At 44.2% G+C, this 116692-nt stretch overlaps 5 protein-coding genes and 2 pseudogenes across 5 annotated transcripts; 3 read left to right on the top strand and 4 right to left on the bottom strand.

Annotated features, from left to right (window-relative positions):
- Positions 1 to 18355: 18355 nt before the first annotated feature.
- LOC130878726 (ATP synthase subunit e, mitochondrial-like) lies at positions 18356 to 18623 on the bottom strand. Its single transcript, XM_057776816.1, has one exon. The coding sequence runs from the start codon at positions 18607 to 18609 to the stop codon at positions 18397 to 18399; it is 213 nt and encodes a 70-aa protein (XP_057632799.1). The 5' UTR covers positions 18610 to 18623; the 3' UTR covers positions 18356 to 18396.
- Positions 18624 to 31625: 13002 nt separating this feature from the next.
- On the top strand, positions 31626 to 59062 carry Nlrp3 (NLR family pyrin domain containing 3). The gene is made up of 11 exons (XM_057775314.1): positions 31626 to 31669; positions 33273 to 33331; positions 33555 to 33875; positions 37849 to 37962; positions 38840 to 40592; positions 42647 to 42817; positions 45255 to 45425; positions 46746 to 46916; positions 55004 to 55174; positions 56062 to 56232; positions 58862 to 59062. The coding sequence occupies exons 3-11, from the start codon at positions 33593 to 33595 to the stop codon at positions 58959 to 58961; spliced, it is 3105 nt and encodes a 1034-aa protein (XP_057631297.1). The 5' UTR covers positions 31626 to 31669; positions 33273 to 33331; positions 33555 to 33592; the 3' UTR covers positions 58962 to 59062.
- LOC130877755 (uncharacterized protein KIAA1143 homolog) lies at positions 57441 to 57905 on the bottom strand (annotated as a pseudogene).
- A 4095-nt stretch (positions 59063 to 63157) lies between the features above and the next one.
- LOC130878187 (olfactory receptor 2B11) lies at positions 63158 to 64114 on the bottom strand. Its single transcript, XM_057776012.1, has one exon. The coding sequence runs from the start codon at positions 64112 to 64114 to the stop codon at positions 63158 to 63160; it is 957 nt and encodes a 318-aa protein (XP_057631995.1).
- Positions 64115 to 77068: 12954 nt separating this feature from the next.
- LOC130876807 (olfactory receptor 2G3-like) lies at positions 77069 to 78028 on the bottom strand. Its single transcript, XM_057773424.1, has one exon. It carries the CDS (start codon positions 78026 to 78028, stop codon positions 77069 to 77071), a length of 960 nt encoding a protein of 319 aa, XP_057629407.1.
- A 23382-nt stretch (positions 78029 to 101410) lies between these two features.
- Positions 101411 to 102361, top strand: LOC130877653 (putative olfactory receptor 2W6). Its single transcript, XM_057775120.1, has one exon. It carries the CDS (start codon positions 101417 to 101419, stop codon positions 102359 to 102361), a length of 945 nt encoding a protein of 314 aa, XP_057631103.1. The 5' UTR covers positions 101411 to 101416.
- Positions 102362 to 113112: 10751 nt separating this feature from the next.
- LOC130877009 (putative olfactory receptor 2W6) lies at positions 113113 to 114417 on the top strand (annotated as a pseudogene).
- The last annotated feature ends 2275 nt before the right edge of the window (positions 114418 to 116692 follow it).

The raw sequence follows: 116692 nt of genomic DNA on the forward strand, positions 1-116692 counted from the left end.
GGTCGTGGAGTACGGAGAGAGAAGGCTGCCAATCCTGAGAGTGGGAGTCGGGGAGCTTGTTGCTGGCTTAGTGAAAAGAGGTTGATACACTGCATAGAGACAGGACAGGCTTCAGTGACGGAGAGTGGTGGGTAACCAAGAACAAGGGCATCTGAACCGATTCCTGCTGTATCCAGCCTATACTGAATAGAGTCCAAATCCTCCCCAATCTGTACCCCAGGGCTGGACAATGGAAACGGACTGTCCAAGGGAAGAGGCAAAGGAAGTTCTGCTCAGGAGTGAGCTACTGTGCTGATTTTCTAACGATCCTCTTTCAAGGGTACATGGAAGGAGATCTGTTCCCTTAAATGAAGAAGGGATGGAGACACCCGGTCACCATCACAGGCTGACTGATTTGTCTTGTGGGTCTATGTGCTTCTGTTTCCTTCTAATAACTGGGATAATTACTTCTGACTAGTAAGCATCGAGTCAAATGTCCAGATTTTGTGAGTTAGGAGGTGAGTGAGTGGTTATATGTCCCTCGAGTGCAGCAGGGTCACCCAGAGCTTGAGGGCTTGCAGGGAGCAGTAGGGGCCACCTTCAGCTTATCTAGAGTTACAGATTCACCAATCCCTTCCTGGAACACCAGCCAGGAAGCACAGCCTAAACCCTGGATCCAAGAGCAGCCAAAGACACCCCCTTCATCCCCCCACACCCCCACACCCCCGGCCAGTCAAGCCCAGCAAGTCCAGCTGTGCACTGGCCCAGCTGTGCCTCTTGAAGGACTGCTGCCTGAGCTGCTCCTGCCTGGTGGCTGCTGAGTACAGGGATTCCTGCACTTGCTTATTGGAGCCCTCAAGCAGGTAAAATGCAGGGCCCGGAGATGACTGGTACACTTCATGTGTTTTGTTGTGTTTTGTTTTGTTTTTCCAATCCCCCCACCTTCAGTTTCTTCCCTTGATCTCACAGCTCTCAGCACCCCTCTCATTGTTTGGTAGCTCCCTTTGGCTCTAAATATGCCTTCATTTTGTGTTTCTTCTGCATGGAGCCCAGCGTCTGGTTTGGGAATCAGAATACCTGTGTTAAATCTTGCCCATCGCCCAGTCAGGTGATCTCGGGCCTGCATGACCTTTCTGTGCCTCAGGTGCCTCAGATAGAAGACAGGTGATGCCGTCTGCTTCATTCTGTAGTCGGTCAGGAAATGTGTACCACATCTACAAGGTATCTGCAGGTTGAAGTTCCCATCCAGGTCCCTGGGCACATCGATACACACCCCTGACCATCGGCAGGGGAAATGATGAGCAAAACCAGACGCTGGTTTGCAGAGCCCCAGGAAGAATCCGAAGCAGAATGGCAGCCTCAAGACAGGAGTGCCAAGCAAGGCCTGAGAGTTGCTACCTCACTGTATTGAAGGGTAGGGAGGATCAGACATCCTTGCAAAAGTGGTCTTTGAAATGAAGTGGAGGTGTTGGGGCTCCGGGGCAGCACTGGAAGCCATAGGAAGGCACTGTGCTCTAGAACAACCTGGGTTCGATCAGGAGTTCTGGGTGAAGTACAAGAAGGCATTTGGCCTGTATAAACCCTGCTCTGTTGTCGCTGGCTCATGCTGTTTCAATGATCCCCCATTTCTGTTACCTCTGTGCAGTCAGAGTGCCAGCTTCGAAGTGAGGAGGACTTATATTCTTGCCAAGAATGAGAGACAGACTCGAAAATCAACTTCTCACCTCGTGGGTGTGGGCTGTTGTAGCTATGTGATGAATGAAGGAAGCTGAGTGCCGTGGCTCATGCCTGTAATCCTGCCATTTGGAGACCCGAGGCAGGAAGATGGAGAGTTGGAGGCCAGCCTGTGCTGTGTTACATATCTAGTAGCAGGCTAGCCTAGACTACACAGCCAGACTCTGTCTCAAAGGGGGAAAATAAAGATAGGAAATAGATTAATAAAAGAGGAATATTAATTTTTTTCTGGGGCTTCTGGAAATTTTCCAGGAATTTGGGTGTCTCTCTTAATTCCTTTTATGATTCTTGACAATTATTAATGGCCAAGAGATAGGAAGTATTGTTTAGCCTGCAGCTTGGATTATAATGAAGGTAGAGCTTCTTTGCAGTTTCAGCTGGCCCACCAGAAAAAAACGGTATTTTGACCTTTGGACACCCAGCTCTCTGAAAGGGTTAGGGAGAGGTAGCCACTGAAGCCAAACTCAGGGTAACACGGAGGAAACTAAGAAGAAAACGCAAGCAACTTCAAGAAGCTGGAAGGAGAATGAAATAATAAACACTGGGATTAACAGGCATGCGCCTCCACCGCCCAGCTGCATTGTAGGATCTTCAAAACAGATGTGTGCCCACCCCCCATGCCACCCCCAGAACTGATGTGTGCTGAGAGGTGGGGGAGGTTAAGAGGCTGCTGATGGCTCCTGGTTGGGGGCACCGAGGTCCTTGTACTCACAAGGAAGCACCGAGAGAACCAGCAATGTTAATCACACAGGCGCATCTCCTCAGTGGAGGAGATAAAACCCAAATACCTGCATTTCAGCCAGGAAGAAAGCCGAGAGTGCATTTTATTAACGACCTGGTGAGCTTTTTGCTGTTATGGAAGCAGACCTCACCCAAATTCACCAAATGATTATTCCAGACTCTTCTCTCCCTAGACCCATTACCCTAGGCTTTCAAATATGTTAAATGTTTGATGATGTTAGTGTATTTTTGCTTGCCTCTCTGCCACCGAACACTTGAATATAATGGTGGCGTGATGGCTAATTGTATCAACTTGATATACCTGGACAGAGGGACACTCAGTTGCTTCGATCAGATTGACTGGTCCAAAAGCCTGTGGGCCTATTACTACTGTTATTATCATTATTATTAGACGATTGCTAGTTGATGTCGGAGGGCCTGGTTTGCTGGGTGACACCAGCTCTAAGCTCTAGGCGTAGATCTGGGGCTGCGGATGAAAGCTAACTGAGGGAGTAAGCCAGGAAGAATCATTCTTCCATGACTCGTGCTTCAGTTCCTGCCTTAGTTCACCTCTAACCTATAAGATGAAATCAATCTTTTTCCCCCACGTTGCTTTTGCACATGGTGTCTATCACAACAGAAAAATAGGACAGATGGACATAGATGAATGGTTAGCTTTGTATGTATGTGTGTGTGTGAGGCTCATGCAGCCGAATAAAACTTTCTGACTTGCCAGATAGTGGTAGCACACGCCTTTAATCCCAACACTCCAGGCAGAAGCGGGTAGATCACTGAGTTTGAGTGAGTTCCAGGGCTACACAAAGAAACCTTGTCTCAACAAAACAAAACAAAGAAACCTTCCAATTCTCCTGCTTCCTTCCGATTCTCCTGCTTCGACTTTCCAAGTGCTGGGGTGATAGCTGTGTACTCGCAGGCCTGGCTTTTTTGCAGTGTTTGAGGTGGAACTGCAAGCTTCACAGGCGAGGCACACACGCTGAACTACATATCCACCCTGGCTTTCTGCTATCGGTTCTGTTTCTCTGCAGAATGGGAACTAATACATTCCTTTTATGATTCTTGACAGGGTTTCTCTGAAGCTTTGGAGCCTTCCTGGAACTGGCTCTGTAGACCAGGCTGACCTCGAACTCACAGACCTCTGCCTCCTGAGTGCTGGGATTAAAGGAGTGTGCCACCATCGCATGGACAACTGTGCAGTATTAAAGCAGTCACTCTGGGAATGAATTTTGCTTCTTCATCAAGGGTTCCCTGACCTGCCTGAGAACAACACACACACGCACACACATGTATATATGTGTATGTGTGTATTTTAAGAGTGAGCAAGATGGAAAGAGGTGGGCTTGGCCTCAGTGGTGAATCCCCTCCAAGTAGAGAGGAGGCTTCAGTCCCTGGATTGCTCTCTGAGCTATGGAGTAGAGCCACAAGCAAAGAACACGAGCCCTGGAAAGGGGGCTGCAGGCCACATGGGACTTGTGTCCAGAATGATCTCCAGCTAACAGTAATTGTTCTGTCTCTGCTTCCCAAGTATTCACATTACTTTTTTCTTTCTTTTTTCTTTCTTTTTTTTTTTAAATTTGCTGCTTCTATTAGCAGACAATTAACACTGATAAATTACCCACCATCAAACTTCATAATTGAGTTGAAACAGGCTACAATAGGTTCAGGACCCCATTACCTGGGGGATTTATGGGACCAAAAGACTTGGTCATGACTCCCAGTGTTGTGTCTCCTCCTTTTTTGGTGGGGGTGGGTGAATTTGCTCACCAGGGCTGCCTGGTCATTCAGCCCCATTCCTCTTACCAGGAAGAGCCCAGGTCAGCCAGGCAGTTCAAAGAGAATGACCGTGACAATCAGCTGCCTAGAAGAGCATCTTTGAGATGGCTGTGATACACCATGTGATGGTGGCGCACACCTTTAATCTCAGCACTTGGGAGGCAGAGGCAGGTGAATCTCTGTGAGTTCTGTGAGTTCGAGGCCAGCCTGGTCTACAGAGCGAGTTCCAGGACCCCACAACTTATACAGAGAAACCCTGTCTCGATAAACAAACAAACAAAGAAAACGTGGCTGTGGTAGGATCTCTACTGTGTAAATCTTCCCATTTGCCCAATAATGACCCAAATTTGCAGTTGCTGTTTCTGTGAAACCTGTTAAATTGAAACCTGCCAAGCCATCTGCAGATAAAAACATGTGTAAGACTATAATGTTATAGCCCAAACCTATATAAACAATGGATGATTTCTGTTTGGGACGAAGCATCCTTGAGCGACAGTTAGGGTTATGGTTGGCCATTCAAAATCCTTCTCCCTTTATCTCTGGGTGCTTGGAGTGACTTCTTGCTGAGAGAAATTAATCTGCCATTTCACAGGGAGGAAGGCCAGATGCTCACTCTCCTCCCAGGCACCCATGGGGCCCTTAGCTTGTTGCTAAAAGTATCATTTGCTGTTCCATCTGCATAGCTACAGTGGGCCTGCTGGTCCTCTGGGTTTTGTAAGCATCTGGAGGTACCCTGTGAAGGTGGGGGTGGGATGGGGTGTCTCAAGGTTGGCCTGTAGCTTTGAAGTAAGTCAGAGAAAGCAACCTGGGCCCCAGTGAGCACCCACAGTGTTTCTCTCACTGGGGCACTCACTCCGGCACATGGAGAATCACCTGGGCAGAGGAGAAGGGCGGGCTTTCGTGGACATAAATATAAAATACTCCCATCTCTTATCCCTACACCTTCCTGCTAGTCAGTGGCAAAGGCAGCCCGATACAGGTGGCATACTGACACTCTCAAGGCAAACTGGCCACTGGTTCCAGTCTTCATGAAAAAGATGAGGTGTCTTTGAACATTCTGACCAGTGCATTCTGGGATGCTGAGCAGAGCCACTTCAGCACCAGAAGATGGCTTATTCCTTCTCCCTGTGTGGCTCTGACGTCACCTTCGGAGCCTCCGCCACTCCAACTTCACACCTGGAGGAGAAGCAGTTGTCATCAGAGTTTTTGCCGTAGCAATTTTTTGACTGGCCTCAGATTTTCTTGACATGGTCATCAGGAAGGAGTTCCCCTGTTGTCCTCTTCTTGTGAGAGTTGCCCCAAGCCACTGAGGTCTGCAAATTACCCGCACTGTGGTCTCAGGGAACCCAGCTGCGGGGAGGCTTCAGGCCCAAGATGACCCAGTGTCAAGGGCCTCCTCACCCATCCAGCCTAGATGATGGAGGAAGTCTTCAGGGAAGGTTTGTGTTACCAAGAAAAAAAGAAATCGAATCAACTTCAGGCTGATTAACTGATTAGATTTCAGTGATTATTGGAAAGTTGCAGGCCCAGAGCCTAATTATCTTGGGCTACTTTTAGCCCTTGAGTGACCATTCCTTGCCCACTTCTGTGTCTGACCTAATGTCATTCGAATAAGAGATAAAGCCTGGTGTGAACAAAAAGCTCGAGTGCCCTCAGAAGGGAGCTGAAGCCTGTCCCCGAGACTGCTCTGCCGTGACTGCCCACTTAAGGTTCCCACCTGTGTATTTGAAAGCGCTGTGGTTTATGACTTTCTTTGTTCAATTACCATAAAAATTTTATCTGATAGAATGCCTCAGTTTTTCCAGACAGTTCCTCTGAGATCACAGCTGACCTTGACCGACCACTACTGGTCAGTCCAGAAAGCAAAGTCTGCTGAGACAGCCTGTCTCCCACGACGCCTTGAGCAAACAATTTCAGGACAGGGAGACTACAGACCTACAAGTAACCCCTGAAGTTGTATCAACTCCTTATTCCCAAGACCCCCACAATCTCCATAAAGGGTCTCAGCTAATCTTTTCCTGCACAGGCCTCTCCCTTTCCCTTGGGAGAGAGACTCCCCTTGCTGTGTGTGCTAACAAACAGACCCATCTGTTGAAGTCCAACTCTGGTCTCCTGCCTTCTGTCTCTTTCCGCTACCTCAGAGATCTAATGTCAGATTTACCACATTGGACGTGGAATTTGGGGTAACCTGACTCTGTGTTCTTAGGCCACAGTCACTCATATCTGGCTTCAGAATAAGTTAACTCTTATCCCTATTGAGGTGAGAGCTGTATTTTTGTTTCAACAATGCCCAGATTCCTCCACAGCTATTGGAGCTGAGATTAACAAGAATTTCACCTTTTAATTTCTAGGGTGAAAATTTTTTCTTTTTTTTTTAATTTAATTTTATTATTATTATTAATTTTGAGAAAGGGTCTCACTGTGTAGCCTAGGCTGGCCTTGAACTCATAAAAATTTACAAGGTACGTAAAACTGGCAAAAGTTATTTTTAAAAATGTAAAGATTTTAGGTCAGTGGGAATCAGGGGATCTAGTTAAGTGGTAGGGTACTTGCCTAACAAGCCCAAGACCCTGGATTCGGTCCTCAGCTCTTGGGGGGAGGAAGACAAAATAGATAAGATTAGTGATAGACGAACATTGTTCTTTAATTTCAGAAACCTTTAAAGTGGGCGTGGTGCCACGTGCCGCTAGTTCCATCCTGGGGAAGCAGATGCAGAACTGCTGCAGGTTCTAGGCCGGTATGGTTTCCGTAGTTCCAGGGCGATGTGGTTCAAAGACAGAACAAACTCCACGAACAAAGTAGAAAGAACCGTCTGTCAAATGAAATCAACTCGTTCTCCGAGTTTGGTAGCAGAGTAAATGAGTAGATGGACCGAGAAAGAGGCGAGGCCTCCAGTCGCTGCTCTTGTAGGAACTCCCTTCCTTTACTGAAGTGAACTCTCTAGATCTGGTCTACAACCACTGGGCGCCCTGAAGAGCAGAGTACCCAGCTCAGTTCTGGGCTTTAGGGTGGGGACAGTGCTACCCTCCCCCTTTCTCGTCCAGACAGTTCGCTGAGTCTCAGTGTGCCCTGAAAAGCAGCGTCCCCAGCTCAGTGTCTGGATGGCCCCTGCCCAGCAGAACTGCTCAGTACGGGTATAGAAGGCACCCGCGTGTGCTTTTCGCTTTTGTACTTAAAGTTTGTGAGCTTTACTGAGAACAAGAGACCCTGTTCTTCAATGAGAACAGGAGACCCTCCCACCTTGCATAGTTTTGTTCAGAGCCTCTCCAGAGGTTGTCCTTATAAGAAAGCAAACCTTTCTTTCCCTTACCTTTGAAAAGCTCTTTAGGTTTACAGTATGAGTCAGACTGAACAGCGGAGAAAGTGGTGGAATTTGTATTTGAAATACCTCAAACAGGCACACATTATAAAAGGCATTAAGAACAATAATGGTATTTAGCAACATCCGGAGAAAACCGTGTCTGAGGAATTTGAGTTCTAGAATGCACCGCAAAGTCCCCACTACAGATGACTCTCCACCCCACCCCAGTTGCTTCCTGACGTGCTTGGCTTGTTTGTTTGTTTTGCTTTTTGAGACAGGGTTTCTCTGTAGCTTTGGAGTCTGTCCTGGAACTTGCTCTTGTAAACCAGGCTGGCCTCGAACTCAGAGATCCACCTGCCTCTGCCTCCTGAGTGCTGGGATTAAAGGCGTGCATCACTGAAGTGCTTTCTGTCCCTGGCACACACCAGCAAATACACGTGCAGTCGTTTTAGTAAATATGTTTCCCGAGGCACACATAATGTCACACACCTGTAAGCCTGGCACTGAGTGCCATACCAACTTGGGTTGTTTAGGGAGACCCTATATATTTTTTATGTATGTATTACCTGTATATATTGTACATAGTTATTGTACTTATTGTATATAGTTTTCTTTTTTTTTTATTGAAAAAATTTCTGCCTCCTCCCCGCCTCCCATTTCCCTCCCACTCCTCCCACTCCTCTCCCCCTCCCCCTACTTCTCTCCCCCTCCCTCTCCAGTCCAAAGAGCAGTCAGGGTTCCCTGCCCTGTGGGAAGTCCAAGGTCCTCCCTGCTCCATCCAGGTCTAGGAAGGTGAGCATCCAAACAGGCTAGGCTCCCACAAAGCCAGAACATGCAGTAGGATCAAAACCCAGTGCCATTGTCCTTGGCTTCTCAGCAGCCCTCATTGCCATTTTCAGAGAGTCCGGTTTTATCTCAAGCTTTTTCAGTCCTAGTCACGCTGGCCTTGGTATTTTGTTTAAAATGCACTTCTTTCTTTCTCCCCTTCTTTCTTTTGGTTTTTCGAGACAGGGTTTCTCTGTGTAGCCCTGGCTATCCTGGAATTCACTTTGTAGATTAGGCAGGCCTCCAACTCAGAGATCCACCTGCCTCTGCCTCCTATGTGCTGGGATTAAAGACTTATTTTTTCAGATGTGAGGAGAAAGACCACCAACCCAAATCATGCCAAATTAATTAAAGAAAGCTTTTTAAATTCGTGTACATAGGCTATCTCTCCCTAAAAGTGGAATTCAAGAGATCAGCCTTTGACAAAGGGAAGATAAGGTTTTTTATAGCTTGGGAGTAGGGGTTTCCAATGGGGGATTTGGCAGGTAAATAGGTGGAGTTACAGATGCAGAATGTACGTATTACAAGTTGGTCATAACAACCTTCCTGAAAGACATGGTTACAAGGTGGGCAGAACAAGTAACAAGGTAGGTTGTGGTAGTTTGAATGTAATTGGTCCCCATAATCTCATAGGGACTGGCACTATTATAAGGTATGACTTTGTTGGAGGAAGTGTGTCCCTGTGGTGGTGGGCTTTGAGGTTTCCTATGCTCAGGATACTGCTCCGTGTCTAAGTCAACTTCCTGTTGCCCACAAACAAAGATGTAGCCAGCACCACCTCTGCCTGCACACTGCCACGTGAAAAGTAAGTTTTAGTGCCGCGTGAGGTGGTGCATGCCTCTAATCCCTGCATAGCCTGGTGAATCTCTGAGTTTGAGGTCAGCCCGACCTGCAGAGCAAGTTCAAGAAAAGCAAGGTTAGGCAGCGAAGAAAACTATGGAAAACAAAAAGAAAACTATGGGAAAAAAAAAAAACCCTATGGTGAAGATGTAATTGACAAATCTGAGTCTGAGGCCAGGTTCTGGTCTACAGAACAAGTTTTAGGACAGCCAAACATAGACAATGAAGGATGGGAAGTTGATGAAGATGTAATTGAATGAGGGAACCATGTTCCAGCCCATAAGCAGCAGAACTTGGCAGCTTCAGCCACATGGTTCCGGCTTTAGAGTTAAAGATAGAAGAAACATCAAACTCTACTACAGAGCTACAGTACTGAAAACAGCCTGGTATTGGCATGAGAACAGACAGGAGGACCAATGGAACTGAATAGAAGACCTGGATATCAATCCACACATCTTTGAAAACCTGATCTTTGAAAAAGAAGCAAAAAATATCAAATGGAAAAAAGAAAACATATTTAACAAGTGGTGCTGGCATAACTGGATATCAACATGTAGAAAAATGAAAACAGACCCATATTTATCACCACGAACAAAACTCAAGTCCAAATGGATCAAAGACCTCAACATAAAGCCAGCCATACTGAACCTTATAGAAGAGAAAGTGGAAAATACACTTGAATGCATTGGTACAGGGAAACACTTCCTAAATATAACCCCAGCAGCACAGACACTGAGAGAAACAATTAATAAATGGGACCTCCTGAAACTGAAAATCTTCTGTAAAGCCAAGGACACGGTCAACAAGACAAAACGACAGCTTACAGAATGGGAAAAGATCTTCACTAACCCCACATCAGACAGAGGTCTGATCTCCAAAATATACAAAAAACTCAAGAAATTGGACATTGGACACCTAGTTCCAGGACAGGCTCCAAAGCCACAGAGAAACCCTGTCTCGAAAAACCAAAAAAAAAAAAAAGAAATTGGACATCAAAAGATCACATAATCCAATAAAAAAATGGAGTACAGACCTAAACAGAGAACTCTCAACAGAGGAATCTAAAATGGCTGAAAGACACTTAAGGAAATGTTCAACATCCTTAGTCATCAGAGAAACGCAAATCAAAACAACTCTGAGATTCCATCTTATACCTGTAAGAATGGCCAAGATCAAAAACACTGATGACAATTTATGCTGGAGAGGTTTGGGGTAAAGGAAACACTTTTGCATTGCTGGTGGGAATGCAAGCTGGTACAACCCCTTTGGATGTCAATGTGGCGATTTCTCAGAAAATTAGGAAACAACCTTCCTCAAGACCCAATAATACCACTTTTGGGTATATATCCAAAGGATGTTCAATCGTGCCACAAGGACATGTACTCAACTATGTTCACAGCAGCTTTGTTTGTCATAGCCAGAACCTGGAAACAACCTAAATGCTCCTCTATCGAAGAATGAATAAGAAAAATGTGGTACATTTACACAATGGAGTACTGCACAACAGAAAAAAATAATGACAGTTTGAATTTTGCAGGAAAATGGATGGAGCTAGAAAACATTATTTTGAATGAGGTAATCCAGACACAGAAAGACAGTTATTACATGTACTCACTCATAGGTGGTTTTTAAACATAAAGCAGGGCTGGAGAGATGGCTCAGAGGTTAAGAGCACTGGCTGCTCTTCCAGAGGTCCTGAGTTCAATTCCCAGCAACCACATGGTGGCTCACAACCATCTGTAATGAGATCTGGTGCCCTCTTCTGGCGTGCGGGCATACATCGAGGCAGAATGTTGTATACATAATAAATCTTTAAAAAAAAAAAAAACATAAAGCAAAGAAAGTCAGCCTACAAAGCACAATCGCAGAGAACCTAGACAACAATGTGGACGCTAAGAGAGATTTACGTAGATATAATCTACACGGGAAGTAGAAAGTAGAAAAAGACAAGATCTTTTGGAGCATGTGGACCTTGGGGGAGAGTTGAAGAGGGGAAGGGAGAGGCAGGGAGGGGAGCAGAGAAAAATGTAGAGCTCAATAAAAATATATATAAAAAAAGGATAGAAGAAACAGGTTTTGGAATTTTCCCCTGTGCCTAAAAAAAAGCCACTGCACCCAGGCATATGCCAGGCGTGTCCCTGAATGGAGGCCTCTTACAGAGGCCATTGCACGAAGCTGTGAGGTTGAAGCTGGGTTGCCTTGGAGACCCCAAGATGTTATAGGTGCCAGCATTGTAGGATTTCTGATGAGGAGAGCTGCTAACAAGGAAAAGAACCAGCCCAAGAGAAAGAAGTGTGCTGCAATCGACAAAGTTGGAGTTGGAGAGCTGAGGAACATTTTGACACCAGACATGGAGATGCAGAGTTTGGAGTTTGCCCAGGTAGTTTTCAGTCTTGCTTTGGTCCAGTATTTCCTCTCTATGTTCCCTTCCCTACATTTTGGAATGGTAACATATATCCTGTGCCATTATATGTTGAAAGTATGTGATATGTTCTTTGATTTTGATTTTACAGGGGATTACAGTTGAGACATTGCATGAATCTCAGAAGAGACTTTAAACTTTTAAATATTATTCAGACTGTGATAGGCTATGGGGACGTTTGAAGATGGAGTAAACATATTTTGCATTATGATATTGTTATAAGCTTATGGGGACTAAGAGTGGAATGTGATAGTGTAGGAGGAACTGCTCATTTGTTCCCAGCCACCCGGGACCCCAATAATCACACAGAAACTGTATTAATTACAGCACTGTTTGGCCGATGTCTCAGGCATGTTTCTAGCTAACTTTTACATCTTGAATTAACCCATTTCTATTAATCTGTGTACTGGCACAAGGCTGTGGCTTACTGGTAAGGGTCTGGCATCTTTCTCCTTCGGCATCTACATGGCATCCCCCTGACTCTGCCTTCTCTCTATCTCTTCCAGCCTGGCTATACTCAGGCTTGCTATAGGCCACAGTAGCTTTATTCATCAACCAATAAAAGCAACACATATACAGAAGGACATCCCACATCATGGCAGTTTGAATGTAATTGGCCCCATAATCTAATACAGAGGGGCACTATTGGGAGGTGTGGGAGTGGGTGTGGCCTTGTTTGAGGAACTATGTCCTTGTGGGGGAGGAGGACTTTGAGGTTTCCTATGCTCAGGATACCACCCAATGTCTCAGTTGACTTCCTGTTGCCCACAAGCCAAGATGCTGCCAGCACCTCATCTGCCGGCATACTGCCTTGCTCTCTGCCGTGATGATAATGGGCTGAACCTCGGAAACTGTAAGAAAGTGTCCCCAATCAAATGTTTTCTTTATAGGAGTTGCTGTGGTCATGGTGTCTCTTCATAGCAATAAGAACCCTAACTAAGAGAGTGGTCATAACAAGGTCGCCATAAAAGCCTTTTGAAACAAAGGCATGGTTGCTGTGTCCTGGAGCAGGAGTACAGAAGCATTTGTAGTGAAGGTTACAGGCAGGGCATGACCTAATTCTTCAGAAACAGGTTTAAAGTTTAATCATAAACAGGAATGAATCTATTTTTTCTTTGCTATAATGTGGCTGTCAAGCCTGAGATGGAGGAAGGCTGGATTATCAAGGTGTGCCTCACCCACCCAGCCTAAATTGTACTTCTTTTTTGTGCTTTATTTTTATTTTTTTGTTTATTGCTGTTATTTTAATGTTTTGCCTTTTAATTTTTTAATATTTATTCATTTTATTTATCTGAATGTTTTGCTTGCATGTATGTATAAGTATCATGTGTGTGTTTGGTGCCTGTGGAGGTCAGAAGAAGGCATGGGTTCCACTGGAACTGGTTTTAAAAAACTGGGTGGTATTAGCTCAGGCTGGCCTCAAATTCATTACTCTAATGGTAATTTTGAACTTCTGATCCTCTTGCCTTCCCCTCTAGGGCTGGGATTACAGGCCTGCACACATCACTGGGTTTATACAATGCTGGGGATTGAATCTAGGACTTCTGGTATGACAGGCAAGCACTGTATTAACTAAGCTACGGTCCCAATCCCTTCGCTTTCAGTTTAAAAAGTATTCAACAGGGGGGCTGGAGAGATGGCTCAGAGGTTAAGAGCATTGCCTGCTCTTCCAAAGGTCCTGAGTTCAATTCCCAGCAACCACATGGTGGCTCACAATCATCTGTAATGGGGTCTGGTGCCCTCTCCTGGCCTGCAGGCATACACACAGACAGAATATTGTATACATAATAAATAAATAAATATTAAAAAAAAGTATTCAACAGTATGGCCAACTATTGCTGTCCTCCCCCCTTCCCCCCCAAAAAAAGAATTATAAAAAAGGCTGGGCAGTGGTGGCGCACGCCTTTAATCCCAGCACTTGGGAGGCAGAGGCGGGCGATCCCTGTGAGTTCAGGCCAGCCTGGTCTACAGAATGAGTACTAGGACAGTCAAGGCTACAAACAGAAACCCTGTCTCGAAAAACAAAAAAAGCAAACCAGATTGTGGTCCCATAGCTGGGTGTGGTGGCTCACACCTTTAGGCAGGAGCTGGTCTACAGAGCAAGTTCCCTGATTAGCTAGTGCTACACAGAGAAACCCTGTTTCTAATTAAACAAAAACAATCGAAGAGACCACCGGTTCATTAGAAGTGTGTTGGAAATGCCAAAGCAGCTGTGGAATCCACATGTTAGTGCCAACATTTTAGGTTTTTCTTGAAGTGTAGGGAGGCTCTTCTGTGGCAAAAACCACTTGGTTAAGGCTGGAGAGGTCCTGCAGGTCTGAAACACCATCCCGTTTTTGTAAGATCCCCTGTGGCTTTGCTCCCTCTCTGCCCTGCCTTTCTTTTTCTGCTTCAGGTGCTGGGGTTCCTGCCCAAGCCCACACTCCCCCCACCCACCCAAAACGCTAGCCTAATGCTCAGCTGTATGCTAGTCCTGGGGTGGGTTTCCCAAACACAAAGGTGGCAAACTGCAGCTTTGGGTGACATTGACATCCATGAAAAAAAGCTGTGAGGGACCTCAGCCCAGACACCCAGGACTCAGAGGTGGGTGTTTAGCATCTTTGGGCCCCCTTTCATCAGGAAGAGGAAAGCGAAGACACAAGCGGACCCACGCTGCGGAAGGACTCGGTCGGGCCTCTCTCCTCTTGCTGTGGTGCTGGATAGAGACGGCAGGAGACCGGGAGCTCCACTTATAAATAGACTCCTCACTTAACAACTAAAATGTTTGGGTGTTACAGACACAGAGCTAGGAGATGCTCTGCTACGGAGTCATCTTGGCCCCAGGGCAGCCGAGGACCTGGGGAGGCCAACGGTTTACCGGAAAATCCAGAGCCGGTCTATTTGGGCGGGGTGTATTCCTGTAATTCCAGCACCAGGGGATCTTAAGCAAGAGAATGATCCCTGAGGACAGAGACTGTTTGAAAACACCAAAAGAAAAAGGAGGGGAGATAGGAGATAAATCTTGGGCTAAGAGACTGTTTGAAAACACCAAAAGAAAAAAGAGGAGAGATAGGAGATAAATCTTGGGCTAAGTAAGGCTCAGTTCTTGCTGGAAATACATGGAAGAAGAGGTTCTGGGCGCTGGAGGGAGTCCCTGACCACGAAGGGGCTCCCAGCTCCGGGCAGCTGTGGCGACTTGCTATTTTAATGTGCTCCTGGGCACATTTTCTCTTATTTTTTTACTCATAGTTTTATATGTTTGAAGTTTATTTTAGCCCAAGTAAAACACATTTGAAGATTGAGAGTTTGGAACCTATCATATTTTGACCCAGTTACAAAGGAGAACTCTTCCTAGATGAAACTTAACTAAATTTAGAAGCTATGTGAGACACAGCACCTCCCAATTTTATTATTGTTATTATTTTTAAATATTTTATGTGTTTGGGTATTTGCCTGTATGTAAATATATCACGTGTATGCAATGTCTTCCTAGGCCAGAAGGGGGCGTTGGATCTTCTGAGACTGAAGCTAGAGATGGTTGTAAACTGCCATGTTAACGCTGGGAATTGAACCCAGGTTCTCTCGAGGAGCAGCTAGTGCTTGTGATTGCTGCGCCATCTCTCCCCGGTTTTTGTTGTTGTTTTGTTTTGTTTCCCTGTGACAGGGTTTCTCTGTGTAGTCCTGGCTGTCCTGGGAACTTGCTCTATAGACCAGGCTGGAATTAATGGTGTGTGCCACCACGCCCAACTAAGTTTTGTTTATTTATTTATCTTTAAGGTTTATTTATTATGTATGCAGTACTCTGCCTGCATGTATGCTGACAGGCCAGAAGAGGGCACCAGATCTCACTGTAGATGGTTGTGAGAGTTGGTTTCTGGGAATTGAACTCAGGACCTCTGGAAGAGCAGGCAGTGCTCTTAACTATTGAGCCACATCTCTCCAGCTTCCAACTAAGTTTTAAGTTTCTCTAGATGCATAACCACTAATAGCTGGTATCCATATAGAGGGAAATTTCAAAACCTGAACACTTTCCAATTTTATGGACAGCCTGCCTCAAGCATTTTTCCTCTGGTCCATTATTCCATAGGACAAACACGGAAATCCATTCAGGTACTGTTAAGCTGAGTTCTTTAAGAGACTGATGCCGAGGAGCACGCCTTTAATCCCAGCACTCGGGAGGCAGAGGCAGGGGGAATCTCTGTGAGTTCGAGGCCAGCCTGGTTTATAAGAGCTAGTCCCAGGACAGACACCAAAGATAGAAACCCTGTCTCAAAAATCAGAGAGAGAGAGAGAGAGAGAGAGAGAGAGAGAGAGAGAGAGAGAGAGAGAGAGAGAGAAACTGATGCCCAAAAGCAAAACAAAAAATAAAAATCAAAGCTCACATGGTGTAAGATTGTGTGTGTATGTGTGTGTTGTTTACTGGTAGATAACCCCACCAGAATATGGGCCTCAGACTTAACAATTTCTTAGGCCTCTTTTACTCAATAAATTCTGAAAATAACCATGCAGTTAGGAGAAAGTTTGCCCACCAATAGACGAATCTTTTATTTCCTCCTCATTGTGAGCTGAATACAGCAAAGGTAAAGAGCCACTCATAAAGTGCTGATGCAGAAGGCTATGTGCAGCCCGGTTAAGATTAAGAGCGATCTGCCCGAATTCTGCTATGCACCTCTCTCTCCGCTGTGGTCAATAGCTAATCTAGGGGCGGTGACTATGAAGAGAGAGGGTTGCCGCGTGAGTAGTCCGTTTCCGAGTCAGTACTCGCTGGAAGCAGACCCGAGGATGAATACCGGCACAACTGTGATGCACCTTTGAAACCGGAATGGCCCTTTGGTAGCAGGGATTGCGTGTCCCCTGCACACCCTCCTGGTGTAGGATGGTCCTGGGGGAATGTTGTCGTTCAGAGGAGCAGAGCTTGGTTGGCCTCCTTGGGCACCACAGAAGACATTGGCCATCTTTCTTTTGAAGGCTCAAGGTCATTACAGGCCTATACTTCTAAAAGATGCAAATTCCCGGGTTCTGCCGGGCGTTGGTGGCGCACGCCTTTAATCCCAGCACTCGGGAGGCAGAGGCAGGCGTATCTCTGTGAGTTCAAGTCCAGCCTGGTCTACAAGAGCTAGTTCCAGGACAGGCTCCAAAACCACAGAGAAACCCTGTCTCGAAAAAACCAAAAAAAAAAAAAAAAAAAAAAAAAATTCCGGGGTTCTGCGGGTCCCCCAGGAACGCTTCAAGGGGCAGTTCCCAACAGTTCTGATCATGACCAGCAGAGGGCAGCAAAGACAGTTCCTATGCTACTCGCGCTGTCCTTCAAAACCCTGCTTGTGACTCTAGAAAGGATTTCAGACTTGTAACCCTGCAAATCCGGCCCAGCCTAGTGCCCAGCAGGTACCACATCTAGGCTGCTCCGAAAGATGGAGCTGGGGAGACGCTCTCCCTGTTTCACCTGGCGCGGGCCACCAGGCTGTAAGTGCTTTCCTGAGGAGTCGTGAAAGCCACTTTTTTGAATTTTCAAGCTTGAGATTGGGGGGCTGTTAGAATCTGTAGCCAGTTGGCTAGAAGCGACAGCTAACGATCTTGGAATGATAGCTGATCCTGCAAAGTCTTGCAAGGCTGAAATTTTTAGCTTGTGGCATGTCTAGAACTCTTTGTAAATAAAAGATAAAGATAACTCTGAACCTATGAACTTTTCCGTTTGTTTGTTTTGTTTTTGTTTTTTCGAGACAGAATTTCTCTGTATAGCCCTGGCTGTCCTGTATGTATCTGCATACCAGAAGAGGTCATTGCATCCCATTATAGATGGTTGTGAACTGCCTTGTGGATGGTGGGAACTGAACTCAGGACCACTGGAAGAGCAGTCAGTGCTCTTAACCATGGCTGAGCCATCTCTCCAGTCTCTAACTCTAAATGAACTCTCTCTGCTGCCTCCACATCCCAAATGCTGGGATTACCAGCTTGTAGACCATACTTGGCAGCCTGTGGGGGGTTGATGACAACTCCAGACATTTGATTTCAACAAACATCTCAGAGCTTCCAAATCCAGAGTTCAGTGAATTAGCTAGCCTCACCCTGGGAAGTTAGCTTTGTGATCACGGCTTTGTCCTGTCTGGTAGCTGTGTGAATTGACCTTCCAATGTGGCGGTGGGACACACACACACACACACACACACACACACACCATGGCAGGCACCCTCCTCCTCCATACGGTGGGTCTCTAAGTGTTAGATAGACAGGCAGATGCCCTTCCTATGTTGCTCAGGGTCTGACTGCTTTTACTGGACAACTAAAATATTCTCGGGGGGTGAATGAAATGGACAGTTAGGTTCAGAGAGGACGGAAAGGGTCAAAGTTGTCTGGAAGTTAGAGTTGGAGACTATCACGGTCGAGGTTCACCAGAGAGAGGTTCTCCTATCATCCCAGAAACTCAGGAGGAGGCTGAGGCGGAAGAATTGTGAACAGAAAAGGTTCTCCAGAAAAATAGAACCCTAAGAACCCTAATTCTCAATGTTAGCCCTGGTTGGCCTAAAACTCACTATGTAGACAGGGCAGGCCTTAACCTCACAGAAATCCACCTGCCTCTGCTATGGTAAGTCATGCAACCACTGCCTGGATTGCTGTCCTTCTTTCTGAAGGGACAGGAGCCCACTCAAGCATGCGGCTCTGGCAGGCCTTGTCCTTCTCCGCTATTCCCTCTGTCTTGCTAAAACCCATTAGATCATATTTCTTTTTTCTTTTTTTTTTTTTTTGCATCACACGACAAAGCTTTATTCATCCTCAGCGACTTAAGAAAGGCAAGCTCACTGGCGCTTCACTTGAGTATGCTGTCATCTTGAGCTTCGGCCCGTTCTCTTTCAATCCGTTTCAGCTCATCTAGTCTCTTTTCCTCAGCTGCCACCCTCCTCTCCTCCTCTGCCCGGGGCTTTAGGTAACTATAGCGCTTGGCGCCGTAGGCCATGCCGAGGACAAGGGCTGAGTATCGGCCGAGCTTGATGAGCGGAGAGACCTGAACTGGGGGCACCATCTTGTCCGTGACCTTCGCGCCGGAACTAGATCATATTTCTAAAGCTAGCCACGAAGGTCATTCCCTTATTTGGCCACTTCCTCCTCCTGAGGCTCACTACCAAGGTCCAGCTGTCAAGTATTAAAGCCTAGCAATCAAAAGCCTCCTTTGACTCACCTAATTAAGATGCCCAATTTAAATTAGACCCCTCATAGCCAGTCAGTGGTGGCGCACACCTTTAGTCCCAGCACTTGGGAGGCAGAGGCAGGTGGATCTCTATGAGTTTGAGGCCAGTCTGTTGGTCTACAAGAACTAGTTCCATGACAGGCACCAAAGCTACAGAGAAACCTTGTCTTAACCTCCCCCCATCAAAATCTATATTTATTTTTTACATTATGTCTATTTGTATGTCTCTCTGTGTTGATACATGCACATGAATGCAAGTGCCAGTTCCAGGCGGTAGTGAATCACCCGCCATGGGTGCTGGGAACAAAACTCTGGTCTTCTCAACGAGTCCTTGCTGCTCTTAACCCATGAGCCATCACTCTAGCCCTTCCACCAATGTGTTGGTAGAGCCTTGCTCGATAACTTTCTTCTTGCTGCTACTTTAAAATTTCATCAAGCTGTCACCATACTGGAACATGGAATCTGGGGTGACCTCAATCTGCTCACAGGCCGTGGTCACTCACAATTGACTTGAGAATAAACTCCCTCTTATTCCCTTAGAGGCGAGAAGTACCTTTCTGTGTTGACAGGCTCCATCTGAGTGGGGGGCATTATTTCACAGAGCCCCATCCTCGGGAGACTGAAGAACCAGATCATTTTGGGAGCCCACGTCATAGTTATAGCCCTGTGTGAGAGGCGTGGAGTGGGAACCTCTATAAGCAACCTGTCTCCACAGGGTTGAAAGTCATGGGCCCAGAGGAAGCCCTTGACTGCTTTTCCTAACAGCGGAAGGGTTTGTCCCTTACCTTCCCTGCGCAGGACTTTGGGGGCTTCAGTGACTGGCAGGGCTGGCCAGCAGGAGTGTGAATGGTCACACTCCTTCTCCCCCAGCCCCCACCCCAGAAATGCTTATGATTGCCAGAGGAGGGGGCGTGTGACTGGCACGTCTGGATTTCAGGATTGAAGGCTACTGTGACCTACTGAGAATTTTTCCTACATGAATTCAAAGTAAGAACTGTATAGGGCGGTGGATGTGGTTCACTTGGTAGGGTGTTTCCCTAATATACATGAAGCTCTGTGTTTGCTCCCCACACAGGCATGGTAGTGTCTACCTATGATTCCTGCACTCAGGAGGTAGAGGCAAGTGGATCAGAAGTTCAAGGTTATCCATGACCACATTAAAGATTTAAGGCCAGCCTGGACTATATAAAAGCCAGTCTCAAAACAAGCAAGCAATTAAACAAAGAAACAAACACAACCTAACTTTCCTAAACCAAAAATAACCATGTAAAGAATTCCACTTCCGTCCTTACCCACCCTTTCTGCATTTTAGTACGTCTGAGCTGCTGTAACAACTGCCATGGACCGGGTGGCCCACAGATGAGTGATGTGCCTCCCAGCCCCCGTGCTGGGGATTGAAACCAGCAGAACAGGAACCCTATAGCAATGGACCCCTATGGATTAAAGTTTCCCCAGGAATCCAAGGCAGGGGTGGAAAAGGCAGAAGCCCTGACACCAGGAGCCTTGGGACCAGGAGAGAAACTTGCCCACAGGAAGAGCCTTCACCGTTCTGACAGCTTATCTCCTAGATAAATTTACGTATGTGTATTTCCTGACTTTTGCTTAACTTTTTCTGTAAATCTATAACTCTGATTGGGAAATGCAGAGAGAATCCATGAGTCTTTCTAAATTGTAAATAAATTATATATATATATATATATATAATTTGTTTTTTGAGACCGGGTTTCTCTGTAGCTTTGGAACCTGTTCTGGAACTAGTTCTTGTAGACCAGGCTGGCCTCGAACTCACAGAGATCCGCCTGCCTCTGCCTCCTGAGTGCTGGGATTAAAGGCGTGCGCCACCACCGCCCGGCAAATGATGTTCTTTATTAGTGTCTATGTCCTAATTCTTTGGATACAGGGAAACTGGTTTTCGTTTGTTTTGTTATTTTCTTTCTTTTTTTCTTTTTTCTTTTTTTTTTTTTTTTTGTTTTGTTTTTCGAGACAGGGTTTCTCTGTGGCTTTGGAGCCTGTCCTGGAACTAGCTCTGTAGACCAGGCTGGTCTCGAACTCACAGAGATCAGCCTGCCTCTGCCTCCCGAGTGCTGGGATTAAAGGTGTGCGCCACCATCGCCTGGCTTGTTTTGTTATTTTCGAGACAGGGTTTCTCTGTATTGTCCTGGCTGTCTGGAATGTGCTCTGTAGACCGGATTGGTCTTGAACTCACAAATCCTCCTGCCTCTACTTCCTGAGTGCTGGGATTAAAGGTGTGTGCCAGAACTGCCCAGCTTAATACATGGAAGTTTATGTGGTAAGTTAAGAACCTGAGAGCAAGGTAAGCCCTTGGCCATGATATTATATCCCCCTTCCCCAGGATTTTACTTTGCCTTTCTCCCAGAAACCTCAGTTGGACCACACGGTTTCCATCAGAGGCTGGAGTTTGCTCTCTGGTGCTCCTGCTCCACTCTGTTCCCTCTTTTCCGTTCTCTCCATCTGGGATGGCGATGGAGATGTCCTAACATCCTTGATGACTAGCAGGGCACACAGAAAGTAGCAGGGAGTGCCTGTGGACCCAGGTGGCATGCTCTCTCCCACCCCAGTGCAGCAACGAGGAAAGCATTGGGGTTGCAGATCAGTGCATCAGGCCAGGTTATGCTTAGGAGGGGAGTGGGGAGGAGGGAAAGAGGGGAGTGGGGAGGAGGGGAGTAAGGAGAGAGTGGGAACACAGGCTCAGTTGGAGCAGTTGCTGAGGGAGGCACCAGAAAAGGGAAGTGCAGAACAGTCAGGAAAAGCATTGCAACAGCAGGTTGAGGCCAGTTCTCTTTTTGATTTTTTTTTTTTTGGTTGAAGAATCTCAGTTCATAAAAATAAAAAGAGAAATGATAACAAATGCTTATTTGACCAAACTTTTTCTTTTAAACCAGAAACCTAGTGCAATGACACATTTAAAATTTTGTTTTGTTTTGTTTTTTTGTTTTTCGACACAAGGTTTCTCTGTAGCTTTGGAGCCTGTCCTGGAACTAGCTTTTGTAGACCAGGCTGGGCTTGAACTCACAGAGATCCGCCAGCCTCCGCCTCCCGAGTGCTGGGATTAAAGACGTGCTCCTCAGCATCAGTCTCTTAAAGAATTCAGTTTAACAGTATCTGAATGGATATCTGTGTTTGTCCTATGGAATAATGGACAAGAAAAAAAAATTCTTTAGTCAGACTCTCCGTAAAATTGGAAAACTGGAAAGTGTTTAAGTTTTGCAAACACACGCACAACCTTGATTCCTCTGGACAACCTTGGTTAAAACAGAATAATTACAGGAATATGAGAAAGGAACTGGCCACGATACTCTGTGGGCTGCTGGACTCAGCCTGTGGTCACAGCTCTGTGATGGGAACTTGTGTAGAGACAGGTCAAATGTTCAGTCGAGAGACTTCTGAGGACCTCACGCTCACTAGGATGCTGGATGGTGCTTCTTTTAATTTTCTTTCTATTGTTATGGGAGCAGGCTTTCTTGGACTACCAGCCCCAAAATCATGACACGAAGACATTATTAATTATGAATGTTCAGCCTTAGCTTGGGCCTGTTTCTGGCTATCTTTTTTTTTTTTTTTAACTTAACACATTTCTGTTAATCTGTGTGCTGCCCGGAGGCTCATACACTTCATCTACTTACTGCCCAGCCTGTTTTCCTGCTCTTAGTCACTGAGACATCTCTCCAGCTGGCTTTTTTTTTGTTTGTTTGTTTGTTTTGACATGGTGTTATGTGTCCTAGGCTGGCCTCCCTCCCAGTGACTTGTGCTTCTGAGGCAAGCACTCTACCAAATAAATCATATGTTTGCTGTTAACATGAAAAAAGCCTTTCTTTCTTTTTTCTTTTCTTTTCTTTCTTTCTTTCTTTCTTTTTTTTTTTTTTTTTTTTTTTTTTTTTTTTAGAAAATTTGACTAACATTTGAGAAGCTAGCCAGGTGTGATGGACAGGCCTATAATCGAAAGGAAAAGTACTGGATCTGGACTCCCAAGACCAAGTTCTCAGCACAAAGGAGTTTATCTGCACCGAAGGGACAGAGGCCAGGGAATAAGAGTCAAACACAGAAGACAGAGGATGAGGGAGAAGGGGAAGGGAAGAAGGGAAGGGAAGGGGGTATTGTCCCAGAGTGAGAAAGGACTGCCTCTGGATAGGGGGACAGACATGGCACATAGGAAAACGGTTGTTTATAAAGGTAAAAGGGGTAAAGGGGAAACCCTCTGTTAGGGCGAGGGGTCTAATTTTGATTGAGCATGTTAACTAGGTGAGCAAAAGGGGGCTTTTGGTTGCTGGATTTCGATGCTTTGATAGCTGGATCTTGGTAGTCTCAGGAGGAGGAAGTGGCCAAATGAAGGAATAGACCTTGGTGGTTAGCTTTAGGAACGTCATCTAATGGTTTTAGCAAGGCAGAGGGAATGGGGGAAAAAGGCAAGGCCTGCCTGAGCCGTGCTCACTACAACCAACCCGTCAGATCTCTTCAGTGATCCCGGCATTCTACAGGCTGATGATACATTCACTCAGTCTGCGTTACAAAGTGGGCGTTAGTCTCAAAAGGAAAAAAAATAGAAGATGTCTTGTTAATCACACTCAGCCCAGATTGTGTGTTTGTGTGTGTGTGTGTGTGTAAAAGAAAGAGAGAAACACAGAGAGAAACAGAGAGAGAGAAAAAGAGTAGAGAATAAGACCTTCACCACAGTTTAAAGCCAAATTTGAAGCAAACTTTAATTAAATACTGGCCAGGTGGATGGGCTCTGGCCAGGTCCATACCCAGGTTCCCAGGAAATGGCCCAGAATCACAGTTTGCAGTGACTTAGGAAGGAAAACCAACAATTCATTGCATTTTCCATCAGGTCCAATCAGGGGCAAGCATACATCCTGACATATTTCCTGCCCGCATGCCTACCTCAGTGTAGTTGGGTCAAACAAACTTGTTTAGGGGCTAAAAACCATGTGACTTGTCATCTCCCATAAACAACAGCCTCCAGCATTTCAGGAACTATCTGTCCTTGGGCAGGGGGCTTGCAGATCAGAGGTGTTTTCGTTTTGTGGATCTCTTAGGCATAGAGATGTAACTTTGGCTCTCGCAAGAGAAAGAGAGGGCTGAAAGTCCAAGGGTGTGTCCGGGCTCTTGTGCATCCTTCTTGGCTATACCACCTCATGGATGGTAAGGACCGTATCAAGGATGGGAAGCAGAGCTCACATCTTGAGACTGGGAAGCCAGACAATATTTAGGAGCCAGGCTTATTTTTCTAATAACTTGAGAACTCAGGGGTTTCACGAGGTCTGCCTTAATCCTTTTCAAGGTTATGCTTCCAGGGAAATGACCATCCTGAGTAGCATAAGCTTTTTGGGGTCACCACACACCAACCAGAGTATTGTCACTTCCCTGCGAATGGCCATTGTTCCATCAGTCCCTGTGCTTTTGCATATTTTGTCGGTCAGATGCCTTTTCCTCTTGTATTTCCTTTCTTTATTTTCTATAGTTTCCATGATTTTTTTTTAAAGTCAGGGTTTCTCTGTAGTTTTGGACCCTGTCCTGGAACTAGCTCTTCTAGACCAGGCTGGCCTCGAACTCAAAGAGATCCTCCTGCCTCTGCCTTCTGAGTGCTGGGATTAAAGGTGTGCGCTGCCACTGCCAGGCTCCATGATGGTTTCTTTAGGAAAATCATTACTCTTCTTTGAGATAACAATTGTTTTCCTCTGTGGAGAAATGGTTGGAGAGCTCAGGAGGCAGAGACAGGTGGATTTCTGTGAGTTCAGTCTGGTCTACATTGTGAATTCTAGACCAGCCCAGGACTACATAGTGAGAACCTGTCTCAAAAAAGAAAAGAAAAGAAAGAAAGGAAGAAAGAAAGAAAGAAAAAAAGAGAAGAGAGGGAGAGAGAGGGGAAGGAAGGAAGGAAGGAAGGAAGGAAGGAAGGAAGGAAGGAAAGAAGGAAGGAAAGAAAGAAAGAAAAGCAGTTGGAAGGTCCTGGAGAAATGGCTCAGTGATTAAAATACTTAATCAGGGGACCTGCATTTGGTCCCCACAACTAAAGGGAGAAAAGGATTATTTAAACATTTTTTTAAAACTTTAAGTGTGTGAGTGTTTTGCTGCATGTATGGGCTCTGTATGGTAGCCTTGCAGGCCAGGAAAGGGCATTGGAATTTCCAGAACTGGAATTACAGAGGGTTGTGAGCTGTCTTGTGGGCGCTGAAACCCAAACCCATGTCCTCTGTAAGAGCAGCAGTGTTTTTAACTGCTGAGCCATCTCCCCAGTCCTGGTTTATTTGAACTCCTGGTTTCAGAGGAATTTCAGTCCATCATGGTGGAGAAGGTGAGGTGCCTGGAGTAGCTTTGTCTGTAGAGGTGGGAGTGTGTGGTGACCTGCTGGAGGCAGAGAGCAGCCTTGGTTCCATGACTCAGACCTTCTAGCTTGTCTCTGCTGACTGGGTCGCACGCTCTGAATGGTCTGCAGCCCCACACAGCCTCACTGGGAGACATTTCACGCTCAAATCTGTGGATTATTTGATGTATTTAAAAATGTTCTTTGAGGGAAGGACCTCTCTTTGCCTCAGGCCCACAGTGAGGTGGTGACCCAGACATCTGAGTCCAGTCTTCCTGCTTTCATCTGGTTCCTCTGCTCAGCTCTGTGGGGTGTGGTCCTCTGAAGGCTGATGAGAAGTCTTGACTCATGTCAACCCTGTACACACCGCAGGTTTCTTGTAATATAACCTTTTCTACTGAGCTGGCCCACAGCAGCAGGTTCCTCTCCACACCCATCATGGAAAACCTTCCCTCCTGTTTACACACACTTCCCTTTGGCTCTCACAGTGGTGGCCACAGAGGTCAAAGTCTTTTGGGGGTTTGTTAACAATTCAGCTTAGCGTTTACAAGGAGGAATCCGAGGCTCAGAGTTGTGGATCATCATCATCTTCATCATCACCATCTTTATCACCATCATCATCATCATCACTATTATTATTATTTGCATCATAGTAGCCTGGGCTGGCCTTGAGCTCTCCACGTAGCCCTAGCTGTCCTGGAACTAGCTCTTGTAGATCAGGCTGGCCTCAGACTCACAGAGATCCACCTGCCTCTGCCTCCTGAGCGCTGGGATTAAAGGCATGTACCACCACAGTCAGGCTTGAGGTCACTGTTTAGACTAGACTTCCTTCAAATGCCTAAGAATCCTTCTATCTCAGACTCCTGAGTGCTGGGATTTTAGGCATGAGCCGCCACACTCAGCAAACTATTATTCTTTTTGACATGCAGGGCTATAACCCAGAGCCTCATGCACGTCAGGTACATGTCTATTCCCTCCTCTCCCCAGCCCCTTATCAGAGAATCACACTCACAAGAAGGTGAAACCCTCCCTCTTCTCTTGACCCAGTCTGCTCCCCCAGTGCTGACTCAAGAGGCCAAAGAGGTAAGTTATTCCTTTTGTTCCCCGCCTTGCTTCCACAAAGGTTTCAGTATGTAGGCTACTTTCCACACACAGGCAAGTCTGGAAACTGAACACCTACAAAGACATTTGTTCAACTATGGTCTTAGCAGTATTATTTGTAATAGCCAGAACCTGAAAACAACCTAGATGCCCTTCAACCAGAGAATGGATGAAGAAAGTGTGGCACATTTACACATTAGAGTACTACTCAGCAGTAAAAGACAATGACATCTTGAATTTTGCATGCAGATGGATGAAATTAGAAAACACTATCCTGAGTGAGATAACCCAGACCCAAAAAGATGAATATGGTATGTACAAACTCATAAGTGGATACTAGCCATAAACAAAGGACATTGAGCCTATAGTTCATGATCCTAGAGAAGCTAAGTAATAAGGTGAACCCAAAGGAAAACATATGTAGATCTCTTTTATTTTTGGCAGTCTTCTTGATGAACTAGCCCCAATATAAATATGGCTACTGCTGATTTCTTTTTTCTTTCTTTCTTTCTTTCTTTTTTATTTTTTCAAGATGTTTTCTCTGTGTAGCCCTGGCTGTCCTGTAGCTCACTCTGTAGACCAGGTTGGCCTCAGAGTCAGAGAGTAAAGACACGCGCCACCACTGTCGCTTCTACTTCTGATTCCTTTCACCTTCTGTTTGCTCCACGATATTTCCCTTCCTTTCAGTTTGTCTCCTCCCGTGTTGCTTACGTGCACAGATGAGCAGCAGCTGGATCGGGTTTCCTTTGAATCTAGGTTGTCACTGTTCAGCTATTAATTGGAAAGAACAATTACGATTCATATTGTTGTAAGACCACGTGATAAAAATTTCCTGCAGAAGCTTTCTACAACTGGTCCCTGTCAGGAGTGCGGGGGGCTCTCACAAAGCCCCTTCCCTCCCAGAGGATCTATAGGCAGAGGATGCCACTGAGAGAGACCTCTATCAGTGTGTAACTTGACAAACTGCCCATGCTCCTGCAAATAATCCCTCTGACACTTCTATAAGTAACCCACTAAAGCGTATTGGTTAACAACAACAAAGTTTTGTTATTCTTTTGTTTTTTTTGTTCTTGTTGTTGTTTGTTTGAGACCAAGTCTCACTTTGTACCCCAGGCTAGCCTAGAACTCACGATGTAGGCAAGGCTGACCTTGCACTCTCCAGTGCTGGCACTATGCGCATGCTGCTATATCCAGTTTTTTCGTGGTACCGCGATCAAACGCAGGGCTTCATACATGCCAGATAAGTTCTGTGTCTAAGATAAATCTACAGCTTCTTCATTGCCATTTTTGTCAACCCCCGAGGACTGGTAATGGTGAACACTCTTCACACACCTGTTGGGCTTTCGGTTTCTTCTTGAGTGCTGTTTGTTCACGTTCTTTGCTGTTGGTTTGAGTGACGTCCTTGCCTGTTTTGGCTGTCACCCTTATCTAAGATGTGGTCTACAGATGTCTTCTTCAAGGCCATTAGCGGTTTCCTCATTCTTCTCCTTGTCTCCCCGGCAGCTTTTCAGTTTCGTTAGTCCTAGTAGCTTACTTAACCTCTTGTTGCATTGCTTCTCAGGAGATGCCCAAAGACCCTCGCCAGCATCAGCACCAACAGGCTTTCCCTGTCTGCTAGAGAGTTAGGATCTCAGATCTGTTTAGCTCTTTATTACCGAGTGGACTTAAATGTGGGAAGATCAGGTAGGATCTAGTTTTATTTTTCAGCATGTAACTATTCTGTTTTCTGGAGATCATTAATTTATTACTTTTCATTTTTTAATTTTTGCAGTACTAAGGATGGAACCCAGCGTCTCACATGCTAGGTAAGGCGATTGTAGAATATTATGTTAAGATGTGTTGCGTCCGTTTATGCTGTGGAACATTTGTTTAAGGATGCAAAGATGTGTTGCATTCTTTTATGTTGCATTTGTTTAACTCTATGAAGCTGTGTTCCTTTGCCTGCATAAAACATCTGATTGGGGGGCTGGTGAGATGGCTCAGTGGGTAAGAGCACTGACTGTTCTTCCAGAGGTCCTGAGTTCAATTCTCAGCACTCACATGGCAGCTCATAACTGTCTGCAACTCCAGTTCCAGGGGATCTGACACTTTCATACCAATGCACATAAAATAAATTTAATAATAAATTATTTTTAAAAAGCTGGCAGTCTTTTCCTTCTCCCTTCCCTCTCCCCCTCTCCCCTTCCCCCAACCTCACCCTCACCCCTACCTCCACCCCCATGCTCCCAACTTTTGCCTGGCAATCTTGTTTGCTTCCAATTTCCAGGAGGATCTATACATGTTTTTCTTTGGGTTCACCTTGTTATTTGGCTTCTCTAGGCTTGTGAACTATTGGCTCAATGTCCTTTGTTTATGGCTAGAGTCCACTAATGAGTGAGTACATACCACATTCATCTTTTTGGGTCTGGGTTATCTCACTCAGGATAGTGTTTTCTATTTCCATCCATTTGCATGCAAAATTCAAGATGTCATTGTTTTTTACCGCTGAGTAGTACTCTAATGCGTATATATTCCACACTTTATCCATTCTTCCATTGAGGGGCATCTAGGTTGTTTCCAGGTTCTGGCTATTACAAATAATGCTGCTATGAACATAGTTGAACAAATGCTTTTGTAGTATGATTGGGCATCTCTTGGGTATATTCCCAAGAGTGGTATTGCTGGATCCTGAGGTAGGTTGATTCCCAATTTCCTGAGAAACTGCCACACTGATTTCCAAAGTGGTTGCACAAGTTTGCATTCCCATCAGCAATGGGTGAGTGTTCCCCTTACTCCACATCCTCTCCAGCATAGGCTATCATTGGTGTTTTTGATTTTAGCCATTCTGAAAGGTGACTGGCAAGAGCTTGGGGGAGTGTGAGGGTGGAGATGGAGGAAGGGCAGATATAGGAGCAGGGAAGAAGATACCTACATTAAGGGAGCCATTTTAGGGTTGGCAAGAGACTTGGCTCTAGAGGGGATCCCAGGTGTCCCCAGCTAGGTCCTTGGGCAGCAGAGGAGAGGGTGCCTGAACTGACCTTGCCCCACTGTCACACTGATGATTATCTCGAATATCACCATAGAATCTTCATCTGGCAACGGATGGAGATAGAGACAGAGACCCTCATCAGAGCAATGGACTGAGTTCCCAAGGTTCAGTTGAAGGGCAGAAGGAGGGAGAAGACGAGCAAGGAAGTCAGGACCGCGAGGGGTTGGTCCACCCACTGAGACTGTGTGCCTGTTCTAATGGGAGCTCACCAAATCCAGCTGGACCGGGTCTGAACGAACATGTGATCAAACTGGACTCTCTGATTGTGGCCGACAATGGGGGCTGACTGAGAAGCCATTGATCAAGGCACTGGGACTTGTTTTTATGGCATGTTCTGGCTTTTTGGGATCCTAGTCTATATGGATGTACAGCTTCCTAGGCCTGGATGTAGCGGGGAGGGCCTTGGACTTCCCAAAGGGCAGAGTTCCCTCCCCTCTCTCAAGCAGGGATGGGGTGGGAGGAGGGGGAGCGTGAGGGGATTGGGAGGAGGGAAGGAAGTGTAAATATTTGAATGGAAAAAGCAAAAAAAAAAAAAAAGCCGGGCAATGGCTTTAATCCCAGCACCCGGGAGGGAGAGGCAGGTAGCTCTCTGTGAGTTCAAGGCCAGCCTGGTCTACAAGATCTAGTGCCAGGCCGGGCGGTGGTGGCACACTGCCGGGCGGTGGTGGCGCACGCCTTTAATCCCAGCACTCGGGAGGCAGAGGCAGGCGGATCTCTGTGAGTTCGAGACTAGCCTGGTCTACAAGAGCTAGTTCCAGGACAGGCTCCAAAACCACAGAGAAACCCTGTCTCAAAAAACCAAAAAAAAAAAAAAAAAAAAAAAAAAAAAAGATCTAGTGCCAGGACAGCTAAAAACCAACCAAACAAAAAACCTGATTGGTCTAATAAAGAGCTAAATGGCCAATAGCAAGGCAGGTGAAAGGATAGGCAGGGCTGGCAGGAGGAGAATAAATAGGAGGAGAAATCTGGGGAGAGAGAAATCTAGGAGCGAGAGAAGGAGGAGGACTCCAGGGGACAGCCACCCAGCAACACAGCCATGGGGTACGAAGTAAAGAAAGGTATATAGTAATAGAAAAAGGTAAAAGCCCAGAGACAAAACATAGATGGAATAATTTAATTTAAGAAAAGCTGGCAAGAAACAAGCCAAGCTAAGACAGGGCATTTATAAGTAATAATAAGACTCTGTGTATTTATTTGGAAGCTGGGTGGTGGGCACTCAAAGAGTAAAGAGCTAAGAGTAAAAACAACGACATAAGGCTCTACCATCTAGCTCCATTCCCACCCCCTCTTTTTATTTTGAGACAGTGTTCCACTGAGTTGCCCAGGATGGCCTTGAACTTATAAATCCCTGCTCCAACCTCCCAAGCAGCTGGTACTACGATTTGCGCCACTGCGTCTGGCTGAGAGACCAGTAGCTGAAGAGATCTCCTTTCTTTTTATCTTCTCGGTGGCCTTTGTCAAAATCAGTTGCTCACATAAACAGACTTATTTTTGCACTTCTTACTCTTTTCTATTAATCTACATATCTGTTTTTAGAGAGGTGTGGATTTTTGCTGCACATAAAATATCAGACAACGCGATTTACAACTGACTTAAAAAAAATTCTTGCCTATAGGCGGTAGCTCCGGTCTTCCAGAATGTGTCTAATTTGCTTTCTGTCTAGCTTTAGCATCTGAGTTCTTGTTGCTGCTGCCGCTGGATCTACAGAGTCTCTGAGATGTGGGTCTGTCACTTCGCCTATAGTTTAGTGTGAGAAGCCGCCCTGTGCCGGATACCGAGAGAGTGAGTACCTCTTGCTCAGAACTCGGTGGAACCCATACCCTCGTTCGGCTGTGGTCCTATAGCCACTAAAAGGAGCAGGGAACGCAGGTCTGTGTGGCCATCTTTCCCTTGTTCTGCAGGGGTAAAGAAAGCCAGGTGCTTTTGGCTTTTTCCTCGGACATAGCTAATTCTCAAAATCAACCGGACAGGTGAGTCCAAAAGTCGTGGAGTAGAACATCTGCCTTCAAAAATAACAGGGGACGGCAAACACTCGTAGCTGACTGCTGACCATCTCCATGTGAGAGGGAAGAACATGGAACACAGGGTTTCAGAGCCTGAGCTTATTCTCAACTCTCCACTCAGCAGTTCTGCTTAGCACTGCGCACTTCCCTCTTCTCTGGAGTCCCAGTTCTCCCTGGGGTGCTTGCAGTGTGAGCTGAGCCCACTATTCTAAAGTCTTTCCCAAGGACCCTGGGGAATTCTGGTCTGCAGCCCAGACTTATACTCAGAAGTCTATTGCTTGGGTTTGGAAAACCCATCCAGATGAGTAACTATTAATTTGCCTTTGACGGTGATGCAAGCTCATACACTTCCGGAAACCACATCCTTCCTGCCTCCAGTGTCAGTGACCACTATAAAGTCATCTTGTTTCCTCTTCGGTTCTACCTAAGGCTGGTATCCGGGTGAGTACAGTTTCATGGAGCAGTATGGTCCAGGAAGGAATGGGAAACTATATTTAATGGCATGATTTGTCTTGGTCAATAAACTAGAAATTTCTTCTAGACTCTAGGTCTAGTTTTAAAGTATTTTGGGATCTTCCGTTTGTTGGTTACTTGGTTTGTGCATGTTGGGGAGGTGTTGGGGGGGTCACAAAAAAGCAGTTATAGCTTCCAAGGACTTCAACAGACTTGTCCAGCATCTACTCGGGGCAGCAGAGGGTGGGATGCCTGTGAGGGAGTGTGATGGAAGCCCAGGGGTAGCCAAAGTAAAGACCAAAGCTATTGCAGCAGGTCTCAGGGAAGGGGAGCAGAGGACTGAAAATTCCTGGTATGGATGTGAGCAGAGGGCTCAATCTAGGAGGATCTGTAGAGCTGGGGTAGCTGTCAGCGAAAGCCCAAGAGATGACTGAAAGGAAGATGTGAGCTGTTGCATGGGGCAGGGAGAGAAGACACAGAATGGAAGAGGGATCGGGATCGTTGAGCTTGAGGTGCCTCAAGGGTCAACTTGCTGTCATGTAAATACCAGTTTAGAGCCCATTATCATTGTCCAGGCTCTTTCCCCTCCCCTGTCATTAACGGCTTCCATTTAAGAAAGTCACTTAGTGTCTCTACTACTCAGCAGAAGGAACCTACACACTTCAATTGAGAAACCAGATGAGAGAGAATAATCAGGCTAACCTAACCATGAGTTCTAACTAAATGTGACCTGTGATTCTCATGATGTTTGTGAAACTCTCTAAGAGCCGTTGAAGAGATGTGGGCATTCAGTTCTCCTTTATATGCACCCAGCTTCCACCTGATTATCTTCTATCTGTCAGTGGGAAGTAGAGGAGCAGTGAAAGATTACCTACCCCTGTATGCTGGGAGTCCTCCCCTCTGTGCTGGGAGTCCTCCCCCTCTCTGCTGGGCATGCTCCCTCTCTGTGCTGGGCGTCCTCCCTCTCTGTGCTGGGAGTCCTCCCCCTCTCTGCTGGGAGTTATCCTCCTCTCTGCTGGGCATCCTCCCTCTCTTTGCTGGGCGTCCTCCCTCTCTGTGCTGGGAGTCCTCCCCTCTGTGCTGGGAGTCCTCCCCCTCTGTGCTGGGAGTCCTCCCCCTCTTTTGCTTTGTCATGACTGTAGCATCTTTTCTCCTGGTTTTCTCCTTCCTTTGTTCCTTTCCCTCAGATGGAAAAAGGAACAAGAAACCAGAACCTTCCGTTAAAAGAAATCAGAAAGCAAATCTCTTTTGCTTCCTCGGTAACTAAATGAGGAAGCTGAAATTGAGTAATAGTGAAGAGTGTCCAGGTCCCAGCCTTGTAACCATGGGACCACAGTCCTGTGCTCTCATGTATGTTTGTTTTCTGCATACTATGCTTGATTTATTCATGGCTTATTTGTTTGTTTGTTTGTTTGTTTGTTTATTAAGACAGGGTTTCTCTGTAGCTTTGGAGCCTGTCCTGGAACTAGCTCTTGTAGACCAGGCTGGACTCGAATTCACAGAGATCCTCCTGCCTCTGCCTCCTGAGTGCTAGGATTAAAAGCGTGCACCACCCGCCCGGCTGATGGCTTATTTATTTTGATCTCTGCAGGGGAGCTTTTCTTCCATGGCTCAGGACACATTCCTGGATCAAGCTAAGAGAACTTATTGGTGAGTATTTGGTTTACTTTTCAAAGCCAGACATGGTGATTCATAGAGTCCAGTGATTGTTTTTTCCCCCCTCTTTGAGTTTTCTGAGTTGAGAAACTTTAAAACTTTTACCAACCTATGGGGTACTCCGTGATGTTTCAATATTAGCATCTAGTTTTCTAGAAGTGGAGACTTTTAGTAAGATTCTTCTTACCCACATGGGGTTTTCATTCCCGCGTTCCAGTGTGGCCCTGAGCGCAAAGACCTTCAGAAGGGCTGCTGATGAAGATGACAAGTGTCCGCTGCAAGCTGGCCCAGTATCTAGAGGACCTCGAAGATGTGGACCTCAGGAAATTCAAAATGCACCTAGAAGATTACTCGCCTGAGAGTGGCTGCATCCCACTCCCCAGGGGCCAGATGGAGAAGGCCGACCATTTGGATCTAGCCACACTCATGATTGACTTCAATGGGGAGGAAAAGGCCTGGGCCATGGCTGTGTGGATCTTTGCAGCTATCAACAGGAGAGACCTCTGGGAAAAAGCTAAGAAGGACCAGCCAGACTGGAGTGAGTAAACAAGAAGATTTTTTTTCCCTCACAATAAAGTACATGTAACCTAAAATATAGCATTTTAGTAATTTTAAGTCTTGGTAATTTAGTAATTTTAAGGCTTAGTAATAAGGAAGCTCACATTATTGTGCAACCAACTTCCAGAGGGCTTTCCCTCTTGCACAACTGACACTCCTACCTCACTAGGTAATGCCTCTCCGTTATCTCACCCTGTCTCCTAGCAACCACCATCCTGTTTTCTGTTCCTGTGAACTTTACCACTATGGATTCCTCATGCAGGCAGAATCACGAAGTATTTGTCTCTTGTGACTTATTTCACTTAGCATAATGACTTCATGTATCTCAGAATTTCCTTCTTTAAAAAAGATTAATGACAAATATTCGTGTATATTCTACACTTTGTGGTCCCTTCAATTGCCAATGGATAATTGTGTTTACTCAATGTCTTCCTTTCTTTGGTTTTGAATTAGAGTCTCACATATCCCAGATTGGCCTCAAACTTGCGATGTACTCCAGGCTGTCCCCAAATTCAAAATCCTCTTTCCTCTGCCTTCTAAGTGCTGGGAGATTATGTCCTTGGCTACAAAGAAGTTGGCATCTTTAAAATGTTAATTTATTATCACGGTTTTTCCTCTTCTCCTTGTGGGGTATGAGAGAGTGGAAGGAAGCAGCGTGTTTTTTCTAATTCTGTAAAAACTCTACTTGTAGCCTGCTGTGACTGGTACCCTGCTCTCTGAGTCTGTTTCCTGCTGAGACCCACCTCTGGTTTTCCAATCAGCTCCTAGCGGATGCTTGTTCACTCTAAACAAGCGAAACAGCAGAGAGTAACCAGAAAGCCACAGGCAGAGGATGCTGAGTTGGAAGGCCAGGAGGCAGTAATCACAATGGGTTGTCAGATAGATGCTAGGGTGGGGGTAGCTCTGCAGTAGAGTGCCTGCCTAGCATGCTCAGGGCCCTGGGTTCCATCTTACACCACTGAGTCAGTGGAGATGAGGAGGTGCATAGCAAGGCAATTGTGATATAAAAGAGAGAGACGGAGCTGTGTGATATAGGAGAGAGAGATGGAGCTATGTGATATAGGAGAGAGAGACGGAGCTGTGTGATATAGGGAAGAGAGACGGAGCTGTGTGATATAGGAGAGACAGAGCTGTGTGATATAGGAGAGAGAGACGGAGCTGTGTGATATAGGAGAGACAGAGCTGTGTGATATAGGAGAGAGACGGAGCTGTGTGATATAGGAGAGACGGAGCTGTGTGATATAGGAGAGAGATGGAGCTGTGTGATATAGGAGAGATGGAGCTGTGTGATATAGGAGAGAGAGGTGGAGCTGTGTGATATAGGAGAGATGGAGCTGTGTGATATAGGAGAGACGGAGCTCTGTGATATAGGAGAGATGGAGTTGTGTGATATAGGAGAGAGGTGGAGCTGTGTGGTATAGGAGAGAGACGGAGCTGTGTGATATAGGAGAGACGGAGCTGTGTGGTATAGGAGAGAGACAGAGCTGTGTGATATAGGAGAGAGAGACAGAGCTGTGTGGTATAGGAGAGAGACGGAGCTGTGTGGTATAGGAGAGAGACGGAGCTGTGTGATATAGGAGAGATAAAGCTGTGTGATATAGGAGAGAGGGAGCTGTGTGGTATAGGAGAGACGGAGCTGTGTGGTATAGGAGAGACGGAGCTGTGTGGTATAGGAGAGACGGAGCTCTGTGGCAGAGGATGCTGCAATCAAATGGCACATCACTATGCGGCTGTAGTGATGTCTGTATTGAGAGTGTATACAGTAAGAGTGAAGTGTTGATCTTAGTAGTAGAAGTACTTACTAAACAATTTTAGTTTTTAAAATTAAAACATTAAATGTTTTTAGTTATTTATTTCATGTGTATGTGTGTGTGCTATGGCCCATATGTGGAGGTCAGAGGACAACTTGCAGGAATTGATTTTTTGTTTCTACCATATGGGTCCTAGGGATCAGAATCAGTTTGTCGGGTTTGTGCCTTGACTCATTGAGTTAGCTCTCTCTGGCTCTTTACTGGGTAGATTTTTAAAATAAGATTTATTTTGGGATGGATGTAGTGGTGCTTTTAATCCCAGCACTTGGGAGGCAGAGGCAGGTGGATCTATGTGAATTAGAGGCCAACTTGGTCTACAAAGCAAGTTCCAGGACAGCTAGGGCTATGTAATAGAAAGACCAAAAGTCTCAAAAACCCCAGAAACATATTTATTTTATGTGTATGAGTGTTTGCCTGAATGCCTATATGTGCACCATGCATGTGTTGGTACCCGCGAAGGCCAGAAGAGGGTATCAGATTCCCTGGAACTGGAGTTACAGGCAGTTGTGAGTCACCATGTGGGTGCTGGAAACTGAATCCAGATCCTCTGGAAGAGCAACAAGTGTTCTTAACCACTGAGCCACCTCTCCAGAACCCCATACTGGGCAGTTGTAATAGATTTCGCTCTTTCACTAACCCCATAAAGTAATTACTAGTACGAGTCATGCTTTCAAATGAACGACATAAGCCAGGGAGAGGTTCCAATTACCCAGGGCTCCCCACTCAGAGCCAGGCATATCCAGAGTAAAAGGCCAGGCAAGACTATAAAAGTGTAGCCGCGTGGTGTCGGCTTTCATATCGGGATTTTAAGTGTAAAAATTGCCACCAGTATTTGAAGTTCTCTTTTGGATTAAAGTGAGACCTTAAATGAGAAAATAATTATTGAGAGTTTAATGTGCTCAAGGTTTAGCTTTTTCTTTTGTGATCTCATTGCTAGTGGAAGTCTTCTCCTTCCTTCCGTCTCTCCTGATCTTCCTTCTTTAGAAAGGGTCTCACATAGCCCAGGCTTGCCTCCAACTCTCTGAGTAGCCAAAGATTACCTTGAACTCCTGATCCTCCTGGGTACCAGGGTTACAGGTGTGTACTAATGCCTTGCCTGGCTTATGTGGTATAGATAGACTTGGTCCATATTAAGAAGGCATTCTGCCAACTGAGCTACAACCCTGGCATCATCTTACAGAATAACTTACAGGAGTGGATATATCTTACCCTTAAGTTCCTGTCTTTGTCCTTAATCTATTGGATATATTTTCTGGGAGGGGGCTTTTGTTACAGCACTCCTAAATTTCCCCTACGAAGGAAGTTCAGACTATTTGGACATGTAGCTCTTGGCTGTAGGTACATGTTGGAATCTCCTTGGGGCTTTCTATGGATAGTGATGCCTAAGCTTCAGCACAGAGTAAGAATTGCTTTGAGTAGAGTCCTACTCAGAATTTTAAATTTTTCTATGTGAATTTAGTTAACCAGTGCTCTGAACTTCTTCATTATACAGACTGACAATAGTCATTTCTGAGGACCTAAGAATCTAGACATGGCAGCACAGGATATGACCCAAATGGATTACATACATGCAGCTGAGGTCAGGGAAGGGTGGGGCTGTCAGGAGAACACTGAGGATTGTGCACATAGCTTCCAAGTCAGGGTACTAGGGAAAGCTAAGGACAGATGATAGCAAAGAAACCCTGTTTGTTCTCATATGGACTTTATGGACGTCTGGGCCTGGAAAAGACATTCTGTGTTCGGGAACACGGTGTTTGATGGTTGACAGCTACTCTTTCAAAGGGAGGCAAGCAGAATCATGTGTATTGGGGTTCTGATGAAATAACTGTGGCCTGCCACCTGAGTCATGTTACTCCCCTCTCCTCCTCTTTTTCTTTCTTTCCTTTGCTTTTCCTCTTTGAGACATGATCTCATGCAGCCTAGGCTGGCCTTGAACTCACTACCAGCTGATGATAACTCCTGAAGTTCTGGTACTCCTGCTTCCATCTCCCAAGTGCTGAGCTTAGAGGTATGGGCTGTCATGCTTGGCTAAGCTATTTTTAATTCAGAAGGGCATTTGACCCACCCCATAGACTAGGCTCAAGTCTATCCTCTGTGTTAGGACTTTTTGATGTACTTTGTGTTTTTTCCTTTTGGGTTTAGATGATTCGTATGCTTCTAATCTCACTGTGATATGCCAGGAAGACAGCCTTGAAGAGGAGTGGATGGGTTTGCTGGGCTATCTTTCACAGATCTCGATTTGTAAGAAAAAGAAAGGTAGGCATGGGGCTGCTGCTTCCAACTTTGTTTTGAGACCTGGAAGAGGAGGCCAAGGGACTGGAAAGCAGGGAAGCTTGGCCACTCTCCTGGTTTCCTCCTCAGGGAACAAGGCCTGCTACAGGAAATCCACCTTCAGTTGAAGAAGTAGATGCATATTTACATGGTTTCTTAAAGTCCCAGGGAAAAGGTTTACTACGGGCAGATATAGGCTTTAGTTAAAGGTGTAAGGCTGAAATAACAGATTTTCTGGCTGGAGGCTGTGCCTGTGGTAATGGCTTTCTACTCTATCATGAGTGGGAAGTAATTGGTGACAGAGTTTTGGGGACCTGATACACTTGAGCAGTGAGAAAAATTATACCTCCTATTTCCCTAACCCAGCCGTTACTTCCTTTAGAGTACAGGCACTTGTTTTCCTTTCAGGCACATGGGCGTGTTTTAATATTAATCTGCATTCTATGTTTCCTTCACATTTTTGGGGAAAACAGTAATAGATATAATGAGATACCTGGAGAACACGTTGCTGCTAGGGCCTGTGGCTCCCTAGCCACACAGGCTTTTGACTGGACTTTCAGAGCCCAACATGAATCCCTACCTTGGGACTCAACCTCAAATCCAATCATAGAATGGTTGGTTACTGCCATGACAATCATGCCACTATTGCATCAGTGAGTACAACCTTGCTATATACATATGAATGTTTGGTGAGCACATTATCTCTAGTTGACACTCAGCGTTCTATGCATTTTGTTGTTGCTATTGGCTCCTCACTATTCTCAGTGTTCTTCCTGTAAGAGCATAGGTCCACTCATAGCTTATTGTTGGGGAAGAGATGTGCGGGGGTTTTTCCGAGTCTACCTTGCTGTCTCTGCTGCAGATTACTGCAAGATGTACAGACGACATGTGAGAAGCAGATTCTACTGTATCAAAGACAGGAATGCACGTCTGGGTGAGAGTGTGGACCTCAACAACCGCTACACTCAGCTACAACTGGTCAAGGAGCATCCGAGCAAGCAAGAGAGGGAGTATGAACTACTGACCATCGGCAGGACCAAAACGTGGGACAGACCCATAAGTTCCATTAAGCTGGAGTTGCTGTTTGAGCCCGAGGATGAGCACACAGAGCCTGTGCACACAGTGGTGTTCCAGGGAGCAGCAGGCATTGGGAAAACAATACTAGCCAGGAAGATTATGTTGGACTGGGCATCTGGGAAGCTCTTCAAAGACAAATTTGATTATGTATTCTTTATCCACTGTCGAGAGGTGAGCCTCAGGACACCAAGGAGTCTGGGAGACCTGATTGTCAGCTGCTGTCCTGACCCAAACCCACCAGTGTGCAAGATCCTACACAAGCCCTCCAGGATCCTCTTCCTCATGGATGGCTTTGATGAGCTGCAAGGGGCCTTTGATGAGCACATTGGAGAGGTCTGCACAGACTGGCAGAAGGCTGTGAGAGGAGACATTCTGCTGAGCAGCCTCATCCGAAAGAAACTGCTGCCCAAGGCCTCTCTGCTCATTACAACAAGGCCCGTAGCCTTGGAGAAGCTGCAGCATCTGCTAGACCACCCTCGCCATGTCGAGATCCTGGGTTTCTCCGAGGCCAAAAGGAAGGAGTATTTCTTTAAGTATTTCTCAGATGAGTTGCAGGCCAGGGAAGCCTTCAGGCTGATCCAAGAGAATGAGATCCTCTTTACCATGTGCTTCATCCCCCTGGTCTGCTGGATCGTGTGCACGGGGCTGAAGCAGCAGATGGAGGCTGGGAAGAGCCTGGCCCAGACCTCCAAGACCACTACCGCTGTCTATGTTTTCTTCCTTTCCAGCCTGCTGCAATCCCGAGGGGACATGGAGGAGCACCTCTTCTCTTCCCACCTACAGGGGCTCTGCTCACTGGCTGCAGATGGAATCTGGAACCAGAAAATCCTATTTGAGGAGTGTGATCTGAGGAAACACGGCCTGCAGATGACGGACGTCTCTGCTTTCCTGAGAATGAACGTGTTCCAGAAGGAAGTGGACTGTGAGAGAGTCTTTAGCTTCAGCCACATGACCTTCCAGGAGTTCTTTGCTGCTATGTACTATTTGCTGGAAGAGGAGGAAGAGGGGGTGGCTATGAGGAAGGGACCAGCAGGCTGTTCTGATCTTCTGAACCGAGACGTGAAGGTTCTCCTAGAGAATTACGGCAAGTTTGAAAAAGGCTATCTGATTTTTGTTGTCCGTTTCCTCTTTGGCCTTGTAAACCAGGAGAGAAGCTCCTATTTGGAGAAGAAATTAAGTTGCAAGATCTCTCAGCAAGTCAGACTGGAACTGCTGAAATGGATTGAAGTGAAAGCCAAGGCCAAGAAGCTGCAGAGGCAGCCCAGCCAGCTGGAACTGTTCTACTGCTTGTATGAGATGCAGGAGGAAGACTTTGTGCAGAGAGCCATGGACCACTTCCCCAAAATTGAGATCAATCTCTCTACCAGAATGGACCATGTGGTTTCTTCCTTCTGTATCAAGAACTGTAGTCGGGTGAAAACGCTTTCCCTGGGGTTTCTCCACAACTCACCTAAAGAAGAAGAAGAGAAAGGAGGAAGTCAGCACACGGACCAGGTCCATTGTGTTTTCCCAGAGCCCCAATCTGCCTGTTCTTCCAGGTAAGGAAATTTGACCTCAAGCAGATGGTAGCCTGTGTCTTATGCCTGGTGGCCACTTTCCTTGGTCCTTACTTCCTCTCCTCTCTTTCTGATTTTCCAAATATGATTGCCAAACTTTGTGACAATGTGACTGCCACTCTTTTATCGGTAGAGAGTGACTTGTGCTAGGCGGATAAATGGGATTGAGGACAAAACCCAATAAACTAAGAAATAAGCATCTGAGGAGCACACCACTTCGGCACAAGTTATCAGGTGGACTCGGGTGGACTGTGGCAGTGTGTGGAAATGTTCATAAACCCCCATCGCTTGTATCCTCTAGCTCACTGTCTTACTTTAATCCATGCTGCTGTAAAACGGATGCTTGAAACTAGGTTATTTTTTAAGATAAAGGTTTATTTATTATAGTTGTGGAGGATGGAAAGGTTAAAGATGGAGCATGCCGCATACTGTCCTTACCTATTGGGTGGAGGGAAGCAACTCCTTGGTTCTCTCTTTCACAAGATACTGTTATTGTATGTGAGTTTTAACCCAATGACTGAACCATCCTCCAAGGACCTCACCTCCTGATCCCATCTTTCTGAGACTAGGGTACCAAAATGAGGTTTTGAAGGGCAAGGTGAACATTCAGATGACACCAGTGGGAGAGGGAAAGAGAGAGGAGATAGAAGAAGAAGACTTTCTCCTTAGGGCCCTAACTGTAGTGAAGAAAGGCTAAGAGGCCAGACTAGAACCATACACCCACGAGGAAGGCAGAGACTCTGGCTAAAGCCCCTTATGAGAAGTGGGGATCCTTTACTTTGGGTAACAGCCATTTTACTTGCTGGACAGAGGCCTTCTGTGTTTGTCACAGAACCTTTCAAGAGGACTAGTTGTAGCATGTCAGAGACAGATATTGGGGTTCGAACTGAAGCTCATTAAAGCAAAGCAGCCAAGCCACTGGAGAGTCCTTACTTACCTGTACCAAAGCTCAGATAAACAAAGAGGCAATTGGGTCCTTAACATGACTGTAGACTGCAGCTGTCTCCATCAAACCCCAGACTGCAACTGTCTCCTCCTATTTTATATCTCTCTCCACCCAGCCTGTCACTCCTGTCTCCACCTCCTTAGTGCTGGGGTCACCTTTGTGTGAGCTCTGTTTCTCTTTTAGACAGATTTAATCTTGTGTAGCTCAGGGTGGCCTTGAGTCCTGGGATTAAGGGTCTGTGCCACTCTCTGACCTCTAGTGGTTTAACTCTGCATTCTGATCTTCAGGTGAGTTTTATTTATTAAAACACAAATAAAACATCACTACACCTAGCTATGTGGGGATCCACATCAGAGTCTCAGAGTCACAAAGCTAGTCCTGCGTGTATATAAAGAAGTTCTGCTTTTTTTTTCTTTCAAAGCTAGGGTTTCATGTAGCCCAAGCTAGTTTTGGACTCATTGTGTAACTGACCTTGAGTTTTTAATTTTGCCATTTTCTGAGTAGTAGGGTTAGAGGTACTGACAAGTATGCTCTGCTGTTATGTAGTGTGAGGGGCCAAATCCAGGATCTCAGATATGCTGGTAAGCTTCATTGCCATTCCTCAGGCTCTGCATTTTCATAAGAGCTACGGGGTATTCTAACGTGAATCCCTGGAAATGACTGTAAAACTAAGAACCACCAATGTAGATGAGTGTTGCTCTTAAGATTCAGACCTCTCTTCTGTGGCTGCAGCATGGCTTCAGGATGTCGACAACACTCCCAGTGCATTGGGCAGCCTGGGTCAAAAATGCTCCTTGGGCCACTCAGCTGCATGTCCAGGCCAGGGGTACAACAGCGGTCTAAGGTGGGAAGGAGGTGCCTGAGGATGTTTGCAGTAAGCCTAAAGCTTACTTCTTCGAATCTCAAAAGGAACCTCTCTACCCAAGGCTCCCCCGCTTGCTTCCCTCTGAATCAGCAGTGGGTTTATGGCTGGTGGTTTGCTATCTAGAAGACTTTTCTATGAATAGGTGCCAGGAGCTCCGTCCTGAGCTCTAGTTTGTTATCATTAGAAACCGATTTTCTTTTCTGTCCTTCTTCCGTGCCATCCTAGACTGGCGAACTGCTATCTCACGTCTGGCTTCTGCCGAGGCCTCTTCTCAAGTCTAAGCACCAACCAGAACCTCACTGAACTGGACCTCAGCGACAATACTCTGGGGGATCCGGGCATGAGGGTGCTGTGCGAGGCACTCCAGCATCCGGGCTGTAACATTCAGAGACTGTGGTGAGTTCCCACATGTGTGCGTGTGCATATGCTTGTGTGTGTGTGTGTGCGCGGGGGGGGGGGGGATGAATGGGAGGAGACACTGGAGAAAGATCTTTGATGGTCTGCTCAGTTGTTTCCATGCTAATGTAAAAAAGGACCAAGGGCCAAGCCCTAAAGGCTTTAACATTTTTTACCTCAGGTTTGGACGCTAAAGTTCAAAACCACACATCTGCTGGTTGGTTCCGAGTCTCACTCCCTGGTGGGTAGATGACTATTTTCTCCTTGAGTCTTTGCATCATCTTCCTGCTGCGTGTCCGGGCTCTCACTTCTTACAGACATTTCTTGTATCTGATTTAGACCCCACTGGACTAGGGCCAACACTGTAGAGTCAGTTTAACTGCGCATTTGAAGTTGCCTATTTCCAAATATGGTCGCACTCTGTGGACTTCTGGAATAGGACTTTGACACATTAAGCTTGGAGGAACAGAGTTGACTCTATTATGAACAGGCAGGCTGAATGACGGGAGGAAAGTCTGGAGAGTTTAAGATGGAGAAGATGAAGAAGAGCTGAAAAAAACTATTTCTTGGTGGCCAAGTCAAGCCTGTGTCTTCCATTTTTTTCTGGGACCAGGCTTCTGGGTGAGAGCTGGGAAATTCTTTAGAGATGCTAGCAGATGGCAGTATCAGAACATACTAGAGTGCTATGGGATGTGAGTTGCTTATACCCCATTCTATGATCTATTTTATTTAAGTAATTAACTATAAATATATGGAACAAGAAAAAAAATAAATCAAAAAATAATACAATTTAAAACTTTCTATTTTTCTTTTCTTTAAAATATGTGCATGTGTGTTGTGTATGTTGTCTATGTCTCTGTGTGTGTGTGAATGTGGGCCTGCATATGTCACAACATGCATGAAGAAGTCAGAGGGCAACTATGGAAACTGGTTCCAGGGACAGAGCTCAGGTCACTAGGTTTGGGTGACAAGAACATTTACTAAGTTACTTCACTGGCCCCAATGTGGGGAACTGAATTCCTAAGGAGACTCCATTAATTCCTTTTGAGGCAGTGTTGGTGGTGATGTCATTATTTTGTACTTAGTCTCACCTCTTAAAGGTGTCAGCACATCTCACATCACCACACTGAGGATCAAGCTTCTGACATGTGACCTCCTGGAGGCAAACGTGGCCTCGTGGGGACAAACGTGGCCTCGTGGGGACAAACGTGGCCTCGTGGGGACAAACCACCACTAGACAACTGCACGAAATGAATCACCGATTGTAATCAGAGCTGATCCAAGCTGTGCGGGGCACTGACAGACAGACGGACGCTCACACAGGCACTGGTCCTGGGCTCTGCTTCAGCTTTCCTGACATTCCCAGTAGTTCTTCTTTGTGGCTCACGGAGATCTGTTCACTAAGGAGAATGTCTATGTAGACTGGGAGTCAATGCCACGTAGAATGGGAAAATGCGAATGACCAGGCCAGCACAGAGAGACTCGGGCTGCTCTTCCCCCACCCCTGCTAGCTGTGTCTTCCCGGTTGTGACATTGGTGACCCTGCCTCACCCAGCAGGCTAGGAACTTTATGAGAACGCCTGTCAGCTGGGCTTTCTAAATTCCTCTTTAGTGTGGAGAGAGCGCTGGGATTAAAATGTCAAGCAAAATCGGTGGGAGTATGAGGCTTGCAAAGACTATTTGTGTAGATGAGAAACCCAGCGATGCATGCCCAGTGATGCATTCCCAGTGATGCCTGTTAGAAATTCTTGAGAACAAGAGCTCCAGGCTCCTCACTCTTACATTTAAAAACCTGAAAGTGGATGAACACAGTAGCCGTGGGCTATGGCCAGGTGAGCAGCAGTTTACTTCTTCACACGTCCTGTGTGTCGCTCAGGAACTCTCTGGTTACTCTGGAACACATCTGCTTCTGCCTCATGTGGAAACCAAATCCAGACTGGAAGGCAAGAGCGGTGAGGGAGGCTGTGCGTCAGCTCTCCCTCCATTTGATGAGCACCTGAGATAGCCAACTCAAGAGGAGGAAGGCTCTTTAGGTTCAGGCTTTTAGTCCCTGGGCAGCTGAGCCTGTTGTTTGAGTCTGCGACGAGACGGAATATCATGGTGGCGTTATATGGTAGAGGAGTCTGTGCACATCGTGATGACTGAGGAGGGCAGGAGAAAGAGATAGAGACGGGGAGAAACAGAGAGACAGATGAGAGACACACACTCACACACACACACACACACACAGCACAGTATCTCAATTTCCCTTTAAGGTCACCCACTCCCACCCCCCCACCCCCCCACCCCCGCAGTGACCACAAGTCCTCCTCGAGGCTCTGCTTCCCAGAAGTTTCACCACCTCCCCATAGTTTGACCGTGTGGGTCTGGGGCACTTGTAGGATCCAGATTCTGACGGGGTCACCCTCTGGTGTCTGATTCTGTGCTTGCCGTGAAGGTTGGGGCGCTGTGGACTTTCCCACCAGTGCTGTTTCGACATCTCGTCTGTGCTGAGCCACAGCCAGAAGCTGATGGAGCTGGATCTGAGCGACAACGCCTTGGGGGACTTTGGAGTCCGACTTCTGTGTGTGGGACTGAAGCACCTGTTCTGCTGCCTGCAGAAGCTCTGGTGAGTGCGGCCCATCCCCCACGAAGCTCTGCCATTGAGGTCCCTTTCAGGAACTCACTGATGGACTAGAATATTCTCAGTGGCTAGGAGGACTTTCTGTGGTCTCTTCTGCTCTTTTTCTGGTCATTTAGGCAGCCAGTGGTGGCAGTGGGGAAAGCTACATGTGGAAATATAACAGTGGTGTGTATGTGTGTATACATAATCAAACAAAGTATGCCTGAGAAAATAAGACCCCTGCAGGGCATCATGGGAGAAGAGTTTTGAGAGTTCCTAATCCCTCAGTCCTCTCACTGAGCAGGAAGAACATGGTGCTGGTGCTTTGGAGGTGCTTCCTTTATTGTGCGTCTCTTTACTGAATGCCTCTAGGAGACCTGAATTCTAAAGAGATAAGAAAGCGCTAGAGGGTGGAGGAGGCGGCTCAGCTGGTAGAGTGTTGGCCTAGCATACATGAGGCCCCAGGTTTGATTCCCAGCACCGAATTAAACCAGATGTGGTGGCAGAAGGATCAAAAGTTAATAGAAAACAGCCAACAAAGAGCTCTCTCTCCTCTTCTGCTACTCCTGTCCCCAGAGGCTGGTCTTTCCACTCCCCCCCTTTTCTATTCCCGTCTGCCTGGCGTGTTTGTCTCTCACCCTCCATGGCATTCCTCAAACCCGCCAAGGTCCAGTCTCATGCTACATCATAACAACTTTTCCTTTTCATCGTGAGGCAAGATCTTGCTAAGTTCCTGGGGGGCCCTTTAGCTTAAGACTGTTACCTCAGCCTTCTGAGCAGCCGAGTTTGCAGGCCTCTGCTACCAGGCCTCAAGAAAATTCTGCCCTAAAAGTGGTTTTGATGATATATATAATTTATCATGTATACATTAAAAATCTGTCTTTATATTATTTCTCTCTCTCTCTCTCTCTCTCTCTCTCTCTCTGTGTGTGTGTGTGTACATGCATGCACACATGTGCATGCTGTGGCTCATGTATGAAGGTCAGAGGACAACTTTTTGGAGTCAGCTGTCTCCTTTATGTGGGTTCTGGGATTAAACTCGGGTTGTCAGGCTCGGTAGCAAATGCCTTTACTCGCTGCGCCATCTCCCTGGCACCCATATGTACATTTTATTTCAATAAAAACCAGCGAGGGGAGCAGGAAAGATGTTCTAGTGCAGGAATGGGTCTGGTAGCTGTTGTCTCACCGAACGGGGAAGGGATGAGAGAGAGCTCTGTGGAGCTGAGGTGCAGATTTCAGCAGAGGGAGCAGCAGGAGGTGCAGTCTCCTGGCACATGGTACAGAGGCATGAGAGATGGCACTGACCCTGTCCCCTCTGCATGCAAGGTTGGTCAGCTGCTGTCTCACATCTGCGTGCTGTGAGGATCTCGCGTTGGTTCTGAGCTCCCACTGTTCTCTGACCAGACTGTACATCGGAGAAAATGCCTTGGGAGATTCAGGAGTTCAAGTTTTGTGTGAAAAAATCAAGCACCCTCAATGTAACTTGCAGAAGCTGGGGTAAGTAAGTCTTCATATCTCTGTGGAAAATCCAATTCTCTTCAGAGATGGTTTATTTGGAAAACATGGATGTGGCCACTCTAGGAAAGGTTCATCAGCTGGAGACGAAGTGGGAGTCGCAGCGTGAGCATCAGACATGGTTTGACGCATCAGGTTCACGCAGCACACAGCAGGGATTCTGCACTGCAGATTCAAGGAGCCACAGGTTTAACCAGCTGTGGGCTAAAAATATTAGGAAAAATTATGTCTGCGTTTGATGTATATGAACCTTTCTCTTTGTCATTATTCTCTGAACAATACAGCATAGTAACAACTTATGGTGTAACACGTATGCCATGAGAGGTATCGTAAGTAATCTGGAGATAATTTACAATCCACGGGAGGATGCACAGAGGTGTTAGGCAAATACTCTGCCGTTTTACATGAGGGACACGAACACCCGCAGATGTTGGCACCTGTGGGTGTCTTAGAACAAGTTACCTAATGACACTGGGGAACGGTCGCATGGCTACTGACGAGGTGAGTCCTACTGGCTCGTGGCAGTATAGTCGGAGCTTCCTAGCGGTTGTGCAGCTCTATTTCTCCCATTGAGCAAGAAACTTGCTTCTGAGACATGCACGAGGGCAGTAACCCATTTACTGTGTGAGCACTTTCAAGGACGTAAATGAGTTCTGTAAAGCAAGTTCTCTGCCCTGAGCTCTCATCCCCCAACCGCAGCTTCTCAGGTTCCGCACTGAAGCAGCAGCCCCAGTCTCTGGTCCCCAAAGATAGCATCATACTAATGTGGCACAGATGTCTCTAAATCCTCAGCGGTGGCACAGCTCAGCATCAGCACTAGTCTAGCCAAGCTCTCCCAGGAAACAGCTGGATTGGGGATGTTTCTCTTGGCATCCAGACCTGAAGACCCAGTGAGACTTTTACGTTTGGGGGTGGGGCGTTCTGTTTTCAGTGTGATTCCCTTATGTTTGGTAGTCTATACTTCTTTAAAAAACTCAATATATTCATTTATGGATTTATTCATTTTCTTATTTAATGTGCATCCCAGCACCTGTGTGGAGGTCAAAGGACAATTCTACAGGGTCAGTTCTTCTCTTCCACCTGGACATGCGTCCCAGGAATGGAACTAGGTTGTTCAGCTTGGCGGCGGGTACCTTCCCCAGCAGAGCCATTTAGCTGGCCTCACATCAGGTTTTTGAGGTTGGAATTCTGCAGCAAGTAAAAGCACAGACTTCCAGCTAGTGGCCATTCGCTACTTTTTCATGATCCTCGTGAGAATCAGCTCATTGGCCTTCTGGAAATGGAGCTAAGTGCTCACCAATGCCCGTATTTCATGAAAAGGGGAAAATGAGGCTCAGGAGCTTCAGGTCTTCGCCTGTGGGTGCTGGCTAGAACCAGACACCCTTGTGCGATTCCCCAGCCCACCCTTTGTGAGCACCTCGGTCTGGTTATGTTTGCGATTGTACTCTGCGAGGTTTCAGCATCTGCTCCTAACCTTACCCCTGTCTCTGCTAAATCAGCTAGGAAAGACTAAAATGTCCTTTCTGTCAATATCTATAAATAAAACAAACAAACTGAATATGTCTTTCTTCATTCACATTATTGATAGAAATGGCAGCTAGATAAATATTTAGGACACAGTAAAGCAAGCTGAGCATACTGGTGCAGGCCTTTAATCCCAGCACTTGGGAGGCAGAGACAGGTAGTTTTCCATGAGTTTGAAGCCAGCCTGGTCTATTTAGTGACTTCCAGGACAGCCAGAGCTATATATGAGATTCTGCCTTTGAAAAAAAAATATAACAAGATGAGTCTGGACATGTGGCTCAATTGGTAGAATTCTTGCCTAGCATACATCATGCCTTGAGTTCCATCCCTAGTACAGAGTTTTGTTCATATTCCTATAATCCTAGCACTTGGGAGGGAAAGGCAGGATGATCAGAAGTTCGAGGTCATCCTCAGTTACATAGTGAGTTTGAAACTAACTTGGGCTACACGGATCTATGTCTTAAAAAAACATCCAAAATACCTGACACTAACAAGATAGACTTTTTCCCTGAGGGATAATCAATTATCCATAATTAACCACCAATATTAATTGTAAACTCTGATACTTCCCTGGGCTTGCTCTATTAGCCCAGCCCCAGTCATTACCAGATTGCTTTCCTATAATGCTACAGCGTGGCGTCTGAATCAATGGATGGGATCTGGCCCCTGAGTTTCTAAGGTCGCTGGAGCTCTGTTACGGGTGCTGATGGTAGATGTGATCTTGTTTCCATGCACAGCGCTAGGGAAGGGGTAACCCATCGGCCACAGACCAGGATGTGGTAGTGTTGGCCTCAAGATCCTGCCCCATTCCTGTTGGTCCTTCCCAGTCCTTAGCTTGGCTCATTCCTGCAGCTCATCCTTGCCCTGTGTGTGCTGCCTTTCACGTTGAGGTGATAGGTTCCTCTTCTGTAAATTCTGCACTGGCTTCTCCCCCTGTGATCTGCAGCTTTCCCCACTGATTTCCTGTTATTTATTTCTACACTCTCTAAGATGTCTTATGTACCCCCAAGTGTCTGTAACTACTGGTAGGCAGATGTCTTCCCAAATAGATCTCACACCCAGACGCCACTTCTGAGTTTTGCTACAAAAGTATCATACTTAGTTTAACGTAAGGGATTATCCAGGTTTGTGAAGGTGAAAGTGAAAAGTGTCTCTGTCTCTGCAAATGTGGCAAGCAAAATTCCAGGCCCTGTGTTCTACACAAACACCCATCCACCCATAAGCACTAATTGCTTTATCAATCCACATTGATCCATATGGCTACTCCTCAATATATTTATTTAACTATTCATCTTTCTATCTAAGTATTCTGTATGTATAACTAAACTAAGGTTGTTATAACATAGTTCCCAAAACATAATGGCTTAAACAACACAAATGCATTGTTCCTCAATTCTAGAGGCAGGGATTAAGACATTAGTTGAGTTGGTTCATCTGAGGGCCACGAGCAAGGGTGTATCCTTTTGTGGCTTTTACGGGAAGTCCTTGGCACTGTGGTTGTAGATAAATCACATGAGTGTGGCCTCCATCTTTACACAGGATTCTCCCTATGTCTCTGTGTATAACACTGAGTCTCATGTTCTGGTTCTAAGGTTTTGTTTATTTATTTTCAATTATGTATATGAATGCATATCGGGAGAAGCTATTGCATATGAGTGCAGTACCAAGGAAGTGAGAAGAAGGCACTGAGTCCTCTGGATCCCCTGGAAACTGGCATTATGGGTGGTTGTGATCTGCCTGACTTGGGTACTGGGCACCAAACTTGACTCTTCTGGAAAAGCAGCAGGCTTTCTTAACTGCTGAGCCATCTCTCCAATCAGAAGCTCTGGTTTTGATGAGGATGTCTGTCATATTAGATTCGGACCCACCTAATGACCTCATTTTAGCCAATTATGTTTGTGAGGTTTGATGTCCAGTTGTGGCCACATTTTTATTTTCGAGACAAGGTGTCTTAGTCATGAAGAGACACCGTGACCATGGCAACTCTTATAAGGAAAACATTTAATTGTGGTGGTTCACTTACAGTTTAAAGGTTTAGTCCATTATCATCACGGCAGGAAGCAAGGATGCCTGCAGGGAGACATGATGCTAGAGAACTCTAGCATCATCTTGACTACAGGCAACAGGAAGTGGTCTTTCTCATTGGGCATGACTTGAGCATAGAAAAGACCTCAAAGCCCGCCTTCACAGACACACACTTCCTTCAACAAGAACACACCTACTCAAACAAGGACACACTTCCCAGTAGTGACACTCCCTTTGGGGGCTACTTTCTTTTAAACCACCACAGGGTAACTTACATTTTCAGTGGTTTAGTCCATCATGGTGTGAGTGGTTGCAGGCAGACATGGTGCTGGAGAAGGAGCTGAGAGCCCTACATCTTGGTCTGCAGGCAACAGGAAGTGGTCTGAGACACTGGGCATGGCTTGACAACGTATGAGATCTCAAAGCCCACTCCCTATAGTGACACATTTCCTCCAACAAGATTATACCTACTCCAACAAAGCCATACCTCTGAATAGTGTCACCCCCATGAGTTTATGGGGACCAATTACATTCAGAGCACCCCACAGGGTTTCCTTGTGTAGCTTTGGCTGTCCTGGAACTAGCTCTGTAGACCAGACTGGCCTTGAATTTGCAGAGATCCTCCTGCCTCTGCCTCCCAAGTGCTGGGATTAAAGGTGTGCACCATCGCTGCCAGGCTAGGGTCACATTTTAAAGAATTGGAACTTCAGGGACTAGAGAGATGGCTTAGTGGTTAAGAGCGCTGTTTGTTCTTCCAGAGGTCCTGAGTTCAATTCCCAGAAACCACATGGTGGCTCACAACCATCTATGGTGAGATCTGGTGCCCTCTTCTGGCGTTCAGGCATGCATGCAGGGAGAACAATATATAATAATGAATGAATCTTTGTGGGGTGATGGTGGCACCGACTAGTGTAGTTAGCTAAGCAAACTAGAAACACAATAGAAATATTTTTCTTTTATTTGCTTTTCATTTATCTGGATAAATTTCTGTGTGGCTTCATGAAAATCCTTTTTAGAGCACAACGCCCCATAGTACCCTCACCGTTATTTATCTAGCCACTCATTAAGTCATGAAAATGGGGTGCATATTTCTCCAATTTTTACTGTTATAAGTCACTCTGTGACGCACATGCTTGTATATATAACTCAGCGTGTGTGCTTCTTTCACAGTAGATCCCCAGTGTGGAAGGCACAAACTAAAAATTTTAGGCATTTTATATATTATTGTTTTTTTTCTCTTGAACTTTTGCATCGTGTCTCTGGTTGCGTACTATATTCTAGCTCCTCATCCCCGTGTTACACAAGTGTCACACATGGCCACATGAAACCTGGCTTAGCTATTATAACATCCCTCCCTCAGCCGCTCTTAGACCCTCCCTGACTCTGCTCTAACTTGCTGAGCAGGATACTTTCCAGGGATTTCCCAGCAAATCCACAGATGGTAGTTACACACTTTCACTACTTTGTGTAGTAAGATGCTGTTTCTTACTCTTTTGGAGGCCTGCCACCACCACCATCCAGCTCCCAAATAAATCAGTAGGCTTATTCCTGCCTCACTATTTACTATTCAGATTTTTTTAAAGATTTATTTATTATGTATACAGTGTTCTCTCTGCATGTATCCCTGCAGACCAGACAAGGGTGCCAGACTCATTATAGATGTTTGTGAGCCACCACGTGGTTGCTGGGAATTGAACTCAGGACCTCTGGAAGAACAGGCTGTGCTCTTAACCTCTGAACAATCCAGTCTGGCAGTTGAGATCTTTATTAGGACCATCAGGTGTTCTTGATGGGCAAAGTATCTCAGCTTCACAGAGTTAAACAAATGCAACATAAACAAGAATAACACACCTTAAAATATTTCCCAATAACTTTCATTTCTTTCCTTATCTTGTTTCTCTCTCTCTCTCTCTCTCTCTCTCTCTCTCTCTCTCTCTCTCTCTCTCCCTCTCTCTCTTTCTTGGAGGGGAGGACTAGTTTTCATCCTACCTTCCCCTCATTCTGAGCTGTATTGAATTAGTTTTCTAGTCCAAGGCCTGACCTGTTTTTCTACTTTTCTTTATTATTCATAATCTCTTCCTCATAGAAGCTTGGTTGATCCTTTTCTTCCCATTGACAAATAATTATTTTTCATGTAATTATTCTGGTTAATAATTATTGCAATTACCTATTTTTTACCTATCCTGTGTAGAGTGCCTACATGTATCAGTGGGCATGCGTGCCATTGCGTGCATGTAGAAGTCAGATGATGACTCATAGGGCTTCATTCTCTTTCTTTCATCACGTGAGTCGCTAGGATCAAGCTCAAACCATCAAATTTGGCAGCCAAGAGCCTTTTTCTGCCAATTCATCTCACCAGACCTCAAATAATTATTCTGATCTCTACTTTTATTAAAAGTAGAGATATGGAGGTTAGGGTTGTAGCTTAGTTGATAGTGTTTGCTGGCATGCAAAGCCCTGGGTTTGCTCATTAGCATGTCTTAAATAGGGTGTGGTGGTGCATGCTTGTAATCCCAGCACTCCAGAGGATTAGAAGTTCAAAGTCATCCTAGAGTATAGAACAAGTTAGAGACCATCCTGAGTTATAGGAGATTCTGTCTCAAAAGAAAACAAAAAAGGAAATAAAACTAACAATACTATCTTGAGTTTGTAATAATAAGATAAAACAATCATATTTGATACCATTATCCCACAAATAAATGCTCAACCGTGTTAGAACTTCCTCAGTTGTCATCATGAGACCGTTTTGTGAAATAGGGCAGATTGCTGATAAATAGGAAAACCATATAGAATTAACTGAACGCAGAATGTAGCGACCTGTGTTCAAGACATAGAACAAAGCTATCTAGGGAGGGTTTATTTTTGTTCCCAGTGTGAGGATACAGCTCATGGGCAGGTGTGGGGGAGTGCGGGAGACACCGGGAGACACATTGGCAGGAGTGTGAAGAGGCTGGTCATTCGGAGCCACAAACAGGACACAGAGAGAGACAAAGGCTGCTACTCACTTGACTTTTTCCTTTTAATTCAGTCTGGGACTCCAGCCCATGGAATGGTACCACCTCTATTTATTTAAGGTAGGGTTTCTTACCTCAGCTAACCTAATCTAGACAATTCTTTACAGATATGCCCAAAGATTCGTCTTAAAAGTGATTCTAGATCATGTCAAGTTAACAGTCAGTATGTAAACCCTCATGGGGATTGGCTGAAACTGAGATGTTGCCAGCAGGTGTGGTGACAGTATGTGGTTGTTTGATTTTTCTAAATGTTTTGCCATGCATACTCATGCCTTAGCCTCAGTGGTTAACAACATTCTAATCACTTGGCTATGGCATTGTCTTCTTTTCTGTGGTACTAGAAAAGGAACCCAGGGCCTCATCCGTGCTAGGCATGGATTCAGGTGACTCCATAACTGTAGGAGGCTGTCCTTCTCTGGGTGGATCTGGTGGATCAGGCCAAGCAGAGAGTATGGCCCCGAACTGGCCAGAGTTATAAGGTGACCTATTTCCTCCAGCCAAGCCACACCTCCGGATGGTCCCACAAAAACCACGTCTAAACAGCACCACCAACTGGTGACCCAGTATTCAAACATGTGAGTCTGGCGAGGGGAGGTGGGGACACACATATTTAAAGCACAGTGCTTGGCTGTAGACAGTGCTCAACTTGACCCAAGAAGAGTAAATCAAAAATTCTTGGACTGTTGTGAGGTCCGAGAGGTAAAGGCTCCTTCCATCAAGCCTGATAACCTGAGCTTCATTCCTGGGACTCGCAGAGTTGTCCTCTGATCTCCACAGCGGTGCATGCTCTTTGTCTCTGCCTGTCACAAAATGTAATAAAAATGTAATGTTCTCTTTCCATCGGTCATAATACAGATCAGTGGTTTTGTGCTAAGGGACAGGCAGATGGATGGAAGGTGTGACAGACGGCGGATGTGGGAGAGGAGGGTGAAATCACCCCACCTTATCTGGCCCACAAGGTCCCTGCCCCCTCTTTTGCCCCATCACTGTAAGTTACAGCAAGTCCCCAGAATCCCCACTGAGCCTGAGTCTGTCCCTACCGCACATCTGTCCTTATCTTTCAGGGAGACACACCTCATGACCGCTGATTTCCAATTCGTGACAGGTGTGTGGTACTTGTGGCGGATGCATTGCTATCTTGCCTGGGTGACATCAGAGTCAAGATGGCTGTCTGCAGTGTCAGAGGATTGTAGTTAGGGGAATTTGGGGTGTTCTTTCAGATGAGGTGGTACAGAGGAGTGTTTGCTGCCAGAGGGAATCCATTTGAGAAGTGTGGGTGCGTCCGATCATTTGCTTTTCTCTCTTTCTCTTGTGCTCATTCAAGCAGAGCATATGCTGAGGCCCTTGTTCCCCTCTCTTGTGGGATCCAGAGATGTGGATTCACGCTTCAGATTGTATCCAAGATGCTGGCTTCTGACCTTTAAGTTGGAGGATGCAGCTCAAAGCGGCGTGCCATGTCTGAGAGAGCCTGGGCCCTGAGGACTCTTTCCTCTGGTTTTCCTATAGGTTGGTGAATTCTGGCCTCACTTCCGATTGTTGTTCAGCTCTGACCTCTGTCCTCAAAGCCAGCCGGAGCCTCACGCACCTCTACCTACGAAACAACGCTCTTGGAGACACGGGGCTCAAGCTCCTCTGTGAGGGACTTCTGCACCCTGACTGCAAGCTACAGATGCTGGAGTGAGTCCAGGGGCTGCCTGAGGTGATGGGAATATGTGGTGTGAGTCCAGGGGCTGCCTGAGGTGATGGGAATATATGGTGTGAGTCCACAGGCTGCCTGAGGTGATGGGAATATGTGGTGTGAGTCCACGGGCTGCCTGAGGTGATGGGAATACGTGGTGTGAGTCCAGGGGCTGCCTGAGGTGATGGGAATATGTGGTGTGAGTCCACAGGCTGCCTGAGGTGATGGGAATACGTGGTGTGAGTCCAGGGGCTGCCTGAGGTGATGGGAATACGTGGTGTGAGTCCACAAGCTGCCTGAGGTGATGGGAATATGTGATGTGAGTCCATGGGCTGCCTGAGGTGATGGGAATACGTGGTGTGAGTCCACAGGCTGCCTGAGGTGATGGGAATACGTGGTGTGAGTCCACAGGCTGCCTGAGGTGATGGGAATATGTAGTGGGAGGGAGACTGGGGAGCAACCAGGAGGCTAATCTGAGTCTGAGGAGCAAGGAATCTTCCTGGGTGTCGGTTCATTAGGCAGATCCTGGACATTTCCTGATGGTGTGAAGCTCAAGAGTTGAGTTTCTGCCAACCCTAGGCCTCAAAACCAGAGGCAAATTCATATGATATGGTATTGGTATTTTGTGGAAATCTAGGGGAAACAGCGCTTTAAAAAGTCAGCTAACATATTTCTGTTACTATTTTGGTCTGCACAATCCAGTACATTGGGAAAAGAAACTTCCATCTAAAGGGGGAAGAGAAACATTAGTACCGTATAAAGCTGCTTCAAGCTGTTTATGCCCAGGCTTTTTGGGCGTGTGAAATAATGCCGGCTAAGACCTTGGGGACCACGGCAGGATGGGAGGCTGAGGATATTTTCTTTACCCCGCCCTCATTTCTCGAAGGTTGGACAACTGCAGCCTCACCTCACACTGCTGCTGGAATCTCTCCAAAATGCTGACCCGCAACCGGAGCCTGCGGAAGCTGGACCTGGGCAACAATGACCTGGGAGACCTGGCTGTGGTGATGCTCTGTGAGGTTCTGAAGCAGCAGGGCTGCCTCCTGCAGAGCCTACAGTGAGTGCCCAGGGGGCTTAGAGAGATCTGGGCCAGTTGTTGGAGATCTTAAAAAACAGAGCAATGTGGGGAAAGTTACATTCAACAGCAGCCAGGTATTTAGACTAGCCAAGATTCAATTGAGTGTAAAAGGCTTTATCCTGAAAACCAATAATCTCTTGAAAATAAATATTGTTCAGTGTGGCTGCTTTTCATGGAGATTTGCTTTTCTTTAAGGATGGGAAGTTTTTTTCATGCCCAGTTGAATCCCAAGTGGTTTGAAATATGGATGAGTGCCTAGAGCAGAATGAACAAGGACCAAGAAAAGATGTATTCATCAACAGCCAGAGCCACATGACAAGGGGTCCTAGACGCCCCCAGAAGCTTGTATGAATGGACCAGGAGCCACAGGAAGAACAAAGCTGGGAATAGGGATCCAGTAGAGGGATTGTCATGACTGAGCTGGGGACTGAGCTCAAAACAGCCTAGGGGATTCTGGGATGTAGCCAGCTTGTCAAGTAAAACAAAACAGGTGACTTAAACAACAGGAGTCTGTTTAACCGCAACTCTAGAAGCCAGAACATCTGAGATGAGGTGTGGCTTATTTAGTTGCTGGAAAAGGGCTCTTCTTCACTAGCAGAGGGCTGGCTCACCGTGTGCTCACACTAGCAGAGTGCTGGCTCACCGTGTGCTCACACTCAGGGTGAGATGGGGAGAGGACAGGTTTCCTGGGATAAGGGTTCTAACCCCGTCACAAGGACTCTGTTTTTAACTTTTGCCCACCTCCAGTCACCACCCGCAGACCGTACCCCACATTTCAGGATAGGACTCCAGCACAGGCACACTTTGAAGGTGTGCGAACGCACAGTCCACAGCTCAACCTGACGCTGTGGGAAAAGATGCAGGCCGAGTGCTCCATCTCCTTAGTTAACTTTCAAGGAAACTTTTTAAACGACAATCTCAGTTTTGTTTAAAAGTGTAACTTACATATGTACATACCCACAGGTGGAGGTAACCAAATGCTAACAGTAGTGAAAGTCTAGCATTGCCAGTCAAAGGGGCATTATTGGATGGGTTTTATTTCAAGAATTTCTCTTCTGTATTTGTGAAGCTTTCTGGGATGAACCTGAAGAACTAGGGGAAAGTGTCACTTTAAGATACAGGAAAATCAATGTTGTAAAAAAATACCTCATTGTTTTCAAAGGAAACCACGTCCACAGTGTTTACACTTACTCATGTTCATCGTCACTGTCGATAGAAAGCAGACTACCGCTTCTTATTTGTTTTTGTGAGTTCTTTCTAGCTGAATTCTGTTTATTTACATCATCTTCATTGGTTTTCTTCTTTCTTTCTTTTTTCTTTTTTTCTTTTTGGAGTTTGCTGTTAAACCTGAACACTTTTCAACTGAGGAACACTTACCTGGTTTTTGATACCTGATTCTTCCATCAGTTGGAGATCATCTGCTTTGGCAGCCTCTATCTCTGCTTTAATTTTCATGACTTCTTCAGCTGTTAGATCTCCCTTTTTAAAACCACTACTTGAGGCTGCTCATCTTCTTTGTCCCTGTGATCCCCATCATCATCTGAGAGCCGAGGATGGATTTCCTCGGTCTCTACGGTGGGGCCTTCCTTGAGGCGGGACAGGAAGGTGGGTTCGGTGGGGCACACATATGACACCTGGTTCCGCTTGCTCATGGCAGTTCTCCTTTCAAGGAAACTTCAATGAAGAAAGTGGATTTGGTACTTAAGTTGACTGTGGTGGCTCATACCAATAATCCCAGCATTCAGGGAGTGGAGGCAGGAGGATGTCTAATTTGAGGGCAGTCTCACTACCTAACAAGATCCTGAATAAGAAAATATGTGCGGACTATTTGAGAGGCATACCAAGAAATTGCAATGTGTAGATTTGTAGGAGATCTCGATTAAATAAACATATTGTAAAATATTTCCAAGACAGTTGAGGAAAGTTCAACATATGCTGAACATTGACAGTAAGATGTGAGAGGACATTGCAGTTTTCTTGTAAAAAGTGTTGGCCATTAGCTATTACACAGTGAAGTCAAGGCGTCCAGTCAGGAAGGTGTGGGAAGCCAACAGACGAGCATGGTTGGCCACTAGCTGCTTCAGCTGTTGAACCCGGGAAATGGTGTATGGGGATTCATTCCCCTCCTGTCTATCTGAAAATGAGGGTCAATATACAACAAGCTGCGTACAAAACTCTATAGCTCCAGCTTGTCAGGGGCCTGAGGAAGGAGGATTGCTTGAGTCTAGACGTTTGAAGACAACTGGACAAAACAGTGTGACTTTCTTTAGAAAGCACAGAAACAACATTGGTTAGGAAACTCAGTATTTCAGGGCAGGGAGATGGGATTAAAGGAAATGAGATTACATGCATGTGTATACCCGCATAAACACACACACACACACACACACACACACACACAAAGATGTCTTAAGTGCCCAGGCTGGCTTGGCTTCAAACTCACTAAATAGCCCAGGCTACCCTTGAACTGTGCTACTCCTCCTGCTTTAGCCTCCCAAGCACACACATTATATAGGCCTACATCCCCACACCAGATGAGCTGACATTTTAAAGACCCAATTCCCAGTTTTCTGAGGATCTAACCAAAGCTTTCTTTCTGTTTTTATAGGTTGGGTGAAATGTATTTTAATTATGAAACAAAATGTGCCTTACAAGAGCTTCAGGAAGAGAAGCCGGAGCTGACTGTCGTCTTTGAGCCTTCTTGGTAGGCGTGGGCACAGGACTGCCAGGTGCCACAGTCCTGCTCCGTGCCCTAGTGCACACCATTCTTCAGGGTTGTCAGACCCTCCACCATCAGGACCACAGCCAGGGCTCTCCTAGCTCAGGGTCTGCAGCAAAGGCTCGTGTGGGTGTCAAGGATGTTTCCCCAGTGAAAATACTGGTAATGCGAAGATGGCAGAGGATGCAGCTCCATCACGTCCTCAGCTGGCAAGGTGTTCCCTCTTGGTGACCTCATGGGACGAACTCACAGAAACATTTCTGTCCTGTCCTCCTCTCATGCTGTTTCTTTTTCTTCCCCCACGTCTCTCCCCCTTGTTTTCTTTACATTTGTCCGTATCATTGTTTTTGGTCTTCTGTAAGTAGCTGGCTGTGTGCTAGATGGCAAGTTTGTGGTAACTACTCATTTTTTAAAATTTTTTAATAGTTATGTTTTTTATTTAGCTACCTGAAAGTCCAGAGATTTATAAAAATCCATTTTGTATTTATTGTATGCATGTACTACTTTCTTAATTTAAAAATGTATCTAGAATTCTTTTAAGTTATTTGTCCAAACTTCTAAAAATAAATCACTTTACATACTTAAAATATCTCTTTTTTTGTTTTTGGTTTTTCAAGACAGGGTTTCTCCGTGTCACTTTGGAGTCTGTCCTAGAATTTGCTCCAGGCTGGCCTCAAACTTACAGATATCCACCTGCCTCTGCCTCCTGAGTGCTGGGATTAAAGGCGTGTGCCACCACCACCCAGCAGGAACAACTTTTAAACAATACAGCATTGCCCAGAGTGGAAATATTGTTTTATGTTGTCCATTGTTTTATGTTTCCAGACTTTGCTAGGGAAATGTGGTTGGTGAACTGTTAGTATAGGAGATTATGCAAGGACAGAGCAACCATGCCACTAAACACTCTCTTTGGATAAACTGGCTTAAAAAATGGCCCACTTTTCCCCCTTGAACTTCAGGTTCTCCTCACGCCACCTCGCCAGTGCTAGCATTGCAGGCTTGTGCCACCACGAGGTTTATGTGACGCTGGAGCTCAAACCCATTCTTTGTGGATGCTTGGCGAGCATCGCACCAACTGAGCTATAGCTTCCTAGAGAGACTAACTTAATAAAGAAAACTGTGTGGTGCACAAATCAGTGCAAACTCTTTTCCGGCTTAGGTGTGTGTGTGTGTGTGTGTGTGCGCGCGCGCACGCACACGCGCACATGCAGTAGTTGTAGGGGCAGCATCAGTAATGCTGGTGTTTGGATGCTAGTATTGAGTTGTATGTACCCCAAGCCTCAGTCTAGGACTTTGAATATTTATCTACATATTTGCTTTCTGTATCATAGTAACCTGAATTGTGACACATTACCTCACTGTTGTCAAAATTTGACATGCGTTATCAAAATCCACTTTTTAATATCTATTACATATCAGTTTGTTATGTAAACATGTTTTAATTTACTTGTGAGTTGAATCATTTAAATACTTTATAACTCTAAGTAAAAAAAGTTCTCAGGACTTGGAAAATGGCTCAGTGGTTAAGCACTGACTGCTTTTCCAGAGGTCCTGGGTTCATTACCCAGCACCCACAAGGTGGCTCACAACTGTCTGTAAATCCAGTTTCAGAGGACCTTCTTTGACCTCCATAGGCAAACATCCATAAAATAAATGTTTTTAAAAATCCCCTATGCTTATCCTGTGACATTGTGTATCTGTGAAAATAGATATTCTAAGGGACCCCTATTGCTCCAGGCACCTTTGCTGCTTAACAGCCCATGCCAACACCTAGAACTTGAGAATAATGACTATTTATTATATTTCATCTTCGAGGACTCATGAATTTGTTCAGGTTCTGGGGGATTATCTGGTTAGAGGATCCAGCCCCATTCAAGAGTTGGAGAGCTGACTGGACTGGTTCACATGGCACTTCGTTTGTAATCTCCCTAGCATGGTTGGTCTTAGAGATAACAGACTTCTCAGGAACTTGGGGTACCTGGGACTATCACCTTTGTTTGTAATCTCTCCAGCATGGTCAGTCTTACAGATAACAGACTTCTCGGGAACTCAGGGTACCTGGGACTATCACCTTCATTTGTAATCTCCTCAGCATGGTGGGCCTTACAGATAAGAGACGTCTCGGGAACTCGGGGTACCCAGGATTATCACCTTCATTTGTAATCTCCCCAGCATGCTTGGTCTTAGAGATAACAGACTTCTCGGGAACTCGGGGTACCCAGGACTATCACTAAAAGTTGCCAGGTAACTTACAACCTTGTCCAGGAAGATCTAAAGAATCTCTCACCGAGTTCTAGTGGCCGAGCAAGTTGTTAAACCTAGCCTTCACAAAGTAAAGAGAATGTGAGATTGACAATTAGCACATCTGTTTTGGGAAACATAATTCTCAACACCCAAAAGTGTCCTAGAGTTAGATCAAATCATTGTATTGATAGATTCTCTGGTTATCTTTTTGGGTGATTCTTACCAGGTTGATTTATTAATTTTAGCTCGAATTTGTACCATTGATTTGTGCTCTTCTATGTTATTCTGTGATAGCTCTATGGAAATCCGTTGGAAAAAACACAGTGGTCCTGGATCCAGGGCAGTAATTATGGTTCGCATTTCTTAAATCAACTTTTTTTTTTCTGCTCTGTGACTTGCATTTAAGCTTTTCCTTTACTGTTAGATAATTTTCTTCTTTTCCTGATTTTCATCCATTTGTTGTTAATTTGCTAGGCTTGGTTGCATTAGTAGCATCTCATTGAAGCAGCAGGGCAGAAACAAAGAACTAAGTATAAAAGGATCCGGCAAGGTGCTGGAGGGAGGGCTCTGTGGCTGAGAGTGCCTGCTGCTCTTGCAGAAGACTTGAGTTCAATTCCAGCTCTAGTGACTCCGATGCCCTCTCTGGCCTCTGTGAGCAACTGCACTCACACACACATGCCCAGATACACATATAATTTAAAATCAAATACAACCTCCAGAATGGTTTAATAAAAAAGAAAGAAAAGCAAATACAAATAAATACAAGGTGCTTGCAATAGCTCCGTTCCAAGGGCAGCCAGTAGGGTGTTTGTGAGCATCTCAGTTTCCTTGGCTACCAGAACTCTATAATAATTAGAGCAATCACTGTGACCTTTAATAATTGATTATTATATGAAAAGGGAAATTGGAAAAGGGATCATGTCATGAGGATCAGTATCATACAGATCGGTACTTACATACACTCACTAGTTCTCCAACATCACAGACGCCTTCTACAAATGGTGGCTATAATAATCACCTTTGCCATGTTCTTTATGTGCTTCTGGGGATCCAAACCAGGGCCAGGATATGCACCAGCTCTATTGCTGAGCTAAACATCTCCAAGCTAAGCTCTTGAATTTTTTGTGTGACGCTTTATTGTCTCTTACATTGATCATATTTGTTGCCATATTCTCCACGGGAATATGCCCACCTGTAAGGTGAGAGGTTAGAGCTATCTGTTCCATCCATGCACCCTAAGCGGGGTTCTTCTAGGCCCACAGCAGAAAGACAGTTCTCAGTCAGTGGTGGGAAAATTTTCTATAAAGGCAGTCTGAATCCAGGAAGAAGAAAATCATCTATGGTTAGAAAAGAAAAATGCAGTCATGTCTTTCTTGTGACATTTTGGGAAAAATACTGTATTTATCAAGATAAAGAACAGATAGATGTTGATTATAGGTAAGACTGTGTCAGGTTCACATTGTGCACATCTGGAGTGACTGCAAAGGAAGAAAGAGGCTTAAAAAGATACAAATGAGAAACAGGAGAGGAAATACAGGAAGAAGAAAAAAGGAAAGAGCTAGGAAATCTGGAGCCCAGCAGTCTAACACGTACTGGTGAACACCAGGTCATTTACATGATTCTTGAAGCTATATGGCTTCTTAAGATTGTGTTTTGAGAATAACCTTACTCTTAGATGCACAACATTAACCATTATCATCACATAGAAGGGGAAATATTTTGGGATGGAGAGTGTGTGTGTGTGTGTGTGTGTGTGTGTGTGTGTGTTTTAAGCTTTCAAATTTCTCAAAGATCCTATAGTTCCAAACATTTCCCTCAGTTCTAGGAGTTGAACTCAGGACCTCACACATGCCAAGCAAGGGCTCTGCTGCTGAGCTATAGCCCCATCTGAGTTCTTGCTCAGGGTTCTGCAGTTTATGTAGCTTGTCCCAGGTCGGAGCTTCACCTCCCACACAGCCTCCCAGTCCTCGCCAGGAGTCTTCCGAGAGCTCCCTTCACATCCTTATTCCTCAAGGTGTAGATGAAAGGGTTGAGGGTGGGCGTGATTATGGAGTAGAAGAGGGAGATAAACTTGCCCTGCTCCTGAGAGTAACTGGAGGGAGGCTGCAGGTACATGTAGATGGCAGGAAGGTAGAAAAGAGAAACCACCAGCAAGTGGGAAGAGCAAGTCCCGATGGCCTTGTGCCGCCCCCTGGAGGACCGGATCCTCAGCACTGCCCGAGCAATGAAGCCATAGGAGAGAAGGATGAGGGCCAAAGGGACTAGCACGAAGAAGGCCACCAGCACGGCCAGTGTGACATCATTCACTGTAGTATCGGCACAGGACAGCTTGATCATGGCTGGCACCTCACAGAAGAAGTTGTTTAGTACCTGCTGCCCACAGAAAGGCAACTTCACTGTCAGGATGACCTGAACGAGGGAGTTGCCAAAACCACTGAGCCAGGCCGTAGCCACCAGCTGCTGGCAGAGTGGGCGGTGCATGATAAGGGCATACCGGAGCGGCTCACAGATGGCCACATAGCGGTCCAGGGCCATGGCCGCCAAGACAATGCACTCGGTGCAGCCCAGCCAGTGGAAAATGGCGTACTGCACGGTGCAGCCACCATAACTGATGGTCTTTCGGGAACTGCCCATGTTGACCAGCATCTGAGGGACAGTGGTGGTGGTGTAGCAGAGGTCCAAAAAGGACAGGTGGCTAAGGAAAATGTACATAGGGCTGTGAAGCTGGGGATCCAGCTGGGAGACCAGGATAATGGAGATGTTTCCCATCATAGCCAGAACGTAAGACCCCAGCAGCACTACAAAGAGTGGGAGCTCCAGCCATGGCCTGTCAGAAATGCCCAGGAGGATGAAGTCCTTTGGGGGGTCCCAGAAGTAGCTCTGGTTGTCACTTCTCATGCTGAGGCATCTTCTGGCAGCTGTGATGAGTCAGGAGAGTTTGAATGAGTCAATGATTTCCTCATTCCATGTCTGCTCTTTCTCAGGCTGATGCTGTCTGCCTGCCCCCTTACTCTGCAGAGACCCCTGGACGGGGAAGTGAGGGCAGCAGTATATACATCGCACCCCCCTCCTGCTCTAGCCTCCACCCAGCCAGCCTTTCCAAACTTCAACTCCTGCCTCTGTTACCATGGGAGTGGGGAGGAGGCCTGCGTCAGCTGCAGATATCGGAGAAGATAGAGAGGCTTACATGCTGGAGTTCCACACAGATGTAGGTTTCATTCGAATCTGGTCAAGACTACCACAGCTCCTACTGTCACAGCAATGTTTGATTCCTCTACAAACGCACTGACAGGCAAGGGTCCACTTTCTTCAGTTTTTTTCATTTTGTCTTCTGGAGATAGTGGTAGGGTAGAAGAGAGAGAGAGGGGACATAGGGCAGGAAGACAGGCTTTGTAAGCAGGGAGGGACTCTCTTGATAAGATCACTGCCTTCCCACCTCTGGTGACTGACGCCTGGCCCCGTGGCTGTGAGGCTATGCTCTGGTTCTCAGGACTTCGGAAGCCCTTGTCCTTTAACTGCTCACAATGGCAGCCCTATTACCCATGTAAGCAGTAAAAATAGCAGGGTCCCAGGCTCTCTGAATCCTGGAGTAGCCAAGAGATATGATACTTTAGCTCCTAATTTGTTCCTGATCCCTAATGAGACCCAAGAGAATGCAGTTGTGAAGAAAAACATGGAAGAAAAAAATTGGAATTGTTTGACAAAAGACCAGAATGGTGTGTGTGTGGGGGGGGGCAATACCCCACTGTCAGTTTGATTTCTGGGTGCCAGCACTAGCAGGGAACACGTGAGCTGCCATCACTGATTCATGGGGCTGAAGTAGGAGACAAAGTGAAATTCGGCAGTTGGGGATTGGTTCCAGTAAACCTCTGAGTGCCTGGGGACCCAAACCACGTGGAAAAACCCCTCCGATGGCAACCAAAGATGCTTCACGGACAACGCCCCTCTGTGTGCGGGTGCCATAAGGACTAAGGCTCTCTGCCTCACAAATGCTGATAATTGTGCTAGCTCGTGATAGTGCTCTGGTGCTGGGGAGGCATTGGTCATCTACATGCCAGGAGAAAAGTCACCTTTTTACTTCCTACCCATTTCTGTTTCCATTGTCTGTAACTATTTCAAAAACAGAGTTCTTGCCACTTAAACAGCCTCCCCTCTTAAAAATCCCCACTCTCCGAGGGTTCCTATTGTTTTCTCTAATAGCATTGATTGGAGTGCTCAACTCTTGAATCTGTGGTCTTCATTCCTTACTTACTGTCTGCAAGACCTGATCCCAGGGTCAAGGCAGTTTGCAGCTGCAGTCATGACAGCCTGCTACCTGGCCTCCTTCAGGGTCATTCTAGAGTTCCAGCTTCCTGGGATTCCCCAAGGACATATGCCTTTGAGTTCATGACGGGGACACAATGCTTCAGGATAAAGCTGAAAATCAGTCTCACATGTAGCTAATTTATAGAATATTCATCTTGATTCTTGATGTGCTCTGTTCACACATCCAAAAATTAATGGAGGTCTCTTCAATCTAGATGTTGCAGCAAGCACATCTCTTCCAGATGTAATACCAAATAACTTTGCTGTTATTTGAAAACAACCCAAACCCTAAAGTTTAAATAGATGAGTGTCACCAATTCTCTGTATACACTTTCCAAACTAATGTTCTTTACCTTGTGTTCCCAGTAGGCTTGTGAAACACTCAATTATTGCATGGTTCTATCAAAAATCCTTGAAAGCACTAACTTCAGAGAACAGGATTTATCTCTAGGGAGTGCTGGAACTCAGTTTTTAACACAGTGAACTACGAAAGGGCATAGCACATTTTAAAAACCCAGGTTTTAAGGCTCACCCTGGAAACCGAGGCTAGATTCATCTTCATTCATGGTGGTAGTGGTGGGATCACAGTCCTATGGTGTCCGTGGCAGCCTCCTTGAGGGCCAAACAGCTGAGTTCCAGGCTACCACTTATTGTTAGCCAGCTCTCTCTTTCACTCCAGTCTCTACGCATTTAGGCTTCTGCATTTCCTGGCTCTCCAGGTCACTATTGCACCAACACACGCCCTGTGGTCTCAAGTGTTCTCTGAGATCCAAGTTCCCTCCCAGGGTAAGCACATTAATTTCCATATCTGGCACAGTCACATGGGAGCAGAGTTCTTCTAGACGTGTGCCTCTGGTTGTGATTTTGTGTGTCCCCACACTCCCACTGCCCGACACTGTGAAACGACACCTATTAACCATATTCCCAACTCCAATCTATACTTTTGCTCTTAATCCACAGCTGACTTCTCCCTGGCCACCATGACTCAGAAGCATCCAGGTCACTTCTAACGAGGTTCTACTCATTTTCACTTCCAGCCGTGACCTTGTGTTAGTGGTTCTACCTGCACAAGGCTGGTGTGCACTATCTGTCCTGGAAAGTCATGCCTGTCTAGACCTCAGAGCTTGCTGACATGATCTTCGGGTAGTCTTTACTCCCTCCCTAGCACCCAAACACTACAATGCATCTTCCTAAGACTCAGGTTCTAAGAGCAAAATGCCTTTAAGAAATCCAGGTCCCCAAGTGATAAGGACCGTCTCCTTCAGTGGTTGGAAACACAGTGGGTGTTTTGGTGACAATACTCAGACTATACCTGCGGGAGGACGTGCAGACACACCCTTACAACACGTGTCATCTTTTGTGCGATATACAGTCCTCTAGTTGATCTTGATTTTTATCTGCCTGTCCATCCATTTATCCATCCATCCATCCATCCATCCACTATCTATTAACTCATTTGTCTACTTATCTATTACATCTCATCCATAAAAACTGCTGCTGAAATTCCCTTGGGACCTGATAGAATTGTGACTTACTTCACCCTTCAAGAGGGGAAAGCAAATTTGGAGCAGTAAGTAAAATTTCCAGAAAACAGACTCAGCTCTGAGATTTTATTTCTTACTAGTTCTCTACTCAATCTGAAAATTCAGTTTAAAATTTTCTCAGTCTGGATAGTTAAGTCAAGGCCTCAGTTCCTGCCTTCCGAAGTGGATTACACTCTGGGAGACTGAGCCTTGGCGAAAGGCTGTGAATGACAGCATCTCCGTAGCTGATGTTATGGGTGCTCTTTCAAGACGAGGGGGGATATGCAGGGTGTGTCCTCGCTCAATGGCAGTCTTCCTCTGATCAGAGTAAAATTAGGCCATTCCCAGTATGGTGACGAAGTAAATACACACTCTCACCATTACAGGTTCTGGCCAGCATCACTCAAATGAAGCAAAAGCTTCATTCTTCAAGTTATCCTCCACCTATAATCTTATCCCAAAGTAGATGTCACAAACCCTCTCTGTGATGCAGACTCTAGCTTGTCCAGAGCCCAAAATTGACACTTACCTTCCATAGTTCTCTGGCATCTCCAGAGGACTTGGTTCAGAGAGGGAGATTCTCTGTTGCCTGTGCTGGTCTGCAATGGGAGGAGTGCTTAAGAAGGCAGTCACTGCGAATGCAGATGATGGGCTAGGAGGATGCTGACTGCTTGTTTTGATGAATCTGCAGAGACCTCATGCCTACCTGAACTGGGCGCTCAGCAGGTGGAGAGAGCTCACTCTTGGTCTGGAGGTGGGAAGGACTTTTCCTTGCTGCCATGTTGCTGGAAAGACTCAAGGTCATCTGGGCTTTTCTCTGGCCACAGGAGGGCTACAGAATCGCAATAACCTTGTGCTGTGGACACTTGGATATGATGGAGCTGCTTCTGCACTTATATAAACAGTGCAGCTTATTGCCGAAGCCAGGGTGGCCGGGTGGTGATTATCACACTTAGGAGGCTCATGTCACACTTTACAACTATTCCCCAGGTTAAACTTGACCTCATCCTCTGCGCTCTTTTCCAGGAAGGCACTGTGCTTTCTCCCCAGACACAGACAGCATATAAGCTTGAGAAGTTATCCCTGATGTTTTATTTAATTAGTGTCTAAGGGATTAACTGATCACTGATGTAGTGTGAGCTATAGAATTTTCAACTCATGGTGGATCCTAGAAGGTCAGAGGAAATGGAACAGCCATGGGGCTGCTTCAATTCTTTAATGTTGGGGAGGAGGTCACTGTAAAGCTAGTAGGGGACTGACTTGTGTAACCTGTGGTTCAGGTAGACAACAAGCTGAACTAGTTCAGCACCAAAGTCAATCTCTGAGTCTCTAGGCAGCTCACCTAGCCTCACTGTGCTCCATTTCCATTTGCAAAGCTTACGTTAATCTTGTTCTCCAAAGCCTATTAAGAGGGAGCATTGAGTTGGTTTGGAAAGGACTTAGAACAGTGACCAGCACGGAGGAATCCAAGTTCAGATTTGTTCCTCATGGCTAATGCTGTCTGAGCTGCCTCTTCCATTTGTTGCACGGAAGGGATGAACACTCTGGATGGGAACCAAGTTTGAAGGGCAAATCCTTAGTCACGAGCAGCAAACCATGCGAGCAGAAGCTAGCTGTGGAACCATGGTGACTGGCTGTGCTTTTAGACAGTTACTTCTTCCCTCTAGTTAAAATACTGTAGGGGCTGAAGAGATGGCTCAACAGTTAAGAGCACTTGTTGCTCCTACAGAGGACTCAGATTTGACCCAGTATCTCTACAGCAGCCTGTAACTCCAGTTTCAGGGGATCTAACACCCTCTTTTGATCCCCTCTTGTTACTAGATGCACACATAGTCCACATATATACATGCAGGCAAAAACACTCAATATACATAAGATAAAATAAATAAATTATAAAAAATGTTAATATATATATCTGATTATTTTTCTCTTTTGCTTAATTAGAATAAGGATTTGCCAGCTTTGTCTATCTTTTCAGAAAACTACCTTTGGTTTCCTCTAGTCTTTGCATAGCCCTTTAGTCTGCATTTCATGAACCTATCTCTTGATTATTTATTGTAGGGGGCATGGAGGTCCTTGTGTTCTCAATTAAGCACCAGGAGGACCAGGAGTGTTAGACACACAGGGGCTTGTATGTTCCTTCAAAGGGAGGGATATACAACCTGTTATTCCCTTAGAAGGCTGGGAGCAGACACGGTTAGTAGCCTGGTGACCTCAGTGCATCTGTGTGGCCAAGACCACACCAGATCCTCTCTCTTGTCAATCTATAGAACCCATCTTTATGGCAGGTGTCACATTTACTTTACAAAGAGTTTTGAGGTAGTCTTGAACTCACAGAGATCCGCCTGCCTCTGCCTACCAAGTGCTGGGATTAAAGGCATGTGTCACATCTGATATTTGGGTTTTTGTGCACATAGGATTGAAATAATTATCACCGGGAAAGTTTTTTACCAAATAGTCCTATGCTTAAATATGTCTCAAATAAATAACTCAGGATCAGACTCCCAAAGTTTGAACCAACCCTGGCTATTTAGTCCTGTTGAACTTTACTGGCTTCCTGTCTCCCAAGGATTGCTTCTCTTCTGGCCGTGATGGTCACAGAGAATCCTTCCCCAAGTTTGTTGGCATGTATTAATATTTTTTAGTTGTTTGTAAGACCTTGAGGTACATCTTCAGGTCACTGACTGGAGATTGTCTTTTTGAAATGGGCACTCACAAACTTCCTTCTTTGGACTGACCTCGCAGTATACTAAAGGTTCCAGTAAGCTGTGTCTCATTTTCACTTGTGTAGTTGGTTCTTTTTACTCTTTCCCCTTTGGGGGGCCCATCACCCAGCTCCCACATGAATACAAGGAGGCTTATTCTTACTTATGATATGTCTGGCCTTTGCTTGGCTTGTTTCTAGACAGCTTTTCTTAGTTTAAATTATCCTGTCTATCTTTTGCATCTGGGCTTTTATCTTTATCCTGTATACCTTTCTTCCTCTACCCAGATTTCTCCTTCTATTTATACTCTGCCTGCCGGCCTCACTTATCCTTTCTCCTGCCCTGATATTAGCTATTCAGCTCTTCATTAGACCAATCAGGTGTTTTAGGCAGGCAAAGTAGCACAGTTTCACAGAGTTAAACAAATGCAGCATAAAAGAATGCAACACATCTTTGCATCATTAAACAAATGTTCCACAGCATAAACAAATGTAACACAGCTTAAAACAATACTCCACAACATGTTGGATTACAGGAATTTTTAACTTTTCCCTATGATTTTCGTCAATGATTGCACTTTCAAGAGTGTGGTGCTCATCTCTATGTGTTCATATAGTGTCTACCATTTCTCCTCTTACTGACTTCTAGTCTTATACTGTTATAATCTGATAAGACTCAGGAAATAATTCTTTTATATTTGTTAAAATCTGATTTATGATCCAGAATGTTTTCTCTTTTGGAGAAAGTCTGTGCATGCTGAGTGGGACGTGCATTCTACAGTTTTGGTGTTCAATGTTCCACAGATGTTGGTTTCATCCATTTAGTGTATGAGACAGTTTAAGCTCGAAGGTTTTGGTTTTGTTCTGATCTGCATCACCTCTATTTTTAAGTTACCCACTATTATTGAAGCTTGGTTTATCTATACCTTTGTGACCAGTGTTTACTTAAAGTACTAACATTTGGGCACAAGTATTCACAATCATTGTGTCTTATTGGTGGTCTGCATTTTCTATTAAAATGTACTGGTTTAAACCAATTCCAGCCTCATATTTGCTGTGTTTGATCAAGAAGATCAAGAATGGTTACTCCTTGTTTCTGGCCTCTGTTTGCTTGGAATATAGTATCCCATCCTTTGACATCCATTCTGTGTGAGTCTTTCCCGATCAGGTGTGTCATCTTCAGGTAACAAATAGTTGGACCTTGTGTGTTTATCCAGTCAGCCTGTTTTTATGGTTTAATTTGGGAGAGTAGAACATTAACATCTGGATTATTATTGAGAGGACTTTGATGATATCTGTAATTTTACTTACTTTATCTGGCAAGTTCACAAACTGTTCATCCTTTTGTTTTGCCCATATCCACACTAGGGATTTATTGGATTAGATGATGTCTAATCTTCATTAGTTCTCACTCATTGGTCTGTTGCATGGGATTTGTCACTTCATGGTCTTTTGTTCTGTGACTGCCTTTCTTCTCCTGTGTATAGAATTTTTTTTACCTATCTTCTGAAGTGCTGTCTTCATTCTCATGACTTGCTTTAGTTTGTGCTTGTCTTGGAAGATTTTTATTTCTTCATTAACTTAAAGAGGTACCTTTGGTATGGGCTGAAGAGATGTCTCAGTGATTAGGAGTGCTTGCTGCTCTTCCAAAAGACTTGAGTTCAAATCCCAATACTCACCTGGCACGTAATATTGGCTCCAGGGGAATCCAACACCATCTTCCTGCTTCTGCTAGACCTGCACATGTGTGGTAAACATAGACACAGACTTGAAGACATAGAAATAAAGATAAATCTCTAAAATGAAGAGAGAGAGAGAGGGAGAGATTGAAGATGAAGATGTACCTCAGAAGTTATGAGTATTTGTTGCTCTTCCAGAGGACCTGAATTCAGTTCCCAGCACCCACATCAAGTAGCTCACAACTGCCTGTAATGCCAGATCCAAGGGCTCCATCTGGTTTTCACAGACACCCAAATACATGTGGCTTATATAGGCACATACATACACATATATTTTTAAAAACTGAGATACCTTTGCTGCTATAATTATTTCATTTGGAAGTATTTACTTTCAGGACTTGAAGTGCCCTCATCAGAGAAGCTTCTTCTTGCAGCAGATGGGAGCTAACACAGAGACCACACTGGACAATGTGCAGAGAGTGAGATCCTTTGGAGCACTCAGCCCTAAATGGGATGTCTTCATCAAAGCCCTTCTCTCAAGCTTCGGGGACCTATGTAGAAGTGAAGGCAGAAAGACAGTAAGAACCACACTTGGTGGATGGCTCTGAGGAAACAGTGCCTTCCAGACACAACAGGACCGACACACAATGAACTCAGAGACTGTGATAGCATGCATGTGACCTGCACAGGTTCAAACCAGACACAGTCCCAGCATGAGAAGGGAAAGGGGACTCAACTTCCCACCCCTGACCAAGAAAATACTTGCAGTTGGTACCTGCTGAGAAAAGGAAAATCAGTTTTCACCAGTGGGTCATCATTGGGTATGTGACATTCCATGACAGGACCCATGCTCGGGAGTTTGCCAGCACAAATGAGCTTTTTTTTTAAAGTGGGCTTTTTGTTATTGTTCTGTTATTTTTTTTATTGTACTGATTTTTGGTTTGTTTTGATTTTTGAGAGAGAGAAAAAAGAGAAAACAAGAAGTTGGGTGGTAGGGGAGAAGCTGGGAGCATATGAGAGAGGGGAAACATGATAAAATATGGAATGTGAAAAAAAATTGATACAATGTCTCTTTATGTAGCCTGGCTTCCTGGGAACTCACTGAACAAAGATCAGCCTGGCCTAGACCTCACAGAGATGTGCTGTCCCTGCCTCTGGAATGCTTGGATTAAAGGTGTGTGTGGCCCTAGCTCGACTTCTTTGTATTGGTGATGACTTAAGTAAGTGCTGTCTTCAGCAACAGGCTCTACCATCGGGTTGTGGAAAGCAACCAATAGCCTTGGCAATAGTCTGAGATGTTTGTGGGTTCATGGGGGACATTTGGCCAATGAGATTCCTTTCATACATGTGTATATTTTAAGAAGCTTCTAAGGTATTATGCTTCAGTGTGGCTTTTCTTTGGAGGGATGGATAAAGGAGGAAGTATGAGTAGGGACAACTAACAGCCAAGGACTCTTGAGACCTTGTTCTTGTAATTTCCTTTATCTGCCTTCAGGTTTATGAACTGTTAACTGCGAGAGGCGCTGTCCAGGTGCTGAAAAAATTGCGTGCACCCCAAGGCTCTGGATTTGTTTCTGCAGAGCACTGTGCTTCCCGCAGCTTTGAAATGATGCATGCCGGTGTTTTGTTGTTGTTGTTTTGAGACAGAGTCTTGCTTTACGGGTCAGGCTGGTCATAAACTCAGCATATAGCCAGTCTAGCCTCAAATCCATGACAATATTGCCTCAGTCTCTCAAATACTGGGATTACAAATGTAAGCCATCATGCCCACAACACACTGTTTTTTGTTTTGTTTTGAGACAGGGTTTCACTATGAACTGGAATTTTTTAAGGAGACCAGGCCTCGAACTCACAGAGATCAACCCGGCTGCTCCCTAAGTGCTGGGATTGCAGACGTGCACCATCATGATTGACTACTGTGTTCTAGGAAGGAAGGAAGGAAGGAAGGAAGGAAGGAAGGAAGGAAGGAAGGAAGGAAGGAAGGAAGGTGAAAAAATAACTAAAAAAATCAAACATTTGTTTATTTGTTTGGTCATAGATGTGTGTGTGTGGACATGTGTGGGCCATGGTGTGTGCAGAGGTTAGAAGGCACTTGAGGCTGTTGGTTCTCTCCTTCCGCTGTGTTACTCCCAGGATGGAACCAGGTTGTCATGCTTGGCAGCAGGTGCCTTAATCCACTGAGCCATCTCATCAGTCCTGACCTGGTTTTCTTGAACAGAATTCGCCACAGAAGCAAACAAGTGTGTGTATGAAAAATGTGTGTTCACTTCTGTGACACACTGTGTTACACAATAGAATTACAAATTGTATATAGGAAGAGCTGACTTTTCTCTGTGTCTCAGTCCTCTACTGTATCTATTTTAGGATTAGAATCCAGACTCAAGGATGAAATTACAGAGATTCACATTTCATACAATTACTTAACAAAAATGTAGTAGATTTTAAGATGGAAATTTTATAATAAATAACTATATATAGCTATAATTATAAACATATACATGCACATGTACATACATGGGTCACACTTTCCATTTCACGAGTAGTTTTTTCTTTTGCTGAAAATGTAGCCAAAGGTAAATCTTTTGAAAGGCAAGTTTGGATCTCTTTATTAATAGTTTCTCAACTAAAAAGACATCACGGAGCTGGAGAGATGCCTTAGTAAAGAGCTTCTGTGCAAGCACGGGACCTGAGTTTGGATCCCCAACACCCAGGTGAAAATTTGGGTGTGCAGCATGTTCCTGTAAACCTTGCTCCGGGGAGGTAGAGAAAGGATTCTTGGGCTTCTTGGCCATTTCACGTCATTTTATCGGTAATGTTCAAGTGGCAGAAGAATGTTTTTGTTTCATGACATTAGTAAATGTCCTACTGTTTCTCTATTATAATGATCAAAGGTTGACAATACCTGCGATGACTAATGTCAGTTGTCAACTTGATAGGATTTTGTCACTATGGAAATGAACCTCTGGGCATGTTCGGACATATCTGGGTATGATATAGGTTTAAAGGTTTCTTATGAAAATTCAAATTCATTTAAAAGGAGAAAACCTAAACTGAAAATGCCCCTGGAGGGGCTCTTTGCTCAAAAACAGCTCCTGAGGGAAGTGTTTCCCTAGGCCAGCACACAAAGGGTGACAGAAACTGGTGCAAGGCAGGCAGGCTCCGTCCTGAGGGGCAGCAGAACTTGGCAATGTCATCCATGTGGTAATGGCTTTTCAGACATGGAAGAGGCAAGACTGAGAGCATCATGGATTTTTCTGCCAGGGTTCCAGAAAGCCACGGAAATTAGGCAATATGTGGTCAAGTTAGAATCATTCAAGGACCATTTCGTGAAGGCGTGTAGGAAAACCCTGTGTTGCAAGCAGTGGAGACCTCAAGATGTTGAAGATGCAACTGACTAAGGGAATGTCTGCTAAGAAAAACTGCAGCTATGGAGTAGCGCTGGCCCAAGAAAGAAGTTACGTTACACTGCAGGTGGCAGAGGTGGAGGGAAAGGACCACCCAAGCCTTTTGGAGCCAAGATGATTTCATCATGATTCCCGGATGCCTGACGTGGAGCGGCAGGATTTGGTGCTTGCCCTGCTAGGTTTCAGTCTTGGTCTGATCATTCATTGCTAAGTTCCCACTATTCGGGTTTTGAATGAAAATGTTTATTATATACTATTAGATTATGGAAACATGTGATTTGTTTTTTATTTTACAGAGATTTGCAGGTAAGAGATCATGCCGTGTTTCAGATGAAACTTAGATTCAGGACCTTGAAACAGTGTTAATACTGTTAAAGACGATGAGATTTTTGAAGTTGGATGGAATACAACTGCTTTATAAGATGGCTAGGATAAGGGGCAGAAAGTTATGGCTTAAAAGTGGTGTGCTTGAAAGTTAAATGGACAAGGGGTGGAACTGGGATGGACTCACCATGGAAACCTCTGGGCGTCTCTGGGAGGGATATCAGGACATGGTTAAGTGAGGTGTGAAGACCCATATTTAAGTATGAGATGAGATGTACCATCCCATGGGCTGGGTCCCTGGATTGAATGAAAGGAGAACGTGAGCCGAGTATCTGAATTCCTTTCTCTCTACTTCTATCTGTGGATGTAACATAGCCAGCCATCTCAAACCACTACCACCATGACTCCCTCATGGACTATACCCTTGATTTGTGAGCAAAACCAATCTTTTCCTTAAGACGCTTTTGTCAGGGTTGTAACAATGAGACACCGCATGTTCTCTTAGGTCAAACCCCTGTTCAACTGCTGCTGCTTGGCAGTAGGTGTTAGGCGGGTGGACCCTCACAGGTATCATGTGTATACAAAAAGGGGCTCTTTCTAGTCTGTAAAAGTGTCGTGAGGGCCGGGCGGTGGTGGCGCACGCCTTTAATCCCAGCACTTGGGAGGCAGAGGCAGGCGGATCTCTGTGAGTTCGAGACCAGCCTTGTCTAGAAGAGCTAGTTCCAGGACAGGAACCAAAAAGCTACGGAGAAACCCTGTCTTGAAAATACAAAAAAAAAAAAAGTGTAGTGAAAGAGAAAAATTAAGCAGAAGTAAGTGATAAAACATAAATAGTAAAATGTCACATAAAGATACTGAGTGATGCTTGTCTTAAATGATTTGAGAAAACTGAAGTAAATTTATTTTTTAGATTTATTTATGTATTTTATGTATGAGTGCTCTATCTGCATGTACACCTGCATGCCAAAGGAGGACATCAGATCCCACTATAGATGACTGTGAGCCACCATGTGGTGGCTGGGAATTGAACTCAGGACCTCTGGAAGAACAGCTGGTGCTCTTAACCACTGAGCCATCCCTTCAGCCCATGAAACAAATTTATAATGGTGACGTTATGGTGATTATGTCACATAGACAATAATCTTTAGTTGTGTTGGCATATATGAGGTAAGGATATGATGGCTTGTAGGTTGGCAAAACGTTTGAGGACAAAGGGAGATAGGAGATTCTCAGACAGGAGAGGTTCAAACAGTTTGAGTAGGTGCCTGGAGAAATCTAATAAAAATCTGCTTAAAATTCTTACATACAACTTTCTAAAAAATGTAGTGTTTTATTAGCATATATTAATTGTATATAATTATTATATATTATGTATAATAATGGGTTTCATATATGAATCTAATTTATTTTTAATTATATTCATGTCCCTATTACCCTACTGTACCTCTCTGGCTTCTGATGATCCTGTGTTTCCCAGCTGGTCCTCTCCTATTTTCATGTGCTTTTTTGCTTTATTTTGTTTGTTTGTTTGTTGGTGAATCAATGAGTTCAGTCAGGGTTACTGACAGGAACACAGGCTATAGATTATTGACAGGGACGTGGGTGATTCACCAGTAGCTACATCGCTGAGGAGAATGTATCTGCTCCAAATCATTTCAGAACTTGTTTTGAGAGCAGTTACTAAAGATCTATAGACCATTTCTTCTCAGTGGATAGAAATATCTGGGAAGGGTTCAGAAAAAGTACCATGGCCTTATCAGAGATTTTAGAAGACAGACGTTTCTAGTCGAAAGAGTCTCTGTTGTCCTCAGTGTGGTTGATCTTGAGAATCCAATCTAGGCACTGATCCTTTTGGGAAAGCAAATTTGCAGCACTAACTTAAACATGTGGCAGTTCCCGGAGCCAGGCGGAGATCATCTGGCTTTCAAAGACTTCCTCCTTCCCTGGGAGGATAGGATCCTCCTCCATGCTTCCTTCACATCCTTGTTCCTCAGAGTGTAGATGAGTGGATTGAGCATTGGAGTGAAGACGCAGTAGAAGAAGGAGAGGAACTTGGACTGCATGTTGTTGCCCGGAGGCTGGAAGTACGTGTACATACCTGGACCAAAGAATATGGTGACGACGAGCAAGTGGGAGCTGCATGTGCTGAGTGCCTTGCGCCTTCCCTTGGCTGAAGGTAACTTCAGCACGGCCCTAGCAATGAAGGAGTAGGAGGTGAGCACGGTCAGAGGAGACACTATTCCAAAAGGAACAGCTCCCAAGGCTAGGGACAGGTTATTCATGGTGGTGTCACTACATGCCAATTTAATCAAAGCCGGCACCTCACAGAAGAAGTGGTCCAGTGTATTTTTTGTACAAAGGGTAAGGTAGAGGGTGAGTGTGGCTTGAACCAGAGAATTGGCCAGGCCAAGGGCCCAGCATACAGCTGCCAGCCACACACATGTCCAGAGATGCATGATGAGAACGTATCGGAGGGGACAGCAGATGGCCACATAGCGGTCAAAAGCCATGACGGCCAGCAGGGCACATTCGGTGCCGCCCATCCACTGGTAGAGGTAGGCCTGTGCCATGCAGCTCCAGGAGGCAATGGTCTTTTCTGGGCCCCAGAGGTTGATTAGCAGCTGTGGGACAATGGTGTACGTGACACAGAGATCCAACACAGAGAGGTTGTCTAGAAAGAAGTACATGGGTGTTCGGAGTCTAGGGTCCACCAAGGACAGGAAGATGATGGAGCTATTTCCTATCACTGTGAGGATGAAGGAGAGCAGAAGCACCCCAAAGAGGGGCATCTCCAGCCATGGGTGATCAGAGAAGCCCACCAAGACAAATGTGTTGGGGAAACTCACATTCTGGCCTTCCATGGCCACCCGCATCACATACGCCTACACAGAAAAAAAAAATACATTTTAAAGTTAAACGAGATGCTTCCTTTTTAATAAGCCCCAAGGCAGCATCTTTAAAACCCCCACTGGATTTGTGTCCCTGTATTAGTGAGATATTCTCTGTAACCATTTCGAACAGTTTCCCAGTACATGGCTGATTCCAGGCGTTACTCAATAAGTTAATTTTCACGTCACGTTAGAATGAGACGATCTAAGATCTGATGAAAATGTCTACCCAACGCCTGATCAAGTCAAAGAGGAATCTGTTGGTGTGGATGCTTCACTCTGCCTCTTCCTCCTCTATTTCTTTCCTCTGCAGCCTTCTGTCTTCCACACGTTCAGCAAACACGTTCATGTCATCTGGAAAGGACGATGCTGTCCTTTCATCTCGGACATCTCTTTCCTCATTTCTATCAGAGGGAAATGCTATGTAATATTTCCTTTAAGTACAGGTAGGTGAAGAAGGGTGTTGGGACTCAGATGGGAAGGTAGAAACTCGGGTTTATAACACATGCACCAAGCTCTGTGAGCTCTTTCTACTGGGAAAGGTTGTCAAATCAGTTACTAAAATAAAAAGGTTTATTTTAGGAAGTCAGCTCTCATTTTTACCCCAGATTCTATCATAGCAATGTGACTTCTCATCAAATTCATTTAACTACATTTCAATACATAGTTTTGATATATTAAATGCATTTATATTGTCATTTAGCTATCAATACCATCCACCGCTAGAGTCAAACTCAGTCAATACCTATCGGACAATACCTTCCTGTCTACCACAGTCCCAGAGCCCAGCACCCACCATTCCAATTAGTCTAATTATCCCAGAGAAATTTCATTGAACAAGATTTGTAACTTTGTCATTGGTTTATTTCGCTCCCACCATCTCACCCAGATTAATCTATGTTCTAGGCTAAGTCAGGATCTCCTATCTGTTAAGAGGCCAATCAACCTTAACTACATGTGTTTACTATACTGTCTTTTGTGTTTATCCATGAATTCTCCCTTGAGTGTGTCTATATTTTGCCCATTGGAAATGAAGTTGCTGGGAATGCAGCTCTCCAAACACCATTGTGAGGTTTAGCTTTTAATTCTTTTGGGTATATGCGCAAAAGTGGAACTTCTGGATTTTATTATAATTATGTTTTGTATACCATATTCCAGAATCTTTGTACAATTTTACCTTCCCACCACTAAGAACTGTTTCCCCACATTATCATTAATACTTGCTATTCTTTCACTGCAAGAATATGATGTAAAATCTACCAACCTTTTTGTTCACAAGTGTCTGTTCTGCAGAGAAACACCCAGCTGGACCAAGGAAGAGGGCCTGAAATGTCCTAGGGCGTAGGAAATTCCACAGTATGGAGCAGAAACTACAGGTACAAGGAGGAGGCTGGAGATGACACAGAATGGTTCCTGACAATAAGAGAAAGGTTAAGGTTAGAGTCTTCTGCCCCAGTACCAGGCCAACAAAGGGAAATGATAGCTCAACCTTCCTACAGTTTAGCCCTCTTCCGGACATTGTAGGAGCCTCCATTTGAAAGAAGAATTAGGACTCGGCCAGCTAGCTCCAGGTGCACAAGCTCCAGCACAGAAATGTGAAATGCTAAGATAACATTTCTTCCCCCCAAATCACTAACCCCACAGCTCCTGTGAGAACAGGGTGTGAGACCGTCCAGATGAAGAATTCAAAAAAATGCTTATAACTATGTTAAAAACACAGAAAGAATCCATGCAAGTACTCTAAGAGAACAAAGACAAAGAGCTGAATGAAAGTTTAAAAAAAAAAAAACCCTAGGGCTGGAGAGATGGCTCAGAGGTTAAGAGCACTGGCTGCTCTTCCAAAGGTCCTGAGTTCAATTCCCAGCAACCACATGGTGGCTCACAACTATCTGTAATGAGGTCTGGTGCCCTCTTCTGGCCAGCAGGCATGCACACAGACAGAATATTGTATGCATAATAAGTAAATATTTAAAAAAAAAAAACCCTAAATCTGAAAATAGTGTCCAACAAAGAGAATCGCTGAAGAACAATCAAGCTAAAATGATGTTGGGAATATTAAGAAAAAAAACAGCAGAATAAACAAAACCATCAGAAATCCTCGCCAACAGGATGGAGCAGGGGGAGAACAGAGCTGGATGCCAGGGTAGGACAGCATCAGTTGGCAAAGGTCAATTACACATGAAGAAAAATTAAGGTGGTACCAGGAATCACACTCCACTTAAACTCTTTTTGTCTTGTGTTCACATTAACCTGCTTTAATAATTTCCAGAAATTCTGTCCTCTGTTATTCTATCAGGCCATCATTTTTAAGGTCATATGAACCTTCAAAACCTCAACATGTGGCTCTGGCCCAATTCTGACCTGGCTTGTGCCCCATACCTCCCTTCTTTGCCCATAAATGAACAGGTAGGTTATACGTGGGCTGCTCAGAGTGGGATTACAATTAACTTCCATAATATCAGCTTAATTCTTTCTCTGAACACCACCCATACAGGTGCTCAGGTTAGGGTGACCTAATCTACCCCCTCATAGTGCATGCAATGATTGCTACCCAGATTTAAGTAAATTTTTCCCCATTACTCTAAACTTCCTTTTCATTCTTTTTGTCCCTACAACTACTCTAGCACTATTGACTTAGCCTGTATTTTTAAAGTTATTTTTATGTATCACCATTAAATATTATATGTCAGAAATTTTATTTTGTTGGCTTATAAATCCTAATACTTATTATTCAGTGACATAATTTTCCTTGAATGACTACTGTCCTGTTTTGGTCTACTATGTATGCTTATTTTTTTAAGTTGAAATTTGATTTGCTCTGGCATCTTAGAGTACAAAAAAATCCTACATCCTCGTTTCTTGGATGTGAAAATCGCTGAGGTGATGGGTGAAGAAGGTCATAATTAGGTTGACGAGCACAGCCTCCTAGATGTTCTTATGTTGTTTTCCTTCATTAAAAAAAAATCTCATTTCCTACACTAGTCCACACTCAGCAGGTAAGAATGTTCTCCATAGCCAGGCAGTGGTGGTGCACACCTTTAATCCCAGCACTTGGGAGGCAGAGGCAGGCGAATCTCTATGAGTTTGAGGCCAGCCTGATCTACAAGAGCTAGTTCCAGGACTGACCCCAAAGCTACAGAGAAACCCTGTCTCAAAAACAAGACAAAAACAACAAAAAAGAATATTCTTTATTATCCTTTGTGGGATTTGCTAGAGGAGAGAGAAACTTACTACAGACATAAGACCTTAGCTGGCCATTCTTACTTACCTAGGGGTTGAAGAAGGAAGAGGTGCAGAGAACGGAGGACTGGGTGAAGAATTTGCACTTAGAAATGAGGGTTTGAGGAGTAGGCGGCAGACTAAGCAGAGTGCAGAAAGAAGCGTGAATTTGATGACACTTTGGGGGGGGGGCGTCTCCTGAGGTTCACCCTTTAGATCTTTTGAGACTTGAGTTATCTCCTGTAGATAATTAAGTCAGGGGCTATATTTGTACAGAGGAACATTCTAGAGGGATTTCTTGTTAATTTATTGTCTTTAGACTCGTCATTGCCCTGGCTAATGTGTCTGAGTTAACTGCACGCAACAGGACTGAAGCAGTCTGCAGCCTCTTCCTGAGTATGGGTTTCCCATTAGTGAATGTGGTTCTGGAAGTCTGATGTCCGCTCTAATGAAGGGTTCTGAAGATATTTCTTGATAGTCACCATATCAGCAGCATATTGGGAAGTTCTTCATTGAATGGATTTTTATTTTGTTGCCATAGGAATAACTTTTTGGTATCTTTTTTTTAATGTTTATTTATTTATTATGTATTATATAATACATGTATTATATAATACATGTATAATATATGTAAATTGTATTTATTATGTTCATTGAGAAGAGCAAGAGGCATGGGAGAGTTGATACTTTTGATGTACTTATTTAGTTTCCTTTTGGTAAATACAGAATAATAGGATTGTTGTATTTTAAGGTACTTCAAATTAAATTTCTTTAGGAGCATTTTTATAATTTCTGTGTTTATTTACATTTTTACCAACCATCTATGAATGTTTTCTACTTTAGTTTGGATCTGAAATGTTCCATAAAGTTCATATGCAGGGAGTTTTATCCACAATTCAGCAATGTTCAGATATGAGGTCTTAAAATCTGGTTGGGTCATAAGGATAATAACCAACCAATGGATTAACCTGAATAGACTTTTAGGAAGTTTGGTCTTTGAAAGAATTGACGTGTCTGAAGGTATATGTTGTTCCTGGCCCCTCCTTTCTCTTTTTATTCCTCATTGTCATGAGATGAGTGAGTGGCTTTGATCAGCCACACACTCTGCCAAAATGTTAAGAATCATTACAGGACCAGAGCAATGAAGTCAGACAGCTGTGGACTGAAACGGTGAGCGAAGCAACCATCTCTCCCTTCAGTGCTTTTCCCATGTGTTCTAGAACATGGATGGAAATATGTACAACACGTGCCTGTCTTCACACCTTTGCCCACAGTCATCGTTTTTGTCTACTTGATGGCAGTAATTCCTCCTCTTACAATGTAGCCCAAGTTGACCTGAATCTTCTTCCGGCCTCAGTTTTCTGAGTGACTGGATTACAAGTGTGCAGTGTGCCCAGTTCTAGAGAGATATTTAAAGTACTTATTTTAATAAAAAGATTTTTTTTGATTTGGAATTCTTTTATTTATCATTTGATAGTGTCTTGATTATACCCACCCCTAACTCTCACCTCCCACTTGCCTTACATACCCGAAGACATTTTTTTCCCCATCTTTTTTTTTCCATTCAAAAATTTCCACTTCCTCCCCTCCTCCCATTCCCCTCCTGCTCCCCCACTCCCCCTCCTCCTTCCCCCTCCAGTCTTAAGAGAGGGCAGGATACCCTGCCCTGTGGGAAGTCCAAGGCCCTCCCCCCTCCATCCAGGCCTAGGAAGCTTTGCATCCAAATAGACTAGGGTCCCAAAAAGCCAGAACATGCTGCAGAAACAAGTCCCAGTGCCATTATCAATGGCTTCTCAGTCAGCCCCCATTGTCAGCCACAGTCAGAGAGTCTGGTTTGATCACATGCTCATTCAGTCCCAGTCCAGCTGGATCTGGTGAGCTCTCATTAGAACAGGCACACTGTTTCAGTGGGTGGACCAACCCCTCGCGGTCCTGACTTCCTTGCTCAGAGGAGAGGGTGCCTGAACTGGCCTTGTTCCATAGTCACACTGACGAATATCTCAAATATCACCATAGAACCTTCATCTGGTGATGGATGGAGATAGAGACAGAGATCCACATCAGAGCACTGGACTGAGTTCCCAAGGTCCAGGAGAAGATCAGAAGGAGGGAGAAGATGAGCAAGGAAGTCAATAAGAAGATTTTCAGAGGAGAAGTAAGTCTAGGAGCTTGACTACTTGGAAGATGAGACCCAAATTAGCTTATGGGCTTAGCTAGAGAAATTTTCCTAAAATTGAATATACCAAAATTATGTTTCATGCGTTTGATAACAATATAGTAACATATACATGGTGTACAGTGGACCTTAGATTAGTCAAGAGTGTCTCTTTAATTCAACTCAAACTTGACAACTTTTCACAATTTCTTGAAGCTCAGATGTCTGGCGATGACTCTCACTGTTGATGAGTCTACTGTCTTGCATTCCAAACAATTCAGAACGCAGGATTAAATTTTCCGTGTTGCTTATTTCACTTTACCTTGTGTTACCTAAACCCAGCCATGATGTCACAAATGGAATTTAAGTTTTAGGAGAGAATATTTACCAATTTTGTATACTTACCACTTTTTCTTCTTCCGTGTATCCATTGATGAATGCTCGTGCCCATGCTGTCATATTTTGAATGGTCCAGTGATAACACGAGCATGCAGACATCTCTTCTGCACATGGGTTTCTGACATCTTTGTCCTGGTAGACAGGGCCGACAGTAGAGCAGAATGTGGCTTGGGGGATCCTCTCGGAGGTCTGCATCATGCAGTACGTCAATATTTGAGGTGGTAAGTGGATTGTTTGACTCTAGTCATGCCTTATTATAGGCAGAAATCATAGCGTCACTTTCTATGCCATAAATATCTAGATCTGCAATTGCTGTATAGAAGGGGGAATGTAAGAACTACATGGGACAACATGACCTACTGGTTTCAACTGTCTCTTCAAAAGTGTGACTGAAGCTGATTGAGAAGTGGGCAAGTAGAAGTCTAATTTAAAACATACCAGAGATTACTTTCTTGTTATCCTCTGCTCTGGTCATTTACTTCCATAAGGTCATGAAGCTGGAAAAGAAATAGGTGAGGGGGGGTGCTCTTTGTTATTTCTCTCTTTGGAGTTTATCATTCACTGTGTTTGAATGCTGGCTCCAAGCTTAGCTAATGCTGTTTACTTCCTGTGCCAAGAACAAGCTCCTGTCATCCAGCTCTAATACACACAGTCTAACGACAGTCAGGGCAATCTCCTGAAGGAATTTATTACAATACCTATGACATGGCCCGTTTACCTGTTTTCTTTGAGCTCTGTGTGCTTGGGTGTTTTTATGCTTTTGGAACATTCCAGCTAGGTATTTCTTCACAAAATTCATAAGTACTTTGAAAGTTCAGCTCAGTATTTATTTCTCACGCCACTTCAGCCATGAGCTGTCTGTGGAGGGAAGATTGCTTTACGGCGCTGCTCTTCAGTTCCTCTGTGAATGCCCTCCGCATTTAAGGCATTACAGAGGACATATGGAAATCGTGTTCTTTGAAGCTGCAAGCCTTGTCTCTATAAGGACAACTTTTTTCATCTTTTTTCTTTTTTTGTTTGTTTGTTTGCTTTTGTTTCTATAGACAGGGTTTCTTTGTATAGCTCTGTCAGTTCTGGAACTAACTTTGTAGATCATGCTGGCCTCAAACTCAGAAAGATCCACCTGTCTCTGCCTCCCGAATGCTGGGATTAAAGGTGAGTGCCACCACCACTGCCTGGCTATGAAGCTATAGTTTTTAAGATTTATTGTTAGTATTATTTATTTATTTGTTATTTGTGTGTGTGTGTATGTAACAAGAGTGCAGGGTGACTCTGGAGATCTTGTCTTTTCTACTTTCCATGTAGATTAGATCCATATATATCTCTCTTAGGGTCCTCTTTGTTGTCTAGGTACTCTGGGATTGTGAATTGTAGGCTGGTTTTTCTTTGTTTTATGTCTAAAAGCCACTTATGAGTGAGTACATATTATATTTGTCTTTCTGGGTCTGAGTTAACCTCACTAAATATGATGTTTTCTAGATCCACCCATTTGTCTGCAAATTTCAAGACATCATTATTTTTTTCTGCTGTGTAGTACTCCATTGTGTAAATGTACCATATTTTCCTTATCCATTCTTCAGTAGAGGGGCATTTAGGTTGTTTCCAGGTTCTGGATATGACAAACAATGCTGCTGTGAACATAGCTGAGCACATGTACTTGTGGCACGATTGAGCATCCTTTGGATATATACCCAAAAGTGGTATTGCTGGGTCTTGAGGTAGTTTGTTTTCTAATTTTCTGAGAAATCTCCATACTAAAATCCAAAGCAGCTATACCAGTTTGCACTCACACCAGCAATGCCATACTGTTATACAAAGTGGCTGTACCAACTTTTACTCCCACCAGCAAAGGAGGAGTGTTCCCTTTACTCCACATCCTCTCCAGCATAAGTTTCATCAGTGTTTTTGATCTTGGCCATTCTTACAGGTATTAGATGGAATCTCAGAGTTGTTTTGATTTGCATTTTTCTGATGGCTAAAGATGTTGAGTATTTCCTTAAGTGTCTTTTTTCTTTTTTTCTATTTTTTATTGATTTTTATTGAGCTCTACATTTTTCTCTGCTCCCCTTCCTGCTTCTCCCCTCCCCTTCAACCCTCTCCCATGGTTCCCATGCTCCAAATTTACTCAGGAGATCTTGTCTTTTCTACTACCCATGTAGATTAGATCTATGTATGTCTCTCTTAGGGTCCTCATTGTTGTCTAGGTTCTCTGGGATTGTGATTTGTAAGCTGGCTTTGTTTTATGTTTAAAAATCACTTATGAGTGAGTATATGTGATAATTGTATTTCTGTGTCTGGGTTACCTCACTCAAGATGATGTTTTCTAGCTCCATCCATTTGCCTGCAAATTTCAAGATATCGTTACTTTTCTTTCTGCTGTGTAAATGTACCATATTTTCCTTATCCATTCTTTGATCAAGGGGCATTTAGGTTGTTTCCAGGTTCTGGTTATGACAAACAATGTTGCTATAAACATAGTTGAGCACATGTCCTTGTGGCATGATTGAGCATCCTTTGGATATATAGCCAAAAATGGTATTGCTGGGTCTTGAGGAAGGTTTGTTTCCTAATTTTCTGAGAGATCTCCATACTGACATCCAAAGGGTCTGTACCAGCTTGCACTCCCCACCAGCAATGCAGAAGTGTTCCCTTTACTCCACATTCTCTCCAGCATAAGTTGTCATCAGTGGTTTTAATCTTGGCCATTCTTACGGGTGTAAGATGGAATCTCAGAGTTGTTTTGATTTGCATTTCTCTGATGGCTAAGGATGTTGAGTATTTCCTTAAGTGTCTTTCAGCCATTTTAGATTCCTCTATTGAGAGTTCTCTGTTTAGGTCTGTACTCCATTTTTTTTTATTGGATTATTTGTTCCTTTGATGACCAATTTCTTGGGTTCTTTGTATATTTTAGAAATCAGACTTCTGTCTGATATGGGGTTGGTGAAGATCTTTTCCCATTCTGTAGGCTGTTATTTTGTCTTGTTGACTGTGCCCTTTGCTTTACAGAAGCTTTTCTATTACAGGAGGTCCCATTTATTAATTGTTTCTCTCAGTGTCTGTGCTGCTGGGGTTATATTTAGGAAGTGGTCTCCTGTGCCAATGCGTTCAAGTGTACTTCCACTTTCTCTTCTATAAGGTTCAGTGTGGCTAGCTTTATGTTGAGGTTTTTGATCCATTTGGACTTGAGTTTTGTGCATGGTGATAGATATGGGTCTATTTTCATTCTTCTACATGTTGATATTCGGTTATTCCAGTACCATTTGTTAAATATGCTCTCTTTTTTCCATTTGATATCTTTTTGCTTCTTTGTCAAAAGTCAGGTGTTCGAAGGTATGTGGGTTAATATCCGGGTCTTTGATTCGGTTCCATTGGTCCTCCTGTCTGTTTTTATGCCAATACCAGGCTGTTTTCAGTATTGTAGCTCTGTAGTAGAGTTTGAAGTCAGGGATTGTGATGCTTCCAGAAGTTCTTTTATTGTATAGGATTATTTTGGCTATCCTGGGTTTTTGCTTTTCCATATGAAGTTGAGTATTGTTCTTTTGAGGTCTGTGAAGAATTTTGCTGGGATTTTGATGGGCATTGCATTGAATCTGTAGACTGCTTTTAGTAAGATTGCCATTTTTACTATTTTAAGTCTACCTACCCAAGAGCATGGGAGATCTTTCTACTTTCTGATATCTTCTTCAATTTCTTTCTTTCTTTCTTTCTTTCTTCTTCTTCTTCTTCTTCTTCTTCTTCTTCTTCTTCTTCTTCTTCTTCTTTCTTCTTCTTCTTTTGAAACAGGGTTTTGCTGTAGCTTTTGGAGCCTGTTCTGGACCTAGATCTTGTAGACAAGGCTGGCCTCAAACTCATAGAAATCCACTTGCCTCTGCCTCCCGAGTGCTGGGATTAAAGGCGTGTGCCACCACCCCCCAGCTATTTCTTCAATTTCTTCCTTCAAAGATTTAAAGTTCTTGTCATACAAGTCTTCCTCTCAAGTGCTGGAATTAAAGGTTTGTGTCACTAGCCTGTCATTGTAATTATTAAGCACAGTAGAATGGATCCTGAGACTACGAGATGATGTCTTAGAGTTAAGTGTGTTCGTTGCCATGCCTTGCAACAATTTGACCATCTCATTGGCTCCATTCTCTATTGTCTTCCTTTGGAATCAAATTTTATGTCTTAGAGTAGTGATCAAAGGCCATTACTGCTAGCAGAGAATATTATATTCAGTGCAATCCAGTCAGCTGAAAATATAGACCTACGTGATGTAGCCCCAGAAAGCAATTCTTTTCTGGGTCCAACAGCTGTGGCACAGAGGTAGAAGTAAGACAGAGGTCCAGGATTGGGAGGTTATCCAGGGAAAAAGCACCAGGGAAAAGATAATGGAGGTGTTTCCCACTGAGGTGAAGGTGTTTGAGCCCAGGACCATGTCAAAGGATAGCATCTCTAGACATGGATAATCTGAGGAAGCCCAACAAGGAAAATGCATTGGGGAAACTCACATTATGTCTTTCCATTGACGCATTTATGAATAAATGGAATCATATGGGTTATTAGGATAAATAATATTTTTCCACTTTAATAACTCCATGGCAAAAACTTCTAAAATCTATATGTACTGGGTAGTTTTACATCAACTTGACACAGGCTGAAGTCATCTGAGAGGAGGGAACCTCAATTAAGAAAATGCCTCCATATAATTGGGCTGTAGGCACATTTGTAGGAAATTTTCTTAATTAGTGGTTGATGCAGGAGCGCTCAGCCCATTATGGGTGGTGCCATACCTGGGCTAGTAGTCCTGGGGTCTATAAGAAAGCAGGCTGAGCAAGTAATGAGGAGCAAGTCAGTAAGCATATCCTTCTATGGCTTCTGCATCAGCTCCTGCCTCCAGGTTTCTGCCCTATTTTAATTCCTGTTCTGGTCTTCAGTATATGCTGGAAATTGACTAAAATGTCTAGGAAGGGACATAGAAAAAATACAGTCTGATTCCTCACCTGAATGTAGATGAATGGCCTCCACTCCTGTTCTCAGTGAGTCCTTTTTCCCTCTGAAACTTCGTGCCTCAGACCTCTGTTATCTTCATTTCTCTTAGGATTCTGGTACCACCAGATCTGTTCATAGCATCCTAAGCCGGGGATTCTCTAACCCTTAATCTTCAGGTTCTACATCTATCAACAACCCAGTTTCAGCATCCTACAAATGGCATATCTATCCCAGCAACAGCCCCAGGCCTGAGTGTGAGTTTTCTGTGTTAGCCACCTTTCTCATTGCTTTGTTAAAATGTCTATGAAAAACTACTTACAGAGAAAGGGTTTACTGGGATTCATGATTTGAAGGTACAGTCCAGCAAAACAGAGAATGATTGGCTACAAAAAAAAAATGGCAATGGCTATGGTGGTAGGGGTAGGACAAAGCAGCTGGTCACATTGTATCTAGAGTCAGGAAGTAGAGAGGTGGGCTGTGCTGGTGTTCCCTTTTTTCTTTCCTTTTTATTTCAGCCCAGTATCCAGATCTTTGGATGTTACAAGCCACTTTCAGAATGAATCTTCCCTACTGAGTAAACCTCTCTGGAAGACCTGTCATAGACAAGAGTTAGGTAATTCCAAATCCATTTAAGTTGACAATGAAGACTAATTACCACCCTTGAGAATACAATCTTTCCTCTTTTTCATTCTGCTGTGATTGTTTTTCTTTTCGTGTCTTTACTTTTTGGTGTCATTTTGTTATTGTGGTTGGCTGCTTCTTTGTTGGGGATCCTGTCTGAAGTGTAAACATAAGAACTTCTTGTGAGGCGGGTGGTGGCGCACGCCTTTAATCCCAGCACCCGGGAGGCAGAGGCAGGCGGATCTCTGGGAGTTCGAGGCCAGCCTGGTCTACAAGAGCTAGTTCCGGGAGAGGCACCAAAGCTACAGAGAAACCCTGTCTCGAAAAAAAAAAAAAAAAAAAAAAAAGAACTTCTTGTGTATTTTCTGAGACTGACCCTTCTGGACACACACCATGAAGGACTATATTTCTGGGGCCTGCCCTGATGTTTTAGTGTTTGTATTGTGTAATGTGTTAATTAGAATAAAGGCATTAAGATCCTCAATCACTGATTCCCTTTGAAAACACTCAAATCCCACCACCATCAACATCATCATTAGAAATGTACCACTTAGGAAAGGACTTTCCAAATAGGGCTCAATTTGCCCAAGAATTAAGGCCAACAATAGACAAATGGGGCTTTAATAAAACTAAAAAGCTTTTGCACAGCTAAAGAAACAATGCTGGGTGAAGAGGAAGCCCAGAGAATGAGAGAGAATCTTTGCCAGTTATACATCTAACAGAATCTATAAAGAATTAAATCAAAACAAAACAAAAAAAAATCAAGCAAGCAAACAAAAAAACAAAAAAGCCAAACAAACAAAAAATTACCTGCATTAGTCAGGGTTCTCTAGAGAACAGAATTTATAGAAAGAATCTCTAGGTATATCTAGAAAGGGAATTTATTATAATGACTTACAGCCTGGGGTCCAGCTAGCCCAACAATGGCTGCCTATGAACAGAAGGTCCAAGAATCCAGTAGTTGTTCACTCCCCGAGGCTGGATGTCTCAGACGGTCTTTAGTATACGCTGGGATCCCCAAAAGTAGGCCCTATTGCCAGTGAAGGAATGGGCTTTCTAGTGAGAGTGAGGGCCAGCAGGCAAAGAACTAAACTTGCTTCTTCCACGTCCTTTACATAGGCTTCGAGAAGGTGCGGGTCTTCCCACCTCAAAGATCTGGATTAGAAATGGATTTTCCCACTTTAAATTAAGCAAAAATCCCTCACAGTTCCCCCTCCATCTTTGCTCTTTAGTTAATTACAGATGTAGACAAGGTGACAGCTATGAATAGCCATCACAGACCCATTCAGGTCTGGGACCGGAACAGAGAGGTCTCAAAAGAAGAAAACAGTGAATAACAAATATGTCAATTAATGAAAAAAGAGGACATGAATTTGAAAGAGAGCAAGGAGGGCTCTATGGAGGGTTTAGAGGAGGGAAACGAAAGGAAGAAATGTTGCAATTACGTTTAATTAATTTAATAACAATTAATGTAATTTAATTACAATCAATCCCCCAAAATTCTCTAACAAAAAATAAATATCTCAAAAAAATGTTTATCATCCCTTGGAATTAAGGAAATTTAAATTGAAACAGCATTGCGGTTTCACCTTACTCCACTCAGACTGGCGAAGACTGAAACAACTAACAACAAATGCTGGCGAGGACGTAGAGAAAGGGAGCCTTCATTCATTGTGTATGGGATCTCAAACTGCCTCAGGCACCATGGAAACCAGCATGGCAAATCCTCAAAAAGCTAAAAAAATTATCCATCATGTGACCTAGTTATACCACTCCTTAGCATATGCCCAAAGGACTTGACAGCCTACTCCACAGATACTTACTCAACACTGGGGAATACTATTCAGCTAGAAAGAAAAATGAGATCATGAACTCTGCAGGTAAATGGATGGACCTAGAAAAGATCATATTGAGTGAAGTAATCCAGGCTCAGACAGACGATGTCCCACATTCTCTTTCACTGGAGGCTTCTCGCTCCAAACTTTCGGGTCTGAGTACATACCCTGTAGCAATTACAGCAACCAGGAAAGTAAAATGGATCATTGCCTGTGCAGGAGTGTGGGGAGCAATAGAGAGCGGATAGAAGGGTACAAATGATCTGATAAAGGGAAGTGGGAAAAGGGGGCTCTTATTAGGGAAGGGAAAGGAGATAGATATAGAAAGAGTGGGAAGGTAATTTCCAGCAAGGATGTCTGAAAAATATAATAATAAACCATACTACTAACTAAAAAAACCCACCTATAAAACACATCTGTATATAAACATGCATAGTCTAAATGAAAATTTCTCATCTGGGCTGACAATTCTCTGAGAGCCAAAGACCACTTAGCAAAACCCCAACACCAGCCATGAGAAACCTTCTTTTAAGTTGTTGATCAGGGTTGTCCAAGAGACTCCCAAAGTATTACAAGCTGTTTTGCTATTGTCCTTGGCTGCCCTCCAGAGATGGAAGGTACGTCATTGCTGAAGACACCACGCACACAAGACACAGGGCCCAGAGGCACCTGAACTGGAATGTCTCCTCCCTGAGGACTTTTATGGTACCAGAAGACTCCATGAAAGCTTCCAGGGGGTGAAGCAACCAATAGTCCTACCTAATTATGAGACATATGAACCAAGAAAGAAAGAAAAAACCTATGACACAATAACCCTAAGAGTGCAGTAGTGACACCATGCAGTAACCAACAGCTCCCTGAATGGACTTAAGGCCAGCTCAACAAGATGAGAATCATGCCTGGTTCTGGAAACCTAGCTAACTACTTAGTGCTAGTGAAGCCATGGTTCCTGGAGGGAAACTCATATTGCCACTTTACTAAACCAGCATAACTCCTAACTACACGCTAAATATTTATCCTTATATCCTGATAAGCGTAGTCTTTGCCCCTCATCAAGAAAATTTCTCTTTGCAACGGAGAGAGAACATTCCAGAAAACCCCAACTAATAGAAATGCAGAGTTGTGGAGCCCAAACACCAATGGATTTATCTACAATAAACGTATCCTATATAGCCTAGGGAACATTCTGGAAGAGGAGGAGTAAAGATTGTAAGAGCCCAAAGATCAGAGTTTGCTATGAGACTGTGTCGTCAGGAATCTCAGAAGTTATGCACATAAAGTCTCACTGACATGCTGCCTAAGCATCAACTGAACAAGGACAAGAACAGCAGACATGCCAAAGTTGCTGGGGGAAAGCTCGGGAGGCCTCATCCCTACACAAAGAATGATAGGCAACTGAAGACCGCAAAGACTGGGAGCAGAGTCTCCCCCAGGGAAGAGCACACCAATTAGCAGTGACTAGCTTTAGTGGAGCGGTGGTACAAAGAGAAGAATTCTCCATGAATTCCAGGAATAGGTTAACTGCCCAGACAAGGAGCCACTCGTTGTTGTCGCCATGATGATCCTGCTCACACGTACTCCAGCTACTAGCTGAGTCACACTAGCCTGCTTGAGCAGGCCTCAGAAACGGCTGTCCTCACTTTACCACTCTGTGTGAAAGCCGGCGAGAAGCCGCAAAGCACCAACATGTGCTGTCCCTCACTTCCTATCTCATCAAAGCTAGTCTTTCTACCTCTGCCAAAACCTCAAAATGAAAGCACCGACTTCTACCTGCTTCCTTTGCACATGCTTCTGTTCTTCTGACATTTGCTGGGTGTGAACTTGTGTGCTTCCTCAGTCCAGCGTCATTTTCTCTGTGAGACTTTCTATCATCTGCCCTTGTTTCTATCTCACTTGTGTTCGTTCCACTGTGCTAGTTACCCGCAGGCTGTCCCTACTCCTTCAGAGCAGGCTGGGAGTTTACATTCCCCTGGGCCTTAGCTCGGGACTGTAGCAGCTATTTAACAAATGCATGGATGAATAGTTGTATCCTGGGATTAGCCAGATTGGAATCTCCAATTAGCTCCTATCATATTAATGGAATCATTTCTCAAGCATTGTTTCACACAAATGTTGACATAATGATGATTTTGCCAACCTCCCTCCCTCCCTCTTTCTTTTTTTCTTTCTCTTTCTTTATTACAATACATGTAGTTGCTCCTACCCATAATAACTTTCAAGTGATGTTTCTTTTACTTATAATTTAAATTTCTTTCCATTTGTTTTCTTAAATGTTATCCATCATTTTAGACTTGGTTCATATTTTTATTCCTAGACAGGATTTCTCTGTGTAGCCCTGGAACTCACTCTGTAAAACAGGCTGGCCTCAAACTCAAACTCAGAGATTCATCTGCCTCTGCTTCCTGAGTCCTGGGATTAAAGACATTCACACATTCACCACCACCACCTGGCCAGGCTTTTCTATCTTTTTTTTTTAAGTATAGCTAATTTCCTGTATCATCATGAAATGGCAGAAATTTTAGTTTATTTTCTTCCCGTTTTTATAAATATGAGTCCTAATACTGAAGGACCAGAGACTTAACAGGTCCTGAATTCATTGCAATGAAAGGAGAGTGTGGTTAGGTTGTAGGGCAGCCTCTCAGGAGCTTTCAGATTCTAGAATTTTTTTTTAATATCCCATTTGCTAGAGCAGCCCCCCTCAGTGACCTAGCGAATGATCTTTTTAATCCTTTGTGAGATTCACTCCAGGAGAAGGTAGTCTTGTTACACACTCCTAAGCCCTTAGATGGCTATCTGTTGTGTGTTGTTTTATTCTTTTGACTTTTTGGGGGATCTGCCACCCAGCTCCCAAATAAATCATACATGGAGGCTTATTCTTAGTTATGAATGCCTGGTCATTCACACATTCACCACCACCACCTGGCCAGGCTTTTCTATCTTTTTTTTTTAAGTATAGCTAATTTCCTGTATCATCATGAAATGGCAGAAATTTTAGTTTATTTTCTTCCCGTTTTTATAAATATGAGTCCTAATACTGAAGGACCAGAGACTTAACAGGTCCTGAATTCATTGCAATGAAAGGAGAGTGTGGTTAGGTTGTAGGGCAGCCTCTCAGGAGCTTTCAGATTCTAGAATTTTTTTTTAATATCCCATTTGCTAGAGCAGCCCCCCTCAGTGACCTAGCGAATGATCTTTTTAATCCTTTGTGAGATTCACTCCAGGAGAAGGTAGTCTTGTTACACACTCCTAAGCCCTTAGATGGCTATCAGTTGTGTGTTGTTTTATTCTTTTGACTTTTTGGGGGATCTGCCACCCAGCTCCCAAATAAATCATACGTGGAGGCTTATTCTTAGTTATGAATGCCTGGTCTTGACCTGGCTTGTCTCTTGCCAGTTTTTCTTAAGTTAACACGTCTACCTTTTGTCTCTGGACTTTTCTCTTTCTCTATTTTTGTATACCTTTCTTCTTTCTCTTTGGCTGGCTGTGTAGCTGGGTGACTGGCCCCTGATGTCCTCCTCTCCTTGTTCTCTCATGCTCCTTCTTGTTTCTCCAGCTATCTATCCTCTCTGCCTTTCAGCCCCGCCCGTCCTTCCTCCTGCCCTGCTAGTGGCCATTCCTCCCTTTATTAGTACGATCAGGTGTTTTAGACAGGCACAGTAACACAGCTTCACAGCGTTAAACAAATGCAGCATAAACAAAAGTCACACAGCTGAAAATAATATCCCCAACAGCCATCCACTTACCCCAGGCTGAAGAAGGAAGAGATGCAGAGTAAGGAGCCAGCAATGGGAAAGTTGAGACCTTACTCAAAGAGATGTGGTTCTTTTTCAGAGGATGGGAAGATAGAGTAACCACAGTCCAGCCAGGAAAGAGGATTTGGTGATGCTGAGAGTCAGGAGGAACTTCTGAGCTTACTCCGTGCATCCTCTGAGACCTAAGCTGAGTGCTGTGTGTACATCATTAAGTCTAAGGGTCTGTTTGTAGAGAAGAGTATGCTAGTGGGATTTGTGCTTCTTTTCATTTATTGTGTCTAGAATCATCTTTGCTCTGGGGAATATGCCTGAGTGAACTCCACACATGAAATCAAACAAAAAATATTTCATAAGACAGGATCAAGATAGTCTGTGGCCTCCTCTTGTGCCTGGGAATCCCAACAAAGAGCATAACACGGGCAGTCTGATGTCCACCTTAACGAAGTCAGTGTACTTTAAACATAAGCAAATCAATGCTCTGAGAAGTTGGGTAGATTTTCATTTTCTTGCTAGAGGGGCAATTTTTTGACATCTGGATGAAATACATTTCAGAATACCGCTTTCGTAGAAATGTACTTTCACCACATGGTAAATTCGTGTTTTCTCTGCTTTCTTCCATCATCAACCTTCAAGGGACTTCAAAGATCAGGCTGCCTGAGCTCTTGAGAAATACCTAGACCATCATGACTATCCCACCCAGGCGGTCTCATGCTGTGTTGATGAAAGCTTCACCCCCAGGAAGAGGGCACAACCTTTTCTACCTCAGCCAAAGGCCACATTGGAAGCACCGCCATCACTTTGTCTGTACTTTCCCCATTTCCATAAAACGTAAGATAGTCTTTATTCATAGCAAAAGTCAGTATGTTCCTGTACGCGTCAACTCTACACCACCTTTCCAATATTCCCTGCATCATACTGGGTGGCTGGTTATAGAGACAGCTAAGGTATAAAATTTGCATGTAGAGGAGCGTGGGTTTCAATGGTAGAACCAGTTATATCGAGTTTAGGGAAGATGCGTGGAAAACAGCATATGGTAGAAAGCTGGAATTGAAGGAATATAAAAAGAACAAAACCAAGCTGTCAATGAACCATATCTCTGGAACAAGGGAAGTGACCATTCTTGTTACAATAAAATGGTTTATTGACCTATACTACATTTCATATACTGCAACATGCACCAAGTTTCTTTAAATATGGGTTTCCTGTATCTTGAGAGTCACTATTAAGTTTTTATAGGATCACAACTTTGGCGTGTGATTAAAATATTGTCATATTTAGAAAGGCATGAGAAAGCTTGTTTTTTACTTTTAAAAGGGATTTATTTTTATTTTATGTATGTAAGTGTTTTGTCTGAACACCTGTGTGTGCATTGTGTGTTTGCCTGGTATCTGTGGATTCTAAAAGAAGACATCAGATGCATTAAAACTGGAGTTATGGGCTATTGTGAGCTGCCACATGGGTTCTGGGAAATGAATCCAGGTCCTCTTAAGAACAACAAGGGTTCTTACCTGCTGAGCAATCTCTCCAGTGCCCAAGATTGTTTAGAAATATTATAAATGAAAGCGTGTGTGGCAGTGCATGCCTTTAATCACAGCATTTAGGGGGCAGAGGCAGGCAGATCTCTCCAAGTTCTGAGTTCGAGGCCAGCCTGGTTTACAAAGTGAGTTCCAGGACAGCTAGGGCTACAGAAGGGAACTCTATCTCAGGAAAAAAAGAAAGAAAATGTCTTTTAGGGTGTGGAGGCACACATTATAATCCTAATGACATAGCCTATTACAGTAGAATCCAAAATTGAAAGTCAGCCAGAGTTATTTAGCAATTTCCAGGCCATCCTGGGCTATACATACCGGTTTATTAAAAACAAACACAAAGTCCATATGTTTGACCCTATTTTAGATTGCACAATCTACATAAATTTTTTGATTCACTTTGTAGTCATCAGGATACAAAATATTTTGTTCAATATTTTATACACTGTATAGTTCATATTTTATTTATTAAAATGTTTATATCATAAATTTGTGCATCTTGTGTTGATTAATTCTAGGTTACTAGTTAGGTTACTTCATTTTTATTTTATTTATTTATTTTTTAAAATTTCATTTTACATTCTGATCACAGTTCTCCCCCTACCCCTCCTCCCCTCTCCTTTATTCCCCCCAGATCATACCCCCATCCACTCCTCCCAATGGGTAAGGGCTCCCATAGGGAGTCAACAAAGTCTGACACATTAAGTTAGGGGAGGACCAAGCACCTTCCCCCTGCATTAAGGCTGAGCATGTCATCCCTCCATAAGAAATGGGATCCAACAAGCTAGCTCAGGCACCAGAAATAGATCCTGGTCCTGTTGCCAGAAGCCTGCCAGATAGTTCAAGCTTCACCACTGTCTCCCACATATGGAGAGCCTAGTTCGGTCCCATGGAGGCTCCACAGCTGTCGGTCTAGAGTTCATGAGTTTCCCTAGCTTGGTTCAGCTGTCTCTGTAGATTTCTCCTTCATGATCTTCACCTCCCTTGCTCACATAGTCCCTCCTCCCTCTCTTTGACTGGATTTCCGGAGCTCAGCCTGGGGCTTGATTGTGGATCTCTGCATCTGGTCCTGTCAGTTGCTGGATGAAAGCTCTATGTGGTAGTTGGGGTAGTCACCAATATGATTATAAAATAATTCAATTAAAAATGGGATACAGCGGTAAACAGAGAATTCTCAGCAGAAGAATCTCAAATGGCCAAAAGACATTTAAAAAATTTCTCAACATCCTTAATCATCAGGGAAATGCAAATCAAAACAACTCTGAGATACCTGTCAGAATGACTAAGATCAAAAATACTGAGAATAGCTTAATTTGGAGAGGATGTGGAGTAAGGGGAACACTCCTCCACTGCTGGTGGGAGTGCAAATTTGTACAGTTACTTTGGAAATCAGTATGGTGATTTCTCAGAAAATCAGGAATCAATCTACATCAAGACCCAGTAATACCACAGTTGGGTGTATGCCCAAAGGATGCTCAATCATACCACAAGGACACTTACTCAATAACATTCATGGCAGTATTATTTGTAATAGCCAGAACCTGGAAACAATCTAGATACCCTCAATTGAAGAATGGATAAAGAAAATGTGGCACATTTACACAATGGAGTATTACTCAGCTGTAAAAAAAAATCATGAAATTTGCACACAAATGGATGGGACTAGAAAAAAACATCCTGAGTGAGGCAACCCAGACTCAGAAAGACAATCATGGTATGTACTCAATTATAAGTGGATATTAGACATAAAGCAAAGGATAGCCAGACTACAGTCTACAGCTCCAGAGAAGCTAGGTTATAAGGAAAACCCTAAGAGAGACACATGGATCGCCCTGGAAAGGGGAATTAGAAGAGATCTCCTGGATTAACTGAGGTGGGGGTCGGTAAAGGGAATGGAATGGGAGATGAGAATTTGAGGGAATGGGATGGTCGAGGGGGGAGAGGGATGGAGTGGGAGAGAAATGAAAGAGAGATCTTGATAGAGGAGCCACTATGGGGTTAGGGAGAAACCTGATGCTAGGGAAATTCCCAAGAATCCACAAGGATGACCCCAGCGAAGACTCCTAGCAATAGTGGAGAGAGTGCCTGAACTGGCCTGCTTGTGTAATAAGGTTGGTGACCACCCCAACTACCACATAGAGCTTTCATCCAGCAACTGACAGGACCAGATGCAGAGATCCACAATCAAGCCCCAGGCTGAGCTCCGGAAATCCAGTCAAAGAGAGGGAGGAGGGACTATGTGAGCAAGGGAGGTGAAGATCATGAAGGAGAAATCTACAGAGGCAGCTGAACCAAGCTAGGGAAACTCATGAACTCTAGACCGACAGCTGCGGAGCCTCCATGGGACTGAACTTTGGACTGTGTGTGAGGCACCTGGCAGTAGGACCAGGATCTATTTCTGGTGCATCAGCTAGCTTATTGGATCCCATTTCTTATGGAGGGATGCCATGCTCAGCCTTAATGCAGGGGAAGGGCCTTGGTCCTGCCTCAATGTGCTATGGAGAGTGGGGTTCCCATATGATGACTGTCTTGCCAGAGTTAAGATTAGTTCATTTTGGCCCCTAGAATTTACACCCTCTGAGAAGAAGAGAGGTGGGGTGCCCTGTATGATGACTTGTGATCATTGCACTGGCTGTGTATCGTACTCTTGATTGGTACTGTCCAATCAGGTAGGAATTAAATGGTGTATAGTGTACAGAGAAGAAAGTGTCCTCTTGGCTTCTCCAGAGTGCCCTGTGCCTGTCACCCTCTCCCTGTTCTTCCCACGGTGAAGGGTACATGTCCAACTCAGTACTCTGTTTATCTCCCCACACTTAAAAAATTATTATTTTTATTATTATCCCTTACATCTTACATGCCTGATTGTTTTCTAATGAGAGACAGAAAGGAGGTAGATCTGGCAAAGAAGAACTGGGAGTAAAGGGAGGGAAGCCATAATCAGGATATATATATATATATATATATATATATATATATATATACACACACACACATATATAATGTTTTTAGACCAAATATTTTATTTTTTAACATACAACCCAGAAATCAGTTTTCTCTTAGAGCCCCTGAGACACATTCTGGGGACTTGCCAACACTACTACCTTGGGAGTTCTGTCTTTGAATGGGAGGAGGGATGGGGTGAATCTCTTCAGGAGAACATTCCCCCCGAGGACCTCATCTGTAAACAGGTGTTCGTTTCTTTTCTGTCCCCAGACTCTTCTAAATCTCCAAATCAGCAAGTTATTAAAATTTCCTCCTATTTACCTCATAAGAACCAATAAAATGATGTTGTTCATATTCTCCAGGCTATTAGAACTAAGCATGTTTTCCTTCATCCCTAGGTTAAGCTTCTGTCTTCTGACCCTAGGGTGTCTGCACCCAGTGGTGAGATAAGACACCATGATTTGAACAACACCATGCTGCCGGTGTAGCCATAGTAGAAGATGCCATCCTTGGCCATGCCTGCTCGTGGTTAGTCATTTCTTTTCCACTGGATTTCTAGAAACTAAAGGTGGCCAGAACTGGCTGCCTTATTTCTGGGAAAACTCCTGGCTGACCTCTGGAACTGAGTGAGGAGAGATGACAGGATCTTAGGTATTCCGTACTCCGATAAGAATAAGGATGGAGACTTTGACGTGGGTGTGACTGTGTTGATGAGTCTCGTAGCTGGTTTTGGACGCTATTGGATATGTGATTACTGCTGCGTGTTCCCTTTGTTGGAGCACCAGGGAAAAAGGTCCCAGCACCAACCTGCAATCTAGAATCCTGACTTGGAAGTCAGCAGCTGCATCCAGCTCAGAAACAGGCAAGTGCATCGAGTTGAACACAGTGAATCTGAGGCTTATTTGTGTTTTTTTTTCTACCCGTTTTTCCACTCCTGCTGAAATACAAAACACACTCCTCCTCCTTTCTTAAGTAAAAAGCTATCCAGCTTGAACAGGACACCTATGTATGGGTCTGTCTTAGCCCAGAGACCTATCAAATGCTCTACATTTGTAGATTTTGAGAATAAACATAAGCTTTTTTTTTTATTAATGGCCTTACTAAAAGCTGCCACATGCCACCAGCAGAGATAGAGTGCTAACGTTAACCATAGTCCTGATGGGCGTGAGTTAGACAGCACTAACGGAGGAATGCAGAGTGAGCGAGCTCTGAGCCCATGATTCTAACAGGCACGTGACTCTTCCTTTGACGTGGAGCTGTCATTCCATGCTGTCTTCAGCATTTTTCTTCATGGACGATGCTCTTCTGTTCCAGGATACAGTTGAGATGACCCTGTGAAGGGTCTGCAAGTGTCTGGCTTGCAGTTTAGCTTCCTTCTGTGCTAGCTTTTCTTCATGTAAGCTCTTGGAAGAGAAATAAGTTCCATCTTAATCAAATTACTGACCTTTAAGGAGTTTCCTGATGTGTACTTCCCCTGGCTTTAATCATCATCTGTGACTGACATGAATTTTAATAACTCTCAGCATCATCCATGAAATAATTGCTCCTTCATGCCTTTCTACAGACTACTTCCTTTTTCTGATAAGTTTTGCTTAATCTGCCACATGTCAAGTTCTTGTATTTAGAATATAAACAAACAATTCTCACATCTAGAATTCTATAATGTTATCACTTTCGTGGGATCTCCTGATCCATTGGGAGTGATTTTTTTCAAACAGCATTTTAGTGAATATTGTTTTAATGAACTTTAACTTTCTCCTCTTTCTTTGTCATTATTCATATACCTTTTTTTTTCTCCAAAGAGGACAACTGCAGAGTCCTCTCCCCCTCAAGGGCTTCAGTTACACAACTTTGCATATAACTATTAGTTAAATGTATGCCAAAAAAGAAAGGTCAAATAGCTTTCTTATCTCACCCTTGTGTTGTTTCTTCATAATAGCTGGCTGACAAAGGTTATGGGGAGGACCAATGACAGCTACCTACAGGACTTCATCCTGGTGGGATTTTCTGATCGGCCTAGCCTGGAGATGATTCTCTTTGCTTTTATCTTAGTCTTTTATGTTTTAACTCTGGTGGGCAACACTGCGATCATCCTCTTGTCACTCATAGACCCCAGGCTCCACACGCCCATGTACTTCTTTCTTGGGAACCTGTCTTTCCTGGATCTTTGCTTTACTACGAGCATTGTCCCCCAGCTGCTGTGGAATCTTTGGGGCCCAGACAAGAGCATCACCTACCATGGTTGTGCAGCTCAACTCTACATCTATATGGTTCTGGGCTCCACTGAGTGTGTTCTCTTGGCCGTCATGTCCTATGACCGCTATGTGGCTGTCTGCCGGCCCCTGCACTACACAGTGGTCATGCACCCACGCCTCTGCCTACAGCTGGTGAGTGTTGCCTGGTGCTGTGGCTTCCTAAACTCATTTGTCATGTGTCCTCAGACGATGCAGCTCTCCCGGTGTGGACATCGGAGGGTGGACCACTTCCTCTGTGAGATGCCTGCCCTTATTGCCATGTCCTGCGAAGATACCATGCTTGTAGAAGCTTGTGCTTTTGTCCTGGGGGTGGTCCTTCTCCTGGTGCCCCTCTCCCTCATCCTTCTATCTTACGGCTTGATTGCTGCCATGGTGCTGAGGATGAAGTCAACAGCAGGGTGCAGGAAGGCTTTCAACACCTGCTCATCCCACCTGACGGTGGTCTCCCTCTTCTATGGGACCATCATCTACATGTACTTACAGCCGGCCAACAGCTACTCCCAAGATCAAGGCAAATTTCTCACTCTCTTCTACACCATCGTCACACCCAGCGTCAACCCCCTCATCTATACTCTGAGGAACAAGGATGTGAAGGGGGCAGTGAGGAAGTTCCTAGGACGAGAGAAAGGGACTGGAGACGCTTAAGTAGAGGAACGCTTGACCAACACAAGGTGGCCATAGTAGCCTTATCCAAAGTCCTTGAGACTAGAATTGCCTTCGATTTCATTGTTATAAAGCATTTGCTTGTGTGTGATAAAATAACTTGGGGAAGAACCCCTAGGCTAAAATGGGGTTCACTTATGTTTCACAAATATCCTTTACACATAGTCTATAAGTAACTTTATACAGTATTTTTTAAGGCACCTGTGCTCTGCCTATGGTCTGTGTCATGAGATCAGAGGTGTACTTTTCCATTCGTGGTGGATGTCATGTTTGTGCTCAAAAAGCTTGGGATTTTGGAAATTTAGGTTTTGGATTTTCAGATTGAGGCTGCTCAACCTGAATAGGTGATTTGTGTAGCCTCGGGTGTGTAGATAACCACGTGAGTCTAAGACTGAGCCAACCCTGCATCTCCGGATTGGAAGTATCTTTCCCCATCTGTAGGCATTGCCTGGGATGCCTTTACTCTCATGAACTAGCCACAACTGCAAGGTACCTACAGAGACACTGAACAACCTGCACACAATGTAGTCAACACCGAAAACAATGAGACAACGAATGTGGCCTTTACTCAAATCTGTCGTATTTATGACTGGCATTTTTCAGACTAGAAGACATCAACATCAGTAAAAATCATAGCATTTTGTGCTGGGCATGTGGAGGCTCCCCAGGTGAGGGCTCACCTTTAAGCTACTGTCTGAATAGGAATTGCTGAGTCAGTCACTTGCATCTTCCTCCTGGATGTTTTACTTAGCAAAGTACTTCTAAGTAGGCTACCTACAGCAAAGGACACGGACTTGGAACTGATAACTCTGGTTTCTTTAAACAGGTGATCACAAATAGCCGTAAATAGCCCTCTCCAAAGAGAGCTCTCCTGTATTTAGATTAGTTACCACCCCATCAAAAATTACTGAGGACCAAGCTTGCAAAATCAGTGCCTCTGGAAAGTAGTACTTACTATGAGTTGCAGAATTTCCAAAACTTGACAGGGGATAATGACTAGTTTCCTTCCTTCCTTCCTTCCTTCCTTCCTTCCTTCCTTCCTTCCTTCCTTCCTTCCTTCCTTCCTTCCTTTCTTCCTTCCTTCCTTTCTTTTTGAGACAGGGTTTCTCTGTGTAACCACCCTGGGTGTCCAGGATGATGTGCCACCACCGCCACCAGGCAGAGTTACAACTTTTAACACACATTTTTCTAAGAATTTCCCAAACTCTCTCCATCAACCGTGCCTCCTGAGTGCTGACTTTAAATGTGTGTGCCACCAAGTTTAGCAAAAGCAGCAATCTCTCTTTTTTATTGAAAAAATGAATACAGTATATTTTGATCACATTTTCCCTCCACATCCAAATCTTCCCCACCCCCACCCACTGAACTTAATGTTTGTGCTCTCTCTCTTTCCAAACAAAGGAACAACAACAAAAACCCCACAAAACAAAAATAAAAATAAAGACCAATAAGACAGAAGATGCCCAAACAAAGCAAAATGAGACAAAGAGTCCACAAAAATACCACTGAGTTTATTTTGTATTGACCAACAACTCCTGAGCTTAGTCCTGCCCTGAATTGTGGTTTATATACCCTGTGAGATTGCATTGGATAAAACCGATTTTCTCTTTGCCAGCAGATATCAATAGCAGATAGCTTCTTGGTTAGGGATGGGAGCCTGTGTACTCTACCCCATCTTAGTGTTGGAACCCCATGGGTTCGAATCTTTACAGATCTTGTGCGTGTTTCTATGGTCTCCATGAATTCATAGATGCATCTGCCCTATTGTGTCTAGAAGACACGGTTTCCTTGGAATCATCTGTCACCTCTGGTTCTTGCAGTCTTTCTGCTTTCTCCTCTGTGTAGCTTCCTGTAGCCTTGAGGGGAGAGATTTGATGAAAACATCCCTTGTAGGACTGAGTGCTCCAAGGTCTCTTATGACCTTTGCATTGCCCAGCTGTGTCTAGTTTCTGTGTTAATCCATCTGTCTCAAAAAACTTCTCTTCTTGACACAACCTTCTTGAGAGTGGATTGAGGCAGAATTCATTTAATGTTGTGTTCTTTTGGCAGAATAATAGAATTAAGTTTCCCCAAGGCCTGTGATCAATCTAATCTCAAGTTTTTGACCATGATAGCAGTGTCAGGTATGGGTCCCGTCTCACAAAGTGGGCCTTAAATCCAATGTAAAAGGGGTTGGTTAGTCCCATAACATTTGTGTCACTATAGAGCCAGTTTTTCTTCCATAATGGTCACTGCTGTAGGTCACAGAGTTTGTGGTTGGTGATATTGATCACTACTTTTCTCCTCTGGTAGCATGCAGAGTTCCTTCAAGAATTGTGGATACTCCACAGTAGAGGTGAAGCTTCTAGGCACCAGCTCAATTTATCTGAGTTCGATGCCGTAAGTAAGAGCTGTATTCGGCAGTAGGGCCTTACTGTCAGGTTGTGGAGAGTAACCAACAACCAGAGCAATAACATGATATCTGGGGATTTCCACGGGGCACCTTTGGCAATGACTCAACAAGATGTAACCTATTTCTGGCACTGGATGTCTTGGCGGCAATATGTTTATTTGAAGCACTGTTTCCACTAAATATATGGTGATTCCATTTTGATTCCTTTTAAATAAGTATGTTAGGAAGCTTCTACAGCAGTAGGTTTCCGTATGGTTTTTCAAATAGCCTTAGTGTTAGTTTTCTCTCCCCATATTCCCTCCTTCATCTCTCTTTTCCATCCCTTCCTTCTGTAATATTTCTATCTAGCTTCCCCTTTATCTCTCCAAAACAAACTATTTGATTTCCCCTTCCTTGGAAATTCATCTTCTCCTCCATCATCGCTTAAGGTACCTAACCTCTGTGCTTATTTTGATTGTAGCACACACATTGACGGTTTAAAAACTAATACTCACATAGAAGAGAAAATGTACAATATTTGTCTTTTTGTGTCTGGGTGACCTCACTCAGAATGATTTTTTTTCTAGCTCCATTCACGTTCATGCAAATTTCACAACTTCATTTTTCTCAGCAATTGAATAATATTCCATTGTGTAAATGTACCACATTTTCATTATCGCTCATCTGTTGATGCACATCTAGGTTGTTTTCAACTTCTGCCTACTATAAATAGAGCAGCGATGAACATGGATGAGCAAGTGTCTCAGCAGAAGAATGTAGTCCTTTGGGTACATGCCCAAGAGTGGTACAGCTGGATCTTCATGTAGATCTATCTGTTCCTGGCTTTCCAAGGAACTGCCACACTGATTTCCATAGTGGTTGTACAATTTTGCACTCCCACCAGCACTAAATAAATGTTCTCCTTTCCCAACATCCTCTTTTGTATGTATTGCCATTTGTTTTATTGATCTTGGCCATTCTGAGTGGTGTAAGATGAAATGTTACTGTAGTTTTTTGGTTTGTTTGTGTGTTTGTTTGTTTTGAGACAGGGTTTCTCTACGTAGCCCTGGCTGTTCTGGCACCCACTCTGTAGACCAGATTGGCCTCAAACTCACAGAGATTCTCCTACCTCTGCCTCGTGAGTGTGGGCACCACCACCACATTGGCTCAGAGTAGTTTTAATTTGTATTTCCCTGATGGCTAAGACCATTGTGCATTTCTTAAAGTGTGTCTCAGCCATTTGTATTTCTTTTTTGAGAAACTTCTACTTAGATCTATACCCCAGTTTTTACTGGGGTATTTTCTTGATATTCAGTTTCTTAATATATTCTAGATACTAATCCTCAATCAGATGTATAATTAATTGGTAAAGATCTTTATATATTTATATATATAATTGGTTGATATTTTAAAACGATGGTGTCTTTTACCATACAGAAATTTCTCAGTTACATGATGTCCATCCTGTTCATTAACTGTTGTTCTTAATGCATGTACTATTGGTACCCTGTTCTGAAAGTCTTTTCCTGCGCCACGAGTTCAAGCCTATTCCTAATCTCTCTTCTATCAGATTCAGGGTGTGTGGTCATATGTTGAGGTCTTTACCCATTTAGAATAGAGTTTTGTGTAGGGAACAGATATGGATCTATTTCATTCTTCTATATGCACCATCCAGTTTGGCCAGTGCCATTTGTTGGAGATGCTGTCTTTTCTCCAGTGTGTATTTTTGGTTTCTCTGAAAAAAAAAAAAACAGATGTCTTTAGTTTGTGGACATATAAATGGTTCTTCAATTCAATTCTATGGATCAGTATGTCTTTTAGTATGCCAATACCATGCTGGTTGCAATTTCCTTCTTAATTCTGCCTTGACCTACTTTTTTATTCATTAGTGAGTTGTTCAGTTCCCATGACTTTGTAGATGTTCTGTTGTTTCTGTGGACTTTTTTCTGCCCCATTCTTTGATTCACGCATATTGTATCTCAGTGCTTTACCTTCTTAAGTAAAAAAAAAGACTTCAGTATAAGATTTTTTTAAAATTTCAAAGTGTTGACTTGTTAAATATAATTAATGCAATTCAAAAAAGAAGTAGAAATACCAATCTAAGTTTTTCTTTGTTATTGTTAATTTTTGCCAATGGTGCTTTTGAGAATCTAATTTTCTGATTCTCTTCCTACTGTATATTGTCAAGGCATCATAATGCACCCCATAAACCTGCATAACAAATGTTTACAATTAAAACGAATTCATACAGTTGCTCAAATACTATAGAATGTTTCTGTGCAGGTCAGATTATTTTAAGGTTTATTTACATTGTTTACTAATTGATTTATTTTTTTTCCAGAAACAACTCTATGTTTTCTATCTAATGAACCTCTCTTCTCAATTTTTACTGCTTTCTTCAAGATCCAATTCAAAGTTAGTACTAACTAGGAAACTTCCCTTCTTGTTGGCTAGCTTTTACAGTACCAGAGGTGTTATGCAGCTTGCTGGAGGAGAAAAGTCAGTAACATTCTTAACCAGTGGTGAACCCTGGGAGCTGCAGTGTGCACTGGCTTGGCAAGATCTACACATGGTGTGCAAGCAGGAGGAACGGTACAGGGATAACCAGCTGATTCGTTGCTGCATTTAAGTCTCGCTTCACAGGGAAACACGCCAGATGCTCTAAATCTGACCAAGAATCCATGGCTGGGAAGCTAATAGACCTCGGATCAAAGGAATAAATATTTCAGGATAGAGTGGGGAGAGACGCATGATCCCCATTCCTACCCGAGGAACTTTGATAGTTGGTGGCTGCCAGGAGAGGGAGAGTCAGTTTTCTTTAAGGGTGTGGTCCCTTGTAGAGGGATCTTGCTCCTGAGGATGGCTCCACACCCTTGTGCATATGGACAGCTCTAATTGGACTCAGTGGTGAGAGAGAAGAAGAAGAGGGAGGAGGAGGAGGAGGAGGAGGAGGAGGAGGAGGAGGAGGAGGAGGAGGAGAAGGAGAAGAAGAAGAAGAAGAAGAAGAAGAAGAAGAAGAAGAAGAAGAAGAAGAAGAAGAAGAAGAAGAAGAAGATTAGAAAAATATGAATTTGATGTATGTAAGTAATACCTCAGTGAAGCCAATTTTTAAAAGCATCAAAGTAAAAGCCCTTTCAGATTTCCTACCTGACAAGAATGAGCTGCACAACGTCGTCCTGCTTAGTACTCCATACTCCCTGGTTTCTATACCTCAGTGTGGCAGTAGGTGTGAATGGTGCTGTACAGGAGTCAGGTCTGGGGGGCACTGATGCTCAACTATTTTGGAAGGAGTCTTTAAAATGTACTTTTTAAATGTATTGACTTTCTTTTAAAGTCTTTCAATAGTTAAATACAATGTAGCAGGATTCATTATGGCATTTGCTGGCACATACCTAGCCCAAAGATCTCTGCGTTCCTACCCAGAGGTTCTTGCACATCCACATTCATCATCCACTGTTCACAAAAGCAAGGAAACGAAATCAGCCTGGGTGTCCATCAGTGGACAAATGGATGATGAAAACGTGGCGTGTATACACAGCTAAATTTTATTCAGCTGTAAAGAAAACCAAAACTATAAAATTTCAGGAAAGATGATGTATATAGAAATTATTATACTAGGTGAGGTCACCCAGACTCAGAAAAACGTGTGTTCTCTCTCATACATGTCTGAGCTCCTAATTATTACACGTGTGCATTTATGTAGGAGTGAGGGTGGATTTATGTCATGAAATCAGAAGGGGACCATGAGAGGTGTTGCAGAGGTTTTTAGGTGTTTTTTGTTTGTTTGTTTGTGTTTGTGGATTGTTTTTTTTGTTTTTGTTTTTGTTTTGTTTTGTTTTTCAAGACAGAGTTTCTTTGTAGGTTTTTGGAGCCTGTCCTGGAACTCACTCTGTATAGCAGGCTGGCCTCGAACTCACAGAGATCCACCTGCCTCTACCTCCTGAGTTCTGGGATTAAAGGCATGTGCCACCACTGATGTAGGGGTTTTAAGGAAGGGGTGGGGAGGGGAAATGCATGAGAGGGGAGAAGGAACAACCAAAGTAAAGTATGTATGAATATATCACAACGAAGCGTGTGAAAATGTAATGTAATGTAGGCTAATCAAGTCTCTTTTTGGAATAACAAAACTTTGGTCAATCATTGACAGTTTTTGTTTTATGCTAGGTGGAAACTGTCAGGTCCAAAGGAAACTAAAGGAGGCACATGTGTCTAGAAGGGACCGGTTTGGCTCGGCTCAGGTTGGGCTATAGAAGAGTTCCTAAGAGCCCACAGCCAGCATTGCTCAGGAACCTGTGAAATGGGTTTCTATCAGCCAGAAAGGGTCTCTTGAAGTATACCTACCGTTCCATATCAAAGCCCATGCTGCCCTCCAGACACCTTCCATCCCTAGTCACACTCTCTTGCAGATAGACCTGGTCATGTCTAGCCTGCTTCTTTTTCTCTCGCTCTGGACTCTTCCAGATTCCTCTGGTTGTTCTCTCTCGTTCTCTCTCTCTCTCTCTCTCTCTCTCTCTCTCTCTCTCTCTCTCTCTCTCTCTCTCTCCACTAAAACCTCTCTAATCATGGAGCCTATCTTGTGCCCACTCATAAAAATTTTTGTAGTGATATTCAAATGGATTAAACATTTTAACCTTTATCATTTGTATTATAGTCACTACATTATTTGGATACCTCACTCACTTCTAATTTTACTAGAAAATATGTACCATGCTTATTCATTTAAAAGAACCTATCCTTTTGCATCGCCGTCTTGCTCAAACTAGGCTCACATTTTCTTGATCATTTCAACAATATGAACAAGTTAGCAAAATGCAATTTTTTAATTTATTCTGCCAATCTTTCTTTCTAAGAAATTTTTTAATTTATTCTGCCAATCTTTCTTTCTAACTATTGCCAGTATTTGAGTGATATAGGTAAAAATCTTCGACAAGCATTTATGCCCTGTGAGTTTTTTATTTTATTTATTTTTTTTATTGATTTTTATTGGACTCTACATTTTTCTCTGCTTCCCTCCCTGCCTCTTCCCTCCCCTTCAACCCTCTTCCAAGGTCCCAAGCTCCCAATTTACTTAGATCTTGTCTTTTCGTACTTCCCATGCAGATTAGATCATGTATGTCTCTATTGAGTCCTCATTGTTGTCTAGGTTTTCTTGAATTGTGGTTTGTAAGCTGTTTTTTTTTTTTGCTTTATGTTTAAAAACCACTTATGAGTGAGTATATATGATAATTGTCTTTCTGGGTCTGGGTTACCGCCTGTGAGTTTTTTAAAATCTCAGTTTGAAAAGGATTGGGCTGAAATTAAAATTTATTATAGAAAACACTTTGTAATTTGAAATGTAGCATATTTTAAGAGCAGAAGAAATTAAATACAATGACTTTGCAATTCAAAAATGTGCTCAACCAATTCTTTATAATCAAACAGTTAATACTCTTAGGAGAAGTTATTTCTCTCATTTCTGAATTTGGTTCATTGTAAGGGATGTATCTTAAGTGAACTTACTGTTGAGACTAATTAATTACCTCTCTCTATACCCACTACAAAAAAATCTCCCGAGAGTTGTTTCTCTGAGCTAGTCTTTCTAACTCCTGGGAATGGGAGCCAAGGAGCCAGGGAATTCAGTATTATAAATAACTTAGTGTCTTCAGAAGACCTCGATAGGAGCGTCTTGATTTCCTAATGAGTCTCAACCCTTTAAAAGTCTCCCCAATTCAGTGTGGGGAAAAATATTGGGGGGCATAGGGTATCTGTGTCACCCCCTTTCCATGGAGCAAGTGGAGGGGGTGATCATTTCTGTAGTGGGGGTAAGGTTGCTTGTTGCAGTTAACAGTGTGTTTGCCATGTACTGAACATCTAAATACTCACTTCCAGGTCAGTCTTTCAGAGCAAATTAATGCTTCTATCTCTCTCTCTTGCTCCTCATCTTTAAGTTTTACCTGGCAAATGATAGCAAACACCAAGCCAATGTCTGATCAAGCTCCTTGGACCATTCTTGTCTTTGTTCCCTAGATATTTGCTGTTTAGTTAGGTTAAGGTTTCCAATCAACAAAGAGTTGTTTTCCTCTTCAGAAAACCCTCTTTAATTTTGTCACTCACATAGCTACTGTTATAATTTGATAGTGTCCTCCAAAGTTCACGTATTGGACACTGACTCCCCGGTCCAGCAGTGTTGAGAGTGGATACTGTTGAAGGTGCGTAGGTTATAAAGGCTCTCCCTGAAGCCCGGGGTTAGCACTGTTATTAGGCTATTAGCATGGGGGTGGGTATGCTATCATATAGGTGAGTTCTGAATAAGATAATGACTCTGACCTCTCTTTCTCTCTTCTGTCCTTCTATTATGGGATGGTAAAGTAAAAGGTACTCGCCAAGTGTGTCCTCAGGATCCTAAGCTTTCAAAACTGGAAAGGACTGTAAACCAAAGGAATTTCTGTTTGTTCCAGGCCATCCGTTCTCAGGTGTGGATTGGACGGTAGAAACGGCCTGCCTTCCCTGAGCACTAACGTTGTGCACCTCACAGCTTGTCCTGCACACTGCTACAAACATTATTAGAACGTGGGATTTTACTTACTGGCAGTGAATTAAATCCATCAATTTATTTATATCACAAGTATTCCTCTACCTACACATTGCTATAAAGACCTGCCTCCAGTGATTCAGAAGTTGGGTTTTCACCGGTGAGCAATAGATCGAGGCATTTCTTTTTTTTTTTTTTTTTTTTTTTTTTTGGTTTTTCGAGACAGGGTTTCTCTGTGGTTTTGGAGCCTGTCCTGGAACTAGCTCTTGTAGACCAGGCTGGTCTCGAACTCACAGAGATCCGCCTGCCTCTGCCTCCCGAGTGCTGGGATTAAAGGCGTGCGCCACCACCGCCCGGCTCGAGGCATTTCTTTAACCAAATAAATAGCCTTTGTCCTTCCGTTAAAGAATGTGGTCAAAAGAGCTTTTCTTTTCTTATCTTTGAATATGTGATATTTAGTTTCTGCCACATCTATTTCTATTTATTATATTACTGGAACCAAAGTGTGGTTGGAGCGTAAACACAGGCAGGTAACAGGCGGGTGGCATTTGGGGTGTGGGGGAGGACAGCTACTTCTGTCGCCCAAGAGCCTGGCTGCAACTCTTCTTGAGGGAAAGGCCAAGCCCCGAGCATCATCTCTGGGAGTATTTTAGCCTTTGGCAGTTGTTTATCTCTTGGGAAAATCGGCTGGCTCACCTCTCAGCACCTTTACCAAGAATGATGGTTCTGTGAAAGGCCTCATCTGAGCCAATATCTCTGTCCCAGACTCGGTTTCTTCTGACCGCTCTTAGAGATGCAGGAGAGGGTGCTGCTGCAGGGACGGGTGTTCCTAAGCAGCCTGCTGCAGGTGAGTTCTGGGCTTGCAAAATGCTAGTGCTTCAGGAAGCTTGGAAACCCAACTAGTCTCATATTTAGAAGATATTTTTGCACTTTTTCCTGTGTGCCATGGTTTTCATAAAAACTCCGTGTAACCAAAGCTGCTTTGGGTCTTTTAGGCAATGTCACTTGAATCGTTAGGTCAAGAGATAAGATCAAATCATTAACTTGGAGGCCAGAAGATTTAGGGCAATGGGGCTCTTAATTTCCTGGAAGCTTAGTTATTTGAGTAACTGTCACGTTGTGCCCCATTCCCGTCTAACCTGTAATTCATGGCACAAGATTGTAAGAACAAGAGACAATTGTTTTTGCATTGATGTATGATAACCGAAACATGGACATGGGATGAGGAAATGGGAGAGCCAATCAAATTACTTGAAACAATTTTTTCACGAAGTTCGAAGTTCAGGTGGTTATATCAAGATTTTTTTAAAAAGCACTGCAGTGTTAGAAGACCAGCAAAAGTGACTTTTTAAAATGTTACTTTATTTCTAAAAGTATCAATAAAGGCTTTTCTTCAAAATAAAAGTTTTTTGAATGTTTATCTAGTTTGTTTAATTGCTTGAATTATAACACTATTTAGGGGAAAGTTTGTTTTGAGCTTCTATCCGTGGTATCTCACGTCACAGGCAAGCATTAAGCAAGTCGCTATAGTTAAAATGTGGATGGTATGGTGAAATGTGTCCCTGACGGAGACCATTGTGTCCAGATCAACTTGACTATTTTTTTGCTTTTTTTATTTTGTTTTGCTGTTTTGTTTTAAGAGACAGAGACAGGGTTTCTCTGTATAACAGTCCCGCCTGACCTTGAATTCACTCTGCAGACCAGGCTGGCCTTGTGAACTCACAGAGATCCACCTGCTTCTGCCTCCCAAGTGCTGGGATTAAAGGTGTGCGCCACCACCGCCCGGCAACTTGACTATTTTCTAATCCTTGCCTGTCGTGCTCTCTGAACAGGAATGTGAGGTCGCGGCTGATGGAGACAAACAATGAGAGCTCTGGGGACTTTATCCTCCTGGGCTTCTCTGACCGTCCTAGGCTGGAGATGGTCCTCTTTGTTGTCAATATGGTCTTTTACTTTCTGGCTGTCACGGGAAACTCCACCATCATCTTCCTCTCCCTAGCGGACCTTCGGCTGCACACGCCCATGTACTTCTTCCTCAGCAACCTATCTCTTCTCGACCTCTGCTACACAACAAGCAGCATTCCCCAGCTGCAGGTCAACCTCTGGGGCCCACGGAAGACCATAAGCTTTGTAGGGTGTGTCATTCAGCTCTTTGCCTTCCTGTCCGTGGGGGGCATTGAGTGCATCCTCCTATCAGTCATGGCCTATGACCGCTTCGTGGCTGTCTGCAAGCCTCTGCATTACCTGACCATCATGCACCCACAGCTCTGCCTGAAGCTGGCAGCCTTTGCCTGGCTCAGTGGCATTGCCAATTCCATACTGATGTCCCCGTTGACCATGTCTCTGGGACGATGTGGTCATCGCCGCATCAACCACTTTGTGTGCGAGATGCCGGCCATCATCCGCATCTCTTGTGTGGACACAAGCCGGGTAGAAGGCCTAGCTTTCTTCCTGGCCATCCCCATTGTCCTTGTGCCTCTCACCATGATCCTGGTCTCCTATGGCTACATCGCCGCTGCGGTGTTGAGAATCAAGTCCGTGGCTGGTCGGCGCAAGGCCTTCAACACCTGCTCTTCACACATGGTAGTGGTGTCTCTTTTCTACAGTACCATCATCTACATGTACATGCAGCCTGGGAATGTGGCAAGCCAGGACCAGGGCAAGTTTCTCACCCTGTTCTACTGCCTGGTGACCCCCACACTGAACCCTTTCATCTACTCGCTCAGAAACAAAGACATGAAGGCGGCCATGTTGAAGGTTCTTGGAAAAGATAGAAGCCTGCTGGACACTGGAGGGCACTGATGGGGCCTGGAACTCACCTCAGGTGTTCACTCATCTCAGAACCATGGTGAATGATAACAACAATAAACTGATGATGGTGAAGATTTGGGGGCTTGTATTCCAGAGGTTCCAGACCAGTGACACGTATTGCTGCCTTCAGGGAATAGCCCTTCATGTCATTGGGGGGATATGTCTGTTTGCAAAAGACAACAAACTGACAGGAGGCACATGGCTTTCTTTTTGCACCAAGTGGAGACAGTGATTTGTTTGCTGCTAACCTGTGATGCTGGAACGCTAACGGCAGAACATTTGCTCTTCCCCATGCAAGGTCTGTTCTCAATTCTACAGCTCTATGGCTCCACCCTGTGGAAATAGCACTACCACTTCCTCAGTTATCACCGGCCAATCCTCCTCCCTACCCGGCACATGCAACTTAATCCTTCGACTAAAAGCACCGCTTATTTTAAATTTTAGGTCGCGGGCCATGTGTAGGTCAGAAAATGAGTTTAATGAATGCAGCAAACATTTCAAAGTCTGCTAGAGGAGCACGAAACCGAGCAGGCTGATTTGTGTGGGGCAAGTCAGGGGCTGTTCCGGCGTGACAAAAGAGCTGCTTTTCCTTCTGCTGCTTTTGAGGCAGGGTCTCACTATGTAGCCCGATTCCTCTCCTGCCTTAGTTTCTCAAGTGCTGGGATTGCAAATATTTGGATTACTAAAGTTTTCCTTTGTTGTTTTGTTTTTTTGTTTGGTTTGTTTGTCTGTTTTTTCCTTTTCTGTTTCTCTTATTTCCTTTATACCTTTTGTGGTGTTGGCATGGAAGCCAGGGTCTTGCACACCCTCGGCGATCACGTGACCTCTGCCCTCTACCCTCATCACTAATGCATTTCTAATTGTGGATACAGAAACTCGAAGCCACTGTTCTAGAGTTCCCGCTGAAACAATCCGCCGAGCGACCGGTGCTTCTGCATTAGGAAAGGACTCAATGGCCAAATGCTGAGGATGGCTGTGATACGGGGTCATGTGGGCAGGAAACGTTTGGGGAGCAAGGTCACAGCTGCTTATGCAGGGGTAAGTTAGGATGAACAAAGATGATGGTATCATTGGCAGCAGTGATGATGCTAATCATGAGGGAAATAAAATAATTTTCAGCTCGTCTTTCCCCTCTGGACAATCATGAAGTAAGACTATCTTAAGACTGGTGACAAAGTCACAGTTTACTTCACATTTCCCCTTAAAATTTACAGTGAAGAACAGAAAGAGAAACTTTGATTTTGTTGTAAATACAAGTAAAATTTCTTTTATTCTTTTCTTTTTAACATTTTATATGACTACATGAGTTGCTCTCATTAATGGCATTTACTGTGCTGTACACACTGTACATGGATATATTGTGTGTTGATCAGATTCAGGCTCTCTTCTTCCCCCTCTTCATGCTCTATTGTAAAATAAATGAGCATTTATGCTTTCTGGAAATGACATTGTCTCTGAGATGGTAACTTTGTATGTCAGTTTGGTGAGGACATATAACATAGATGCTTGATCAGATATCCGTCTGGGTTTACTGTAAGGGTAGCTTTTCAGCTAAGACTGGCACCTCACTCATCAGACTTTATACTTTTATGTTGGGTGGGCCTCTTCCAAAAGAGGAAACCCTCTGAAGGAAGAGGGAAATGTTGCAGTCTTCTTTTGGATTTAGATGGAGAGTTACCTCATTTCTAGTCTCTGTCCTGTTCCATGGATTGAGAATCAGCCGTTAAGGTCTGTCTGTCTCTCTTTGTCTCAGTCCTGTTTGGATACCTCTGACTAGTAGTCTTTAATTTTACCATTCCAGAGAGTTGTTTAGATTCCATGTTTGAATATTTTAATGCATACATTTGTCTGTAGTGCTGGGGATTTGACCCAAGGCCCTGGGCATGGTTAAGAGCTATACCTCCGAGCTGTGCCAGCACTGTTTGCTTTTTCAAAACCCCTAAATGCCTTAGGTTATGCAGTTTTCATATCCTTTTTATGTTCAAATGTCTTTTTCTTCAAACAGTATGACCTTTGCGGCTGTCCAGTGATGGTCTTGTCACTTGTCTGTTACAGGCTAACAGCTGCGGACAGTGTAGTGGGGAGGGGTCACGTCATAGTCACACTGTTCTGCTCTCTGGACTCCTAGAGGAGTGGTTCTCAACCTTCCTAATGCTGCGACATTTTTAATACAGTTCCTCACGTCATGGTGACCTCCAATCATTAAATTATTTTCGTTGCTCCTGTATAACTGTAATTTTGCTACTGCTATGAATCATAGTATAAATATTTGTCTTAGGTGACCCCTGGGAAAGAGTCATTTGATCCCAAAGGAGTCACGACCCACAGATTGAGAACCCTTCATCCAGAAGAAAGGCGAACTGATGGAGCTTTTTTTCTTTATGTTCTTTGTGCTTTTCTTTCTATTTATGGTTTGCTGTCCTTGGTCTGTATCTGCCGGGCATCACAAGCTGCTCTCCAGCTGCACAGCACCTTCTCTAAGGGGCTTTTCACTTTCCACCACCCATCTCGGCAAACTGGCTCTAAAGGCTGTGTTCGAATAAATTTTATGTTATGATGAAATAAATCTTTTAGTTTGATTTTTTTTCCTACATTTTTCCCCCGGTGAGTGGGGAACACA

This window comes from Chionomys nivalis, chromosome 7, assembly GCF_950005125.1.
Source record: "Chionomys nivalis chromosome 7, mChiNiv1.1, whole genome shotgun sequence".
Classification (NCBI taxonomy): Eukaryota; Metazoa; Chordata; class Mammalia; order Rodentia; family Cricetidae; genus Chionomys; species Chionomys nivalis.

Coding starts and splice junctions, on each gene's coding strand:
- LOC130877653 (XM_057775120.1), top strand. CDS start 101,417: ATGGGGAGGACCAATGACAGCTACCTACAGGACTTCATCCTGGTGGGA.
- LOC130878187 (XM_057776012.1), bottom strand. CDS start 64,114: ATGAGAAGTGACAACCAGAGCTACTTCTGGGACCCCCCAAAGGACTTC.
- Nlrp3 (XM_057775314.1), top strand. CDS start 33,593: ATGAAGATGACAAGTGTCCGCTGCAAGCTGGCCCAGTATCTAGAGGAC. Junction 33,876..37,848: donor GAAGGACCAGCCAGACTGGA/GTGAGTAAACAA, acceptor TTTTGGGTTTAG/ATGATTCGTATGCTTCTAAT. Junction 45,426..46,745: donor TGCTGCCTGCAGAAGCTCTG/GTGAGTGCGGCC, acceptor TCTGCATGCAAG/GTTGGTCAGCTGCTGTCTCA.
- LOC130878726 (XM_057776816.1), bottom strand. CDS start 18,609: ATGGTGCCCCCAGTTCAGGTCTCTCCGCTCATCAAGCTCGGCCGATAC.
- LOC130876807 (XM_057773424.1), bottom strand. CDS start 78,028: ATGCGGGTGGCCATGGAAGGCCAGAATGTGAGTTTCCCCAACACATTT.